General features: G+C 42.8%; 1 protein-coding gene and 1 non-coding gene across 6 annotated transcripts; one reads left to right on the top strand and one right to left on the bottom strand.

Annotated features, from left to right (window-relative positions):
• Window positions 1-63,104: 63,104 nt before the first annotated feature.
• On the bottom strand, window positions 63,105-123,897 carry GPATCH2L (G-patch domain containing 2 like). Of its 5 annotated transcripts, none has more exons than XM_023628148.2 (10): window positions 123,741-123,897; window positions 120,823-121,494; window positions 106,773-106,837; window positions 101,722-101,898; window positions 100,223-100,302; window positions 97,128-97,195; window positions 96,196-96,235; window positions 94,098-94,183; window positions 74,142-74,236; window positions 63,105-68,155 (listed from the first exon to the last, which is right to left on the bottom strand). In XM_023628148.2, exons 2-10 carry the CDS (start codon window positions 121,482-121,484, stop codon window positions 67,995-67,997), a joined length of 1,434 nt encoding a protein of 477 aa, XP_023483916.1. In that variant the 5' UTR covers window positions 121,485-121,494; window positions 123,741-123,897; the 3' UTR covers window positions 63,105-67,994. The 5 variants fall into 5 exon arrangements, 4 of the variants coding, with proteins under 4 accessions (XP_023483916.1, XP_023483915.1, XP_070106324.1 ...); XM_023628147.2 differs by lacking the exon at window positions 96,196-96,235 and adding an exon at window positions 96,085-96,139; XM_070250223.1 differs by lacking the exon at window positions 63,105-68,155 and adding an exon at window positions 72,046-72,969.
• Window positions 86,503-86,609, top strand: LOC111770518 (U6 spliceosomal RNA). Its single transcript, XR_002803789.1, has one exon. It is a non-coding gene; the product is annotated as a U6 spliceosomal RNA (small nuclear RNA).
• Window positions 123,898-144,179: the final 20,282 nt, after the last annotated feature.

Below are 144,179 nucleotides of genomic sequence, written 5' to 3'. Positions count from 1 at the left end.
TTCATCCCCCGGCCCATTAAAGTAGCCACACACATAGCTCCCCAGAAGATACTCATTTCGGGGGACACCACCATCTAAACCCAACTTGAAAATGGCAATGTTTTCTCAATTCTCAAGGCATCTTTCCCTTCCCCTAGATGGTGCTTTCATTTATTTGTATGTAGCATTTGCTTCTTTCTTGCTCCATCTGGGTCCCACCTATCAAATAAATGCACTATACTGGCCTGAACAATGGTTTTCTTTATCACTCAAGGGAGAGCTCTGGACTGTCCTAAATTCTAAAGTCCCCACAATCTCCCTCTGAGAGACTTTGCCAATTCTTCCAGAGCTGAAGGAAGTATTCATCAAAAAGGAGGAATACGGTCCTAATGACAAATTTATGTCGTCCCTCCTTCCAGGAGAGAAGTAGCAGAATTTCACTATTTAAAGAGCACACTAATAAATCCAGATGGTTTCCAGTCATTTCCAATGCTAGCGAGGTAAAACCCGGATCATTTTCCTGTTGTAGACACGGTGCTCCCAGCCCTTGAGGCAGGGCCTTATTCCACACCACACGAGGCTGCCTTGACTTGGAAGCGATTCTTGAGGACACTGTAAGAGATTATTCTCACCTGTTCGGAGACTCCGCTGATGACACCACCTTTCTCACACGGGGAGAGCTCTTTCCTCACCTAGCAGCCACCTAAAGCTCCTCCAGACCTAGAGGATACATCTTCGTCCCGTTTCTCTTGGACAGGACTACACTCACCCGAAGGGAGAAGAGACACTTTCCAGGTGGTAATTTCAATTCTCTTTTCCCCAGGACATCACTTTACTCTCAGTCTACACCTATTTCTTTTTTTTTTTGGCACCTGAGCTAACAACTGTTGCCAATCTTTTTTTTTTCTGCTTTATCTTCCCAAACCCCCCGTACATGGTTGTATATCTTAGTTGCACGTCATTCTAGTTGTGGGATGTGGGACGCCACCTCAACGTGGCCTGACGAGTGGTGCCATGTCCGCGCGCAGGATCCGAACCCTGGGCCGCCGCAGCGGAGCACGTGAATTTAACCACTCGGCCACGGAGCCAGCCCCTGCACCTATTTCTAAGGTGACAACGTGAGAAAGCCACCTAAGCTCACTTGCCCATCTCAGATAGGACCTAAGAACCGAGTAGTTCAGTCCGAAGGGCTCCTCAGGGGCCGTGTAGCAGAGTGGTCAAGGGCACAGGCTCTAGAGTCCAACTGTGTAGGTTCAATCCTGGCTCAGCTATTCTCTGTATGGGTTAGCTACCGCTGCATGACAAGTTGCCCCCAACTCAGCAGCTTCAAACAACACTTCTTACTTCATAGTTTTGTGGGTGGGACCTGCCTAGCTGGGTCCCGTGGCTCAGCATCTCTCCCAAGGCTGCCATCAAGGCGTCCAGCAGATGCTGCAATCAGCTCAAGGCTCCACTGGAGAATGATATGCCTCCAAACTCACTTGCATGGTTGTTGGCAGGTTCCAGTTCCTCTCGGGCTGTTGACCAGAGGTCAGCCTCAGCTCCCCAAGGCTTCTCCATAGGGCAGCTCACAACATGGCAGCGTGCCTCATCAGAGCCAGGGACCTGAGGAGAGCCGGGAAGAGGGAGCATGAGCATGGCTAACGTCACAGTCTCCTGTAACCTAATCTCTTAAGTGGCCTCCCATCACTTTTGTCACATTCTGTTCAATAGAAGCAAGTCACTAGATCCAGCCCACAGCCATGGGTGCACGTGGGTGTGAATATCAGAGGTTGCGACGAGGGAGGGCATCTTAGAGGCTGCCCACCAAGCTAGTCATTTGACTTTGGCAAGTTACCCAGCCTCTCTGTGACTCAGTTTCCCCATCTGTGAAATGGGGATGTTAGTAATTAACAGCACCTAGCCTCTGGGGACATTGTGTGGATTGAATATATGAATGCAGGTAAAGAGCTTAGAGCAGTGCCTGGGGAGAGTGTATGTCCACCACATGTTAGCAGTTACAAGTATCAGAGGACAGGAGAAACAACGGCGACTGGCTCCGAGATCCTAGTACGCACCCATCAAACTAGGTACCTGCCTGCCCTGCTGCTGCTGCAGACGACATTCTGGTACCACAGAGTGGGGGAGGGTGGGGCAGAGGAGGCCACAGGTGGACAGGTCATCGTCATCAGGATGAGGATGCCAAGGTGGGGAAAAGGAACCTGGCAAACCGGGCTGTTCCTGGAGCCAGGTCTTAGCGTCCTGAACGGGCCCAGGGTTCAGGTTTACCTTAGCTGTGGCAGCTACAAAAACCGAGCCTTTTCCACGTACTGGGAACTGTGCAAAGTGCCCCGCATGTATTAACTCAGTTAATCTTCACGTCATCCTGTATTATTATTACCCTCAATTTACATACTCCTGCGGGGAGGACTGTAAACTGGGGATTTAGAGATTGAAAACTGAAACTCACAGAGGTTAAGAAACTTGCCTGGGGTCACACTCTGAAGTGGCAGAGTGAGGTGTCAACTCGAGGTGTGTCTCACTCAGAGCCCAACTTTGTATCCGCTGGGCTAACAGGCAGGGGCTATAGGGCAGAGAACACCCTCACAGGGTCTCCAGCCTCCCACACTTTGAATCCCCCGTCCTGGCCTCCCCGGTGTGACAAGCAGGTTCTCTGGCCTCTCCAGATCTGCTCCTGCCGTCATCCAGCCATCCCCTCTCCCACCCCCGCAACCCAAATATGGCCCTTACAGGGTCCAGGTCCAAGACAACGCGTCTCAGCCTCCCGGGGCCCTCACACTACCCTGTCTGAGCAGCAATCTCAACGTCCTTACTAGAAGCCTATTCTGCCCCTTTTGATCTCTCAGTTAGCACAATCTGACTCCACAGGCTTTCCAAAGCCGCCTTTCTTCTCTACCCTCCTATTAAACCTCTTCCTTCAGATTACATTCATCTATCTTGAGCTTAGGAGCTAGCCCGCTTGACCCCTAATTCTTCTAACATCACCGAGACTCTCCCTCCCACCAACCAGTAGGTCTAGAGCCCTACCATGCCCCCGCCCCCGCCACCTGCCCTGACAAGCGGCCCTCCTGCGGGAGAGCAGAATTTCTCTGCTCCACCACCAAGATGGGAGAGAAGGCCAAAGGCCCAGCGGAGGGACAAGAGAATGATGGAGACCGAGGTGGAGACACGAGGGGAGATGTGTGCTCCAGGGGGGCTATAAATTCCCTTCTAATTCCAAATAATTCCGATTACACGGATGAGTAGTTTTCAATCAGGAAGATAATCTCAGAGATAGATGGCAGGATAATTGTTCGTAGCGCCGACGTAAATATTGTGTCGTTTCTATTAATCTCCGCGAATCGGCTGTCAGAGGTGTCACTCATTCATCACGACAAATTAAAAATAAAATTTTAAGAGAGAAAGTCAGGCCTGGGGGTGGGGCAGCAGAGGCTGGAGTTGCTGCGGGAACTCTGAATAAGAGGGGGAGGTGCAGCCAGCAAGCTGTTGCCAGAAATAAATTTGGCTTACCTATTTAATATATTTATTTATGAAAGCAAACGGTAACAAGGGCTGTAGATCTCTATTATCCTCCCCGTGGGATGCACACACATGTGTGATGTGTGTGCACAGGCACTGGGGGCTGCCCTGCTAACAGTGCCCTCAGGTGAGACACACTTCAGACCACCCCCCCCCCCAAGACCAAAGCATGTGCAACCCAGAGGCAGGTCACCTGTGTTCTGCACACCCGGCCTCACCCAGCCAACAAGGGGTCGTGGGGCAGCAGAGAATCTGGCAGTGAGACCCCCATTTATAGCAAACATCAGGCATTGAGAGATGCAGTAACTGGCCACAAGTTGGTGTTCCTGAAACTGGCTGGCGACTTTCTGCAGCGCTGTGGTCTTCCAGGGTTACCCAGGTACCTGGGGGCATAAATTCAGACTAAAGGCTCCTTTGAGAGATACCTGAGAGGTAAGAATCAGAGCTCATTCCTTCATCTCTCTCTTATTCAGATTCCTCAAGGTATGAGGTCCCTCCAGGAGAAGGCCCACATTCCCCAGAACCTTCCCCTCTACAGCATGCCCCCTCCATGCCCAAGCACCCATGGCGGCAGGTATATTAAGACAGCGCTGGAATTTTGCCACTGCGATAAGCCATGTACTCCAGCACCACAGTGGAATGATCAGCTATCCTTTGTGATTGTATATCCGTACACACTTCCAAAATGGATCTGAGAATACTTACCAAAATGCATACAATGCCAGTGTTTAAGATCCACGAGAGCAAGTCCACGGCCCCTACACTGAGCCTATTGTCAGGCACACAAAATACATTCAGTCCACCTATGTTTGTTGAATGAATGAGTGAGTGGATGAATAGATGGAAATTAGGGTGAAACTAAAATAAGGTGGCATAGTAAAGTCAGGAGTAAATTTAGCACCCATGCAACTGCTGGAGCTGGCCAGGAAATTTGGAGTTAATTTTCCTGGAGACAAAGCAAAGAAGAAAAGTCCCTTTGTTACAAGATTCACAAAGTCCCCAAGATGGTGTTCCTTAGCTGTTCAACAGAAGCACAACGAAGGTCTGAGAGAAATTTCTCCAGGGGACTCACCAAGAGGGCACCATGCGAGAAAGGAAATAGTAAGGCTCCTGTTGTCCACATGGGATCCCCGCGCTCAGGGGTGTCCAGAGCCTTTCTAGCTCAGTTTCTCTAGAAAATAAACTTCTCCTTCTTTGCTGGAGTGGGGTGGACGAACTGGTTGTCCTTGTGCCTGGGGAAGGGGGGTGGGGGGATGAGGGGAGGTGGGAGAGGATGGCGTTGCCTAAAGGCTGCTTTTCCAAACTGAAACCAGTCCTTCTGTTTTTAGTGCCATCTATCTCCTCATTTTCAAAATACTTGGTGCCTCTAATACCTACACAAGTGGGACATTCTGGGGTTCTGCTTAACTTGCTTGGGGCCTCCTCTCGCCCCCCTACCTGCACCCCCACCCTTGACTCAGGCTTCAGCTTGCCTTCCTAAAGTGCTCAGTAAGCACTTGTTGATTTGTTTTCCAACTTCCCCCATTTAATTGCTAACATCTCTTTCTCATTCCCTTTATCCTTATGGGTCCACGGCTTTTGAAAATCCACTCACCATACTTTCAGCTGGGTTTGGGGAGCGACTGGTAATAAATGCACGTGTTTTGGTTTGCAATCCTTAATCCTGTGTCTCAACAGCCTTCTTAGAATAAACACGCTCGTGTGTTTCCTACAACCAGTGCTGCGGGTTCTCCAGCCTGTATTCTCTCCGTGGCCACTCAGCGAGACTACATTTCCCAGAGCCCCTTCTAGGCTGGGTCCTGTAGCCGAATTCTCAGGAATGGGAAAGTACATGTCAACAAATTCTGCTCCCTTGTTCTCTTCACCCCAACCCCTTCATCCTCATGAACGAAAGAAGAGAAGTCAGAGGGAGCTGAGGAGCCAGGTGGAAGCATCTGGATCCCTGAGTCTCTTTTGGAGCAGCCGCCTGACTCACATCAGACTCTGAAGTGAACACAAAGGTAACTGTTATTGTGTTAACCCCTGAGAATTCAGGGTTCATTTGTTGTTGCGTCATGGCCTGGAATATTCTGACAAACACTACTGCTGTTTATGGCACACTTCAGTAAAAGCCCAGGGCATATTCTCAAGAGATGGCTGTCCAGCGGGGCCAAAGCCATGCAGTCCAGGTACACAGCTCTCCGGTGGTCCTGGCTCCACCCGGGGGTGTGGTCTGGAATACATGAAGAACCTACCAGACTGTAAATGCTCCAGACAGTCCTCCACGAGGATTACATTTTGAAATCAAAATTTTTGTAAGAGTTGCCAGTTAAATCTTTAAAATTATATTCCTTATCAAGAATTTGTAATGCAGATATTGTGTTTCCACCCAAGTGTGGAAACATATGCTTTGAAAATGAGCCAGAAGGGAGGCGGATCAACATTCTCTTATGAAAATGAGGCTGCGAGCGTCTAATTGAATAGTGACTAGAAGGAGAGTTTGGGGCCCCCGGAAAACAGCAGATGAAGGGAAAACAAACAGAGCCCAGGTGTTCCTCAAACAATAGTTCTGGAATTCCTCCAAGACCTGCACAGGGAAGGGGGCCTTGGGTGGAGGCCGCAAGATGGATGGTCACAGTGGACGTCTGTGTTTTATCCGCCCATCCGGTATTCCCTCCTCCTCTGGTGAGAATCCCTCAATATTCCTTTGAGGGACCTCCCCTCCTTTTCTTTCTATCGACGCGGGTTAGGTAGGGCTGACCTCGCCCACCCACAGACATGTGACCTGGGTCTGGCCAATCAGCACGCTGCATTCTCTAGGCCACAGTGATTGGTTCAGGATGAGCTTGAGGTCTAGGGACATTTAACGAGAGTAAACCCTGGGGATTTTGCTGAAACTAGTAGGAAAGAGCTGTTGTTTCCCTGGGGTTGTTAAGCCGAGTAAACATGAACCTGGGGTTGCAGAAAAGACTGTTGTCACCACGAGGGGAGTAGTTTCCTGGGAATGGAACTAACTGAGAGGAAAGCAGAGCAAGAGATGGAGTGACCAGAATCAACCTTATTTGAGCCCCTAGATCCAGACAAACTTAAAGCCTATTGTGCCTCTAGATCTGGGGCTGTATTTCCTTTTTCTTTTTGCCTTGGCCAGTCTGGGTTGTGTTCCCGCACTTGCAATGAGAAGGGTCTTGACTCATAGAAAGATCTTTTAGCCCACCTGTGGCTCATAGTAAACTTCAAAGACATTCCTGGATTCATAAATAACAATGAAGAGCCAGAATAGGAAGGGGGTACTAGACACCACCTGGACCCCAAAGATTTCCCTTCAGCACGATTCACTCCCCTTGCTGTCAATATAAACAGAAGACCCGCATCTCCATTAAGCTTCTGGCTGGTGTGAGGTGTTTTCTTTTTAAATAAGACTCCTTGGCATTCAGAGGAACATTCAGGAATGTGCGTGGAGGCAGACCATTAAAGGAATCCACCTGCTACAGGGAGAGGAGGTAACATCTCAAAAGACCTCAAACCCTATAATTAATTTCACTGCCACCCATGATTCTTGGTATCTCTCTCTCTTTCTTTTTTTTTTTTAAATGAATCAAATCACTTCTTTAAAAAAATGAAAAACAGGAGTAGTAGCAATAGCTGCTGTCTTCTATTGAGTGTTCAATCTGATCAGGCCCCTTAACTTTCACAATGAATCTGTGAAGTAGGTATCATGCTCCCCATTTGACAGATGGGGACACTCAGTAGTTAAGTAACTTGCCCAAGGTCGGTCAGCTAGTGAGTAGCATAACTGGGGTTTTTTTTTTTGTTTTTTTTTTTGAGGAAGATTAGCCCTGAGCTAACTGCTGCCAATCTTCCTCTTTTTGCTGAGGAAGACCGGCCCTGAGCTAACAACCGTGCCCATCTTCCTCTATATGTGGGACGCCTACCACAGCATGGCGTGCCAAGTGGTGCCATGTCCTCACACGGGATCCGAACCTGAGAACCCCGGGCCGCTGAAGCAGAACATGCGCATTTAACCGCTGCGCCACTGGGCGGGCCCCATAATTAGGCTTTTTAAATGCACTTTACTGAGGTATAACTTACATACCATGAAATTTACCCATTTTAAGTGTGCAATCCAAGATTTCTAGTAAGTTTACAAAATTGTGCAACCCTCGTGACCTAGTTTTAGAACATTTTCACCCCTTAAAAAGATCACCTTTGTGCCCTTTTGCAGCCACTCCCGGCCCACCCCCCACCCCTGTCCCCAGCCCCAGGCACCCACTCATCTACTTTCCGTATCTAGAGATCTGCCTTTTCTGGACCTTTGATATAAATGCAGTCGTACAACATGGGGGCTTCCGCAGCTGGTTTCTTTCCCTTAGCACAACGGTTTCGAGGTTCACCCATGGGGTAGCATGTGTCAGCGCTTCATTTCTGCATATGGCTGAATCACAGTCCACTGTACAGATAGATCAGATTTGCTTCATCCATTCCTCAGTAGATGGACATTTGGAGTGTTTCTACTTTTTGGCATTATGAAGAACGCTGCTATGGACGTTTGCATGCACGTCTTTGTGCGGACAGATGTTTTCATTTCTCTTGGGTAGATACCTAGGAGTGGAATTGCTGGATCATATTTTGGATGTGAGTCCAGGTCTGTCTGACCCCAAAGCTTTAGCTCACTACCCTATGCTCACTCTCTGCCTCTTCCCTTGACATCAGCCTCCGGCAGCTCAAACCCTTAACCAAGACGTTCTCTTCCACTCATTGCCCTACCCCCAACTCGGGAAATACAGTTTCCACTGAGGGAGACACTGAGAAGGCAGACTCTGATGATGGGTCCATGGAAGAAAACTGCTCTCTTCAAAGGCACAGACAGAGGGAAGTGCTGCAACCGAGGGGCCTGTGTCCCAGCTCCCTTCATCCTCAAGGGCAGGAGGTGTATCACGCTCCTGGGATGTCTCAGCACAGCTGCATTTGTCCTCTGGCCACACCTGACCTCCATCCCCAGTACACGGGGAGAGTGATGACTGGTTCCTCTCTCTGCCTCGCTTCCTCCATGCTTTCCAAATGGAAGTGACACTTCGAGGCTGGGGGGAGGGTGGAGGAGTGGAGAGCTGAGCGATACCGGCTGTCAAAACAATACTGACAATAAGCTGTGCTCCCCCCAGGTCAGGTTCTGGACGAACACTGCTGCTTTCTGCATGCGGTGACCAGCTCTCAGTGGAGTCTCTGATGAGCAGGCCAGATTTGTCATCGTGGTGTCTGACGTGCAGGGAGGACGCAGGGGCTGTGAGCACTGAGGGTGTGGGAGAGAAAAGCATGAACGTTGTGCAGGGGGAGCTGTAGAAGAGGCTGGTTTATTTGCCCTACCAGACTGTAAGTTTCTTGAGGGCAAGGACTGCCTGCCACACCCACAGGGGCTGCACAGTACCTGGCACATAGCAGGTGCTTAGTAAATATCTGCGGGATGAAGGAATGAGGAGGGAATCGATGATTGGGATAGCTTCAGCAGAGGCAAGTTCCTTGGGGTTCAACAGAGGAGGTGGCTACTAACTTCATATCATGGCCATTCTCCAGTAAGTTGGGGATGGCCTAGCCTCGGGGAGTGGAGGGGGTTGGGGGGCGTGTCTCTTTAGAATATACAAGACATGGGAAGCCTGGCGTGGAGGGACCAGCAACGTCTGCTCACACTCCCTAAGGTGAAGACAGGAGTGCAGTCTGGGGCCTCACTGACATGCAGGCCTCTCTGTGGCTCTGTGGGGCTGTTTGCTTAGAGAGAGGGGCCTCGGTGGCTTGAGCGCCTGTCAGCTCTCACCTTTCCTCCGTCCCTCCTCTTCTGCCTCTCCTGGGCAGGCAGCAGCTGGAGCATCGTGTGGGAGCAGCCACCAGTGTGCTGGGGAAGATCTGCCTTGAGAACCTGCTCACTGAGGGCCATTAGGACACGTTAACAACCGTGAAGAGCCATCAAAACTCAGAGGTGATGAGGATGTGTCTCATCCCTTGTCCGATATGGCAGTTTAGAATACCCTTTCCTCTCACTGATTGCAGATCTAAAACGTGTGGCAGTGTTCTAAGACTTCCGTTAGAACTTCTAGCCCCACACCACCCCATCTGAATAAGACCATACTGCAATTTACCTGGCCTCTCTGAGCCTCAGTTTCTTCATATGATTAATGGGAATAATAATACCTATTAAACCCAGTTGCGAGGGTTAAATGAGTTGATGTGGGTGAGGTGCCAGGCACGATGCCTGACCAATAGTAGCACGTTCCCCTCCACTGCTCCACAAGGCTGGCCTTCCTTCTCTAGGAACGGAGGCCATGACGCTCACCCTACACTTACCGTCCTACCCCACCACAGCGTCACCCTGCTGTAGAATATGTAATGCATTCTCCTTGGCATCTGTACCCCTCCAAAAACTCAGTGGTCTTGTGTCCTTCTGAAACCACACCCTGCTCCCATGGATGGTGGCAGGTGCCAATGTGGCTTGCAGCAGTGACGCTTGCGACTCCCTGATGCTGAAGCTGTAAATCAAAATTTCAGCTCTCCCCGAGAGCATCCTCCAGTCAGCCTTGATCACCACCACGATCATTACTATTTTCACAGTTTCTCAGGCACATTTCACTCTGCTGTGCTCACAGTCACTAATGTGAGGAATAAATCTTCTAGAAGTCAGTAGGCAGCTCTCCCAGAACTCAAATGGTATCTCTTCAGGTGATGCTGCATTTCTTTATCACAATGAATGAGCATTTCTCCAAACATCACAGTGGAAAAGGCTGAGGCACTGTGTCAGGCTCTGTCTGAGGGTCTTTGTCCCTCCATCAGCTTAAGAGAAGACAGCTTGACAGGCTCTTGCATTTTTCAGGCTTGGTTTACCAAGTGATGAGGACCCCTGGCAATAAATTAGAACACCTTTCATTCCTCAAAACTGACCTAAGTAGTGGGTTCATCACTTTGTTGGCTGTCCAGCATATACTCCCCCTTCCTGTTACCATGCCAATCCAGGAAATCCCCACTGGGTGCCTTCTTGGGGGCCCCTGCCCATCATTTACAGGGAATCCCCCAGGGGGTGCCTTCTTAGGAGTGAGAGCACCTGCCCATCACCATGGGGAATCCCTCACAGAGTGGTATCTTGGGGATAGGGAGCACCTGCCTGCCAGCATGGGGACTACCATGGAGTGACATCTTGCGGGCACAGAGGGCCTGCCTATCATTAAGGAAGCTGGAGTTCAATCCTGACTCTCCTGGCCCATCCCCAACAGTGGGCAAAAATGGGAGTCCAAACTGGCCAGTCGGACTCTCTCCCTGGAGCAAGTGAGACAAGGATAAGGGAGAGTCGGAGGCCACTTTATCTCAGTAGTCACTGCAGAGCACAGACCAGCCAGTTCCTGCTCAGGGGGCTTTGGCTGAAATTCCTGCTGCTCAGTCCCCAAAACAGCCCCCTACCATCGGCTCCTGACATTTCCAAGCCTGGCTCTCCTGTCTCCTAACGAGTGTGTAATCCCTCGTCATCCCTTTAGACAATTTCCTTTTATCCATAAGAAAGCCAGAGCCAATTCCTGTTGCTTGCAACCAACAATCCTGCCTGATACAATTGGAATGATAATAGCTACCATTTTAGTACCTTCTGAATATGGAATATTGTACAGCTCGTGGTACGACAGCTGCCTTTGTATGAATTATAAGACACCCACTCTGGGTGGAAAAATTTGAAAAAGTTTCTTCCTCCGGCAAATTACAAAAGACGCCCTTCCTCCATGATGATACAGCCGCGCACGGAGACACGGGACACGGGGCTCAGCAGCAGAGCGCGCGCTGGGTCCCTTTGAGCAGGAGCCGTCTGCATGGTCATACCTGGCAGCCTTGATGTAATTCCCATAACCACTCTTCAGGATAGTTGTTTTTGACAGTTTGTAGGAAACCAAGGCCCAGAGAGGTTCAGTAACTTGTTAATTTCACTCAGCTAGTAAGTGACAACTGCTTTAGCCATCAAAGAATGCACTCTCTTAAGAATGCATATTTCCCCTCCTACACCCTATTGGTAACACCCTATTGATAACACCTGGATTAGTCCCTTTCCAGATATCAGTGTCATGTTGACCTGATAATTTGCAACTGAATACCTCTTTGAAACTTTGATGAAAATGTATCCTGGGTGTGTTTAAAGTATGTTCTTTGTTCTAAAAAGATATGACTCTACTGAAACCATGCTTCTCTGGAATTCTTTCTAAGGCCTTCCTGAGTTATAATTCTCACTCTGACTCAAGTAACTCACCTATTTCTCTTACCTATAGAATGGTTATTGGTTATTTTGCCGTGGACAAATGTCAGTTAAAAAGAAAAAAATATACAAAGGCCAGAAGCTCTTTTGGGCTTAGAATGCCACATATTTCCTCTCCCCTACAGGTGACACCTGGCACTCCCCAGACCTGCTCTCCACCCTCGCACAAGTCTAGTTATCCTCAGCTTCCAGCTTTATCACCTCTTCCCCCAGCTGGTGATGGAATTATCTCTGCAGGCTTCTTGCTGGGAAGAAAGACTAAAGAAACTTCTCAGCATCCAAAGGAACTCCTTGGCTTTGGTTAGAATTGTTCCGTTTAAGCCGCCCATCCATCAGGACCGTGCCCCGACAGACGCAGCCTCAGAGGGTGAAGCAACAGCTCGGGTCTTCTGGTCCAGGGCGTCCCTCTGGCAAAGAGAAAGCCCCATTTGTCTGCGCCTAAACTGAAGAAGGCAGCTGAAATTCCAGCCGCCTGTAGAGAAGCACTGGATGAAGTGTTTGGAATTGAAGGGGGGGGAGGCGGGGCGCAGGGAGAGCTCCTCTTCCCTGAGAGGCCTTGTACTGCAAGAAAGAACACGCACTTTGAGGCAGAGATGTGGCTTGAGGCAGAGACGCGGCTTCAGATCCCAGCTGTGCTACCTGCCAGGTGTGTGACTAGGAGCGTGTGACAGCCTCTCTGAGCTGAGAATGATGCATATTTAGAATCCTACCTGTAAAGTCCCCACCCACCCTCACCCTGAGCTAACCACAGGGTATGCTAAAGATCCTTGCCACCTTCCTCCAGTGTGTCCACAGATTACAGTAACACCCCTGTGCAGGGGTGACCTGAGTGTGCGTCAACAGGCAGAGTCCTCACCGTTCTTGGCATCTCGGGCTAAATGTCAGTTCCTTAGCGAGGCCGTTGCAGACCTCTCACAAACTAAATTAAATGCCCTCTCCCACATTCGCTCTCGGGTACACTTATCCCAAATTATTCGTATATAGTCATTTGGGCTCACTGATCTCGGCTCCCTTGCCTCTAGGCTATTCTTTCCACGAAGGCCGAGATCACTATTCAGTCCACACAGAACACGGCGCAGGGCACGTATTTGTGAATGGACCAATTCAGATCCAGAGTAAAGAGGGTTTGAAATTTCTTCTCCCCAGAATCTGGAATATGACCCAGTCTGGTATGTAACTATATATTGCTAAAGATATGAGATGTTTCTACGCAAAGACATGTGTTTATAGAGATTATCATTACAGCGAAACCCACAGAACTTTACTCCCAGTTGGGATCCAGCCATGAACTAGTATCTGGCAAAAGCATGATTTTTCATTCAAACGACCTGCATCTTTAAGTGGCATGTGCCCAGAACAGACATGTGCCTTTTTACTTTTAAAAGCTCAATAAATCATTTGTGATATCTTTAATGGAGATTAAATTAAATCAGTACTATCAGCTTTTATTTTTTATGCATTTCACATTTCCAACATTTATTTTAAAGTAGTTCAAGCTCTGTAAAATCCAGTGCTTTGAAATGGTCTGGGGTTTCAGGGTTAATTTCCATATTAATTTAAGCTAAACATGATTAGCAAGTAAACTTACTGCCAAAAATATATATAAATGTATTCTGAAATCAAAGGTGCATTTGGGATTATCCATGGACATAGATTTCCATGGCAAAGGAGCCCTCAATTAATATGGGGGGATGTAAAATTGCTCCGTTTTTACAAGTTAAATTTTTATGGAGGTTGGCTTTTGAAATTTCATGCCACCCTATTCATCAGCAACTTCCCTTTCTCGAAATCATTCCTATGACTCACTTCTTCTGAGAAGCCTATTCTAAGCCCTCTTCAAGGAATGCAAACTCAGATGTAACCCTGACTGCCTGCCCATGAGCCCTCCCCCAAAGGACACTGTAACTCTGAGTTGAGTTTGCGAGAAAGTTGTGAACAAGGAGCCAGCTCATCTCTGCTCACCAGGGTCTTTGCTCTGGGCTGGGCAGCCCCTGTCCAGCCAGGCTTCTCAGCCTTGAGTCAGTAACGCCTGACATTTTTATTTCTGGGCATATACGGTGAGTGGGACACTGTCCTGAGAAATTCTGGTAGATTATCTCAGTTCTGGAAGGTCAACCTCTTTCTATCCCCATCTTACACATAAAAAAACTAAGCCCAGAGCCAGCTCTGATGGTCTAGTGGTTAAGGTTTGGCGCTCTCACCACTTCGGCGGCCCGGGTTCACTTCCTGGTCATGGAACCACACCACCCATCTGTCACTTGCCATGCTGTGGTGGCAACTCACATAGAAGAACTAGAAGGACTCACAACTAGGATATACAACCATGCACTGGGGTGTTGGGGAGAAGAAAAAAAAAGGAGGAAGATTGGCAACAGATGTTAGCTCAGGGTGAATCCTTCCTTGCAAAAAAAAAAAAAAAAAGAAAGAAAGAAACTGAACCCAGAAAGGTTACTAACTCATCCAAGGTCACACAGCAACTAAGTGGCAGAGCCAGGTAACCTGCCTCCAGGCTGGTCTCTTAATCACTCCACTCTACTGCAATGAGTTGAGCAATCTCTGAATTTACTGTTCTAGTGTTTGGAAGTCTGGAAAGACGTCTACAAAGAAGAGGAACACAGGTAAAGAGCTGAAGGACCTAGGCAGACCTACCCCACCTTATACAGCCAAACTCAAGTCTTGGAGGAGAGAAATGGGAGATGGCAGGAGAATCTCCCAGGAGAGGCACATGTGCCCAGGCAAAACCCAGGGGAGGAAGCTGTGCCTGCTTCATCTACTGACCTGCCATCTGGACGTCCTTCCCAGCAGCCTCCTCCCCATTCCCCTCACTGTCTCATCCCAGAATGCCTTGTTGACACACCCTCTGTTCCCAGTCCTGATCCTCACCTGCCCTGAGCTCAGCCTCTAGGCTTATCGCACCGTGTGGCATGTCCAGCACGCAACCAACGAGGATCAACCTCTGCCTTCCAGCATCCATGGAGCGCCCATGATTTCTCACAGCTGGGCCGGTTGCTGAGTCAACTGGAAGCTAAAGCCCTACCCAGAAGAAGCTGAGGGAGACAGTACAGTGGAGGGAAGGGTGTGGCTTTTGGAGTCAGATAGACCAGTACTGAAATCTAGCTCTCGATTTACTAGCTACTTGACTTGACTTGACTTACCCTCCCTGGGCCTCCAGTTCTTTATTGTGAAAATGAGAATAACAAAACTTACTTCTTGGGGTTAATTTGTGACTCAAAATAAGATGACTAGGAAAGTAGCTGGAATAGATATTTCTTGTTTTCCTTGCTCTGCATCCTGTCCCCCTTCTTCCATAACAATGCCTTGCTTTTTCTACAGGGAACCACTGTCCCCACTCTCAGTCTATACTGTTTGCTTGGGTTGACTCTATCTTTTGTCTGGGGTGAAGGTGGGGTATAGGTCAAGGTCAGGCTAATTAGAATCTCAGTGATTGATTCAGTGATGGGCACGTGACTGAGTCTGGGCCAGTGAGAATTGGCCCCAGGTCTTTTCCTGGTACCATCGGGATAGAAACTTTCTTTTTTCTAGAGTCGCCAAGTCAGCAGAACACAAGCTGATGTTGTGTTGGAAGAGACGCCTGCTTGAGAATGATTTCAACACAGGAAAAACAGAGATGAGAGAGGGAGAGCACAAGGCTCTAGACAACGTGGGGTGCCTGGATCCAGCTGTCACAATTCCATCACCCTCAACTTTTCAGACACTGGAGGTGACAAATTCTCTCTTTGGCTTTATCCACTGCAAGTTGGCTACTATTATGGGCTGAAATGTGCCCTGACCAAATCCAGATGTCGAAGGCCTAACTCCCAGTACTCAGAATGTGATGAGATTGGAGATAAGGACTTTGAAGAGGTTGTAAAATTGAAATGCAGCTGCTAGGGTGGAGCCTCATCCAATCTGACCTGTGTCATTGTAAGAAGAGGAAACTGGACACACGGAGAGACACCAGGGTCGCGCGCAAGCCCAGGAGAGAGGCCTCAGAAGAACCAAACCTGCTGATAGCCTCATCTTAGGCTTCTGGCCTCCAGAACTGTAAGAAAATAAAGGTCTGTTGTTTAGGTCACCAATTTGTGCTATTTTGTTATGGCAGCTGTGATGGTTAATTTCGTGTCAACTTGACTGGCCTAACAGATGCCCAGAGAGCTGGTAGGACATGATGTCTGGGTGTGTCTGGGAGGGTGTTTCTGGCAGAGATGAGTATCTGATTCAGTAGACAGAGTAAAGAGATTCGGCCTCACCAATGTGGGCAGCATCGTCCAATCCTCTGGGAGCCTGAACCAAATAAAAAGTCAAAGGAAGGAGAATTCTCTTTCTTCTTGAGCTAAGATGTCCATCATTTCCTGCCATCAGACATCAGAGCTCCCGGTTCTCGGGCCTTCAGAGGACTTTGACGTAGACCTGGGAGTTACCCTCTCAGCTCCCCTGGTTCTCAGGCCTCTGGACTTGGACTGAGTTACACCACTGGCTTTCCTGGGGCTCCAGCTTGCAGATGGCAGATTGTGGGGCTTCTCAGTCTCCATGACAGCGTGAGCCAATTTCTATAACAAACCTCCTCTCATCCATCTATCTATCCATCTACCTATCTATCTATCTATCTATCTATCCATCCATCTATCTATCCTATTGGTTCTGATTCTCTGGAGAACCCTGATTAATACAGTAGCCCTAGCAAACTAATAGAGTCCAAAAGAATCTTGACTAGTACAGCTTTCCTTTTTTGCAATTTATGGGGAGAACCATAAATAGCAGCTTTTCAATACTGGATATGAACACATCAAGAGTTTCAGAGATGGGAGAAAATAGAACTACTTGCTAAAGTAGTCAGAAAGGGCTCGAGGGAAAAAAAGATGAAACCTGGCTTGGGCTTTGAAGAATAGGGTAGAGGAGAAGATAAAGGCATTTAAGTGGAAGGAACAATTCAGCCAAGAATAAGCATTTTATATATGGGAGATAAGATTATTAACCATACTAACCAGAGAGTAGTTGGGAGAGAAAAGGAAGACTGGGTATTTAGGGGTTAGATTATGAGGAGTCTTAAAGTCCAAACTGAGGAATTTGAATGTACATTGTAAATGACAAGAGTCTGTTGTTGGTCTTGTGGTAGAGGGGTGACAGCTTGAAGGTGGTATTTGAGGAAGCTCAGCTGCCTACAGGGAAAAGGAGAGACCAGAGTCAGGCAAGCCATCTCTGAAATCTGGATCCCTGCTGGAATCCCACTGGGAGATGGAGAGAGAGGGGAGTAACCCACCAGTTTGCTTGAGACAAGATCCAGTTCCAGGCAAAGGAGCAGCCTCCATGGTGGGTAGGGAGGCTGATGGATGCCTTTGCGGTTAGATTTGGTGAAAGCTTCAGTTTGCTAATGCTCCCTGCACTTGACATAGGTCTCTGCCTCCCCCCAAGGGCACAGCGGGACGCCACTGTCACTGCCAACCGCAGTCAGCTAACCCACTCCACCATTTCTGCCACACCCCCTAATGCCAACCTCTGTCAGAGCTTCCCAGCTCCAATAACCCCCATGGCCTTTGTGAATATGCTTCAAGTAGACACTGAGGTCTTGCTACCCCAACAAAACATCCATCAGTCCAGAGCACCCTCCAAATCCAGCCCCATCCTGGGAGAAGAGTGAAGCCATCCTCCTCCCACAGCTTCCACAATGGCAACTCCACAGACACCAGCATCAGAGGCCCCTTCATCCAACAAATATTTACTGAGCATCTATTATGTGCCAAGCACTGGATAGGCACTGGGAGACAAAGATAGCATTCAGGTGAGATCTAGGTGGGAGCCCCTCTTATAATATAAGGCTTATTATAAAGCTATAGTAAGGTAGTATGGTACTGACACAAGGATAGACAAATGGACCAACGGAACAAAACAGAGTCCAAAAACACACCCACACATATAGGGTCACTTGATTTACAATAAAAGTGACGCTGCAGAGAGGTGGGGAAAGGATGGTCTCTTGAACAAATGGTGCTGGGTCAATTAAATATCAACAAGGAAAATAAAAAGAAAGAAAGATGACCCCTACTTCACACCATATACAAAAATCAATTCCAAGTGGACTATAGATCTGTAAAGAAAATAGAATAATAAAGCTTCTGGAGGATAATAAATAAGAGAAAAAGCACTACCCATAAAGAAAGAGACCGATACATTTAACTTCATTAAAATTAAGAACTTCAGTCCATCAAAAGACACCATCAAGAGAGTGAAAAGCAAGCAACAGAGTAAGAGAAGATTATTTGCCAAATATGTAAGTAGCACAGGACTTGTATTCAGAATACAGAACTCCCACAAATCAGTTGTTTTTTTTAAACCAAACAGGACAAAGAAAAAATGGGCAAGAGACTTGAATAGGCAATTCAAAAAGAGGATTCCAAAGAACCAATAAACATAGGGAAATGTCACCCTCATGACAAATCAGGGAGATGCAAATGAAAGTCAGAATGAGTTATCACTATCTGCCTAAAAACCTGCCATCCCTAGTGTTAGTGACACTGAAGCAACGGGGACCCTCCTACGCTGCTGGGGGAGGGAAATTCGTAAAACCAAAGTGAACACAAGGATACATAGCGATGTAGAAAGTCCGCTCTCAGATCTACATCCAAGAGAAATATGTGCACAGGAACTCCAGGGGACACGGGCAAAAATGTTTACAGTAAGACTTTTCATAACATCCAAAAGCTAGAAACTACCCAAATGCCTATCACCAATAGACTAGATAAATAAACTGTGGTGTGATCCTACAATGGAGTACTATGCCAAAATGGAAACAAATGAACTACAGCTCATGTAACAGCATCAAGTTGAGCAACAGAGGCCAGACACAAAAGAAAACTTACATTATGATCCCATGTAGGTCTAGTTCAGAAATAGACAAAATAACTGTAGTGCTCAATGTCTGGGGAATTGCTGCTTGGGGGGAAGAGGTGGGGTTAGGTTGACAGGGGGACTGGGGGAATTTTCTGGCATATTGGCAATGTTTGGAGAGTGAATACACAGGTGTTTGCTTGACAATAATTTATTGCACTTTACACTTTATGTTTTGTGCACTTTTCTGTATACGTGCTATATTTTACAATATAAAATATATAGATTTTTAAAAGTTAACGTTCATAACACCAACAAACACAGTCAAGTTGGGGAAGCAGAAATGTAAACGGGGGCTTCTGACACAGTGATATAAATGCCGTGACGTGCCAGACAGCCTGGCTTCCCCTCCCAACTCTGCCATAGCCTCGTCACATGATGACTAGTGACTTAAACTCTCTCGGCCTTTTCCTCTTGTATAAAGTGAGAATGATAACCATACCTGCCTCATGGAGTTGTTGTGAGGATTCATTGAGTAAATAGAGACAATACCTCTAGGATATACCTTGAGGACAGTAATTGAACAATATTTTTGTTAGCTATTATTCTCATCACTATGAGTACCACCTCCACTGGTTCCACCACTACCAGTACCACAGAGCTCAGGGAGGGACACATAACCCACATAAGAGGCAGGAGGGTTTCCTGCATCTATCCTGTCTGCTCTTGACCACATCCCAGCCAGCTAGTGTAGCCAGGAAGGTGGAAGATGGAGGCATCGGGTTACTTTCCCCTCACCTCCCTGCCAGGGTCCTGGAATCAGCCATAGCAATCAATTCTCAACCTTGCTTTGCTCAGAATCAGGCAAAGGAACCCAGAGATACTACTAACACCTGAGTTATCATGTCAGTGCCCTGTACACAGTAGGTGCTCAATAAATGTTTATTGAATGACTGTAGAATAAGCGGATGAGAACACATGAGAAAGTGTGTGAGTGAGTGAGCAAACAGGAAACCCATGTGCACCAACAACTGTGACTAGAAACTGAGGTCCCCGTTGTCCTTTAGCTGTCTCCTTTTCTCTCCTGTGGCCGGAATCTTTGTTCCTCCCTGTTCCTCATCCTGCTCAAACCTGCTGCTCACCCAGGCTAGAGGTCACATCGTGATCCGCTGAGCCACCTACTGCTCAGATGGCAATGGGAGGGAGTCGCTATTTATCTTTGTTACTGCTGCAAGTGTCCGAGAAAAAACAGCTTCAAAGATCACGTCTGTTGGGATAACCTATTGATTTGTGTCACGTTTCTCCCAATCCCCATTTTATTGTTGTTCAAGACGGGGTCAGAGTAGGTCAAAAATAACTCTTTCCAATGGAGGCAACAGACTGAGGAATTCTAACAGGAATTCTGAATTCTCTAAAAGGTGTGGGCGGGAAAGCAATGGAAGACTGAGGTAGCCCAATGCCAAACTGGAGACTGTGGGGATGGAGTGTCAGAATGAGGTTGGTGACAGACAAGTTTAGGGAGAAAAGAAACAATTAACTAGGAAGATAGAATGGATTACAACTTAGGATCAACACTAAGTACAAGCTTTTAGAAGATTTTTAAAAGTTAGTTTTTCATACTAGCCAAACCAGTTTGCTGAATATAGTCTAAGTGTTAGCCACCTATTCTATGATCAATGAAGAGGAAGGCATTTCATATTTATGAATACCAGAGCATCTGTCAAACACTTTGTCTACAGCAGGCGTCAGCAAACTATGACCAAATTCAACCTCTGGCTGTGTTTGTAAATAAAGTTTTATTGGAACACAGTCACGCCCATTCATTTACGTATTGCCTACGGCTGCTTTGTGACAATGGCAGAGTTGAGTAGTGGCCTCAGAGACAGGATGGCCTGCAAAGCCTTCAATATTTACTAACTGGCCTATTGCAGAAAAAGCCTATAAGATGTCAGTTAATTGTCATATCTCCATTTTACATAAGGAAACTTTAACTCCTAAGGGATAAATAACCTGCTCAGGATCAGATTTAAGGACGGTGCTGCGATCTGAATGTGAGTCTGCTTGATGCAAAAAATTTTTCCCTAGACATGTGCTACTCTCCTTCCAAAGGAGAAGATAGTATGTTCACTCTTATCTATATAAGTCAAATATCTATACAAATCACATCTACATTTGACAAGTCAAATTTGGCCCAGGGACTGTTCAAACTCCACTGTTTCACCAGAATGTCATGCAGTTGAGTAGCTTTTGAGGTTAAGGAGGATATCATCTTAGGTTTAGAAATCTTCTGATTATACTGAATTTCAGGGTAATGGCATTTGTCATTGAGTTAACTTATGGTCCATTTCATCTTGATAGCCCCAAATTCCTCCTTAGTCTTGACCAACACTGCCCAGTTGGATGGGGGACAAATATGAATCCTCTCTTCCAGGAGGCTAAGTAGAGTCATGAAATAGCAGTGACAAGGCATCATCAATAGAGATTTAGGGATGGAAGCCAAGTCTTCTATGTGTTTATCTTTCATCTTCACTCCTTCCCTGGTAGTAGAGTCATTCCCTCAGACACTGGGCACTGGGCACAGCTGACACAATATTCAGGATGAGGGAAGTGGGAAATTGTAGAAATATTCAGAATGCAAAGCTTTCCAAAGAATCTTTGATTCTCTCAAATAACCGATAGGAACAGATAACTGATAATCCAGAGGAAAAAACACCCATTGTGGTCAGAATGGAATGAGAAAATATGCTACTACATGATTTCAGGAAAAAATAATTACTAAGTGGGGGAAAAAGGCAAATACAGGATTCACAAAGGACACGACATTCTATCAGCATCTTGAGCGAGATTGTATAGGGATAACTAGAGAAGGAACAAGTCACAGAATGTGATGTTTGAATAGCCACTAGTTCCAAAGGACTCCAGTGGAAGCCCCTGGTCCCAGGTGCTCTGCGGCCCTCTTATTTTGGAGCCATCTGTACAATGCTGCGAGTAGCATGGTCATGAACCTTGCAAAAAAATAGTGCCTGGGAATTGCAGAAGGATCTTAAAGGCAAGGAAAGAACAACCATGGGGGTATTTCATTGGATAATGTGGAATAAAATCTATCAATGCAAATGATGGCAACTCCTCATGGCCGCCAATCCGAATTCTGAAGCAAACTACCTTCAGGAGTGTGACTCTATTCAGAGTTAACCCGGGGATCCCAAGAGACACTAACCTTATCTATCTTTGGAGTAGGGATGCCCCCAGGTTAAGCCAGCCCTCTTTCAGCTGTCCCAGACATCCTGGTTCTCTTCCCACAATTTGATCCCTCTCAGGTGATCCTGGAACCAGGCTTCTCTTCCCATCTCCTCACTAGCTTGAGGGCATGGACCACACGACCTTGTGTACATCCTGTTCTTGCCATACAGCTGCCCTACACAGGATTGCTTGCCAGAGAGCAGCCCCGGCACCCCTGCCCTAGTGAGACCCCGGAGAAAGTTTAGTTATAGCGATGGGAAAACCAGGAAGGCCCAGGCATGGGCAAAGTCCATGAAACTGATCAACACACAAGGGAAGACATAAGGATGGGACAATGAAACTACCCCTGAATAGTAAAAGGGAAACGAGAAAAAACAAACCAAATACACACTAAAGGTGGAAAATGATATGCATCTTTAATATCCAAACCTAACCCTGTTGTCTCTCCCCTTTGAGACAACATTTCCAAAGGAAGGAATGAACCGCCAGTAGACTCTCAATGCTGCTGGGGTGTGCACACCCAGGTCGGAGCAGCTCTGGTCGCAGGCAGAGGCACCGCAGGAGTTAACCGGGGGTATTTATTTACAGGTTAAAGAGGCGAGCTCCAGAGTGAGCGCTGTGCTGAGGAGATGCTGAGCGCGAGCTAACAAGCCGCTCTCTCTAGCGGCATTCTGGGCGATTACTCCCGAGCACCCAGCCATACCAAAATCAATAAACAATTTCAGCGCAGCCCAGGGAACTTTGCCACACTTAATAAAAGTCTCCAGCTGCAGTTATGGCTTCATTTCACCTTAACGTCTTCTTTAACTGTCCCTTCTTTTCAAGATCAATTAGAGGTACATGCAAAGAGAATAAAGAAATAATGCACGTGCGGGCGCACACACGCTGATACGTACACCATAAGCAAACAAGGTCAAAACTAGTTATGGGTTGCAGGTGGGCTCTCTCCTCCCCATGAATAATTTCCACTTTAAGATGACCAACAGTGAATAAGTCTAGGGATGGGGTTGGGTTAGGGAGAGGAATTGGGCTGGGGTGGGGGGTGAGGGGAGGTGGAGAGGAGAGGCAGAGAGGTAAGGGGTTAGCCCCATATTTCCTAAGTACATATAACTAATCCCAACATGAAAGACACTCTTACTCTGTTTCTAGATTTCAAAGGATCTCATCCTCTCTGAAAATCACCCACAATATTTTGCTTTTGACTGTTTCCTTACTCCCCAGAACATCCATTTAAGAATGGATAGAAAAAGAGAGAGGAAATAAGGCCCAAATGTGTTAATGTTATTGTTAGTGCCTTGAATTAAAGAGCAGGGAGACATTGCCTGGGGAGGGAGGTTGGAGGGAGAAGAAGAGAAAGAGTTCAATCTCTTAGGTAAAATGGTGTGTGGCATTGGATTTTGAGTGTGTTTGTCTCATATATGTTAGAAACCTACCGTAACACTGCCTCTGGAACTGGCACTAGTCCTTGCCTAACTGACCAGTCTCATCGGCCATTTTCCAGGCTTGATTGACAAAACTAAATAAGAATCTATTTAATCTTTTAAGAATGGTCCCAGTGTGTGTTACATTCTATACGTTTGAAAGTTCATTATATATGACAAACCCTTTCCTCTCACTGTAGAAACTTACTGGATTCTCTGAGATGAACTACTCACCCTTTCAGGAAGTCAATAACACTCATTAATTCATCATCTTTCTTGGAGTCTTTGCCACTAAAGTGTGGTTGGGAACAAGCAGAAAGCTCTATCTGAAAGAAGCACACAGATAAAGACCTTCCATGAAAGATCTACACTTTACAAAGAAAGGAGTCACTCGGATGACAGGAATAGAGATGGTATTAGGGCATTTGGAGTGAATATAGAAATGGTGATGCTCCCTCTGCTTCTTTCCCTTCCTCCAACTGCAACCAACACTGAGCAGTGAGCTCCAAGAGCACATCAAGTGGGCCATCTTCCTTCACAGCAAAGTCCTTTGGGAGGAGGAGACAGCAGCTCCGACTGCTTGATCAACGATCTCTCCTTCCCCTCGACTGCAGAGGCACCCTTGCCATTGGGTATGTGAACCGAGCACAGGCTCAGCAAGGGGAAGTCTTTCACCACGGGCTCTCAGTTCCAGAATCCTCTCTGCCTCAAGGTGTGTCAGTACATCAGTGCTGGTTCTCTGAGCTACAGTCTTTCTCCAGTTTTCCAACGACTTGACTCCATCATTAAGACAGCTGCATCCTCCACTCAATTCTCTGCCTTCTTTCTCCAACTCCAAACATTCTCATTCCCACCTGTCATTCCCAATAGACTCTCACACCTCGCCAAGTGTATCTGTGTGTCTTCCAATCAAGATTTGGGTGACCCCAAACACTTGGGAGGGTAGAAGACATTAGAGTAGTAATTACAGCAAAGTTCATATTTCCCCTGCCAGTATAGAAAGTGGCTCTGTTTAAAAGTTCCATTCATAGAGGTAGAAAGAATAATTGTGAGAAAGTTGGCAATTTCTAATGCTGTTACAACAGGTTGAAATGCTAAAAACTGGAGTTTAGTAGAATATTCTTTAGTAGTTTAGAGTAAAGAATAAAGATATATAAACCATAGAAATAAAGCAGACTTTCTAAATTTGTCTATTTTTGTTCCAAGACCAAACTAGATATGTCAACAAGTCAATCACAGAGCTGTCCATGCACTAGGCATTTCCTCAGGTTCCGGTGGCCTGCTATTGCTTACTAGGTGTCACAAGTTCATGACACTTAGTTAACACATTAGGCAGGAAATCCTACACCTACTGGTAGCTAACATAGGATAAACCACAGGTACAGCTGCCTTTCTAAAGCTCAGTCAATAAACACATTTGTAAAAATATTCCACAAAATGAAGACTAATCTGCAGGTTCCGGTGGAAAAACCCAACTACAAAAGTGTGTGTTCTTGTGCCTTCCTCCTGCCTCTATCCTATTTAATATTTTCATGGCGAGCACAGAGGGGAAGGCTTGTGTCTAATTCTGTCTATTGATGTCCTGCAGGAGCTCAGGATGTGCAACCATCTTTATAAGCAACCTTCACAAGCACGCTTGTTTAAAAAATAATCAACTGGGAATCTGTTGAGAGTAATGCATAGCTATTGAGGACTAAGAAAGGCAAAGTGGAGATTAATACAAAGTAAATTAGATAGCTAAAATGGAGAGCAACTGGACACCTGGGTATCTGGACATCTTTATTTCGAGAAATACATAAGACTTGGAGGACAAAAACCTTCAAGTGGTGATCCAAAGGGTATAATTCACCAAATTCACAAATGACAAGATCTGATCTTGTGTGTTTTCTGATCTCTGTACGGTTCTGTATAGCATGTGGAGCTTTGAAATATGTATTTGGAACCAAGCACCATACACAGAAACTTACTTTAGCTATAAATAAATTCCTGGCTTACTGATTACTTTCTAAAGAAATTATCTGACAACTAAGTGCATATATAAGTCATAAGAGACAATAGAAAAATCTTTCTGTAGTAAAAGAGAAGACTAGAAATAATCAGACAATGTGCTGACCTGGCCTCTCCCAACTGAGGCCACCTCCAACATCCACACTCACCCCTCACCATAACATACATGGTAACTGCTAGTCTTACAACCAGGTCTCAACCAAACTCACTTGACTGCTAATCCTCCAGGTTCTGCCCAGCCATGGCCGGTGCTGCACAGGGCTGCTCCTTGAGGGTGTGCCTTTTAACGCATGCCATATCACCCAAGTCCCGCAGGGAGATTGCAACATCTACACAAAAAGGGTTAGGACCTTCATTCCTATTCACTCTAGCAGTGGAGGATTCTGATTCTCAGCAGGTCTAAGACCCACTGTTGGGCTGTGCGGGGTCCCCTGTTGGGCCAAGAACTAGCATGAGTCCTTTCTTGGTTCTTCAGGGCAAATGATGAGCAAGTGCAAAAAGGTTTTTACCCCATATGACTGAGGAGTTCTTACTAGTAACCTCCTAAGAAGGTTATTAAAGATGACTGAAATTTCATATCCATTGGCTTACACTAGCATATTCCCAAGGTTCGCAGGGGACTTCTAGTCCTGGGCCTGCTAAGCCATTTGTGCAGTCCTTGGCCACACTGCAGAGCAACTCCTGAAGGTGCTTGCACAGAGTCAGGATTCCCACAGCTTTTGAAAAGGATGATTTATTATCCGTGTGCTATTAGTCATCAATGTTGGCTTGAGTCAGTCCGGGTTTTCAATACTCCTCATTCTTTCCTTTAAATTATTAACTACTGTTGGCTTGACTTCAAAAATATTAACTTAGTATGCTATGAATCCTGTAGCATTTTCTGACACATTTGTGTGAATCTACTCGGAGTCTGTAGTCTTTCCAATTACTTGATTAAAGACGTGTATTTTTGCCATTTAAACGTGAATCACCCATCACCTTATGACGAAAGATACATTGAGGAACATCCTCTCCCTTCCACATACACAATTTTGTTGTACAGAGACCCTGCATTGCAGTCACTGAGTTCTTTTTTCCATTAAAAACTGGGAACAGGTAGGTATTTAGCCAAAATCATAGATTCTGGCTCTTTCCATGAGCACACAGTGTTCCTGGATATTAACAATTTAATACGAAGATTTAACCTCTGTGGGAAATTACATATTTCTTAGTGACATTAAATTTTCTCATGAGACCAAGATTGAAGCAAATTTTAGTACATATTTTAGAGTCCTGTGCTAAAAAAAATAAAATCCCCCAATATTGTAATATTTCCATTTATAGAAATTCCAAAAGTTGTTCCTAGTTTTAGGAGACGGTTCACAGAAGAGTTGTGTTAATATCACTTTGCAAATCAAATCCTTTCCAAAGGTTGAAAGAGAAAAAGCATTTAGAAAAAGGTAGTTTGTTGAAAAGTAAAATGATTCTAAGAAAATCAATACCGCATCTAAGGGCCTTGGCCTGGCAGCATTTTACTAGACTGTTCTCACACCAAAAATCTTGCTCTTTTTCAAGCATCCTAACATGGCTCATTCATCTCCCATTCCAGCAGCACGGAAAAAAGATAACCCCTTTCTTCATCAGTATCCCTTAATTACACAGGCTTGCTTCCATTCGTCAACTACCATGAGAAAGAAGTAAGTTGCAGCAGCTTCCAGAATTCAGTCCAAGGACAACTGAAATATACCTATGCATGAATCCACTGCTGACCCAAATTTCAGATGAGAATGGGGCTCCCAGCTACCCCCCACTGACCTCACACCCTTTGTGATCCATGCATAGCATGTTTACTGTTGACTTGCTAGGGTTGTTTTATATTTAATTCTATTATATACAACTTGGAGATACATATGTACACACATGCATATGTGTATACGCGTATGTATATATACATATAATTATACACTGATTATTTATTAAGTACCCATTATGTGCAAAGCAGGTTCTTTGAAGGGAGAGAGACAGGAGGGTGAGGAATGTGAGCATGTGAGTGGGGATACGAAGATGAAAAAAAGACAACACCTGAAAAACCATTTGGCAATATATATATATATACACACATATATCAAACTGAACACACACCTGCTCTCTGACCCATCAATCCAGCCCTGGGTATGTGTACATAGATTAACCAAAGGAATGTTACAAGAATGTTCATAGCAACACTCTTCGTCATAGCCACAACCTGGAAACAACCCAGATGTCCAGCAACAGTAGAATGAATACATAATATGGTATTTTACACAATGGGATATATTATGTCACAAGGAACATGAACAAACTACTGATACATATAACAAATTGGATGAATCTCACAGACGTAATAATAAGCAAAAAAAGCCAGACCAAAAGAGTAGTGCTGTATACTTCCATTTGTGTGAAAAGAGGAGAACTGATCCATATTATTAGAAGTAAGGCTGGCGGCTACCCTTGGGAGGGGCTAATGATTGAATGGCTTCTGGGGTGCTTGCTAACGCACTGTTTATTAGCCTGAGTGCTGGTTATACAGATGTGTTACTTTGTGAACATGCATCAAGCTAAAACTTGGACTTTCTATATTTTTATTTTTTAACTTTATTTTTTAAAAATAAAAATTGTATATATTTGAGATGTACAACATGGTGATTTGATATACACATACATAGTGAAATGATTACTACAGTCAAGCTAATATCATCTCCTCACATAGTTACCATTTTTTTGTGTATGGTGAAAACACCTGAGATCTACTTTTTTAGCAAATTTCCAGTATACGATACAGTATTATTAACTACAAACACCATGCTGTACATTAGATCTCTACACTTACTCATAACTGCAATTGTGTACCCTTTGACCAACATCTTCCCATTTCCTCCACCTCCCCATCCCTGGTAACCATGGTTCTACTCTCTGCTTCTATGTATTTGACTTTTTTAGATTCCACATATAAGTGAGATCATGCAGTACTTTTTTTTTTTTTACAATTGATTTTTTTTTTTTTTTGAGGAAGATTAGCCCTGAGCTAACTACTGCCAATCCTCTTCCCTTTGCTGAGGAAGACTGGCCCTGAGCTAACATCCATGCCCATCTTCCTCTACTGTTACACGTGGGACACCTACCACAACATGGCCTTTGCCAAGTGGTGCCATGTCCGCACCCGGGACCTGAACCAGCGAACCCTGGACCGCTGAAAAGCGGAACGTGTGAACTTCACCACTGCGCCACCAGGCCGGCCCCTGATCATGCAGTATCTTTCTGTGTCTGGCTTATTTCACTTAGCACAATGTCCTCCAGGTTCATCCATGCTGTCACAAATAACAAAATCTCCATATTTTTTTAAGGCTGAATAATATTCCATTGTGTGTGTGTGTATACATACATATATATATATATACACACACACACATATATATGTATCTCACAATTTCTTTATCCACTCATCTGTTGGACATGTGTGTGTATGTGTGTATATATATATATATATGTATATATATCTATCTCACAATTTCTTTATCCACTCATCTGTTGGACACTTAGGTGGTTTCCATCTCTTGGCTACTGTGAATAATACTGCAATGAACATAGGAACGTAGATTTCTCTCCAAGGTACTGATTTCATTTCCTTTCAGTATATATCCAGAGAAGAGATTGCTAGATTATATGATAGTTCTACTTTTAACTTTCTGAGGAACCTCGATAATGTTTTCCATAATGGCTGTACCAATTTATATACCCACCAACAATGTACAAGGATTCCTTTTTCTCTACATCCTCACCAAGACTTATCTTTTATCTTTTTGATGGTAGCCATCCTAACAAGTGTGAGGTGATACCTTGTTGTAGTTTTGATTTGCATTTCCCTAATGATTAGTGATGCTGAGCTCCTTTTCATATACCTGTTGGCCCTTTGTATGTCTTCTTTGGAAAAATGAAGTTCCTACGCCCGTTTTTTTTTGAGGAAGATTAGCCCTGAGCTAACTGCTGCCAATCCTCCTCTTTTTGCTGAGGAAGACTGGCCCTGAGCTAACATCCGTGCCCATCTTCCTCTACTTTATATCTGGGACGCCTACCACAGCATGGCTTGCCAAGTGGTGCCATGTCCGCACCCGGGATCCAAACCGGTGAACCCCTGGCTGCCAAAGTAGAACCTGTGAACTTAACTGCTGCGTCACCAGGCCGACGCCTATGCCCATTTTTTAATCAGGTTGTTTGTATGTTTGCTACTGAGTTGTATGAGTTTCTTACATATTTTGGATATTAACCTCTTATTAGGTATATGGTTTGCAAATAGTTTCTTTTAATCTATAGGTTGGCTTTTCATTTGTTAATTGTTTCCTTTGCTGTGCAGACACTTTTTAGTTTGATATAGTCCCATTTGTTTACTTTTGCTTTTGTTGCCCAAGATTTTGGTGTCATATCCAAAAAGATCATCACCAAGGCCAACATCAAGGGGCTTTTTCCTGTTTTCTTCTACGAGTTTTACAGTTTCAGGTCTTATGTTTAAGTCTTTAATCCATTTTGAGTTGATTTTTGTGTATGGTGTAAGATAAGCATCCGATTTCATTCTTTTGCATGTGAATATCCAGTTTTTCCAGCAACATTTATTGAAGAGACTATCCTTCCCCCATTGTGTATTTTTGGTGCCCTTGTCAAAAACGAGTTGACTGTACATGCTTGGGTTTATTTATGGGATTTCTAGTCTGTTCCATTGGTCTCTGTGTCTGATTTTATGCCAGTACTATACTGTTTTGATTACTATAGCTTTGTAACATAATTTGAAATCAGGAAGTGTGATGCCTCCAACTTAGTTCTTCTCAAGATTGCTTTGGCTATTCGGGTTCTCCTGAGGTTCCATAAGAGGATTAGAATTGTTTTTTCTGTTTCTTTGAAAAATGCCGTTGGAATTTTGATAGGGATTGCACTGAATCTGCATATCACTTTGGGTGGTACGGACATTTTAACATCATTAATTCTTCCAGTTCATGACCCAGGATATTTTTCCATTTATTTGTGTCTTCAATTTCTTTCATCAATGGTTTTATAGTTTTCAATGTACAGATCTTTCACCTCCTTGGTTAGATTTATTTCTAAGTATTTTATTCTTTTTGATGCTGTCATAAATAGGATTGTTTTCTTGATTTCCTTTGGGGACAGATCGTTGTTAGTGTAAAGAAAAGCAACAGATTTTTTGTATGTTGATTTTATATCCTGCAATTTTACTGAATTTGTTTATTATTTTTAACCTTTTTAATGGGGGATATATATATATATACAGGATCATGTCATCTGCAAATGGAGATGATTTCACTTCTTTTTTTCCAATTTAGATGCCTTTTATTTCTTTTACTTGTCATTGCTCTTGCTATTACCTCTAGTATTATGTTGAATATAAGTGGCAAGAGTGGGCATTCTTGCCTTATAATGGATCTTAGAGGAAAAGCTTTCCGTTTTTCCCCATTGATTATGATGCTAGCTGTGGGCTTCTCATAAATGGCCTTTATTATGTTGATGAAATTTCCTTCTATATCTATTTTGTTGGGATTTTTAATCATGAATGGATGCTGAACTTTGTCACATGCTTTTTCTGTACCTATTGAGATGACCATGTGTTTTTTCTCTCATTCTGTTAATGTGGTATGTCGTATTGTTTGATTTGCATATGTTAAACCAAGCTTGCATCCCAGGGATAAATCCCACTTGGTCATAGTGTATAATCTTTTTGATGTATTGTTGAATTTGGTTTGCTAATATTTTATTGAGGATTTTTGCATCTATGTTCATCAGAGATATTGGTCTGTAGTTTTCTTTTCTTGTGGTGTTTTTGTCTGGCTTTGATAGCAATGTAATGCTGGCCTCATAAAATGAGTTTGGAAGTATTCCCTCTACTTCTATTTCTGGAAGAGTTTAAGAAAGATTGGTACTAATTCTTCTTTGCCTATTTGGTAGAATTCAGCCATGAAGCCATCTGGTCCTGGGCTTTTCTTTGTTGGAAGGTTTTTGATTACTACTTCAATCTTCTTACTCGTTATTGGTCTGTTTAGGCTTTCTATTTCCTCTTCATTCAATCTTGGTAGGTTGCTTTTTCTAGGAATTTATCCATTTCTTCTAGGTTAACCAATTTGTTGGCATATAATTGTTCATAGTAGTCCGTTATGATGCTTTTTATTTCTGAGGCATCTATTGTACTTCTCCTCTTTCATTTTTAACTTTATTTTACTTGAGTCTTCTCTCTTTTTTCTTAGTCTAGCTAAGGGTTTGCCAATTTTGTTTATTTTTTTCAAAAAACCTATTCTTTTGTTGACTTTTTAAAATTGTTTCTCTATGCTCTATTTGATTTATTTCTGCTCTGATCTTTATTATTTCCTTTCTTCTGCTTACTTCAGGTTTAGTTTGTTCTTTTTTTCCTAGTTCCTGGAGGCGTAAAGTTTGGTTGTTTGTTTGTTTGTTTGAAATCTTTCTTCTTTTTTAATGTAGGTGTTTATCACCATAAGCTTCCCTTTTAATACTGCTTTTGTTGCATCCCATAAGTTTTGGTAAGTTGTGCTTTTGTTTTTATTTGTCTCAAGATATTTTTAAAATTCTCTTTGATTTCTTCTTTGACCCAGTGGTTGGTCAAGAGTGTATGAATTAGTTTCCATGCATTTGTGCGTTTCCCCGTTTTCTAGCTGTTACTGATTTCTAGTTTCATTCTGTTGTGGTCAGAAAAGATACTTGGTATGATTTCAGTCTTCTTAAGTTTGTTTAAACTTGTTTTATGACATAACATGTAGTCCCTCCTGGAGAATGTTTCATCTGCGCTTGAGAAGAATGTGTATTTTTCTGGTGTCGGGTGAAAAGTTCTGTATATGTCTGTTGGGTCCCTTTGCTCCACAGTGTTGTTCAAGGCTATTGTTTCTTTCTTTCTCTTCCTTTCTTCCTTTCTCTCTCTCTCTCTCTTTGATTCTTTCTTTCTTTCTTTCTCTCTCTCTCCCTCTCTCTCTCTCTCTTTCTTTCTGGATATTCTATCCATTATTGAAAGTGGGGTCTTGAAGCCTCCTACTATAATTGTACTGCTGTCAATTTCTCCACTCAGATCTGCCAATATTTTTTGTATACACTTAGGTGCTCTGATGTTGGTGAATATATAATTGTTCTATCTTCCTGTTGAATTGATCCTTTTATCATGGTATAATGACCTTCTTTGTCTCTAGAGACAGTTCTTGACTTAAAGTCTACTTTGTCTGATATAAGTATAGCCACTTCTGCTTTCTCTGGGTTACCATTTGCATGCAATATCTTTTTCTATCCCTTCACTTTCAGCCTATGTGTGTCTTTGAATCTGAAATGTGCTTTTTGTAGAAAGTATACAGTTAGATCTTGGTTTTTTATCCATTCAGCCACTCTGTATTTTTTTTATTGGGGAGTTTAGTCTATTTACATTTAAAGTAATTATTGGTAAGGAAGGATTTACGATCATCATTTTAAAAACAATTTTCTGTTTGTCTTACAGTCCTTTTGTCCCTCTTTTTCTCTCTTGCTGTCTTCCTTTTAAAATAAGAACATTGTTTTTTATTAATAGGCTTTGATTCCTTTCTCTTTTTCTTTTATATAACTTCTATAGGTATTTTCTTTATGGTTACCAAGGGGCTTTTTATGTATTTTTTCGTATGTATGTCTTACTTTGATAAAAATATAATCCCTGCCCTCCAGATTATAACAGGATACAAGAAAAAAATGAGAACAGGGATAATTTTAATATAAGCCTTAAAAGCTGTCACCAGGTTTTTGTGCTAATTAGGACATTTTCGGCTGCAAGTAACAACAAAACCAACTTAACTGACTTAATCTAGAATATCTAAAAAAGACTTTCACATACTATGAAGATGTACGGGCAATAACAAGACTGGCTAATTCATGGTCTGACAAAATCATATAAAGGACGCTGGTTCTTCCCATATTCTGCTCATCCATCCTTGGGCTAGCTCCCTTTGCATTTATAAGAAGGCTGCCATAATTCCAGAAATCATACGCAAACAGACAATGCTCAGCAGAACTGTTCCTTCCATCATATCTTTCTAAAAGTTTACAAAAGCCTTTCCCAGAAGGCAGATATTTCCTCATAATTCATTGGCCAAAACGATATCACTTAACCACTCCTACACCAATCACTGCCTAGGGAATTGGAACACTATAGATGGCTTCAACTAATCAGGATTTGCCCCTGAGTCAAAATGAGGAACGACCACCCAAACTAAACTACAGGAGCACACAGCACAGGTGGTTCAGATGAAGAGGGGAACATCCGGTGGCGAGATTAAAAACTAGTTCCACGAAGAAGGTGACTTTGGGGATAGGACCTGGAGGATGCAGGGATTTTTACAGGTGGAGATAAGAGCTGGGGACTAATTTTAGGCTAGTGGTAAAGGCTGTGAAAGCCTGAGGGGTGTTTGGGGCCCAGAAAATAGTTCAATAGAGTCTGTTTAGGGAAAGTATGGGAGAAGATGTAGGAGGGTCTTGTCACCTAACTGAGCAGTGAGCACCAAATATGAGATAATGAAGAGTCACTGAAAATTTCTTAGAAGGAATGTGACAGAATCAGAGTCTTAGCAGTGCTGGTATAAAGGTTTGTCTTATTGTAACGTATTAGTTTTCTATTACTGTGTAACAAATTATCCCAAGACTTAGTGTCTTAAAACAATAAACTTTTATTATCTCACAGTTTCTGTGAGTCAAGAATTTGGGAGCAGCTTACCCGGGTGGCTGGGTCTCATGGTCTCTTACGAGCTTGCAGCCCAAGTGTTTTCCAGGGTTGCAGTCATTTGAAGGTTTGACTGGGGCTGGAGGGCCACTTCCGAGGTGGCCCACTCACAGGCAGTTGGCTGGAGGCTTCAGTTGCTTGTCACACGGGCCTCCCCACGGGGCTGCTTGAGAGTCCTCACCACATGGCAGCTGGCTTCTCCCAGACTGAGAGATCCCAGGAAGTCGGGAAGGCGGCAGGAAGCTGCGATGTCTTTTATGACCTACCTTCAGAAGTTATCAAGTTTCAGGTAAAATATGTCTCCTACCGTATCCTACTCATTATAATAGAGTCACTAACTAGAGTACACTCAAGGGATGGAAATTAAGCTCCACCCCCTAAAGGGAGGAGTATCAAAGAATTTGTGGACATATTTTAAAACCACCACACCTGGGTCCTGATTTCCTGCTCTTGACTTAACGGGCACCAGTAGCGGAACCACAGAAGATACACCCACAAAGGTGGCCAACCAGTCCTAGGAATGGGAGGTGTCATGCAGCTAAGAAATCTTTTCCCTACTTTCTCCGTGTCCTTCCTAAACCCTCTTTGGTTGGCGACAGTGGCCAGACTCTGGCCAAAATGGACGCTGCCTCACAAGTGCTTTTAGTTTCAGATGACAATGTTGGGAAAGGAGCCTGAATCTTTACCCAGAAAACTAGATCTTTTAGCCTGCCACCTGTATTGACACACTTATATTTGCCACATACAACGATAATGTTTATATCTCTAATTTTCAGAACGTTCTCAAGCATCTGAGCAGCACCACATGGTGTTTTGCCCAAATGAGAACTGTGGAAAAACGCAAAGGTACAGTGTAGTGTGGTACAGAGTGTGCGCCCTCACAAAGTCTAAATTTTTGCTTCCTTGTGACTCCAGTGTGAGCTGTTCTAAACCATACCTGGCCAGATCTCTAGTTTGGGTTCAGAAGAAAGCCAAAAGACAAAGGTTATCTTTGGCTGGCCCAGGATGAGAAACTGAGATGGGAACTCTCAGACGGACCACAACTGGTTACTCTACCTAGGGTGGTTTAGGGGAAAGGAAAGGAAAAGAAGTTTCTTTAGAATGGTGGTTCTCAAAGTGTGATCCCTAGACAAATGGCAATGGCACCACTTGTTAGAAACGCAGATTCTCAGACCCTCCCCGAACCTACTGAGTCAGAGGCTCTGGAGGTGGGGCCAGTCATCTGTGCTCTAACAAGCCTTTAGGAGATTCCGATATACGCTCAAGTTTGAGAATCACTGCTTTAGAAAAATCCTAACCGCAACTCAGTGCATTTGATTTAATAAGTGGTAACGTAGCTGGGCTGGATATTTTCATCTACTCTTGTATGTGCACAAACACACAATTGCAGAAACACGCACAGAGAGATCAGGACACACGCAGCGCAGTGATACAGATAACTGCTTATAGAGTCAGCGTCAGAGCCCAGGTTCCCTGATTCCAGAAAGTGGAAAATGTCTAGTGTTCTTTCAAGAAGAATAAGGAGAAGAAGAGGAGGAGGAAGAAGAGGAGGAGGAAAGAAAAAAAAAAAAGCATGAATTTTCAAACTTGATTCCACAAGACATCAATTCTTTCTTAAGACAATCACAGAATTCCAACCCCATTGATCTTCACGGCAGCCTTAAGAAAGTTAAGCGTAATTTCATGCCCCGTGTAAACTCAGCATTATTGAGGGCATTGTTGACATCTTTAAAAGAACAAACATGCCACTAGAGATGCGTCTGGTACTTCAGAACTTTCTGCCAAAACAACTAGTTTGCTTTTATCTCACAGACACTGTGAAGGGAATCGTTGATTGTGCTTCCTTCTTCCAGGAGACTCAGAACCAAATTAGCAAGTGAACATGGCTCAGCCTTCGCTATGAGAGCCTCACACGGCTCTTCTTTTCCTGCCTTTATTGCAGCTGCCCCATGCTCCTCCCTTACTGTCTACCTTGCCACACCATTCACATTTGTCAGATATTTCCAATCCTTTTAGGAACGAGGCTGGCAATAAGAAAATATGTTTAAAGTGTGTTGGGGGGATTCCTGCCCCGATCAAACTGAACACCTGGGGGAGAGGCAGGGTGACGCCCTCAGTCCCGCGGGGCCTTCCCCAACCCTCTCCAGCAGCGGTGGGGTGGGCACTGCGGTCAGGGCCAGCTTTGGAAGAAGCAAGAGTGAAGAGAGGGGAAGCCCAGCTCGTGGCAGAAAAGCTCTTTGTGCGAGTTGTTTCCTGGGCTTAGGAAAAGGCAGTGAGGGGAGGAAGTTGAGGTCCTGCCTCTCCGTTTTATGAGATGGCCTATTTCTGTCTTCTTTGGTCTCCTCATTTTAAGGCTAAATCAGCATCACACAGGACTGGCCCTGGCAAACCTGATCAGCACCCCCAGACCCCAAGCATCTCCCACTTCGGGCAGAACGCATGAGCTACAGCTACAGGCCCCCCTGATTCCCGTCTGCCTGGAGTTCCCGGGGAGCCGGGCTCCCAGGCGGGGAAGTACAGATGCATGGGGCCATCTGGTTCAGGCTTATTGCCAAAGCCAGAGAATACTCATTGTTTTTATTTCCTACCTGTCTCATCTGGAACAAGTAAAGGGTCTTTTCCCTAGTAGCTACCTTGGAGGAACTTATTCCAGGTTCAGGCAGGCTGATGGGAAAGGAATCGGCCATTGGCCACAGAGCAGGAGTTGTTTGGAGCTGCCCACCCCACCAGCCACAGTGCCACTCAGGAACACTTCCATAGACAGCTGGTCAGGACTGCAGCGTCAACCTTGACCAGTCACTGCTGAGCCCAGTGACATCCATAATGACACTTCTCCACCTCCCCTTCCCCCCGGAGCATGACAGAGGAGGGGCTCCGTGGAACAAGGCCCTGAGCTGTGATGGGAATCCGTCTCGCTCCACTGCAGGAAAAATATAGATCCCTGAACAGCTGTGAGGAATTCTTTCACTATTCATCTGCGATCTTACTCCTAGTCTTCGCTTCCTCTTTTTACAATAAAAGATGAAAACAAGTTAAGTGGCATATTCTAACCATGTTTGTTTTTAAACACCCGGGCTGGACTATGAGAGATGGTAGAACACTAAGAGGAACAGGGGGGATTGTGAAGCCCTAGGACATGGAGAGAAAGGGGAGGAAGTAAGACCCACAGAGTGGATGCTAGCAAGACAGAGTCTTACCTAACATAGTCACGGCGTGACATCACATGGCCTCTGCCATATTCTATTGGTTAGAAGGAAGTCACAGTCAAGAGGAAGAAATTACACAAAGATGTAGACACCAGGAGGCAGAGGTCATGGGGCCATCTTAGAACCTGTCCACCACACCTACTATGAGCCACACTCTGCTTTAGGTATCAGCAGTGAACAGCAAGTCATGTCTTAGAGGAAGGCAGTGAGACTGGGGGGAGGGGGAGGGGGTGGGATGTGTAAATTAAAGGACATATGTTAGATTAAAAGATATATCTTCAAATCTCAATATCTGGACTTCATTTGGATCCTGATTTTTTTTAATGTAAAAAAACCTCTAATAATTATGAAACAATTGGAAATTTGAATGTCAACTGGATATTTGATGACATTAAGAAATTATCGTTAACTTTTAAAGTACGATCATTGTATTTGCGGACTTTTAATGAAGAGTCAGCTTTTAGAATTTCATACTAAAATATTAAAGATAAACTGATATGTCTAGGAAATTTTCTTCAAAAAACTATGGGCATGAGAGAAGAAGGTGGAGCCACAGATGAGGTAAAATTCTCAGGGGTTGTTAGTTGTGGGGCTGGGATGATGGGCAAATGGGAATTCATTAAGCTACTCTGTCAAATTTTGTGGGTGCTCAAAATCCTGTGCAATAAAAGCTTTAAAAATAAACATATGGGTATATATCCTTATTAGTAATCATAGAAATGCAAGTGAAAACCATCTGATACCAGTTTGTGTCTATTAAATTGCCAGAAATTTTTTTAAATGACAATACTTATTGCAAGTCAGGGTGTGATAAAACAGATAGTCTGATGCATTGTCGGGGAGATGGGGAGGGGAGGAGTATAAGTTGCTATACTCTTTAGAAGCCTTTTGATAATATGTATCAAGAGTCTTGAAAATGTTCATATCCTTTGATCCAATAATTCTACTTCTGGGAATTTACCCTAAAGAAACAGCCCTCAAAATGGACAAAGTTTACACACAAAGATATTCAAGACAAGATGTGTACTAGAGAATTCACCTTACCCAAGAGTAGTCTAGCCTTTGCCCTCAGCTACTGGCAGGTGATCCCCAGGCCCTTGAAATGTCCCACCTGATAAGAGTGTCTTTGTTTATTTGGGGGCTTTGGCCACTGGACAGTCTAACACTGTGATTTATGATGGGGGCTTTGGGCCATGTGGTATCCACTCTCTGTCTGGAGGGGCTGGAGACTAAAGATCAGCTGCAAGGGCAGTCAACTACGGAGCCCAAGTAAAAACTCTGGACACCAAGGCTAAGGTGAGCTCCCCTGGTTGGCAATACTCTGTGCATGCTGTCCCACATGGTTGCTGGGAAAGAAACACTGTCCACGACTCCATGGGAAGTGGACAACTGGAAGCTCCATGTCTGGAACTTTGCTGAACTCTATCCCATGTGTCTCTTCCCTTGGCTGATTTTCATCAGTATCCTTTAGCTGTAATAAACCATAACCATGAGCATAATAGCTACCAGTAAGTTCTGTGAGTCTCTAGTGAATTAGTGAAACTCAAAGTGGTCTTGGGAATCCCCAAACTTACAATTGGTGTCACAAATGAGGGTGGGTCTTGTGACTTTGCAGTTGGTGTCAGAAATGAGGGCAGTCATGGGGATTGTGCCCCCTCTAATCCCACATGCAGCTATTTATAGAAGAAAATAATTCCTAGGAACAACTTCAGGATTTAATAATAGAAGCATTATGTGCCTCATTTAGGAAATATTACACAGGCATTAAATATAGCACTTATAAAGAATTTTTATTAATGGGGGAGGTTATGTAATATGTTGAACACAAAAGGTTTGATATGTAGGATTATTACTATAGGCATGTAGATTTCAAACCACACGCAGAATATCATCTAGATAAACTATACCAAAATGCCAATGAGTAGCTGTTTTGGGGTAGGAAGATTACGTGAATTTTTTTTTTTAATTTTCTACTTCTCTAAACTTTTCAAATGGCCTACAGTATCCCAATATGTATAACTTACTTTGATAATCAGAAATGTGTATGTATTACTTTCTAAATTTTATCCATATTAACAATGATTCCATAGCATAAGGAAGGGAGTTTATGACTGAGAAACTCTCAAAATCTCAAACGTGACTATATAACTAAAAATGTCACAAAAAGAAAGAAAGAGAGATGGAATGTAAGGAACTCTAAGTAGCTGCAGGAGGAGCCCTGATTAGCACAAATACAAAAGGTGGAAAACAGAAACACAAAACCAGGGACCCACACAGCAAGTAGCGTGAAGCTCTGAGAACAGTGACAGGAGGTGCTACGGAAGTTCGTGCCAACAGGGTGGCATAAGTCTGTAAGAGGGGCTGTGGCCTGGTAAACCCTTGGGATCACTTCCAGCCTAATACCTACCTCAGGGGCTTTGGTTCTTGAGTGAGGCAAAGGGGTCTTGAATTGATACAGTGCTCAAAACATTTTTCCCAATGATGCCTCTATTCTCATCGACTTCTGTTCTTCAAAATCTCAGCAGGGTAGAATGTGAATAAAAACCCTAATAAACACGATGGGTTTTGGTTAAAGAGTGTCAGAAGGTTGAAGCCAGCCATGAGTTGAGATTTGCAAAAAAAAGCCTAGGGCATCAAAAATGGCTTCTGCTTTTTAAAGTTAAGTTGAGGGCAAGTAGAAAAAAAAGATGACATGGGCTACTTTTAGGAACAGCAGAGATTTTTATCAGAAAGAAGGCGGAACTTCTACACCCCTAATTTGCTTCAATCTTTCCTGTCACATGAAATCTTTTACCACAAAATGGGTAACACAAATGTTGATAAGAGGGAATTAAAGCCCTGAGTGAAGAGATTATAAAAAGTGCACCTGTTTGCTAGCAACTCTAATGAATTAAAGTCGCTTACCTCGATGAATTACTTTCTGGGATGCTGATAACCCTTGCAAATAGGATTGCTAAATTATTGTCAGGGATCTCGGAGGCAACCAGGAGAACAGAAGATTCTAGAAGTTGAAGGTTGGAGCTTTTATAACAAACTGCAGCCTAGATATAATGCATTACCTTTCACGAAGTGTTTTCACAAAAATTCTTGTTCTTTGTGACAAACAAATATGATTAGACCAAGTGAGAGAATAAATGCTAAACGGTAAAGCCCCAGACAGAGGCTAGGAAGTATGATCAGTGGGACGGAGACAATTATTCCATCCATCTTACAGATGAGGATGCTGAGGTTCAAATAGACCTGTGCAAGGTCCCACTGCTGGTTCATTCTGCAAATACAGGGGCTTGTTACTGACCCCCAAGCAAGAGTCTCTGATTCTAAATAACCTCTGAGCACTTAGAAAAGAAAATGGTGAACACTGGGATGCTGTACAGATTCATTTACAAAACACACACACACGTAATATCAGATTGACATCATCTCTATCTTTGCCATGGCTATTAGACTCTTGGATATGGTCTGTATTTCAACAAAGGATTTCCTAATCCCCTCCCATCAGGCACAGGCTGGGCTGTCCCTTAATGGATGGTCGAAGCATACCACCAACCAGGAAATCTAGAAAGCTGTGTTAATGGGGCTATAAACTGAGTCAGGGTAGGCTGGGCTCAAAGCCCGGTAACGATCAAAATCTGCATTTTATTTTCCTTATAGTTATATTTGCTATAAGCAATAGACTCTCCCATGCATGTAAGGGAAACAGTGGGCTTTCCTGAGAAAGTACTGGAGAATCACAGGACTGATAGAAAGGTGGAAGGCAGGACGAGGATGGGCAGGACTCAGGCAGCTAGAACTGTGTTGTCAGGGCACTCCGCTGGAATGCATGGGTTTGGTGTTGTCTCTGGGGACGGGGGGCTGTCCTTATACCACTCTACTCAAGATTGGGAGCTTGGCACAGTGAGTCCCGCTGCCTAGCTCTAGAAGTATGCCCACCCATTGAGCTTGGAGAAGGGGAGGAGAGATTTCATCTAACCTCATGAAGTGAGAGTAGAGGAGAACAGATCCCCAAAAGGAAATCAGAGCTGTTGCTGGAAATAAGGTGAATGAATCATGTTTGGGCCCCGGGGTAACTGTTTCCAGGGCTATGTCAAGACGTGCAGGAGCGTCAGCAAGAAAACACTCCTCGTCCCACAAAACAGTGGAGGTAGGATTGAATGAGAGAATGAGTGGGAAAGTGCCCCATAAATGGTAAGGCACCATAAGATGATTACTATTAGTATGAGTAGGATGGGAGAAGGAAAACTTCGCTGGTGCATTTCGAGAAGGAACAGAGCGTGTCCGCCAGTGCCTTCTGGGCTCCCTTTTGAAGCTGCCTGCCTACAGAGTCACTGCTCTCTGCACTGGAGTAACTTAGTGGGGTGGGCTCTGTCCCTGTAACAAGGAGCCTGTCTTCCAGAAGGGGAGTGAAGTCTGCTTGACAAGTCTAAAGCCCTGCCCTCCACTCAGTTATAAAGCCAATATCTGGGTCTCCATCTTTCTGATGACTGGGTCTATCTCTCATTTCGTTCCCAACTTAGGAAGGACAAAGGATCTTATCAATCCACTCCTCCTCAACCCACAGAGGAGCCACCAAGCCAGCAACAGCAAATGAGGCCAGTGGAGAGCAAGCTGGTAGCCGTCCCCATGGTGGGACACCCATGCTCATGGTAGCTTTATCCAGTTCTCACATTGGCTTGCATTAAGCATGCAGCTGCTGAAGGATCCAGAATGCATGGGCACATGACAAGGAATTTCACACTGTGGTGGATGAGATATAAATATAACAGAGTGGTTAACAGTATGGATCCTGAGTCAGAATACTTGGATTCAAATCTTGGCTCTGCCACTTAACAGCTCTGTGGTCTCAGGCCAGTTAATTAACCTCTTTGTGCCTCATCTGTTAAATGGGAATAATGATAGTACCAATCCCACTGGGTTATTATGCAGATTAAATGAGACAATATACACAAAGCATGTAGAACACTGTCCGGCACATAGTAAGCTCAATAAATAATCATCATTAAGAATACAGCAGATACTAGTTTAATTAGGGGGATCAGTGACTACCATACCCAGTGAGACTGCCTTATAAATATTATCTAAAGAGAGACTTCTAAAGGTTATTCAAAGGCTTTGTACTGGATCCCATCCTCTCATTTTTGCCAGAGGTCGAGATCGTGGTAGAAAAGGAATGTTTATCAAATTTGCAGATTAACCAAAGGGGCGAGTGAAAGTGCATGCTCGCAATGGCAGAATCTGATTTAAAAAGATGCAGCAACAAACCACGCTAACAAGATAAAACGCAACAGCGATAGTTGTACTGTTCTCCATGCAGGTCCAAACAAAACCAAATCATACATGTAGAGGATGGAAAAATACGGCTTTAACTGGAGCATACAGCAAAAATGCAAGGAGATTTTAGATTAGAGCTATTTGAAAACAAATCCAAAGGATGTCTTCCAGAGCCAGCTAAGAGTCTTCAGCCGAGTGGACACAAGCACAGAAAATGGAAGGAGATGCCTCCTGCTCACCTCTGGGGTGAAGGGTGGGGGTGAGGCAGGGGCAGGGAAAGCATCCAAGGAGTCGGAGAGGGAGGGCCACGGGCATGCTTCCAAGCCAGAGCCTCGGATGAAGAACCAAATACCAGGGTTGCATCTAAAGGGACTCAGGAGTGTGAATGGGAAAGAATCAGGAGTTGGGAACCAAGTGGGCACAGGATCTAAGTGAAAGAGGTGGGAGCATATGGAGAGGATACTACGAGAGATGGCCACAAGCACCAGAAAACAGATTCTGATCAATGTAAGAAAATACTTTCTAAGAGTTGAGCTTTCTCACAGTGAATGAGCAACATTAGGAGGCAGCGTGTTTAGGCAACCATTGGGTTTACCAGGAAAATCGCAGCAAATTCACACATCAGATGGGGAATAGGCCTGGACCACAGATTTAAGACTGCCAATCCTGCCTTTCTGTGATTCTATCACAAAACAGTGAATACATAGGTAGCCTTGTCTTGTCTGCAAGCACAGCATCCATCATATTAGGGAACATCAATCCATTACGTAACCCAGAAATTAAAGTTCAATAAAGCCACTCCTAAGCTGCCATGTTTGATAGTTATCCAGGCTCCTGACATAAGAGTTCAAAGAAATTGAAGTCCTGTTTTTCTTGATGCCCATGGAGAGTTTGCAACCACCTGGCTGCAGCCTGCACCCCTCTAGATGGAAAGCCTGTCTGAGTCAGTGCCTGTGTCAGGAGACAGATGGAAGCTGGCCACATGACCCCTGGTCCCACATCCATTCCACCAAATGGAGAGACATGACAAGCCTTTTATTTTCAGGACAGAGCGCCATTGATTATTCCCTGTTAATGCTTCCCTGTCGATGACGGGCAGGGCCGAGAGGGAAATGGAAGGAGGTGATATCCGGGCCCCCCAAAGGGAAAATCAATGTGATATGGTTTGTATTTCATCCTAGGATAACCTCTTTCTCCGAGCCCCAACCCACAGGCCACAGTTTCTCTCTCCACCAACTCCTCCAGACAGTCATGTCCTTTCACATTCACCAAAGGACAGCGAGGGGTGGGGGAGGAGACAAGGAACAGGCACCAGGAATTATTAAACCCTGCTTTCATTTTCTGTTAGGAATTTACAGTCACTAACAGGCTACAGGATACACGGGGACTTCCTCCGCAGGTTCAGATCAGAGGGGAAGAGCCTACTAAGGCAGCTGAAGAAACCCTTGTCCGACTTATTACAGATGCATCCAGCAGTCAGCTAATCTCAAAGGATGACCTTGGAAAACCGACAGCCTAGAAACTGCATGCCCCCGGCACAATGCAGAAAGTTACAAGTTCAGAGGAAGAGGCAAAGACTTGTAACGCCGGGAGGTGAGAGGGAAGAAGCAACCTTTCTTTGTGTACACACACACACACACACACACACAAATCAAACACCAAAAGTGTTTATGTTCCTCCCTTCCCAAAAGGAACCCAACGTTTGAAACAAAATGCTTGAGAATCTTGGATCTAACAGAAAGGGGAATTTTTGTTCCCTCTGGGGTTTCAGGTGAAGAGGAAACAATACTACTTTATTGGCTTTTAAGTGGGGATGCAAACCAGTAATATCCTGATACTCAGAGCTATACTAATCTTTTGGTGCCAGACAAGGCTTTTGATTCGCATGTAACCACCTCAGTATTATAGCCACAGAGACCCATAAAGCAGTGCTGCTTCTGGAAAGTTCCAAGATTGTCTGCTGCCATTTTTCCCCTTCACGTAGGAGTTGCTCCAGGAGATGTGAATAGACGTTTTTTTCTCCACTTACCTGACTCCCCGGGCTGGGAACCGTGGACTGAGCCCTCTGCCTGGGAGAGGCGGGACCAGGGGACCTCCAATGGGTGTTCCCACTGTCAGGCTCTGTGTAGGGTCCTGAGGTGCAGACTGGAGTGGCCAGGCCTAGGGGTCTGTTGTCTACTTGTAGGTAGAATTGAGTAACTTATGTTTTACCTGCCTACACAATATGGGTGCCAACTCCACTAGAGTTACAGCAGGACTATTTCCAGTACATTTCTAGATGTATAGGATTGTGTCCGTGTTACAAACATGGGCTACTTTTTAATATCTTGGAATAAAAGCATGTGTCCTAGCAGAAACATGATTCATTTTATGTTCCTCAGTTCACAAACGACCTGCCAGCGATGCTATCGTGAGGCTGTGGAACATGAACATGATGGAACAGCCTTGAGGCAGTCTCCACACGTCCCTGGATTCACCTCCCCACAAGGGATCAACTTCATGCCTTGGGCTCCACTCCCACCAGCTGGTCACAGCCACTTCTGGGCTCTGGGCTCCACTGGCCTCACTTCCCTGCTGCCTGGGCTCTTTCCTCTACTCCACACTGACCAGGTGCTCAGGCCCTTTGAGGTTGCAAGGAGGGGTGCTAAAGACATGGGTGGGCAGCCACATAGTCCCATACCAGGGATATCCTGCAGGGAGAGCGATTATCCCAATCAGAACAGATGTTGGCCAGAAGACAGGAGCAGAGGCCCAGCACGGCCTTTGCTGCAGAATTTCCTCCAAACAACATGGAGAATTCTACATGGCCCCACAGCCTATTCTTAAAGGAAATGCAGGGGTCCTCAAGGATCTCCCTGCCACAGGCTGGGAGGAGCCCTCGACAGTCCAGGAGGGAGGGCCTCTGTGCAGTACTTCCTGCCCAGGTCCTGAGCTTGAAGGGGAGGTGGAGCCCATATGCCCTGCCCGGGATCTCAGACATCCCTCCACACTCAAACACACTTGCCCACGCTCACACACATTTTTTGTTTTGTTTTGCGTTGTGTTGTTTTTATTGAATACAACATAATTCCAGAAAAATACACAATAGAAAGGTAGAGCTCAGTGAATCTTCACAAAGAGAACACACTTCTAAACAAAGACGAGAATATTATCAAAACTTCCAGAGGCCCTTGGTCGACACTTACTGCTCACATCTCCACGCAGGCGTGCTGCTGAGTGCTTTTCTGAACAGCAGATTTCAGTTTTGCTTATTCTTAACCTTATATAAGTGGCATCTTACAATACATTCTCACATATCTGGCTGCTTTGCCCAACATTATCCACGTTGCTGCAGGTAGTTTGTAAATCCTCGTTTCTACATAATATTCCATTGTTTGAATCCATCATAATTGGTGAATTCCTTCTGTTGATGGACACTTGTGCTATTTCCAGTTTTGGTTGCTACGTATGGAGCTGCCGTGTGCATGTGTTTTGGAGCATGTGTGTCCATCTTTCTATTGCGTATATACCTAAGGGTGGAATTGCTGGGTGGCTTTTGCAGATGGTCCGTTTAAAGGATACTGTGAAATAACCTTCCAAGGTGGCTGTGCCAGTGTACAATTAGCTGCAGCCCAGGGTCGTGTCTGTTACCACACATCCTCACCAGTACTCAGCATGGTCAGTCTTCTTAAATCCAGCCATTTGTTGAGTGTGTAGCATTGTGGTTTGAATTTGCATTTCATGAATGACTACTGATGTTTAGCACTTTTTGATCCATTTATTGGACATTTGGATATCCTCTTTTGTGATGTTTTGTACGAGTCATTTGCCCATTATTCTGTTGGATTATTTGTTTGAATTGATTTGTAGCAGTTTTTAAAATAGATTCTGGATGCAAGTCTGTTGTCAGATACTTACATTGCAGGTCTAACCTCCTACCCTGTGGCTGGCCTTTCTTTTTACTCTTCATGGGATCTTTTGCTGAAGAGAAAATTTTGAGTTTAATATTATCCAACGCATCTGTCTTTATCTTTCTGGGTAGTACTTTTTGTATTTTGTTTAAGAAATCTTTACCTACTTCCAGGTAACAAAGATAGCTTCCTGTTTCTTTTCTGGAAGGTTTATTGTTTTACCCTTCCATCTTTATGATGCAATTTTTACGGAATTGGTTTTGTTTAAAGTAGTGAAAATAGGAGTCAAGATTTATATTGCAAATGAATATCCAGCTTTATTGAAAAGGTCACCCATTCCTTACTGCACCACAGGGTCGCCTTTGTCCTGAGCCAAGTGACTATATGTGTGTGAGTCGCTTCTGGTGTCTCTGTTCTGTGCCACTGGCCTCCTTGTCTACACCAATACCGCACAGGACAACAGCTTTATAAGAAGCCTTGATACCTGGCAGTGTAAGTCTTCCAGCTTCGTTCCTTCAAGACTATCTTCTCTTTTCTTGGTCTTTGACATTTTCATACAAATTTTAGAATTAGCTCATTAATTTCACACACACACACAAAAATTCGGCTGTTTATTTTGACTGGGATTGTATTCTCTCTATAGACTAATTTGGAAAGAATTAACATTTGAGTCTTTCAATTCATGAACAGAGCAAATCTCTCCATTTATTTAGGTTTTCTTTATTTTCTCTCCATGTTTTCTCTGTAAAGTTCTTGCACATCTTTCATTAGATATATTCCCAGGTATTTTACGTCTTTGATGCTATTGTAAACGGTATTTTAAATTTTTGTTTTGTTTATCGCAGATATATAGAAATACTATACATATACATATACCTTGAATCCAGTGACCTTGCTATATTTATTTATTTCTAATAATTCTAATAAACTATAGATTCTTTAGGATTTTCTACATAAACAATCACATCATCTGTGAATAAGGACAGTTTTATTTCTTTCCTTACAGTCTTTCTAACTTTTTTTTCTTACCTTATTGCAATGGTTAGGATCTGCAGTACAATACTAAATAGAAGTAGTATTAGGAGGTAGGTATTCCTAATCGCCGGGGGAAAGCTTTCAATGTTTCACTTAACAACGAAGTTTTCTGTAAGATTTTTGCAGATGATCTTTACCAGTTTAAGGAAGTTTCCTTCTATTTTTAGTCTATTAAGAGTATTTATCAAGAATAAGTATTTGATTTTATTAAATGCTTTTTCTACATCAATCTATTGAGATGATCTTATTCTTTTTTCCCTTGATTATGCTGATTTGGTTAAATACACTAATTTTTTTTTTTTAAAGATTTTATTTTTTCCTTTTTCTCCCCAAAGCCCCCCCAGTACATAGTTGTATATTCTTCGTTGTGGGTCCTTCTAGTTGTGGTATGTGGGACGCCGCCTCAGCGTGGTTTGATAAGCAGTGTCATGTCCGCGCCCAGGATTCGAACCAACGAAACACTGGGCCGCCTGCAGCGGAGCGCGCGAACTTAACCACTCGGCCACGGGGCCAGCCCCTAAATACACTAATTTTTAAATTGAGATATAATTCATATATTATAACTTCATCCTTTTAAAGTACACAGGTCAGTGGTTTTCAGTATATTCATAAAGCTCTGCAACCATCACCAGTATCTAATTCCAGAACATTTTAATTACCCCCAGAGAGAAACTCCTTACCCATTAGCAGTCACTCCCCATTACCTTCTCCCCTGAGCCTCTGGCAGTCACTAATCTACCTTCTGTCTCTATAGACTTGCCTGTTCTGGACATTTCATATAAGTGGAATCGTAAAATATGTGATCTTCTGTGTCTGACTTCTTTCACTTAGCATAATGTTCTCAAGGTTCATCCATGTTGTACCATGAATCAGTACTTCATTCCTTTTCATGACTGAATAATATTCCATCATATGGATAGACAACATTTTCTTTGTCCATTCATTGGTTGATGGACATTTGAGTTGTTTCTGCTTTTTGGCAATTATGAATAATGATGCTATGAAGCTAAGGACGTAGGTTTTCAATTCTTGGGTATTCATCTAGGAGTAAAATTGCTAGGTCATAGTAAAATTGCTGTGTTTAACCTTTTTATTATTCATTTTAAAATTTTTATTTATGTAAATTTTTTTTTTTTTTGAGGAAGATTAGCCCTGAGCTAACATCTGCTGCCAATCCTCCTCTTTTTACTGAGGAAAACTGGCCCTGAGCTAACATCCATGCCCATCTTCCTCTATTTTATGTGGGACACCTGCCACAGAATGGCTTGACAAGTGGTACATAGGTCCGCACCTGGGATCTGAACTGGAGAACCCCAGCCTGCTGAAGTGGAACGTGCAAACTCACCCACTGCACTACCAGGCTGGCCCCCTCTGTTTATTCTTTTTGAGGAACTGTAAAACTATTTCCCAAAACAGCTACACCATTTTACATTCCAACCAGCAATTTATGAGAGCTCTAATTTCTCCACATCCTTGCTAACACTTGTGATTGTCTGTATTTTTTTAATTTTTGTCTTCCTCAGAGGTGTGAAATAGTACATCACTGTGGTTTTGATTTGCATTTCCCTAATGACTAATGGTGGTGAGCATCTTTTCATATGCTTATTGGTCATCTGTATATCTTTTTTTGAGAAATGTTTATTCAATCCTTTGCTGATTTTTTAGTTGAGTTGTCTTTTTATTGTTTAGTTGTAAGAATTATTTATATATTCTGGATACTAGGCCCTTATAAGATACATGAGTTGTAAATATTTTCTCCTGTTCTGTGGGTTGTCTTTTTTTTTTTTTTTTGAGGAAGATTAGCCCGAAGCTAACTGCTGCCAATCCTCCTCTTTTTCCTGAGGAAGACTGGCCCTGAGCTAACATCCATGCCCATCTTCCTCTAGCTTACATGTGGGACGCCTACCACAGCATGGCTTTTGCCAAGCGGTGCCATGTCCACATCCGGGATCCGAACTGGCGAACCCTGGGCCGCCGAGGCAGAACGTGCGAACTTACCTGCTGCACCACCAGGCCGGCCCCTCATTTTCTTGATAGTGTCTTCTGTTGTGCAAAAGTTTAAACTTTTGATGAAGTCCAGTTTATCTATTTTTTTCTTTGGTTGCTTAAGTTTTTGGTGTCATATCTAAGAAACCATTGCTTAATCAAAGGTTGTGAAGATTTACACATGTATTTTCTTCTATGAGTTTTATATTTTAGCTCTTACATCTAGGTTTTTGACACATTTTGAGTTAATTTTTGCATACGGTGCATGAAGAGATCCAACTTTATTTTTTTTGCATGTGGATATCCAGTTGTTCCAGCACCACCTGTTGAAAACACTGCCTGATTTTTAAATGTTAAGCCAATCTCACGTTCCTAAGATAAATCATGTCATCAGACTCCACTTGCTAACATTTTGTTTAGGATATTTATGAGTACGTTCACGAGAGATGTTGGTCTATAATATTTCTTTCTTGTAATGTACTTGTCACCCTCTGGTATTAAAATTATGGTGTCCTCAAAATTAGTTGGAAATTGTTTGTTCTTTTTCTGTTATTTGAAAGAGTTTGTGTAATATTAGTGTCATTTCTTTACATGTTCAGAAGAATGTGCTAGTGAAGAAATCTGGAGATTTCTTTGTGGGAAAGTTTCAGTTACAGATTCAACTTCTTAAACAGATAAAATATTTAGATTTTTTATTTCCTCTTCAGTTGGTGAATTACGTTTTCCTAGAAATTCTATTTCATGTGGATTTTCAGATTAATTGGCATAAAGTCCTTTGTAGTATCTACTTACAACATTGGTAATTTGTACCTTCTTTTTCCTTGATCTAGCAGGATTTTTCTCGCTAGTAATCTATTAATTTTATTAGTCTTTTCAAAGAACTGACCTCTAAGTTTGTTGATTTTCTTTTATACTTTTTCTTATTTCATTAATTTCTGCTATTACCTTCAATATTTTCTTGACTCTTCTATCTTTGGATTTAATTTACTATTCTTTTTCTACTTTTTGAGATGGAAACTTAGATGGTTTTTTTCAGCCTTTCTTATCTTTTATTATATGCAGATTTAAAGGAACAAATTTCTCTTTAAGTACAGCTTTAGCTTGTTCTTCGAGTTTTCTACATCATATTTTTATTGTCATTAAGTTCAAAATATTGTCTAATGTCCATTGTAATTTATTTTTGAATTATTGGTTATTTAGAAGTATATTGCTTAATTTCCAAATATTTGAGGGTTTTCTAGTTATCTTTTTCTTATTTATACCTAAACCCCACTTTGGTCAGAGAACATATTTTGGATGATTTCACCCTTTGGAATTTGTTGAGCCTTGTTTTAAGGACCAGCATATGGCACATTTTGGTAAATGTTTCATGGGTACTTGGAAAGAATACACACTCTGATAATGTTGGTTGTAGTCTGGTATGTACATCAATTAGATTAAATTTATTATTTGTTGACATCTTCCATATCTTAATGACTTCTTTACTTTGTACTATGAGTTACTTACAGTTCTATAATTTTGCTTTCTATATTTTGAAACTATATTATTAGGTGCATCAAAATACAAAGTTGTTCTTTCTTCCTGGTAGATTTATCCACTTATTTTTAGGAACTGTCCCTCTGTATCTCTAGTAATGCTTCTTGACTTACATTTACCTTGACTGATATTTGTACAGCTACATCACTATCCTTTTGGTTGGTCTTTGCTCGGTGTATCTTTTTCCATTCTTTTACTTTTAATCTTTCTGTGTCTTCACACTTAAAAAATGTGCCTCTTGAAAGCAATATATAGTTAGGTTTCTAAAATATTTTTCCATGTAGTAAGCAGCTTCTATAAGATGATCCCAAACAATCCCCACCTCCTGGTATTCAAGCCCTGGCACAATCTCCTCCTCTTGAGTGTGCACTGAACCTGACTCATCTCCAGTAAACTCTCATCATCAGCCATACTCATAAGTCATTTCACACACAAACAAGTGTATCTGTAGGGAAAATTCCTTGGATTGCTCGGTTAAGAGATGTAACGTATCTTTGTAACTTTGATAGATGTTGCCAGCCTTCACAGTATGTAATAATTTACACAACGTGTGAAAGTGCCTATTTAACCATATGCTTGCCATCATAATGTGTCACCAAACTTTATTATTTTTGACAGGTGAAAATTTTATCTTATTACAAGTGAGGTTTAGTATATTTTCATATGCTTAAGAGTCATTTGTATTGTCTCTTCTGTGTAATGTCTGTTCATTTCCTTTGCCCACTTTTGCATTAAATTGCTGATCTATTTCTTTTTGATTTGAGGGGCTCTTTTTAGATTAGATAAATTAACCTCATCTTGGTGAATTTACAAATATCTTACCCAGGTTCTCACGTGCATTTGCTTATGGTGCTATTGTCATGAAGAAATTTTTTATCTCTACAAAGTCTAATCCAGCAATCTTTTATTTTATGGCTTCTGAGTTTTGTGACATACTTAGAAAGGTCTTCTCCACTCAAGTTATAAAAACTTTTCCTTTTTTTCCTAGCACATTTAGAGTTTCATTTTTTATATTTAAATCTTTGAATGTCTGCAATTTGTCCTGATGTAAGGAGTGTATGGCTCCAACTTAATTTTTTTCCAGAACACTACCCAGTGGTCCCCATTTCCTGAATAATCTTTTTCCCATTGATCCAAAAATCACCTTTCTCATATACTCAATTCTCATATGTATTTAGATCTATTTCCGAAGTGTTCTGTTATACCAATCTGACTATTCAAAATTTATTATCACACTGGTTTTTGTCTGTTTTTTGTGAGGAAGACTGGCCGTGAGCCAACATCTGTTGCTGATCCTCCTCTTTTTGTTTGAGGAAGACTGTTGCTGAGCTAACATCTGTGCCAATTTTCCTCTATTTTGCATGTGGGATGCCACCACAGCATAGCTTGATGAGCAGTGTTTAGGTCCGTGCCCGGGATCCAAACCCCAGGCCGCCGAAGTGGAGCACACAAACTTAACCACTACACCAGTCCGGCCCCTTATCACACTGTTTTAATTGCTAGAGATTAATAAATGTTTAAATATCTATAGAGTTAATCTCCTTCTATCAACATCTCTTCCCTCCCTGAATAGTCTTGCTTACTTATTTGTTCATATGAACTTCAGAATCAGCTTGTGTAAATCTTTTTAAAAAATCCTATTGGAAATTTTATTGGATATCACATTAAATTTATAGATTAACTAAGGAGAGGTGACATCTTTATGATGCTAATTGTTCCTACACAAGAACATGGTATGCCTTTCCATTTGTTCAGGTCTTATTTTGTGTCACCATTAGCATTTTGAAGTTTTCCACAAATAATATTTCTTAACTTCATTCCTAAGTATTTTCTATCTTAGGTTTTCTGCTGCTGTTATAAGATGGGTCTCTTCTTTCCTTATAGCATATAATTGGACACTGTGTATACAAAGGCTATTGTTTTCTGAAAATTAATTTTGGACCTGTCTAATTTATTAAATTCTTGTTTTGTTTGTAAGTTTTTGGTTAGTCCTCTTTAGTTTCTATGTAAACAATCCAATCATATCATCTGCAAACTATAATTTTATCCTCTCTTCCTTTCTAATTTCTATACCTTTAATTTCTTTCTTTTGTCTAATGGTTTTATCTAAGTCCTGCAGAATAATTTAAAATAATGGTGATGACTAGTGGACATCTTTGTCTTGTTGCTGACTTTAATGAAATTGCTTCTCTAATTCTCAATTAAGCATGATGCTGGCTTTAGATCGAGATAAATATATTTTATCATATTAAGGTAACACCCAGCTAGTCTTAATATTAAATGATCCTTGTGTTGCTGAAATAAGCCTCACTTAGTCATGGTGAATTAATCTCTCATCTGGAGCCAGCCTGGCTGGGTTCGAATCTTGCACCAATACTTATTAGCAGAGTTCAGGCAGAGCACTTTACCTCTGTTCGATTTAGTTGCCTTGTCTAGATAATATGGGTAAGAATATCTACCTTATTAGTTGTTGTGAAAATCAAGTAACTCCAGAAAGTTGAGCGTGTTTTCATACGACTAAGAGGTACTTGTCTTTTTTTCTTTGAACTATCTGTTCATCTCTCTTCCCTGTTTTTGTATAGGATCTTCTCTATTTTTAGAAGCTCTTTATAAATTAGGGATTTTGCCTTTAATCTGTGAAATAAATTGCAAATATGTTTTTCCAGTTATCACTTGTATTTTACTTTGCTTAGGGTATATTTCGCATGCAAAAGTTTTTTTTAGCATCGTCAAATATATCCAGTACCTGGATTTTTAAGTCAAATTTAGTCTAGAGGATTACATTATTGGCCCCAATTTTTCACCGTTTGCCATGTGGATTGACAACCCCTTCCACCAAATGGGTGGAGAATATTTTCCTACTGGTCCAAGGAGACTGAAGACACGTGGGGCAGAGCAGTGGCAGCTGAGCTCAGTGGCATCGTCATGCAGTAACTAAGCAACACCATAGGAAAGTTTCTCACTCCCAGGTTACAGAGCAACCAGACAAGTTCGTGTCCTTTTCCTCATCCTTCTTCTTCATTAAATCCTTTAAAAGTGAAAATACATTCATACTGAGTTCCCAGCAGCCCAAACATAGGCCTCAGGCCAGATGTGGCCCACAGGCCAGTCTGCTACAATTAAATCTCTGGTCAATTTGAAAACTATCCCGGATATAGAGTGAGGAACAGATCCAACTTTCTTTTTCCATATGGCTATCCAGTTATCCCAATGCCACTGATTTTTATAGTTCATCTTTTCCCTCATTGACTTAACACACCACCTTTGTTGTATTTTCATGTGCAATTGGGTCTACATCTGGATTTCCTCCGGCATCCTGCTGGCCTGTCTGTCTATTTACGGGCCTGGACTGCACCTTCAGTTTTAGAGGCTTTATGTTGTAATGCCCTCCCCATTCCAAGTGCTCTTTTTCAGCCTTGCTCATTTGTTCTTCCAAACGAACTTTACAATCAACAAATCTAGCTCCAGAAAGAACTAGACATTACCAGCATTTTGGGTGGATCACACAAAATCTTGCTACAAAGAATACACTGTCCAGATTTTCAACTACTGCCTAGATTTGTTTATGTTTATTTGCCAAGACTTCTATTTCTCCTGATTGAGTTTTAGTAAATTATATCATTCTAGAAATGTTTCCATTTTGTCTAAGCTTTCAAATTTATTGGCTAAAGTTCTACAGAGTGTTCAACGTATTCACAGTATCTTCAAAGTATTACCTTATTAACTTTTAAATCTCTGCTGTATCTATAACTATATACACTTTTTTATCCTACTGTTTTCGGCCTTCTCTGTTTTCTCTTAAATAATGATGTTAGAGATGTGTCTATTCTGGTTGTCTTAATTTTGGGCTTTGCTGACTTCTCAATTATATGTTTACTTTCCATTTCAGATCTAATTCTGATCTCACCACCATTATTTTATCACTTTTGCCTTCTCTGGGTTATTCTTCTCTGGAAGAATAATCCTCTTCTTTTACTATGTGTGTATGTAGAATGCTTAGCTCATAAATTATCAGTCCTCTCTTCTTCTGTAATGCAAACATTTCAGACCATAAATTTTCTTCTAACTATCCCTTTAGCTGCATCTAAAGAGTGTTAATGCATAGGATTTTGATATAATTCAGTTATAAGTCTTTTCTAATATCCATTAGGATATTTTCACTGATTCATTGGTTTAGATGTTATTAAATCCACAGGCATTAGATTTCCACATGCATTAGAAAATTCATTTTTTTGTTACTGACTTCTTTAATTTCACTGTGATTAGGAAGTGTGATCTGTGTAACTCTAATCTTTGGGATTTACTGAGGTTTGCTTTACGGCCTAAGAGTCAATGTTTGTAAATGTTCACTCTGTGATTGAAAATAATGTGTAATTCTTCAAATTGTTGGGTGTGATGTTCTATTCATGTCCACTATGCCAAGCTTATTTATTGTGCTGTTTAAATATTCTATATTCATAATAATTTCTGTCCACTTGTCACATCAATTACCAAAGGAGGCTATTTTAAACTTAGTTCTGTCAATTTTTGCTTAGGTATATTGAGGCTATATTATCAAGCTTAGCTGAGCATTAGTATCTCTCCCTGGCAAACTGAACCATTTATCATATCATATATTGAACCAATAATTACTATTTCATAGACATTATCTTTATTTCCTCTGATATCTGCCTCTTACATTTTTTCCATCCTTTTACTTTCAATCTTCCTGTAACTTTAAGATGTATCTCTTATAAATAGCATATAGCAGGATTTTAAAAATCCAGTATTACACACTTCGTCTTTCAACTGGAGAGTTCAGTTCATTTACACTTTTTGGATGTATTTACTGTTATATTTGAATTCTTTTACCATGTTATTATGCTTTTTATTTTTCTCACTTTCCAGTTGGTTTTCTTTTTATCATTCATTTTCCCCCATATTAGTTTAAATGCTATATTCTCTATATTTATTCTTTTAGCAGTTACTCCAAATATTTTAACATGTCTACTTACCTGAAGTTCCAAGTTAACAAGACCCTCTACCCTCCTCTTGAACATCAAAAGGAAGTAGGACACTTTAACTCTTATCAGCCCCTTTCAAAATCATATGCTTTTGTTGCCTGGTGTTTTGAAGCCTCTCTTTTATTTCTTGAAATACATTTAAAACATTTAGTGTCTATTCTGTGCTAATAGGTACAGTATCTAAAGTGTTTGTGAGTCTGATTTTCCTGTATGTTGCTTCTGAAGACTCTCACTCATGGTTTCTTATTTCCTTCTTTGATTTGTGGGTTGAACTGGGAGCTGCCCATACTCCGACTCATCTGTGGGAGCTCTCTAACACCTACACTGAAGATCATTCCTCCAGAGAGAACCTGTGTTTGCTTCTGCTAGTCACTGGGGTTGCCACTGACCTGGTCCACTGTAAATTAAATTCCTACTTGCAGTACATTTGACCACACAAGTAGTATAAATTTGGGCCCTAAACCTCTATAAGGCACAACTTATCAAACACTTTTAGGTTAAAAAAAAATCTTCCCCACCCAGGCAGGGCCAAGGTCAAGAAAGGCACATCTTCTCGCTGTCCTTTCTGCTCAGCAGGTTTCTCAGTCTTTGCCCTTACACTGTAAGCATGGCACTGGTGGTCCTTGCTTGCGGGAGATCTCAGATTAAACTCCCTGCCTTGCGCAGCCCCTGGTTCACCTCCTGTTCCCATCCCAGGCTCACGACAGAGGCGCGAGGGCACCAGGTCTCAGCAGATCCCTTCAGGGTAAAAGGCAGCTTTTGTCTTACGTGCCTCCTAAGGGTTGAGCTTTCATGTCACTTCTGACCTCTATCGATTCTTCCATTTCTTGCCACTGCTCTGTGCATTTAGAAAGATATTTTTTGACCCTCCAGGATCCACGATAAAACTAACCCAAAAAGTAAGAGAATTCGGTAAGGAAGCCAGATATAAAATTAGCATACAAACATCCATAGCCTCCATTTGTAAGACCAATAGCCAAGTAGAAGACATAATGGCAGAGAAAACCCCATTTACTAGCAACAAAGACTAAACATTTAGGGATGAACTTAAGAAATACATAAAACTTATACAAGGACAATTTTTAAGCAGTCCTCAAAAGGCACAAAAACAGACATGAACAAGTGGAATACATCCTTGTTCTTGGATATGACGCCTCAACATGGTAAAGAAGTCAGGTCTCCTTCAGATAGTTAAATGCAATACGATCTCAATAGAAATATCAACACACTTTTTTACGGAGTTAGACGAGTTGAGACTAAAGTTTATATGGAAAAACAAACATGTAAGAATAGCCAGGAAAAAAGTAAAAAAGAAAAATAAGAGAGGTGACCAGCTCTACCAGACATTAACACATACTCTAAAGTTTCTATAAGTAAAACTGTGCGCAAGTCGACAGAAGAGTGAATAGAATAGAGAGCCCAGAAACAGACCCAAGTACACAGGGATCCTTGATTGAATCCTTAATCAGAAAAAAGACATTTCAGGAAAACTGGCGAAATTCAAATAAAGTATATAGTTTAGTTAATAAGACTGTATCAATGTTAATTTCCAGGTTTTGATAATTATACAATGGCTATGTAAGCTGTTAACATCAGAAGCTGAGAAAACGGCATATGGCAACTCTCTGTACTATTTTTGCAACTTTCCTATAAGTCTAAAATTATTTCAAAATAAAATATTTTTCAAAAAATGCTTTTGACTCAAGAGCCCTAGAGAATGTGAAGAGGGAGTCACACTAATGTGAGACACTAGAAAAAAAGGCCGTAAGTCACCACTGTTGGCCAAGAACACTGAATGGGTTTTGTTTTACAGTTTCAAAGGGTTTAGCTAACTTTATTTACTTACAGCATGGTATTAATGAGACCAAGATCATGGGATCGGAGCTTGGTGCAGGCCAGCTGCACTGGTTTTATCCTATGGACACTTTCTGCAGCCTAGAAATCGCAAAGGTCCCCGATCTAAAAGATGTGAATGGATCAACATAAATTTGCGGTTGCTACTGAGAAACAAAGCCCAAAATGCCTAACTGGTTGTTGACGGTAACTTTATTACTGAAGAACACTCCTAGGCATTAGGACTACCACATTGTGCATTAAATTCTATCAAGAGAAGATGGTTCAAGGGGAATAACTTCAGACTGGCATCACGATAGAACACGTAAGGGCATCAGTCAGCCATGGTATAAACTGATCTTTCCAATTCAGTTTAACCTACTTCCAACCAAGGCAGTAGCTCCTACAAGTCAGTGGACCTGGTTATATTTCCCAGGAAGGGGATCAAGTAGATGCAAACCTGTTCACATCTTGGTTCCAGCTTTGTTTGCACAATGGACCAACTGCAATAGGGCTTCCATGACTGCACAGCAGAGGAACCCTGTGACAGCTCTCCAAATCAACAAGCAAGCCAGTGTACACAGGGCCCTTCCCTTTCCATCTCCCGCTTACCTGTGCCTGCTCTTCTATATGCTTTAGACGTCAGCCCTACCAAAATACTCAGGGTGCCCTCAACAGACCACACTCGTTAGCCTTGCGTGGCTGCATCCTCTCGTCTTTACTTCACTCCTGTTCATCCTTCAGGACTTGGCTCGGTATTTATTGAATCCTCCCTCCGCCCAGTTTGAACGAGAGAGCCCTCCTCCTTGCTGTCAAAAGACCCTGATATCCTTATTGCAAAATTTATCACTCTACATGTAATATTCGCTTTTCTTGCCTCTTTCTCATAAGACCAAGAACCTCATGACAGCAAGAACACCTTTCCTCTTTGTATAGTCAGCTCCCAGCACAGCTCTTGGCATAAAATGTGTTCTATACAAAGCTCCTGAAGGAAGGGACATTTATAAAGGCCAAGACTGTTAAGACAGCTATTTTGCTAGTTCTATGAGATGCTTCGCAAGATGTTCAGCATAGTCCATCACTACCATTAACAACTCAAAGCCATGTCCTCCTGGCTTAGACATCAGTTTTACTTTGGCACACAAAGAACAGTACGTTTTTATTCCCACAGGTTTGGAAGCTTTTATTGACTTTTGCTCTAGTCACTTCCAAAAACAAGAAGAGGTCATTATAAGAGGATGCCACAGAAATTGCCTATCTCCATTCAATGATGTAGGCACAGAGTAGAGGTGAACCCAATCACCGCTGCTTTGATAGAGAAACAGCCCACCAGGAGCAACAGTTAAATGGGGTAAGAGGGTGTCGGTAGACACCTAGCCCTGGGCCCAGTGGCACGTAGTTTATTTCAGATATACATGCTCACCAATAGTTCACTTATATTCTGAAAAGAGGCAGCATAGGGTATTGGCTGAGAAAGGAAACTCCAGCGTCAAACAGACTTGGAGCTTGAATCCTGGCTTGGAGTTTGAATCCACTAATGAGCTCTGTGACTTTGAGCAAGTTAATCTATAACTGTACGCATATTTCATTGCTTTAAAACAGAGAGAAAAGTACCTACCTTAGAGCTGTTGAGGGCTAAGTGAGATGCTGTTGACAAATGCCATATAATAATCACTCCATAAAGAGTCACTATTATTACTAGCTCTAGAAAGGGTTCTACTGGTTTCAAGCAGAGGACACCCAACTAACCTAGGAACACCCTGCTTTGGGGCAGCCACCCTCTTCCCTAAGGGGTCTCCGAGGAAGACGGGCTTGGTGAGCACTGGAGAACTGTCTGCTGGAACAGTGACCAGGGCAATGACTCTAGCGGACCTTTGTTATTGCAGCCGGCTGTGCAGCCTCTGAACTGTCGCCCTCTATTTGCGGAATTCATCCATCCCCAACAGAAGCTAAACATTCCAGATGACCTCACTCTCGCTTCCCGCAGCTGGTGTTCCAGCTGCACGTCATTACTAATCAGATCCACCCACTCCAGATTTTGAATCAGAAACTAGGATGCAAAGCAGCCATGAACACACAGGGTCCCTTCTGGCGAGGGTGGAACCCCTACATCCAGTTCCAGAGGCAGCATGCAGCGATGGTGGCGAAGCGGGAAAGCAAGTTTCGCTTAATGACTAGTAGGGCTGGTGCCTAAAACCCCAATAAACAGCTCTCTGATAAAGTAAGATCTAACACAGTACCAAGGTCAAAAAGTGCTGAGGAAATGGGTCTGTCTCACCTCCTAAACCCAAACTAAAATCTTACCAGCAGCAGCAAGTAAAAACCGGAAGAGAACACTAGATGGGGGTAGCCTCCTCGGACGTAGCAGGGCCCAGGCCTCCTTGCCAGTGAAGACCCTGGAAGGGAGGAAGGGACGGTGGACCACAGCTCAAGCCTGACTTCCCATGAACAGCTACTCCACCCACTAGGAAACAGGGGGACCCATCTCAGAATCTGACGAGCCTGATTAGCAATCCTTCCTACCTCAAAGAGAAGCGAGGGAAGGAGAGAGACCTTCAGTATGCTTTCCTGGAAGTTTACCACGATTATTAATGAATGTAAATGCTTCACTCTAAGTCTGTGCTTCGAGTCAGTGCACTAAGGCAGATGGCAAAGGAACTCGTTAGCACACAGGTGTTAAGTGAAGTAACAGAGGGAAGGGCAGAGACAGACATTGAGTCTGTGTTAGACTGACCTACCAACCAATCTGCCCACCCAGCTGTGGAGACTGAGAAAGAGCAAAGAAGTAGGAGAAAGGGGCTGGAGAAAGGGTAGTGTGGTAGTTAATTTGCATGCTCCACTTTGGTGGCCTAGGGTTTGCAGGTTCGGATCCCAGGCACAGACCTACACATCACTCATCAAGCCAGACTGTGGCGGTGTCCCACAGACAAAATAGAGGAAGACTGGCACAGATGTTAACTCAGCAACAATCTTCCTCAAGTGAAAAGAGGAAAACTGGCAACAGATGTTAGCGCAGAGCCAATCTTCCTCATCGGGGGACAAAAAAACAGTAGGAGAAAAACCAGGGAACAGCAGGGTCAGAAAAGGCAGAATTCCAAAAAGGAAGTAGTTATACAGTATCAAGTCATAAAGATCAACCTAAGGAGTAAATTTTGGCAACTAGAAGTCTCTGGTGAACCCAGCAAGAACAATTTTACCGGTGGCAAGGGGCCAGGTTTTCATGTGGTGGTTCTCAGCCCTGGCTGCCTGTTGCTTTAAAAAGACAAAAGCTGTCCCACCATCCCAAGCTGATGTAATTAGTCTGTGGTTGGGAGTTTTTGAAACCTCCCCAGGCGATCCCAGTGCACGGCCAGGGTGAGAAGCCACTGCTCCGTGTACTGAAGATTTCCGGGCAGGAAGCGCGGGAGAGGAAGTGCACTTAGTGGTAGTGATGGGGCTCAAAGAATTGAGGAAGGGTGTTGTTCTTTGAAGAGGGAGTCTTTGAATGTGTTTAAATGCAAAGTTGTTCACGCCAGGAGTGAGAAGCAGCAGCTAGATTCAGTGTCTGGTCAGGGGAGAGGACCCAGAGCAGAGGAGAAGGGATCCCTGCTGGCCAGGACAGACACTTTCAGGAAGAGGCGAGGAAGGGTGTGTGTGAAGGTGTCTAAATGCAGGCTCCCCACCAAGGCTCTGTAATCTGCTGGGGGAGGGGTGTGGCAGGCTGCTGAGGTTGAGAGAAGGCGGGGCAGAGGGTTGAAAACGGCCAGTTTGCAGTAGCTGCTGACCACAGGTGGGAGGATGAGTGAGATAAATATTTAGAGCAATTCAAACTGTTGCCACGATTTTGGGGTGGCAGAAGTTGGCACGGTGACGACAGCTCTTCATGAAGAAATCCACGGCCCACGGGGAGGAGCGAGATGCAGAATCTACATAAGGTGAAACGGGTTTATTTAAGTCAAAGCTACCAAGGCTGTTCGTCAGTTCTCTATTTTCTTTCCTTTTTCAATTAAAAACATTTGAATGAGCGATCTGCAAGGGTCAGAACTCACTTCTAGAGAAAGAGAACATTAATTTTCATAATTCACATCTTAAAAATCTTTTTATATTCTCACACCTTGCTAATATCTAGTAACGCTAACATTTTTGGCCAGAGGTAATTTTAACTGGTTTTCAAGATGGAAAAGAAAAAGTATATGTTTTAAAATACTGCAAAAATTGAAATGAGAGCTAAACAGCCTACACGTGTGTTAACCACGTTTTTTATTTCCTATTACGATGTTTTGACATCTTCAAAAACCTTTCTGGCTGCGGAGAGACTGCCTCTCCTAGGCTAGCCAATTCTCAGCAATAGCAAAGAACTCAGGCAAGCAGCACGCTTGTGACGTGCGCGCTCACGAGGTATGATGGAGCCACACCTCCTCCATCTGGCCGCTACGCCCAGAAAGCGATCATCCCAGGGCCAGGGACCAGGCAACCTGAGACCACGGTGCAGCCCAAAGGCCCTGGAATTATTCACACCAGCCAGTCCTAAAATGTTTACCCTGCCCTGCCTTGCCTTTCCAGAGGAAACCTCAATAAAGGCTCTGGCCTAACCTATTGCTTGCTCCTGTCTGCTGCCTCCTGACCCAAATCTGGTGTTCGTCCTGTGGCCCTGCATGGCAAGCTGTGCCTCTTGTTTGTAGGGGAACTGTGAATAACATGAAACTTTTCCTGTTTAACGTCGTGGGTCACATTTATAAATTAAGACCTGGGCACAAAACAACAGGAGCATCTGAGGAATGGTATTAGAGAACTCCTCCTTAGCCACACATATTCCCAGAGAGAACCTGGGTTCGCAGGCTTTAGCAAAAAGTTAGGGCCCAGCCCAACTCATAGAAATAAAATCTAAAGAAAAAATGGTCATGATTTCATTTCAAAGTTTATGATTAGAGTGCCATATTCTGAAATGCTGAATCTATGAGTCAGACAACAAAAAAATGTAACATGCTGTTGCTACTGGTCCCCAACCCTGCAGAATTACTAGCTGAAATGTAAAACAAAGACAACAGGGTGTCATTAAGTGCGATCAGTGAAAATTGATTTTTACAGGTTCTGAAGTACTGAGATTAAGTCCTGGCAAAAGATTAGCAATGACTCAACAGGTATTTATTACATAATAGCTATGTACTCAGGGTGGTTTTTTCTTCCAATTATCTTTTTCATTTTTGTGAGCCATACTATAAAGGCTTCATCATTATGATGCTGGAAGATACATGACATTTTCCCATGAAAAGAGGATGCAATGAACAAATACCATAAAAGCACGGATGGCAGTATCTCACACAAATGTTTTACTGCCAATTGTGAAAAATGACTATCACTCACAGACTAAAAATTCATTGTTATATTTTAATCCACTTTTAAAAGGTTGTTTCCATCTAAATATGGCCGCAATGACATTTTTCTCCACATCATTCTTCCTCAATATTTCCAGGGTATCTTTCAAGAGCTTGAGGGAAAAAGTATGGGAGATAAAGACATTAACAGTTTCTGCAAAGAATCATATACGAAATATCTGTACACTTACGGAGGGAAATATAAGAGCACCTCAGAGCACAGGGGGATAACAGTACATTAAAACACTTCTTTTTAACAGTGGCAAAGCCTGCAGTTCTCAAACGTCAGCATGCACCAGAGTCCCCTGGAGGGCTTGTAAGAGGCGACCAGGCCCCACCCTCAGAGCTGCTGGCGGGACAAGAGCGTACTGATGCTGTTGGTGGGGACCCTAGCACCCCCGCTCTAAGCATCTCCCCTTCTCTTCCCACTTGTCGACCTTGCCAAGACTGCTTTCCGTGGAGAACATCTTCAGGATCTGCCCCATTCTTCAATACTGGGTGGGAAGGTTTTTTATTCCCCAAATTTGGCAGTTTTACCAAGTGCTGATTATGTCTATTTGCCGTGGCAGGAAAATTTCTCCTTTTGGCCATAAGTTTGTTTTGCTGGGCTTGTTAAAAACCTTATAATGTGTACTCCTCAGTAACATTATTCACTTGCCTTGTTTCTTTTTCATGTTGCTGTTTCCAGGCACTTGATGTTCATCAGTTTTGTGGTCTTATTGTGGGTGAAAGCATCTTTGGGCCACTCGTGTTTACTAGTAGCTAACAGCAGAACCCACGGATTTCCTCACCTTTTCCCTCTGTACCCATGTGTAGGAACCCATCCTGACTGCTGTCATCATCAATGACTCCACTGACTGTCACGACAGGAGTGGGAAATAAGGCAGTACTGACAGGTAAAATGGGCAGATCAAGCATTAACAAAGGAAGCAGCTGATGGCAGGAGCAGACTGTTTCTACCAGGGCCAGCCCGGTGGCCTAGTGGTTAAGTTTTCATGCTCCACTTCGGCAGCCTGGGGTTTGCCAGTTTGGATCCTGGGTGCAGAGCTGCACACCACTCATCAAGCCATGCTGTGCTGGCATCCCACATACGAAACAGAGGAAGACTGGCACAGATGTTAGCTCAGCGACAATCTTCCTCAAGCAAAAACAGGGAGATTGACAACAAATGTTAGCTCAGGGCCAATCTTCCTCACCAAAAAAACCCAAAAAACAAAAAGGAGCAGATTGTTTCCACCATCCTTCCCACCAACCCACAAACCATGACACATCGTGTAAGCCATGCCCCAAACTAGACTGCACCCACAGCTGCTAGAAAAAGCCACTCTGTTCTCATCTCAACTCAGATAAAGTTCGCCAGACATACAGAACACTGAATACGGCATCTAATGCTGAGACTCTTTTACATAGCCTTCTCCCCAGGAAACAAAAAGTGCATGGCTCTGAACCATGGCAATGAACCCAAAATAAAGCGAAGACTTGAAATGAATCACGCATCACCAGAGCCTTCGCCTGGAGCCAAAGCAGAGAAGCCATCACATCAGCAATGACGGTGGCCTCCCTCCTTCCTCACGACACTCTAGAATTTGATCAACTCTAAAGTGACTTCTGGGAGAACTCTGCTCCTTTACTTTGCAGCTTCAGCATTTGCCATGCTGTGGTCTAGATTGTGTTTCTGATTCCAAAATGCAAAGACAGATCAAATTCATCTATTTGGGATTCATAAATAGTTTAAGTACCTGGCCTAGGCGCTGAGCTCGACTTAGCAAAGGATACCATAAACATCAGAGATTAAGAAACTAATTCAGCTTCTGGTCACTTTGTTGCCCAAATGGCCTTGTTTGCAGCCTGTTTCAAAGCCCAGAGAAACAATGTTTTACGAAATTTTCAATTACATTTGATTTCTAAAGAATTCAAGACTAAATGTGTCCTATTTATCAAGCACATATCACTCAGTAAAGATCATACTCTCCGTCTCCCAAACTTGGCACTATGGAAAGAGCTACTGACTTCCCATGCTGAACAGTTCTTAACAAGAAGCAACACAAGAGTTTTGATGCAAATGAAGTGTTCCCTTTAAAATACTGCATCTGAAAAATAATCTCAAATTCCCTTAAGCTTGTAAGCAAAACTAACTTTCATGAATGATCCGTATGCAAGTAGATAATGTCTTGACTTCTGTACACGGTGGAAAATACACAAGATTAGGATTCAGCCAGGAAGACTGTGCAGCCAGCTGGGAAAAATCAGAACCCTGAAATAAGTGAGAACTGTGGAACTCAGCTTCAGTTATTATTTTTGCAGAGATCAAACAGTGAGCTCAATGATTATCCTCAAAGGAAGTCTTACTATTAGAGTTTTCTCAACAGACTATAGAACCTGATTTTGAAATTATGTGTTCTGTTGAAAGGCAACAGATTTTTAATTTATGACATTATATACTTTGCCATATAAAAAGGAAATTTAAAATTTAGGATTCAAAATACACTCAATTCTAAGGTTATTCCTCCAGCAGAGTAAGTTGGTTAATAATTCTGTACACAAGCTCATGCAGCAGTTTAAAACAAGACGCACCACTTACAACCCGGCGTGGAAAGTAACTGTGTGCTTAACAGCTATTCTCTTAGGTACTTAATTTTCTTCCCCACTTATTACAGGAAGATAGGGCGTTTTGGGATGATCCCTGTTGAAAGTATTCAAAATATGTAGAAAAGCATGCCCAAGAAAGATGATAAATATTCATGGCATACCGTTTCAAAAATATGGGTCTGAGTGACTCGGGTCTCTCAAAGAAAAACAAGATTATAACCCAGGGCAGAGAAAGTGGAAGGCTGGGATTTTAGTCTGGGCTTGATTATGTGATTCTGGGCAAGTCACTAAACTCTGTGACTGTTCTTGTCTCTGTAAAATGGCAGCAGTCACCTACCTTTACATCACAGAGATGTTTAAAACATAAGCAAAGTTGAATACATAAACTATTTTTCATCACAGGTAGAAAGGAGAATTATTAGGCAACATGTCTTGAAGATAAGATGCTACCTGAACTGCAGAGGTCTTAAGAAGCCACGAACACAGGACCAATCTCTGCATGAGCCACGGAGCTTTATGCAAAAAAATTATGTCCATGGGTTTCTCTCTTAAATCCAACAAATTATGTTAGAAACGTGTACCTCAGGACACCATGGGGACTAGGTAAGAACGCACACAGGACAACAAAACCTGCCTTCATCACTAAAACAACTCAGTAGTGCCATTCTATATTCAACAGACATCCTATCCTCTATACGCTGGGTGCAGCCCACAGGGAAGGGAAGTGCGCTCACTGCGACATGAGATCAGGGTGGCTCCCACGGATGCAGGCTGGCTTCAGCACCACTCCTCACCCCGTAACCCCCATCTGGTCCTCCCTCCACCATATTCCTTGTTCAGGACAACTGACATGTTCTCAGTCCTGTACAAAGAGCTCTGTAAACTTGGTGGCAAGTCCCCCTTCCCAACTAGATTCACACCCACCCCACTGACCAGGAAATTCTGCAGCTCACTGAGGAGGATGGTAACTTTTAAAGGGAACACAACAGAGCAGCCCACCACGACATTCTGTGCGAGAAAAAGGGATAACCAGGCTTTGGGCAAAGCCAGCTCTGTCCTACACGGCACCTACTTACACACGGAAGATAAGCAGACGCAGGAGTGGGAGTTCCTCTAGAACACCAACCGAGCAGTGGGCACTCAGAGAACAGCTTCTGTGTACTTCAGAGCAAAAGCGCTCAATACATACCAAAAAAAGCCCTCTGTCCACCAGGCCCCTGAATGGCGGACACTCTTGATGATTTTTAGAAAGCGTGGCTTTCCTCCAGCAGCTCTAGGCAGTCACTTATTCCCCATTTTGACAAAGTAGCATCCAACTTCAGGCTTGGCTGTATCTATAACTCTACAGGCAGCTGAGCCGTCACAGACATGCCAAGTATAAAGGCATGTCAAAAAGACATTTTCCCTCCCCAAAGTATGGCCCCAAGAAGCTATTATTCTAATAGAGTATGAATTTCTGGTGTAGGTACTGACCTATAATATGAACAATAAAAGTCCCAGTGAGTACCTAAAGGCTCACACCGCGACAGGAAGTATGCAGACACAGTCCACTATGTTAAGTTTGCTGTGCGCCTACACCGTCTTCTCCATTACGCCCATCTACCCAGATGTAGATGTCCTCTTTTGGTAGAATACGAACTTTGGAGATGACGCAAAGTACAGTGCAGCTGCTGGCGATCCCATGAGGCCATCTAGAAAAATGGAAGAAGTTCCCAAGGCCGGTGCTGCTGGTGTCTCTTCCGAGGCTCCAAATTGAGAACGTGGCAGATTTATCTTATTGGCACTCTGAGTGAATCAAGACCAGGCTCAAAGGCAGGCCCCACTTCCTGCAAACAATTCCACACACAGGTCTTAACTCAGTGTTTAAATCTGTCTGGAACTGGCTACAAATTTGGGATTTCCTCAAATGATATTAAAAGCTCTACAAAAAATAGGCAAAAGCAGTTACTAGTTTTTCAAGGAAAAAGAGATACCTGCAAAAAAGCAACAGCTCTGTTAAACGGAGCTGTGGGTAGCTGTTGGGACAGCAATAGCAATGTAACAAATAGAACACAGGATGATGTTTTTTTAAAAAAATTGCTGCCCCAATACTTTACGATTTAAAAAAAAAAAAAACAAACAGATTTCCAGAACATGATTTTCTAAGAGAAAGTCCACAGCTTTGTCTGAGGAGGAGTCGGTCCTGGTGCTGAAAGGACTGAGAACGTCAATTAAGATACGCGAGACCATAGAATATGAAGTCTAACATTGGTTTCAACACACCCAGTCGGCTCCTGGGGGGGAAATGCTGCTCTCTAGCTGTATCCAGGGCTCTTTTCTTGTGGCATTTTAAAAAACGTAGCTGCAGCTGAGTCGGTGGCTTTCTCTGCAGCAGAGGTCCTGACCAGCCACTCAGAGTTTGGAGATTTCTGGGCCTGCGATGCTGGGGTGGCTGGCTCCACTGCATCCATATGAACTGGTAAGGGTGTTACAATAAAAGTAAGGAGGAAAAAATCAGGAGGAGACAAATTAGAATGAGAGACTCATCAGCGCAAAATTTTCTTAATCCTTTTATTTTATGTCCTATTAACCGAAGTGGTCACATAAGGTTTCTCTTTTTTCTTTACAAAAAAATAAAGGCAAGATTTAAGTAAGATAAGTATTTCTCCACTTGAGAAAATGGGTTTAACTGAACAAATAAATAAATTCAGTAGAACAAATTAACAAGGTAGTAATAATCACTTAGTAAGCAGTTATGTGCCAGGCACTGTACTGGGTAAACACTGCACACTCATGGCAATCTTATTTCTTAATGTAGGTATGGTCATCTCCATTTTCTGGATCAGAAAACTGAGGCAGAGAGAGAGCAGATAAATTGTTCAGGGACACAACAGAGCTGGTTAAGTAGCAGGAGAGTCAAACTCAGATACTGGACTGCAAGCCCTGTGCTCTGTCACACCCCATGCCTCCAATACGACAGCCCAGTAAGGAAAACGGCAGCACAATCACAGATTGCTTCTCAATAGGGACACTAGAGACGTTCTGGACATGGAAACACTGCTTGGGGAGGGCTGTCCCATGTATCTGAGGACACTTACCATTCTGGACCCTATTCACTGGAGGCCAAACGCACTCCCCAGTCACTGCGACAAACACTGTCCTCACTTTTCCAAATGCCCCCTCAGCAGAGCAGTACAAATCACCATCCCACCCAGCTGAAAAGGGACATGGACTAAAATAGAGCAAAACATACAAAAGTTTCGTTTTTACCCTGTCATTCAATAATTCTACTCCCAGGAATGTGACCTAGAATAGCAATTTTCAAATTGTGGGTCACAAAATCAATTTAGTGGGTCATGACCAGTACATTTTTTTCTTAATGAAAAAGAACAGAAAATATCAGAGAGCACCCAAGGGTTTACGTCAAATTTACATGTACACCTAATACATATTCAAACAAATTTCTTACTGTGAATTATCGTAAAAAACATCTTGAAAACTATTACTCTATGGCACATTTACAAGAGTTTCTTGAGGGCAGTGGCTGTCATATGTTTTAGAACCTCAATCACAGCAGCAAAAAATACATTTGACGTCACAATCCAAATCTCTCTCTCTCACACACATGCTTGTTCACTCATATCTGACTGAAAAGAAATTTCATAAAACTATACCTACCATTACTACATGATCATCCACCACAGTGAAAAATCCCTACCCTAGAAACACTTTTTTTGCTATGTATGTTTTATAATGATAAAATATACGTAACAAAATTTCTCCTTTTAATAATTTTTAAGTGTACAGTTCAGTGGCATTAAGCATACTCACATTGTGGCACAACCATCACTACCATCCACCTCCAGAACCTCTTCAGCTTCACAAATGGAAATTCTGTCCCATTAAACAACAACTCCCCATTCCCTTCCTCCTCCAGCCCTTGGCCACCACCCTTGCACATTCAGTCTCTATGACTCTGACTGCTCCAGGTACCTCATATGAGCGGAACCATAGTATTTGTCCTTTCGTGTCTGGCTAATTTCACTTAGTATACTGCCTTCATCCATGTTGTAACACGGCAGAATTTTATTCTGAATAATGAAGGCTTTCAGGCTGAATAATATTCTATTGTAGGTTATACCACATTTCATTTATCCATTCATCCAGTGATGGACATTTGAGTCGTTTCCACTTTTTGGTTATTGTGAATTTGCTGCTAAGAACATTGGTGTACAAATATCTGTCTGAATCCCCTCTTTCAGTTCTTCTGGATATACACCCAGAAGCAGAACTGCTGGATCAGACAGTAGTTTTATGTTTAAACTTTTGAGGAACCGTCATACTTTTTTCCATAGCGGCTACACTATTTTACATTCCTACCGGCAATGCACAAGAGTTCCAATTTCCCCCACATCCTTCTCAACACTTGTTTCCTGTTTTGGTTTTTTTTTTTTTTGCTAGGAAAGATGCATTCTAACCCAACATCTGTTGCCAATCTTCCTCTCTCTCTCTTTTTTTAGTCCCCAAGGCCCTACTACATGGTTGTGTATCCTAGTTGTAAATTCTTCTAGTTTGTCTACGGGAGCCCCTGCCATAGCAAGGCTACTGACAGACAAGTGGTGTGGTTCCATGCCCAGGAACCAAACCTGGGTCGCCAAAGCGGACTCACACTTAGCTTGAGCCACTTGGCCATCAGGGCTGGGCCTGTTTCCTGTGTTTTTGAAGTAGCCATCCTAAGAGTGTGAAGTTGCCCAGATAAACTTTAGCTCTTGTTCTCCCAGAGAACAATGCAGTATTTCCACAATAGCATAAAACGGGATACAATCCAAATGTCCATCAAGAATGCTTAATTGTAGTATATTCATCATATTCATACAATGGAATACCATATTTATGGCTGTAAAAAATGAATGGATTTTGGCAGGACAAAACATGAATGAATCTCAAGAACATAACTGGGTGAAATTTGTAACATAAAATATGATGTTCCATTTACACAAGGTTCAAAAACATGCAAAACTAGACAACATATTGCTTAGAGATATATATGTCTGTTAAAACTATTTGAAAAAAAACAAAGAATGATAAATGATTAACAAAAAAACTATACCCAAAGAATGGGAAGAGGATTGTAAAGGTGACACTCTTCTTCTTAAAGTGGATGTGGGTACATGGTTATTTGTTGTATTGTTTTTCTTTACATCTTACCTGTCTTCTACAAAGATTCTTTTATAGCCATTCAATGTTTACTTAAAAAAAATTTTCAACTTTAAAAAATAATTTAAACTTTAAAAAGGTATAGCAGGCAATAAGAATCTGCCCTATGACTCCTGAGACAAGGGCCATGCTAAAATGGAACTCCTGAATCCAATCACAGGGTTAAAATAACACTGTTTCTATCTTAAGATTCCATTCACTTATCCATACAACAAATACCTAATAAGATCATTCTACGTGTTGAGCATTATTCTAGATGCTAGGAGTACAGCAGTGAGCAAAACAGATACAAATTCCTGCCCTTGAGAATGCATCACGAGCATCACTGGCCTGGTGTTTGGAATCTGATGGAACTAATTAACAGGTTAACTGGTGGCTACCCTTTTGACTGACACTCTAAGGACTCATACGCTATCCCAGGGAGAAAAAGGTCAGAAAAGGCTTTTGGAGTGGCCAAAATAGTCAGGGCTCTGAGTAGAACATCTTATCATCCCTATGCTCCTTGACTGAAAGCCATGTGTTTATTTTTTGAAGGAATGGGATTTGCACACCAAAAGTTCTGATCTGCTATTCTAATGAAGAAAATCATCTCAAGGAAACCAAGTCTGGTCTTCATCTGAGTTCCTCATGTTTCTTATAGCTACTTAGCCTCAAATTTTGAAGAAAACGATTCATTTTTTATTTTCCAGTTACATTCTTCAGGAACATACACAGCTAGTTCCCTTCAGCATGAGGCAGAGACTTGCTGGGCATTCCCTATTCTGGTGTTTTGGACTTAGAAGCAGGTTACATGGTTACTCACTATAAGATCCAGGGATGGCTCTGTGCACCAGACACCTGCATGTTATAAAGCCATAAAGGGAAAGGGAGTGGAGATAAAAAGAGGAAAAGAAAGGTGCTACGCTTTCAAGAAGGATCTACTTAACTCTATGAAAAGCTCCTTCTCCCTGGCCTTTGTTAATATTAGTACAAAAAGACAGGAAGGCATGCTATTCCTTTCTGCTCTTCACCTTTCTAGCCTTATTAATATCTTTAAATTCAGTCAATTTCAACACAAAACTTTCCACCACTGGGGGAGGGAAAAAGGGAAAAGATTTGTGGCTGCATGTTTAAGAAAGAAGCTGAATTCATCACAGTGACAGGGGAGAGTGTTGGCAGAGATCTGAGCTATTTATTCTTTTAGGAAAATCCTATAAAGAATGACACAAGGAAGCCTCTATCTGCAGTCTTGTTCATCACACTGGTGAAGAGTCCGATAACAGATGTATGCAGCAGCGTGATTTAGTGCCAGGAGCTGGCCCCTGATGTGTATTAATACAGCGGCAAAGCGGAACGCACCTCTCTTCATCACTCATTTCTATAAAAGAGGTGGAATCCGAGATGGCCCGATGTTAGTCAGAGCAAGCCCATTTGTTCTACTGACTGATGGCGCGGGCTCGGGCTATGTCCTTCACCTCCATGGGGCACTCAGGTTGTGGATAGAAAAAAAAGAGAATGTTCAGTGAAGCAGGCCTTAGTCAACAAGTGAGAGGAGGAGTTTGGGCTCAGTAGGGGAACATTTAATGTGCAAGTCTTGTTTAAGACTTCCCAGTACATTTCACGACTGGAATATGGAAAAGGATTTTAAATTCTTCTCAACATTTCTTCTCTTATAAACAATTAAAAGCTAAAAGTAGAAGCTAGATATTAAAGAGAAAAAAAGAACAAAAAGATACAAGAGGGGAGAACGTGTTTTAAGGTTTCCAATCCTATAGACTGCATGAGGATCTGGGTTTTGATCTAGAGTGATAGTTTGGAACCATTCCTATTGTACGAACCCTTCTGTTCGTATAAAAGAGAACGCCTGCAGTGTTTAAGAGGGCAGTTCCAGAGGAACAGGGAACCAGTCTGATCTCGGCTCTGCAATTTAACAACCACGTAACCTCGGGGAAGTGACTTAACCTCGCTAAGCCTCAATTTTCTCATGTGCAAATTGGGAATAAAAACAGCATCTACCTTATAAAGTTGTTGCGAAGATTAAGAGAAATAATGCATGCAAACTGTTCATCTCAGCGCACAGCCATGTGGAAATACCTAAAAAAATTTACTATAATCATCATACCTGTGATTGTCCAGCATGAACCATCATCAAGCAGTCATTCCAAACAGAAGCTCAAAGGGGTCAATTTCAGAGTACGCTGAAACTAAGTAAGGGCAGGGAGGATAGCGTTCCCCACCTGTCTCAAGTCTACTCTTTACTCAGCTATCAACTGCTCTGATCTATATAATGTATAGTATTTTTTGAAGAAAATAAAATAATCTGTGATATACTCAATTCCCTCAGAGTGAATTTACCATCATACCAAGAAAATAACTGTACTTCAGATAGGTCCTATAAACAGATATGATCTTTTTATCCAGAGCAATTCACCCTAAATTGTATTGAAATAACACAAGGGATTTCCTATGTCTACTAATTATATTTAACTATCTTCTCTTAACTTCAAAGAAAAATATCTATAGACATCTAATATTTTTCCTGACATAAATACATAACTACACTCTTTCTTTTCATTTAAGGATAACATACATTTGGAAAAGTACATAACTCATAAACGTGTAGCTCAACGAATCTTTACATGTGCATATACTCATGTAATCCCCACATAGTTCATGCTATAGAGCATATCCAGCATCCAAGAAGATTTCTTTATGTTCTCTGCTGGTCACTATGCCCAACCAAAGATAACCACTATTCTGGTTTCTAGCAACTAGTTTTGCCTAGAAAACTAAAGGTTTTAACTTGAAAAATTGTTTTTAATTAGAAATTTCACAACCGGTAAAATATTAGCACTTTACTGTACTGTAAACCAAATAAGAAAGTAAATAAACCCATGTATCTCTTTGGCTACTGACTAAACTGTTACCCTGATGCGATACTCCTGAGCATGGACTTAATTTCCTGTCTGTGTCAGAACAAAACACAGATGACTCAAGATCGTCGACGGTGGAACATAGGGATTCTAACTCAAGAAAGTCGTGTCACGCAGTGACAAGGAAAGACTTCAGGGTCAGAGAGAACTAGGTTTGAATTCTTAAAATGTGTGACCTTGGACAAATTATTTCTCATATTCTCAGTTTTCCCACATAAAATGGGAATAACGACCTATCTTACCACAAAGGTTAGACGACAAGGTATACAAAACACGTAATGTAGTGCCTGGCACACAGGAGGTGCTCAGTAGATGATAACCACATCTAATTACCTGCGTTTGCGCTAGACAGAGATGCTGCGGCCACAGGTTTCCGTTTCCTCTTGATGTCACGTGAACATGGGGGTCCCAAGTGTATGCTTGCCTGTCTGCAGATATGAGAAAGAAAAAATATTGTTTGAACTTTGTAATTCTTATTGTAAGATATTATGTTCAGTCCAGACGAAATCCTTGACCCATCACAGACATACACTAACAAAATGGGCACCGTCCTTTGCCATCAAGTGCCAATACAAGATTATTCAAAATTAATCATAACTTACTCATTATAAACAATACATACCCATTCTAAACTTTTTACCTAAATTCAGAATAGCAGGGATTCAAGATTAATTTTAATAAATATGTGTTTCATCACATGCTGATTTTTATACAATTATTTTTCATAAAAACTATAACCACAATTGTTCTAAACTCTCTAATTAAATACCTACTCCCAAGTGGTAATATATTGAAAAGTTTAATGCTACATGAACACAGATATTTACATAGAATTTTAATAGAAAGTTTAACCCTTCTATCACTATAAATCTGGATTTTTAATAGTGTCTGTAACACCAAGTTAAATAAGTTTAGTTTCTGTGATTTTTAAAAAATATTAATTATGTGCTAGAAATACATTCCCTCATCTGACTATTCAGCTTATTTAAAAAAACTCTTATTTAAAAAAACTCTTGCAAACAGGCAACAACAGTAAAAAAGAGAAAAAGAAAAACACAAAAAACAAACAGTGAGAGCTTCAAAGCTAGAAAAGCAAAAGATTCTCTGAAAGACAATGGACTTAACACTGAAATGGCTGGTATGCTACTTTCCTTCCACACTTCCTCCCTCCTCTCACACCAGACAGATCCTACCCGATTCAGGACCAAGCTGAGTCTCACCTTTACACAAAGCTTTCCTTGAACATTCAAGGCCTTATCTACATGAATCATTATTTGACTGGTGTGTATATATCTTGCTTCCCTAATGAGGTTTAATCTTGAGAATAGGGACCATATTTATATTTCTTTCTTAATTTTCCAATGATTTACCAACCTCAGCACAAGGCATATAGCTGATCCCCACTACATATCTGTTAACTAGAACTGACAAAAAGGAATAAAAGTTCTAAAAACCAAATAGCCAACTGTACACTTAAAAGTGGTTAAAGTGGTAAATTTTGTTATGTATATTTTACCATAATTTTTAAAAATAGCCAGGACACAACATATAAAAAGGAATATAGTAAAATCATACCAGATGAACTCTTAATTGGTAGCCCTAGGTGGGGATGGAGTCTCATGGCTTAATAGTCTTACAAGAATCTCAGTCAAATCTAAGAGAACCTAGTGAGCAAAGCAACAAGACAACTGTTGAATGGGAAAATTCTCCTATTCAGAGGGCCCCAATCTGGCAACTTCCATAGTTTAAAAGCATATACATAGGCTTGCTATCTCTCTCTCTCTCTTTCTGTCTCTCTCTCTCTCTCTCTCTCACACACACACACACACACACACACTCTTTTCTCCAAAGAGCAAAAGCTTAAGAGTCAATTCAATTGATAAACAAGAAAAGATAGGAATTTGACTGAAACGTAAGACATTTTTTAGAATGCAAGAACACTGCAATAGGCAGACATTTACAATATAAACCCTATGGTTTAGAAAATTCCATCCAAGTCACTTTTTATTGATCACTCTCTTCTCTATGTGAAAAGAGTTAACTTTAGTTATGTACCCCATGAATAGTTAATTCTGAAACCCCAAAGTGAAATGTAAGTAGAAATGTGTAAAGCAGGGAAAACAATGCATTGTTCAAACCTTAAAGAAGTCCTGGGAATAGTCTAAAGCAGCATGCTGATTTAATAAGAAGAAACCTGGATGACAGAATGCCAAAGACAGACAGGCCTTCAGTGTAAATGCAGACGTGACAATTCCCTTTGAAGCCAAAGACACAGGCAGAAAAGACAGTGACACTACAAAATTTTCTTTCTCGTCAAAACAGAGAAATGTAGAGTTCTCGTCAAGATGGCGCTGTGAGCAGACGTTGAACTCGCCTCCTCCCACAAACACAACCAGGTTACAACAAATTTAGGAAGAATCCCCCTGGATTGAAAACTGAAAACCGGATAAAAAGAACCCCCACAACAAGGGACAGTCCTGACAAAAGCAGAAGAGGCAGTAACTCCGGCCAGAGAGGAAAAAAGCCACCTTTGGGAGCAGTGGAGCTTCTCAGCTGGCCAGGCGGGAGCCAACCTAAGGTACGCAGCCCTCCCTGGAGGAGTGAGGTCCGGAGCGGGGTCAATACTGCTATAAGCATCCTTTGGACTCAGCCCAACTGAGAGTGGGGGTCTTACTATCTGGCTTTGCTGGCTATTAACTGCAGTGAGGACACCCCAGAAAAGCTATCGGCCGAAAGGCGAAAAGATCCGGGTCTTAAAGGGCCCACGCACAAACTCACTCATTGCAGAAACCTAAAATCACAGAGAGAAGGCAGACTGTCCTTTGGTGAAACGAGACTCACCTGGTGGGCTCTGGGGGCATCTTGGTGAGAGGAGGATCCTCTCCTGAGACTGAGACATTGGTGGGGGCCGTTGTTCTGAGCTGGTCCAGGCGTGCTGATACTGACACAGGTGGGGGCCACTGAGGTGCGTCCCTTGGGCTGTTAGCCCAGGGGTCTGCCACACCCACTAAAGCACAGATTTAATCCAGTTCAGCCAGGGCAGGCAACCCACCCTAGGGACTGGCCCCACCTAACAGCAAGCCCTCAGGCTACTTTTCAGCCTGCATTGACTGAATGCCTTGATCCTCTACAGGCAGGCAAAGGTGTCTGCCTCTGTGGGGCAGGGCTTGTGTGAGGACCTGGTGAACTGTGGGGGGCACTGGGGCAGCGGGGGGGGGGGGGGGGGGGGGCCTCTGCAGTGTGGCAGTGGGGTATGCTCCAGGGGGTTGAGAAGTGTGCATGGACCAGGACTGTGCTGACAGTGTATGTGGTCCAGAGAGGGGTGAGGCTTATCAGCGGCAGAAGACTTGTGTTTCACAAATAGCCATAAAAAGGATCAGCCCCACCTTCCAAAGCCTGAAACAACTGAGTGCCTCCACGCCAAGGGCTAGCCCTACTCAGCTGCACTCCTAAGAGAACTGACATCAGCCTTGTTGGCCTCAGGCCTATCACAACTGTACGCCCCTGAGCCTAGCAACCAGCTACACTGGGTGCCAACCCAATTAAGAGGACAATTGCAATAAGAGTGTGCTAATAGGCGGGACCAAGATGGCAGAGTGAGTGGTCTTCTTTGTCTCTCCCCCGTGGAATCTACAACTAATTGGACATTCAGCGATTAACAAAGGATACCCAGATAGCATCTCAAGATGCCTAAGAGTCTCATACTACTATACATAGGAAGGTGAACAGACTTCCCCCCGGGAGGAGGTGGAAATAGGTGAAAACTCTCTGACCCTCGACCCCTGACCCCCAGACAGCCTAGTTCCTGCAGGAAGCTCTCTTCCAGCGGACTCCCCCATAGCATCGCCACACACCAAGGGCGGGAGTGTGCACTCACCAGCGGAGCAACGGTGGAAACAGGTGACAACAGCCCTACTCAAGCCCCCCGTGATTACACCTAAGCCCAGGGGGAATCCCCAGGGTCCTGCACCCCCCGGCAGAGAAGGCCTCCGCGCGCCATTAGCAGGGAGGCCCCTCCCAGAATCCAGAACAAAGGGGAGCTCCTGGTGGGCGGATTCCCCGGCCCGGCACCAGACCGCAAGCTGCTGCTGGGCCCACGGTCTCCAGCGCACAGGTCGGTGCAGGGGGCGCCCTGACTTACCGTGGACGTGCTTGGGGACACAGTTGGAGCTCCAGCACCCGGCTCTGCGGCCCGGGGGGAGGCTCCGGGGCCCCGCACCTCCCCGGCAGGGAAAGCCTCTGCTTGCCATTAGCAGGGAGGCTACGCCCAGAATCCAGGACAAAGGGAAGCTCCCGGCAGGCAGATTCCCCAGCACTGTACCAGACCGCAAGCTGCTGCTGGGTGCATGGTCTCCAGCACACGGGTCGGTGCAGGGAGCGCCCAGACTTCCCGTGGACGTGCTTGGGGACAAGGTTGGAGCTCCAGCGCCCGGCTCTGCGGCTCAGGGAGAGGCTCGGGGGTCCTGCACCCCCCTGGCAGGGAAAGCCTCTGCTCACCATTAGCTGGGAGGCCCTTCCCAGAATCCAGAACAAAGGGAAGCTCCTGGCGGGCAGATTCCCTGGCACTTCACCAGACTGCCAGCTGCTGCTGGGCTCACAGTCTCCGGTGCACGGATCGGTGCAGGGGGTGCCCAGACTTCCCGTGGATGTGCTTGGGGACTGGGTGGAGCTCCAACACCCAGCTCTGCGGCCCGGGGGGACACTCCACGGTCGTGCACCCCCCCAGCAGGGAGGGCCTCTGCTCGCCATTGGCAGAGAGCCCCCGCCCAGCATTCGGAACACCAGGAAGCTCCCTAAAGCAGAATTCCCCACAAGGCAGCAGCTTACAAGCCACCGCCAGGCCCACGGACTCTAGCTGTGTCCCAGACGAGGCAAGGGGCTCCCAGAGATCCTGCAGGAGTGGAGTGGGGCAGAGTGGAGCTCCAGTGAAATGGCTACATAGCCCAGGGGGGAACTCCAGGTTCCTACAGCAGCCTCAGTAAAAGCCTCTGCACAGCACTAGTGGAGAGGTCCCAACTGGCAATCACAAGGCAGGAAGGCCCTGGGGCAAAAGTAGCACAGCTAGGTGAGCTAACAACAGACTGCAGAAGATACCCATAGCTCTGCTGGGACCTATAGTGGACAAGTGTGATCTTGTGTGCTCTGTTAGGGACAAAGTGGCAATTATAGGTGATCCTGCTCCTGGCTGCTGGGAAAGCCCACAATACCACTACAGACCACAAGGAGGGAGCGCGTCTAAGTGGGCTGCAACAGTAGGCATCAGCAGCCTGAGGCCCCTTTGCAATTGCCCCCACAACCGACGAGGGACCCCACAGGACCACTGTGACTACGAGGAGGGGTCCAGGTCCAGTCAGTAACAGCTGACAGGGTTCCTGGTTAGTGCAGTCTAAACAGCTGCCCCGCCCCCCACACACACACCAGTCGCAACAAGTGGAAGCAGCGACTAAACTCTATCTCTATTCGGAGGCACAAATCCACACCATCAAGCAGTATGAAAAAATACATTAAATCTCCAGAACAGAAGGAAAATGATAAGCACCCAGAAAACAATCCCAAAGACAATGAAATCTATAGCCTAAATGACAATGATTTGAAAACTGCCATTATTAAAAAACTCAACGAGTTAAAAGAGAATTCAGATAGACAACTCAATGAGTTCAGGAGCTATGTCACAAAAGAGCTTGACACTATAACGAAGAACCAATTAGAAATACTGGAGATGAAGAACACAGTGGAGGAGAGTAAGAAAAATCTGGACTCTCTGAACAGTAGGGTCGATAATACGGAGGACAGAATTAGCAATTTGGAGGATAGGAATATAGAAATGCTGCAGACAGAGGAGGAGAGAGAACTAAGACTAAAAAGAAATGAAGAAACTCTCCAAGAATTATCTGACTCAATTAGGAGACGCAACATAAGGATTATAGGTATACCAGAGGGAGAAGAGAAGGAGAAGGGGGCAGAAGGCCTGTTCAAAGAAATAATAGCTGAGAACTTTCCAAACTTGGGAAGAGAGATGGAACTTCATGTGACAGAAGCCAATAGATCTCCAAACTTTATTAACACAAGAAGACCAACCCCAAGGCATACAGTAGTGAAACTAGCAAAAGTCAACAACAAAGAGAAAATACTAAGGGCAGCCAGGCAGAAGAAAATAACTTACAAAGGAAACCCCATAAGGCTATCAGCAGATTTCTCAGGAGAGACCTTACAGGCTAGAAGAGATTGGAATGAAATATTCAAAACGCTAAAGGACAAAAACCTGCAGCCAAGAATACTCTACCCAGTGAAAATATCCTTCAAATACGATGGAGAAATAAAAACTTTCCTAGATAAACATAAGTTAAGGGAATTCATCGCCACAAAACCTCCTCTTCAAGAAATGCTCAGGAAGAACCTCATTCCTGAAAAATCAAAAAAAGGAAAGGGGTTACAAAATCCAGAACAAAGGAGATAAGCAGAAGGACAATAACACAAAGTAACAGCTCTCCATCAGGACAAAATGCAAAAGAACCGGAAAACAAGTGATAAAATGGCAACGGTAGGCCCCCACGTTTCAATAATCACTCTAAACGTAAATGGACTGAACTCTCCAATCAAAAGGCACAGAGTGGCAGGATGGATCAAAGAACAAGATCCAACAATATGCTGCCTCCAGGAAACACACCTCAGCCCCAAAGACAAACACAGACTCAAAGTGAAGGGATGGAAGACAATACTCCAAGCTAATAATGAACAAAAGAAAGCAGGTGTTGCCATACTTATATCAGACAAAGTAGACTTCAAAGCCAAAGAGATAAAGAAAGACAAAGAGGGGCAGTATATAATGATAGAAGGGACGCTCCACCAAGATGACATAACACTTATAAATATATACGCACCTAACACAGGAGCACCAAAATTCGTAAAGAAACTATTAACAAAACTAAAAGGAGACATCAACAGCAATACAATAATAGTAGGGGACCTCAACACCCCATTAACACCAATGGACAGATCATTCAGACAGAAAATCAACAAGGAAATTATAGAATTAAATGAAAAATTAGATCAGATGGACCTAATAGATATATATAGGACACTTCATCCAAAAATAGCAGGGTACACATTCTTCTCAAGCACGCATGGAACATTCTGAAGGATAGACCATATCTTGGGAAACAAAGCAAGCATCAATAAGTTCAAGATGGTTGAAACAATATCAAGCATCTTTTCTGATCATAATGCTATGAAACTGGAAATCAACTACAAGAATAAAGCTGGGAAAGGGCCAAAAATGTGGAGACTAAACAACATGCTACTGAACAAACAATGGATTATTCAAGAAATTAAAGAAGAAATCAAACATTATCTGGAGACAAATGAAAATGAAAACACACTGTACCAAATGATTTGGGACGCAGCAAAGGCAGTCCTATGAGGGAAATTCATTGCAATACAGGCTCACCTCAATAAGCAAGAAAAATGTTACATAAACAACCTCAAACAACACCTAACGGAATTAGAAAAAGAAGAACAAACAAAGCCCAAAGTCAGTAGAAGAGGGAAATAATAAAAATTAGAGCAGAAATAAATGATATTGAATCTAAAAAGACAGTAGAAAGGATCAATGAAACAAAGAGTTGGTTCTTCGACAAAATTAACAAAATCGACAAACCCTTAGCCAGACTCACTAAGAAAAAAAGAGGAAAGTCTCAAATAAGTAAAATTAGAAACGAGAGAGGAGAAATCACAACAGATACCAAAGAAATACAAAGAATCATAAGAGAATACTATGAAAAACTATATGCCAACAAATTGAACAACCTAGAAGAAATGGATAAATTCCTAGACTCATACAACCTGCCCAAACTGAATCAGGAAGAAATAGAGAATCTGAATGGACCAATCACAAGTAAAGAAATAGAAACAGTAATCAAAAACTTCCCCAAAAATAAGAGTCCAGGACCAGACGGCTTCTCTGGAGAATTCTACCAAACATTCAAAGAAGATTTAATACCTATCCTTCTCAAACTATTCCAGAAAATAGAGGAAGATGGAGCACTCCCTAATACATTCTATGAAGCCAACATCACCCTGATCCCCAAACCTGACAAGGACAACACAAAGAAGGAAAACTACAGGCCAATATCACTGATGAACATAGATGCAAAAATCCTCAACAAAATTTTGGCAAACCGAATACAGCAATATATCAAAAAGATTATACAATGATCAAGTGGGATTTATACCAGGGACACAGGGATGGTTCAACATCCGCAAGTCAATCAACGTGATTCACTACATTAACAAAATGAGAAACAAAAACCACATGATCATCTCAACAGATGCAGAGAAAGCATTCAACAAAAATCCAACATCCATTTATGATAAAAACCCTCAATAAAATAGGTATAGAAGGAAAGTACCTCAACATAATAAAGGCCATATATGACAAACCCACAGCCAACATCATACTCAATGGACAAAAACTGAAACCCAGCCCTCTCAGAACAGGCACAAGACAAGGGTGCCCACTTTCACCACTCTTATTCAACATAGTACTGGAGGTTTTGGCCAGAGCAATTCGGCAGGAAAATGAAATAAAATGAATCCAAATAGGCAACGAAGAAGTAAAACTCTCGCTGTTTGCAGATGACATGATCTTATATATAGAAAACCCCAAAGAATCCATAGAAAAACTATTAGAAACAATCAACAGCTACAGCAAAGTTGCAGGGTATAAAATCAACATACATAAATCACTAGCATTTCTATATGCTAACAATGAACTAACAGAAAAAGATCTCAAGAACTCAATCCCATTCACAATCGCAACAAAAAGAATAAAATACCTTGGGATAAATTTAACCAAGGAAGTGAAAGATCTATATAACGAAAACTACAAGACCTTCTTGAAAGAAATTGACGACGACATAAAGAGATGGAAAGACATTCCATGCACATGGATTGGAAGAATAAACATAGTTAAAATGTCCATACTACCTAAAGAAATCTACAGATTCAACGCTATCCCAATCAGAATTCCAATGTCATTCTTTACAGAAATTGAACAAAGAATCCTAAAATTCATATGGGGCAAGAAAAGACCCTGAATTGCTAAAGCAATCCTGAGAAAGAAGAACAAAGCTGGAGGCATCACAATCCCTGACTTCAAAACATACTACAAAGCTACAGTAATCAATACAGCATGGTACTGGTACAAAAACAGATGCACAGATCAATGGAACAGAATTGAAAGCCCAGAAAAGAAACCACACACCTATGGACAGCTAATCTTTGACAAAGGAGCTGAGGGCCTACAATGGAGGAAAGAAAGTCTCTTCAACAAATGGTGCTGGGAAAACTGGACAGCCACATGTAAAAGAATGAAAATCGACCATTCTTTTTCACCATTTACTAAAATAAACTCAAAATGGATCAAAGACCTAAAGATTAGGCCTGAAACAGTAAGTCTTCTAGAAGAGAATATCGGCAGTACACTCTTTGACATCAGCTTCAAAAGAATCTTTTCGGACACCATAACCCCTCACACGAGGGAAACAATAGAAAGAATAAACAAATGGGACTTCATCAGACTAAAGAGCTTCTTCAAGGCAAGGGAAAACAGGATTGAAACAAAAAAACAGCCCACTAATTGGGAAAAAATATTCACAATTATTTATCCGACAAAGGGTTAATCTCCATAATATACAAAGAATTCACACAACTCAACAATAAAAAATCAAACAACCCAATTACAAAATGGGCAGGGGACATGAACAGACATTTCTCCAAAGAAGATATATGGATGGCCAATAGACACATGAAAAGATGCTCATCATCACTAATCATCAGGGAAATGCAAATCAAAACTACACTAAGATATCACCTTACACCTGTTAGAATGGCAAAAATATCCAAAACCAAGAGTGACAAATGGTAGAGAGGTTGTGGAGAAAAGGGAACCCTCATACACTGTTGGTGGGAATGCAAACTGGTGCAGCCACTATGGAAAACAGTATGGAGATTCCTCAAAAAGTTAAGAATAGAAATACCTTATGACCCAGCCATCCCACTACTGGGTATCTATCCTAAGAACCTGAAATCAGCAATTCCAAAAGTTCCATGCACCCCTATGTTCATCACAGCATTATTCACAATAGCCAAGTCATGGAACCAACCTAAGTGCCCAGCAACTGATGAATGGATAAAGAAGATGTAGTATATATATATACAATGGAATACTACTCAGCCATAAAAAAGGACAAAATCGTCCCATTCACAACAACATGGATAGACCTTGACGGTATTATGTTGAGTGAAATAAGCCAGACAGAGAAAGACGAACTCTGTATGACTCCACTCTTAGGTGGTAGTTAACATATGGACAAAGAGAACTGATCAGTGGTTGCCAGGGGAAAGGGGGGTGGGGGGAGGGCACTAGGGGTGAAGTGGTGTACCTACAACATGACTAACAATGATGTACAACTCTAATTTCACAAGGATGTTAACTTTCATAACCTTAATAAAAAAAAAAAAACAGAGAAATGTATAGAATAGAGCTTCAATCTTTTCCACAAACAAGGTACTCGAGTACTTACAGACCCAAACTCCCACTGTCTGAGCACTCTGCTCGAATTCAGCCATGCTTCTGCTAAAGCGCTTCAGAAAGAGAAACAAGTCGAATGAAGGCAGCAGTTCACGCTCAGGCTTGCTCTTCTTCATGTTAAGCTCATTAAAGGACTCTCCCAAACGTTTTAGACTAAATGTTAACACCATTTCTTCAAACTAAACTATGTGATTAGACGTCAAGAGAGTGGTTACCCAGGAGCTGGGGGGAGTGGGAGGAGGGATAATGACTAGAAAAGGCACAGGGAGCTTTTGGGATTCTTTCTGGTAATGTCCTGCTCTGGATCTCGAGGCTGGGTACTCGGACGCGACTTCAGGAAAATTCAAGTGTATATTGCTTTGTACACTTCTCTGTATGTATATTACCCTTCAATAAGAAGTTTAATTAAAAAACATTGCTTCTTCAAGATCAATGTTTACAAAATGCTGAGTTTTACAAGACAGATGAAAAGCATAAGAAAAGTACTCGAAAGGGTTTTACGGTATTAATTCTCAGAGTTTCAACTTGGGCCAAATTAAATAAATACTGCCTTTCATTTACACAGCATCCATCAATTTCGCAGCTTCGTATGTTTGATATATGTCAGTAAGACGGTTAAGGGCACATACTGTCACTCCTTTGTGGACCTAGTCAATAACATCTATCTCACATTTTGAAGGAATGACACATTTTAGAGTAAAAAGAAACCATTTATGCACCAAAATGTTTAAATTTTTAACCATTTTGAATGGAAATATGGTGGTTTGTAAAATGCTTATTTATTTTAGTAACATGAAAATAAATATTACTCACCTACTATTACACACACAGGCTATTACACGGCACTGTAATCTGCAGCGTCGTCAGGGAGCTGCTGTGGACTCAAAGGCTCAGGCGGTCCTTAGGCCGCCCTGCCCTCTGGGCCACGGTTCCTGGATCCCCACTCTGCCCCGCTCAGGGCTAAGGGCTTCAGGGTTAATTGTCCCTACTTTAAATGTCCCCCGACTGCTAAGCCTCCAGCCTGTTACTTCCCTCCGCAGTAAATGATCCACTTCTACCACCCCATTCCCACTCCTAATTGTTACCTTGAGCACTAAATCCTTCAAATTTTATAAATTCCTCTGGTTGTAACTTAAGAAAGAACTGACGGCTTTCCAAGGAAACCACAGAATGCAGCTTAATAACCTGATCACCTTATTTTGTTGTAAACGTATGTATTTGGGGGTGGGTTATTTCCCTTCTTCTCAGCAATCCTTTTGCTTCTTTCATTGTTCACCAAGGTTTCACTGAGTTCTGGGAGTATGGTGGTGAACAAAACAGACGGTCTCTTCCCTAACGGGCCTCGTAGCCTCATCTTATTTCCAGCTGCACAGCTTTTCTGGCTCCAGAATGTGGATAACAAAGAAACTGAGGCATGGATAAAGAGAAGTCATACTCATTCCTAAAGCTCAGTTTAATGCTCCTTCCCTCTTAAAACATTCCTCTTCAGACCATTTCCAGGTCGAAGAGCTATGTCATAAGAGGCAGAATAACATCACACCCCAGGGCTGAGTACAGAAAGGATATTTTTCTCTCCCTGTGTCCCTTCCTAGTACAGATTTGGGGAGGGAGGAAGAGAAACAGTCCAATTGTTAGTGAAGGAGAGTAAGACATTTTCCTTCCCTTTGGTTTGAAATGAACCCTAGTAATGGTAGCGTTGACAGCTTGGGAAAATCTGTTTTCCCCTGTGAGGGCTCCGTCTGCCCTCTAAGAGAAGAACATTAGAGGATAAAAAAGGGAGAGGACCCAGAAGGAACCGGGGAAAGGAAAAGGGAAGCAGGGGGCTTGGAGCAAGAGGATCTAAGGAGCAAGAGGATCTGAAGGAGACAGGCAATGGAGCCTGCCACGCTGTACAGTGCACTCAGAACACCAGGACAGGCCTGTTCAGGAGCCAAGAATCATCTGCGTGGGGCTGGAAGGGCCCCTTGTGTTATGTTGGGGAAACTGAGCAGGGAGGCAGGCAACTGCCGCAGCCTCAGCTTCCTATTCAAGAGGCAGCTGCAGTTTCTTATCTGTCCCAAAATAATTCCCTATCAATGAACTGTAGACATAAAGAATTAAAGAGTGCTCGCTTCGGCAGCACATATACTAAAATTGGAATGATACAGAGAAGATTAGCATGGCCCCTGCGCAAGGATGACACGCAAATTCGTGAAGCGTTCCATATTTTTGGTGAACATGATGTAATGTATACAGAATTCGAAATATGATGTACATCCAAAAAAAATAAAAATTAAAAAAAAAATTTAAAAAAATAATTAAAGAAGGGAAGGAAAAATAAAGAGACAGAAATCCTCCCACCCCCCTTTTCATTTAGCAGTATTTACCCACCTTGGCCCCCTTTCTTTTTAATGTGTTATTTCTTTAGTTTGTGTTATTTTACTCTGACAGTGTCCCTATCTACTCTCACAAGATAGAAAGTGAAAGGACAACACACAGGGGAGGTGTCACAAAGGACAGGGAAAGAGTGAGCTTCCCTTCTCATCCACACACAGACCTGCCCTGGAGGCAGAAAAGGGTGAGGCTCTAACTAGACTGTCAAACTTTTACGATCAGCACACAGTTGTTCTTGTGTTGTAAACCACATACTCTACGAGGGGAGAGGGGACCTTCCATTTACGCAGGGGGCAAAAAAGGCTAAGTTAAGCTAAAATCTCTACCAAGTAAAACTTCCTTCTCAACTGGAGCGGCAAAGGGCCATGAGAATCACGTAAGGAGGTTTTACAAAATACACAGGCCCCACCATGCTGGGATGGAAGGAGGATCAGTAATATGTTTATTTTGATATTTCTCCTCAGGTAATTCTGATAAGCTTCTACCTATGGTGAAAATTACTGAGTTAAAAAAATATACCAAATTCTCAAAGCCAAGCTAGTCAATAAAAGAGATCTAAATATTTAACTTAAAGAATAACAGGATGATTAAATGAATATAACTTTAGATAGAAATATTACTCTGCAGTATAGAAGCAATTAACGTAGAGAAAAGCCAGGCCACACTTCATCTGTTTCATCTGAGGGTGCTCAGGATTCTTTGGGCACGACTTCTTTCACAGCATGAGTGCTGACTTGGGACTTCCCATGAAAGCATCACATTCAGTGGCATTTGCCAGAAAGAATTTACAGGGGTGGAAATGAGCATTCAAAGCAATAAACACCCTCTTCAAAAATTCTTACTTCAAGAAAAGTCACTAAATTCATATCATAAATGTGAAGGTGAATGCTGAAGATTAACAATTAATTGAAAGAGTATTCTGTATAGTCACACAGAAACACAACATTTCTATTTTTTTTTTTTTTACTGCAGGTAATTGAAAGATCAGGTGAGTTGTTAAAACCGCAGTGTTACTTAGGAAACTGGGCAGATCACTATGTCCCTGGGGCAGGAATGTACTTTAAGAGAAAATAAAAAATTACTTTGAGAAATACATGCATGTTTAATAGAACCAATGATGGCAAAAAATGACTGAAGTGACTGCTTTAGATTTAGAACAAAGATGTCTAGAGTCACTCCTAAGGAGAGAAAACAGTCTTTATCTGCCAAAGGCAAGCTAAATTTAAGGAATAGTTCACCTTCAAAAATCACTCTTTTTAAAAATCTATTGAAAAGTTCATTTTTTTGTATGAAACAAAAATAAAATTTATTATGAAAAGGTATTTATTTGCTGTACTTTTTCTTTTTTTCATGAATTTATTTGTTTATTTATTATTTTTTGGGGGGGGGGGAGTTATCCCTGAGCTAACATCTGTGCCAATCTTCCTCCATTTGTATGTGGGATGCCACCACAGCATGGCTTGATGAGCGGTGTGTAGGTCAGTGCCCGAGATCCAAACCTGCAAACCCCAGGATGCTGAAGTGGAGCGTTTGAACTTAACCACTATGCCACTGGGCCAGCCCCACTGTGCTTTTTATTAAACACATACAAATAAGTAATATCAGGAAAAAAATTATTGATATTTCTAAGGACCAAAGGTCATATATATCATATATTCCAATTTTTGTCCTTAATTACTAATCCATTCACCTCAATTATTTTTAACAAAAATTTATGGAGGCCTACCCCCATGAATGTGCAGAGGGTACACACAAGATGACTGAGGCAAGGGCCCATCCACCGGGAGCTCACGACATGGTGAGGAAGGCTGCCGCATAAAGAATAGATGCAGACACTGAGCTGCAACCAGGGAACAAGCAAAGGGCTAGGGTAAAATGAGGGAGGAGAAGATTCAATCTAGGCAAGTAAAGAGACCCCTTCCTCACATGTGCTTTTATCTGGAGGATTAACTGACATTTATTAAACACCCAGCAGGGGAAACAGTCTCACAGACACGCACATAGGCAAGGATCTGGGTGGGCCTATGACACTAGAAGCAGCTAGGGAGAGAAAATCACTTCACAATTATAGGACACAGAGGAGGTTTCTAATAGGAAGAGATCCTGGCAATTTCCACCAGTGTTTGCACTCAAACCTTATCTTCAGCAGCCTGTGACAAACTGCTCACCAATGCCTGAAAATTCTCCAGAATCTACCTTCCTTGGCTGGGCCAAGGTTGGCATATCATGAAACTGTTTCATGCCACCCACAGGAGCAGAAAAATTTCGCATGAGTTGGAAAGAGGGATATACTACGTTGGCAAAACAGAGAAAATGCTTTCATCACTCCCCTTAAGCAGTAAGACACCAACCGGCTGAGAGCTGCTGTAAACAAGACCGTCCAACAGAGGACAAAAGATTCAAGAACCGTGTGCTATATAATGGGAAGTTCCAGGAGAATTAGGCAGCCTTACGGACAATATTGTAGCAGAAACGTGTTCTCACACATGGCCGAAACTAAGGCACTCAAGAGATGAGTCAGAGCTGCTGTGCTCACAGCATGCCCAGCAGATACAGGGCTAATACGAGGTTCTGTCCCCCAAGCCCTGAGGTAAAACCTGAGGCTGTTTACTATGGCTCCAAAGGTCAAAATTAATAGCATGAATTGAGTCTTCTTCTTGCTCTTTGAAAGTCCTTGTCAAATGGCACAGCCAGCTGGGCACACAACTCTGATATGCAGATCATAACGTTTGTGAACAGATAAAATGAATTACAATGAGCACCGCCTATCGTATTGCCACTCTAATGGGCAGGAAGGTTTCTCTCTTTTTTACCCAAACACTGTCCAAATGCCTCCTCTTAGAGTCCATTTGAGGCCATTTAAGCACCTCAAGAATCCGTGCTACATCTCATTAGCAAACGACTCGAAGCCAACTCAAGTTTGCAAGACTGCAATTATCCTAAGAACAGGGGAGGGTAGTCACTGCCTAACAAAATAACAAGAGCAGCTACCAGTATGCTAAATTTTCAAACGTGTTATTTCATTTTAGTCCCCACTAGCCCAATAAATATTGATATTTCCCTTTCAAAGATGAGGAAATTGAGGCATGGGAGGCTAAGTCATTTGCCCAGGTGAAGCTAAGACTCTTACCTGGGTCCACCTCACACTAATAACCACTAATACAAGATTAAGAACTTAGAGAAAGAATAAATGGAAAATGGTGATATATTGCCAAATCACCACCCAAAACAGAGGAAAGGCCAGGAAAGCTGGAGAAAACTGACAACTGCCATTAAACACTCAAAAACTACAACTGGTGGCCTGTGCATCATACAGAGAGATGTAGCAATTGATAAGTTCTAGTTATGGTTTTCTAAAGCAATAACGGTTAGAAAAGCTATCCTTCACAATCAATAAATCTCTCCTTTTGGGAAAAGCTGCCTACAGCACTAGCTCCTTATTACCATTCTATGACTGTGCCCTTGACAGCAGCACCATCGCCTCTACCAGAACACCAATCACACCATCTGCTGTTGGAACAGCAGCAATTCTTAACACCGATACCAAAGAGTACTACTTTAATAGCAACATCCCAACAGCAGCAACCAAAACAGCTGGTTTAGGAATTGTATCCATGCTCCCTGGCGACTATCCAACCATCCATACGCCCACTCAACACTTGTCCCACTTGTTAATCACTAAACGCTGGGCACTATGCTAGACCCTAACAATCTCTTCCTCACCTGCAGCAGTTCTCCAATTCGAAGAAGTCCAGTTTCTACCTCCCCTAAGGAATCGTGCTCACAATATCAAAGCACAGAGCTTGTGCCAATTACGAAATGGGATTTCCTGTTAAGCAAATTACAAAGCACCAGTCATAAAACCATATGCATTTAGGACAATAGTTCTTAACCCTGGCTGCATATTAGAGTCACCCGGGAACTTTAAAACAATGCCAATGCCTGGGCCTCATCCCAGACCAATTAAATCAGAATCTTGGGAAGTGGGGCCAAGCATGGATATATTTTTTAAAGCTTCTCAGGTGATTCAAAAGTGCAGCCAGGGTTGAAAACCACCACGCTTAAGTTATTTCTAGAGTGGAATTTCTGAAAACCTCTTAACCCATTCATCTATTAGGTGGTACAAAGACCACAAAGACACCCTCTCCCATCCGTTGTGCCTGCCATCTGGGCTGTATTAAAATAATACATCAATAAAATGTTCTTTTAAAATCACGGTTCCATTATTTCTTCGTTTATAGCAATGAAATACTAAACAAGAGAGTACCCTGAGGTCACTCACTGACCCCCAGGGGCCCCCAGGCCTCACTCTGAGAACCAGAGCTGTAGAATGCTCTAGCAAATGAGGAGGTGGTTGAGGGGTCCTCACTCTCACGCAGTTGAGTATTTGAGAGAGTGGAACTGGCAACGTCCAGGCAGGAAGCAGCCTCAGCTCAGTAACCTGACAGGAGGAAACCTTCACAGTTCAGGCATGATTATCAAACTCTTTGTGCTCTTAAAGGAGAGTAATTATAGGCATGTGAAAAAAGGGAAGCACTCCCAGAGGAACTCTTCCTCACATGCTTCCCAAGAGGCACTAGGGCCATTAAAAATTCCATGATGAAGAGGAAAAACAGCCTGGGAAGAGCCAGGAGGCAATGCAGCAAATTAATACACCAGCCCTCCTCGGGGAAAGCTGTGATAAAACAGGAAACACTTCTCTCTTCGCAAAATAAAATTATACCATTAATGATAACAGTCACCACACACACACACACACAGATCGTTCTAATGATGGGTGTGAAATTCCCAATGCTGCCCAGATGCTTTGAAAGAAATCTTTCCCTACTACAAATAAAATGGAACAAGAAAAAGGTAAAATTTCCATTCAAAACAGTTTTTAATACAGTCATTCACCTGCCCCTTCCCCCCCACCACTCTTTAACATTCTTTCCTAGGTGCCAGGCTTTGTTAAACGGCCCACCCTTCGTAAAGCCTGCCACCCAGTTCGGAATCTGCTCTCATCAGTTGGCCACACGGGAGCTAGACTGCTCCTTCTCTACTGACCCCATGCAGGGCAGGGACCCCACTACTTCAAAGGAATGAGAGGGAGCCCTGAGAGCTCAGTGTTTCATCATCCACATTTTCTAAAATCTGCATAGAGGTCACTTGCGCTGACCATTTCCCATAGATTAGTGGTCCCCAACTTCATTGATTGTATGCTCTCATGAGTAAAAAATTTCAGCAAACACTCCTTCTATATGTAATACATAGCTATAAAACAAAAATAAGTGCTGCTAGACCTAATATATGTAGAAATTTTTAAGAACAAGATTATAAATAAATGTAAGTTTAAAAATTTTCTTCCCCCATCCCAAAGAACCTTGATGCATGCAATCCACTTTGTATCCACTGCCCTGGGAGTGATGTCCGCAAGGACAAGGATGAGGTATAACTGTCCATATTCTCTCGCCTTGCTTTTAGCAATGGTCAAAAGCAATAAGCAATATTTCCCTAGAGCTGAGGGCACCAGAAGCACAGCCTAGACTTCCTTATGTTTCCAAGTCCAGGCACAGGCCGTGCCAACGAAAGAATGAAGATAATGACGTGGATAATGAGATACACAAAGAAACAAGAAGCTGACACCCACTCCAGCCAGGATGAGGATTTAAAGGCAACAGGAAACTGGATTAAAGCAGGGATACCCATCTCAGCACAGTACAGCTCTAGGTAGCAGAGGTAAAGGGAGGAGGGCAAAGAGTCCACTCTTAACATCTGATATGATATGGCACTCCTCATACAGTCTTCCCAAAGAGTATACACAGCCATTGTTTTATTCGGTATTAAGACAAAAAGCCGGAGAACTATTTGCTTACGGAGTGAAACCTTGTGTCTTCCAAGATAGCTTGAGTCACCATCTCTAAGAAAACCTCGCTGAGCCTCAGACTTAGGAGCCCCTCCTCTGTGCTCCCTATCATTCTGGTGCACACCTGTATGCACTTGTCAATCCATACTGTAACTGTCCATTTCCACACCTGACTTCCCCAAGAGAATGTAAGCTCCTTGAGGGCAGTACCTAAACAAAGAGCCCAGCACATAGTAGGGAGTCAGCAAATACTGAATAAATAAACAGCATACTACTGAAGAAAAGGCCTTTCAGGGGTAGTTTATCATCATCCCACAATTTTCTGCAGTCTCAGTAACACCATTTGTGATGGTCTTTCTCTTCAAAAGACTTTCCTCATTGAAATACCACTTCTCCAGTAGAAGGTTTGGCAGTAGGTATGGTGCAGAGTTTATTATTACAGGCCACGCTCTAATTGTACCCATGAAAGAACAACTTCTCTGTGCAGCCTACATCCCAAATCTATGAACATATCCATTTAAGAACTTATTAGGGCAAAACAAGAAGGAAAAAATCATCAGAACCGTGGAAAGAATTCTTTGTGCCACTAGAAATCATACAAGTATTATGCTTCAGACTATTAGCGGCTCTTTCGTGCACAATAACCCTGCTCGGGGATGCTACCATTAACACCATATTTACTACGCATGTCAGCTAACTTTGCCTAGCAAGTGGCAGACACTGTGTTAGGAGCTGGGGATATATCAGGGAACAAGGCAAGATCCCGGCCCTTTCAAGCTTATACTTTAGTGAGAGAGATGCGGGTGAAAACCAGGGGGAAAAACTTACAAGCAAATTCATTACAGACTGTGATAAAAGCTCTAAAGGAAAGAAACAGATAACAAGCAGAGAGAGCTGGAGGCAGCCCCTTTAGATAGGATGGTCCAAGAGGTCCTCCCTGAGGAGGTGGCATGAGTTGAGCTGAAAGGGAGCTCATCATGGGCAGAGCTCTGAGACGGCAGTCCAGGCACAGGGAACACATACTCAGAGGCAGGAACGGGCTGCTGTTTCTGAAGAACGCAGTGGGACTCCCTGCGCAGCTGGGTCTCTCCCACGGTGAAGGGGAAGAAGCGTATGGAAGGAGTTTGGACATGCAGGCAGAAGTCAAATTATGCAGGGTTTTGCAGATCATGCAAGAACCATTAATAATAATAATGTTCTTTGAAGATGGGGCTTTTAGCAAAAGAAATACAAAATATGAGCCAGAAGACTTAGGTCAAAATTGAGACTTAAATCACATATTAGTCATGTGACCACAGCAAAGATACTTCACCACTCTGCCTCACTTTCTGCATCTGTAAAACATCTACTGACCTCAAAAGGTTGTTGTACAGATCAAATTGGATACTATACACAGACATACTTTAAGATTTGAAAAGTGTTATAAAAAGGAAAATGGTATTGCCTGGAGGAAAATCACAGGCACTAAGGAGACCATTACCTGGCAGAGCAGTGTGCTGGTGAACATCTTCGGTGAGAAGCATCAGCGAGAACATCCAGGGAGTAAAGGGGAGAGAGCGGATTAAACTGCAGGAATAAAGCAGAGCATTTCAGGAAGGCTTACACAAACAGACCTGGTCCTAAAGGGTAACCTGCTGTTTGATTGCTTTTCCCCTTTGACTGTTAGTCTTTTGCCACACCACAGACACCATTTAATAAAGCTGCACGTATTCAACGGAATACCCATGAATGGAGCACACGTGATCCAGTACGCCTCAAAGGAAGACTATTCCTTGGCAAACAACAATTTTTCAAAAACTCCCGATACACAATAATTACTTAATTGGCAAAAGATAGCACTTTCTGACATTAACGGGAACTTATGCCTATTGATTATCAGCCCTTGTTTCCAAGAAAACTAGCATGAAATTACCTTATTCCTTATCCTGGCAATGTTCCCAGTGAATAACTGGTTAGCACATACCAGCAGCACAGTGTAGTGGAACCAGAACTACATTAAAGAATGAGAATACCCAGCGTTTAGCTCCAGTCTACCACTGAGTTGCCATGTCTTAAAAATTACATCACTGCTTGGAGCTTTACCATACTCACCTGTAAAATGGATGTATCATTATCTGTCTTATCTATTTTATAGGATTATTGTGAGGGCTAAGTGAAATATTGCTTTCAGTTTATAAAGCAATTTTAGTTTCTCATCTGTAAAACATCAATTGACCTCAAAGGCAGGTGTGAGGATCAAATGGGATACCATATATAAAAGTGCCTCACTTTATGTTGGCTAGCCTTCTTTGGACTTTTTCCACAATAAATAATCCTCCCCAAAAAGGTCAGATCTAAATACATCTGAAGACTGGAAGAATTCTGAATGGTAATTTCAAAAGAACTTTAAAAGAAGACAAACTAAGCAACTGTTCTCTCTGTCACAGAGGTTCCAGTCCCAGTTCAACCAGCTGTGTGACTTTGGGCAGTTTAAATCTTAGGGTCCTCCAGCTCCTCATCTGTAAATAACAGGCCTGGATTAGGGGATCAGCACAGGTCCCTCCACCTTTAGAGCCTCTGCTGCAAACATGATTAGGACTCTAGCTCTGAGCTCCCCAAACTACAGACTCTCATATACCACCTTAATGACTTTCTCTTCATCTGCCCACTACCTGCACTACTATTTTCTGAGTAATTTTCTTTATATCAATTATTTTTACCCAGCTTTGTCCTTACTATATTCCTACAAAATAACAAGTTTGATAAAATGATTACATTTTTCTAATGTAAATTATTATAATTTAAAAATTGTGTGTCCATTTCCCATCTAAAATCATCTCATAAACATGGAGCAGTTAGGCCTACCACTGCTCTAGTTCATTTTCAAACAGTGACTTCAGGATGAAGCTTCCAAGTCTAAAACATAGATCAACTTAATGAGCTACTAAGTAGCCAAAAAAAAATCATGGAGCAGTAGGAAGCCTGAGAATATTTCCCTATCAGTTGTCATCCATTTTACAACCAATCACCAAGATAAAGCAACCCCTCGCCCCAAGAAATCAAAAAGCTTCAAACGTAGGGCTATATCGATAGCCACTGTCAAGAATCTTAACACTGTGACCCCCTACAAAGGCTCAGCCCAGAGAAAAGACGAAGAGGGTAAGGCTCTAAGGCCTCAACCCGACTCTACCCAGAGCAGCTCTTCTTCTGTTTCATCTGTTTCAGCTGCAACATTGTACTCCTCAGCACAGGATTCCAATGTTGAACTAAACCATGAGGAGAGCAGTTTAATTCTGATTTCTTACTGCAAAATTCAAAACTAAAATGAAAACTGGATTCCTATGAAATAAGTGTTACAAGTAATAAACTGAAGATAACAGCTGAATCTAAAAGGGGAATGAGATACAGTTCTTATCAGTGAATACTGGATATTCTTGGAAAACAGCTCTCCAAGAAAATCAGAATAACACAGGGAATGGGAACCTTACCTCATGTGCACAAGCAGAAATGTGAGGAAAATCAGAAGCCAACGCTTTATTCTTTCTAAAGAAAAGGAAACCAAATGATAAAATAAAGATGATAAAGAAAAGCGATCTTACCTGATTTCGTTCTCTTTTCCCAGCTGACGGTAACCAGAAACTAAAGAGAAGGAGAGAATAACAGGAAAGAAAACAATAAAAGAAGTGGTAGAAACATTACAGAGAGGAGAAGATTAAAAGGCGTTGGGATCACAAAGTGAAGACACAGAAAGAAATAGGAAAAAAGATGGAATTGGAGGAGAAAAGGAGAGACATGTTAAATGTGAATGAACTTTTTTGTGGAAAATAACTCTTTGAAAGAAAAAGCCTTGTAATGGAATGTAAAATAAACCCAAGATTATGGTGTGACACCAACACATTCTCAGCTGTGCAATGACAACACGATCCTCCATTCAACAAGGGCATAAACCACACACAGATCTTGCCTATTTTGTAAATTATAAATTTGACCAGGCTGGATGCATACAGAGTCATAACATTATACTGACCATGATGTGTACAAGAGACATTAAAGAGCCAATCATGTCAGGGGACGAAGTTGTCACTAGAAAAGGTGGAATGATTGTCCTACAGCTACACACAGGCTTCCCAATTGCTCTTATCACAGCAGTTAGGACAAAAAGGATATTTCTCTATCTAGAGGTCTAAAAATGGGATGAGCTTAAAGGGGAATATAGAAGCAATCACCCACTTTGAACAAAAAAAATTTTTAAGAGACAGAACAACAAGTTTAAAATATACCATCTTTATTGGAGGCTACTTTTATAATGCAGCACCTATAGAAATAAAAAGAACATAAACTAGTCTAGAAAGGAAAAAACATCACTCTCATGGGCTTAGGGTGTTAGCCATGTTAACTGTTATAAAGTGCAAGTCTTTAAGATCTCCTCTTTCAGCTCCAAAGTCGAATTTCTAGGTTCCTTCATAAAACTTCCCTCTGCCTCCTGCTCCAAGAACAGGCTAGGAGAGTCCACAAATATACAAGCACTTACTCTTTCTGCCGAGGGTCACTGATGATGTGGCCTATCCTCTCAGTACTCAGAGCACTTATGCTGGTCTCCTGAAAAGACAAGGAAGACAAGAGTATCATCTGACCACAGAAACAAATACACAAAGCACACCTGTCATCAAGCCCACAGCTTTCCCACAACTGTATCAGCAACCTCAAAGGCACAGGACAAATGTCAACCTTAAATCCAACAGCAACTACATTTCTTTTTATGGGAATCGATCTTAAAAGCATTACATGTTATTCTAGACTTAGTTTTCTCTAGTGCTCAAAAAGTCATAACATTGCTTACTATATATGGTATTTCAATACAGTGAGTAATACTTCCCACAGTTATTAAAGTATATGGAAACAGAAACACTTTTTTAAAAATCCAACAGCAGAAGCTAGCCCCATGGCCGACTGGTTAAAATTCCACACACTGTGCTTCAGCAGCCCAGGTTCATAGGTTCGGATCCCAGACACAGACCTACTCCACTCATCAGCAATGCTGTGGTGCCAACCCTCACACAAAATAGAGGAAGACTGGCATAGACGTTAGCTCAGGGCTAGTCTTCCTCAAGAAAAAGAAAAAAAAAAAAGAGGAAAATTGGCAACAGGTGTTAGCTCAGGGCACATCTTCCTTACAAAAAAAAAAAAAAAATCCAACAGCAGCCAATTTTTAACAGTCCAACACACCAAGCTCCCTTTATCATATGATAAAAACCCCAACAGCTTTCATAATGGGACATGTACTGAGTCCTCACTGGTAACAACTAAATATCTGCTGACTAAATGTATACACATCAAACAACTTTTCTAACTTACGAAATTGTCACCCTGTATTTTGTCTTTTGAAGGTCATCTCTCAAAGTAAAAATAAAAGTTTGTATAAATTGGTTCTTAAATTTGGGGTTCTCAAGAGTGTAATATGAAATCTTACCCGAAACACCACAAGCAATTCAGAAACTAATATCTCCAAAAACTGGAAAATGGCAGAAGGCACCCACCCTTCATTTAACTTGCGTACATTTACAATGAATATCGATCACGGTAGCGGGCATACCAGTGTGTACACGAGTAAGAGTTACACACATAAGAATAAGTGTTAAGATGAGACAGCATGTCACAGGCATGAATGTCAAGGATGTCAAGGCTGTTACTCAAACACATTTGTTTCTGGGAAAATATTATTATCTGTATTCATCTATGTGTGTGGATTAGTCTAAACATTAGGATACACATTTTAGCAGAACAATTGGCTATAGAAAAACTAATTTGAAGTCAGTTTCTGGGCAGGAGTGGCGCTAAATGAAAAGGTTTCACATACTGTAGTCTTCATATTCTTCATCCCTCATGCTATGCCTCCTGGTCACAGACACAACCAGGGTAGTGGGGACAAGGGAAAAGATGGGTGAAAAATGAGCTATTTGTTACAGCAGAAAAATTATTAACTTAAAGTGCCATAATGTTTAAATTTACAGTTTATTACTGTGTAAATTACAAGCAGTACTTTGCGTAATTAGCAACTTGCTGGCAGGGAGCTGTGAATGAAACTCATTATTTATGATTACAATTTAGAAAAAGAGAGGGGAGATGGGGGAGGGGAAGAAGGGGAGTAGAGCAGTGACCTCTGCTAGAAATGACAAATATCCCTTTAAGGTGATGAAGATGAATTAAACAAGTAAATATTATCCTACTCATTTGAAATCATTAGAGGCATGTTGCATCAGCCCTGGTTTTCCTTCCAGGCGAGCTAAAGGGGGCCTTCAAGACGAACCATGTACTTCCATGCAAGTGGAAGGCTCTTATTTTATAGGAGCTGAAACAAAGTAAGGCAGGTGACAGGGAGAACATTATCTGTCAAGCCTAACCAATAGAGAAAAGGTCCCCACTCCCAACCTCCTGCCTGCCTCCCCGCCATGTACTCCTACCCTGCTAGCTGTCCTCTTAAGCAGCAGCTCCCAGAATAGCAAAAGCAGCATTTCATTGTTTGCAAAATGAGTGATCCAAAAGAAGGTGTCATTCTTCCAATAATCAAATGTCTTTCTAATTAGAGATTTGAAACTGAATTTAAAGATAAAAGCAGTAAGAATCTGGGTTCATCTGGAAATAAACAGCCTCAATTCTTTTGCATGCCTAAAACTTTAGAAAGCAGTTCCCTGATTAAACTGTAAAACAGCAGCTCCCTGACGGCGGCCAGACTGCAGCTCTGACTACAACATACCCGAGCTGCCACACAGTAGGCGTTCTAACGGCTTACTGACTGAACAAACAAACTAATGCTCTAAAATGCTCTCCCTTCCTTCCTCTTTGCCCACCACCATCTTCTCTGACTGGTTATGAGCCTCAGTCTTAACCTATTTTCAATCTCAAAGCTAGAATAAAAATAAAACAATTTTTAAAATTTAAATTAAAAAAGATAAAAGAGAAGTAGACCTGGGGTCAATTCTCTATTCGGCCATTTCCATACAGGTAATATCACATATTTCCTAGCTTCTTTGAACTCAAGTTGTCCTCATCTGCTAAAGGGGAATATCACCTTTTTTACAAGGTTGTTGGGAGAAGTGCATGAACTGAGTGCCTCGCACAGACCGTGGCAAAGGCAGAACTGAGTCAATGGCACATCTTCCTCCCTAATGGCCAAGGAGTGGCTTCCGAAATTTGATAAAAAGAAAAAACTGGAAAGAAAACCTCTGTTAACAATTTCTAGAATGAAAGAACAAAATTAGGATAGAAGACGCATTCATGAATTTAGGAGGAGTCATAAAGAAGCCAAGGGTATTTTAACTCGTATATTAATAATATAAGATAAATCAAAAGAATAGAAGACAGAGCTCAGGCCTATGGATACAGAGACACAGACAATGTCAGGACAACGTGTGCTTTGTCAGAACCTCTGTGTGAACTATGCTTCATCTTTTAGGTGTGTATCCATTCATATTCTACATAACATTCACTCTCGTGAACTCACACAATACTCAGTTGGCTTAATTAACACCAGCGAGTTCAACAGCACCTTTGATTGTGAACAGGTACACAAATCCCACAGGGAATATTATCTTCCCACTAAGCCTAATAAAGGGTGAGAGCTACCACCTTCCCAACAAGCCTTCTTCGCCCCTTTCTGAGGCATCGAGCTGCAGCTCCAGGCAGACGATTCAAGCGAGCATGGTACCCTAAAAAAAAAAGCAGAAAGTCCTGAGTAAGTCAATGCAGAAGATTCATGAGCAATGATATACTTCCGGTACCCCAAAGGCCTTAACCCCCAGGATCTTACTAGATTGACCCTGAAACTAGTATCACTAGAATATCTGCCAAGGATTTATTATTCCCATGTCTCAGTCACCAGCAGTATGATCTTAGACACGTCATTTACCTCTGACCTAGGCACCCTCGTCTATAAAAGAGGAACAATCACTTGCTCAGTCCTATCTTACAAGGCTACTTTGAAGGGCCAATGAAAGAACATATGGAAGATACTACACAAAGATAAGATAGTATCAACAATTTCTAAATTAAGTTAAATGCTAGTTATTATCTCAAAAAACATTCTAATTCATAAAATAATGATAAAAATAGCATGCATAATATAATCCCATTTTTCTAACCCCGGTATGTGTTCTATATACAGAAAAGACAACTGGAAACAATGTGCCTCAGCCAGGGAGTAGTCCTTAGCAAGAACCAACTGCTTTCAGAGGCTTTCCATCACTCAAATCCATCACAACAAAATGTTATGATATTAGGAGCTTACAGCTCTTGGTGTAATTCTGGTCACCAAAATATGCTCAACAAAAACTTGATAAATGACTAACTGGTTGATTACTGATTACTGGGAATCCTAGAATCATAAATTTATAGAGCTAAAAGAAACCTCTGAAACAGTTTTGTTCAATGTTACCATATCTTAAGTGATGACCCTGAGGTCCCAAAGAAATGAAGTGACTGTCACAGTCACAGAGCTAGGTAGACAGTACCAAAGAGTATTACCACGTTTCCTTCTCCCTGTCCTAGCCTCTTTCCATCCCATCTTGCTACATCATAATCAAAGGGGAAAAGCAAAGGGAAGGGATATGTATTATATTAAAATCTATGTATTGTGTTGTATTAAAGTCTACAATAATAGAACTATCAAAGTAAAATTATTTAAGGAAATATTTTTAAATCATCCATTTAAAAAATGCCATTATACCTTGTATGCGAAAGTTGTTACTGAAATCTGTTCTCTTCCACGATCCAATACCTCAGGCTCCCATTGAGCACTCAAGAGTCCATCAGTTTCCCAGCAGGATAAGCACCCTCCCACGCTGCCAGGCTTGCACAGTGGCAATGGCGAGCTGAAGGAACGCCCTGCTATATTTATCCCAAGGGCCTCCACAGATTGATTTAGATAAGAATCTAAAGATTCCTATCTTTAGAAGAGAACATCAAGCTTTGAGACTCACCCTTGAGTCCTCCAGAAAAATCCCTAGACTAGCTCCAAAATCCAGACAGTGAATGTGGGCTTAGCAACATAAGTACACTTGCCAGGGGATGATTCTCCCCAAAGAGAACCATATAAGTGTCAAGTACATTTTGGTCTCCTCAAAACTTACCTCTTTGAGCTGGCCGAGAAGGTAAAAGGAACGTGGGATCTGAAAGTTTATCCAGTCCGGAATCCATTCTTTCTACTTCAGAGCAATGATCAGGAGCCCACTTGGGCAGAAGATTAGGGACAGTGAACCCTGGGACACACTCTCCTTCATAGAACCAATCACTCTGTTCATCATCGCCTAAAGTCAAGAGATCACATCATAAGCCGGAATTTTAACATGCTCTATGAAAAAGCAAATGGGAGAATAACTTCTCAGTCATATAGGTTTGATGATACTTTTTAAATAAATAAAGTCAAAGTACAAAAAAAATTGTTTTGATTCTTCTTCTTGATCCATATTATGATAAAAATTGGAACATCAAACTAGTTTCACATATATGTCATACTGTGTTATGCTGGACTGCTTTTAATAGTGAAAACTAATAAAGCTACCATTTACTAAGCCCTTACCACCTACCAGGATCCATACTAAAAATCTGTAAATATGTTCTCTCTCCCAAACCTTATACTAGCTCCAACTTACAAATGAGGCAACTAAAGCCCACAGAATTCAAGGTCAAGTCAGTAAATGATGAAGCCAGGATTTGAAGCCAAAGCCTAACTTCAAAGCCTTTATCACAAAAATAAACTGCCTCCCATGTACCATTCTCAGTGGTACAAATGAACGTGGGGGTTCAAAGCCCACAAATGCATCTCAACTCAAAACTAGCTGTTCCTGAGGGACTTCCTGCTATATTCACATTTCTCATAATAGGTGAATAAAAAATGTACACCCATACCTCATTTTTTCCTTTGTACCTCATTAATGGGACAGAAAAACCATCTTGACACTAGTAATCCAAGCTCCTAAGAAAAAACTAACCACAGAGACAAACAATATAATCCCCTAAAGCTTGTCAAGAAATTATACCATTTGCTCAAGGCCATAATCTTCATTAACAACAAAGTCAAGACTAGACTTATATTTTCAGAATCTTGGTTCAAATTTCTTTCTATTGGCTAAAATGATAGCATCTCAATTTCCAACAGAGTTTATTCCTGCCAACAAAGAGTAAGATACATAACTTTATGTCTGCCATCCCACCCCTCTTTCAAAATAGCAAGGATGAAGGAAATTATTACAAGAATATCTAAAGAGTTCATAACGCATTCAATCTCTAATGTATACTGTCATCCCTCGGTATCCGCAGGGGATTGGTTCCCGGACTCCTGTGGATATCAAAATCCATGGATGCTCAAGTTCTGTATATAAATGGTGTAGTATTTGCAATAACCTACGCATATCCTCCCATATACTTGCAATCATCTCTAGATTACTTATAATACCTAATACAATGTAAATGCTATGTAAATAGTTGTTATACTGCATTATTTAGGAAATAATGACAAAAAAAAAGTCTGTACATGTTCAGTACGGACACAACCATCGTAGGCCTTTCAAACCGCAGTTGTTAGAAATCTGCGGCTGTTGAACCCCCAATATGGATAGCTGACTCTACCAGATCCCAGGGAAGCTGCTCAGGGCATGAAGTATCAGATTCATGGACCACTAACACCTAGGATAGTGATAACTCTTAAATCACTGTGGATATTGCTAAAAGAAGAAATGAAAGCTGCATACTGGTAAACAGCAACAGATACTGCCATGAAAGAAGCTACTCAAAGCGTTCCCTTATAAAAACCCACCACCAACAGCTATTTCTCTAAAACAGTGGCTCTCAACTTTTAGTGTGCATCAGAAGGACAAGGAAGGGTTGTTAAAACACAAACTGCTGGGCCCTACCTGCAAAGTTTCCGACTCTGGTCTGGGCAGGACACAAAATTTGCATTTCTAACAAGTTCCCTAGTGATGCTAAGCTGGTCTGGGGACCATAATTTGAGAGCCACTAGTCTAAAAGCATCTCATCAAACCAGATACATAGGTGAATTAAAGATAGGCATTGGAATTCACAATGTTTCTCTGCACTTCAATATATTAATTCCTTTCTTATTCATAAGCATTCTTTAGGCCATTTATTAAAACTATATTTAGCTAGATCATGTTTTCTGATGACAAATGGCAAACTATAATGGAATTTTTTTGGTTCTCAAGCACTCACTCAAGATTTTTGATAACATGAAAAGGGACTCACTGAATTGAAGGGACCTTGTGAGATCATCGAGACCAGAAGTCTTCAGCCTGGGTTCACTAGGCTGCGTGACTCAGGAGCTCCTCCCAAGACTGCTGCCAGGGCATGAGCAACAGGCTGAGCGCATCAGGCTCCTGACCTCCCGCTCCTTTAGGAACTTGCTTTAGCCAAAATAGGTTTAGCTGTTTTACAATTTGAGGCTCTATGTACAATTCTGTTGGGGGAGGGGGGAGGAGAATTTTTCCTTTAACTGGGTTTCTCAATAAGTATTTATTAAGAGTTCACTATATACTAAGCAATGTGTAACCTATTTTGGTTTCAAATAATATAAAAACTTCTGCCTTTGAAAAGCTTCAATGGAAAAGATACACCTCTATAAATAATAATGTAATATGGTAAGTGATAAGAAAGCAGTAAGTACAGGAAAAAAAAAAGAATAAGGATTCTAGGAGATGCTGCCTACACTGAGCGTATCAGTCAGAATCCCTTTAGGAAACAAACACACATTTATAAGGAATAATTAAGACTTTAACGAAGTGACTATTTACAAAGATGTAGACAGTATTACGAGAAACTAGTAAAGGGATGGTGAAGCACCCTGGAGCCAGCACAGTCAGGAGTCTTTACCATTCCTAGACCTGAGGTGACAAGGGGAAAGAATGGTTATCAGAGCCCAGAGAGAGAACAGTGGTTACAGGAGAAAGGTGCCCAACAGAACTGGTGGCCTTCAGCAGAGGAACACAGCCATTGCCAACCAGCAGCCCAACAGAAAGGGAGTCAGGGAAAGCTCTAATCCAACGGGGTAGACTGCATTATTGTTTCCACCTCTTCACCACTTCCCTGTAACAAAATGACACATCCATACGTCCACGCACTTGGCCCTCTGCCCCTTGCCATGGGAATCCACAGGGCCTTCCCCTTGAGGCAGAGCACACTTCCTCACCCCACGGACATTGGGCTTGGTCCTATGACTTGCTGTAGGTAGTAACAATTAGCAGATGTGATTCAAGCAAAAGCTTTAAATATCCAGGCATGATCTGGCTTGGTCACTTGTCATTCCTGTCCTCCACCATGAGAAGTCCATGCCACATACAGCCATTGCTCCTTTAGCCTAGGTCTCAGGATAAGATACACTGAGTACATACAAACCTAAGTTGAAGCTGAAAGATCAGCTGAACCTGGGTAAGATCAACTGAACCACAGCTAACCTCCAGTCCCATAAGCAAGAAATAAATGTAAACCACTGAAATTTGAGGGCTGTTAAACAGTATCACCATAATAAAAACTTAACTAATGCATCCAATCTTATTCACCTCCCTCCCTCCATTCTTCTGCTGATGCCTCCTTCTGGCCAAACCCAACAAGAAATTGAGGGCAAGAAAGCCCACTGACGTAGTCCATAAATATGCCCTGGAGGGTAAAAAGGAGAACTGTGTCTCGGTGGATGATCAGCCATTCAAGGAAGGGTGAGGATGAGATTTCAGGCAGAGAGACCAGCATAAACAAAAACACAAAAGCAGGAAATAACACAGCTTTGTGCTGAGAACTCTAAGCATCTAAATATCAGCAGAATGTTTGAAGTTGAGGCGGAGACGGAGAGAAAAGCTGGGGCTACAGAATACTCTACAATCCTCCATGATGAACCAAAGATTCCTTATCAGTAGAAAGGCTTTCCAAAGGCCCAAAACTTAATCTGTTGTAATAGGACCACTGTTAAAGACCTCTGTTTAATTATGCATCATAACCCTTAAGAGGCGCATTATGATACTTCATAGGACTGTAGTAAAAGCAAAGAAAAAGAACAAATATTAGTAATTCTGAGCAGTATGCACCAACTCATTCATGCAAAGATAACCAGATCTTTCCAGGAAAGATTTCCTGGTATGAGATAAGAGAACCAAGACTCTAGCAGGAGCCCACCTAGCAGCACACACAGCTTTGAAAGCACAGGTAACTAATGACACCTAGCTCCCTCAGAGGGAGAAAGGGCTAGAACTGTACTCATAACAACCTCCCATATGGTAGGAGGCTCGACACCTCCATCCACGTCCACAACTCGGAGGCATGGGGGAGAGACCCTCCCCACAGTCTCTCTCAACATCAGGACTTGGATGCTGAGTCTCACAGGCCCAGGATCCCTGGGGGGCCTTTGTGGATCAACCCAGACAGGCAGCCACCATGCCTGTCCCTCAATCACTTAACCCTCAGAGAAAAATCACTGGGTTTCCGAGCTAGAAGGGTCTTTAGAGATCTGCAAATCCCTTACTTAGATTAAGAAAACTACATTCCCAAGGAACTTTATGAAATTCTTATTGGTACACAATTAGTGTGGCCCTAAGCAAGTGTACAGGGCAAGAACAAAGTTTCAAATGACTGTTTAGGTAGTAAAAATAAAGAACTGATCATTAACATACACCAGCCTTATTCACAGTGCTCTGTACTAAACTTTAGGAGTTTTAACTCTAGAAAGAAGATGTTTTCTATAATATATTCACCCAGAACACTATGACCATTTATAAATAAGGTTATAAAAATAAATTCTCCCTATGTGAAAATACAAATGTCTTAACACCCAAAGAAAGAGTGTATTAGGATATTTTTTGGTTCTAATAAAAAGCGACTTCCCAAAGTCCCATCCTTGACACTCTAACCCCCTAGATCAATGATTCTCAAAGGCTGAACGACCTGCATAAAAGTCACCACAGGTGCTTGTGGGAAATGCAGATTCCAGGGGCCAACTCTAGACCTATTTGACTTCTAGGAGCTCAGGAATTTACAGTTTTAACAGTTGCCCAGGTGGCTCTTATGTGCCCTAAGATTTGAGAACCACTGCCACAGACAACCATCATATTCTCAGGGCGTCACTCCTATAATCATTAGGATCTTCCCAGAACCAATGCCCCAAAGCTGGGATCAAGATTACCTTGCCGTCCTTCATCGTTGGTAAAGAGCCCTGTGTCACTGCTGCTACAGACACTGCTGGTTTCACTGAAAACAGAGTAAAACACAAGAGAACACGTCAGCCTCAGTCAAAAACAAAGCACTGTCCACTCTTCTGGTTTTCAAATGGAAAGATCACAAGTTTCCCTAATTTCACTCCAGCTCATTAGCCAATCAGAAACATAAATTTCATAGTTAAGTCACAGGGGAAAGTTTATTTTCCCCCAAACAAAAGGAATATAAGAAGAGGAGAATTCTAAAACTTTTACTTACATGTCAAAGTACTTTTAAAATATCTAAAGTCACTTAGGTTAGCATAAGAAAGTTATTTATTAAAGCTCACAGAGGTAATTTCAACCTGGTTTGGTATATTAAACACCACAAATTTACAAATTTACCATCTTATTTTTAAATGTCAACTTTGAGTTTCAAATGAAGCTATCCAACTTTAAGACATCTAGCACTTCTCAAGTTTTCCCATTTACAAAGCAGCAAACAAAAATCCATGAACAGGAAAAAAAATCAGTATGACAAAAGTTCTATTTTCTAAATGTAACGTTTTCCTTGATATCAAGTGGATACAACAAAACTCATTTTCGAAAAAGATATTAAGGTTAAAAATCAAAATATAAAAACAAATTCCACTGGAACTCTTTGAAATAAAACTTTTGTCTCCTAGCTTCATTTTCCAAGCCATTGCTAACAACTGATTCTGCCTCTTCTGATACTGCATTTCCTTCACCAAATCTTCATCAAATTTTCCTTATCTGGTTCAAGAAAAATTTCTCTGTTTTTTACAATATTAGCTATACCTTTGATTGGGAGCGTTTCCATCCAAGCCAGTCAATCTTTGTCACCTGCTCTAGAAGATGGACGAAACTAAAGCAAGGAAGAAACATTCTCACGTTGCTGCATAAAAAGCAGGCTTGGCAAAATCCCCGTCTACATTTCTGGGTCAAAACTCTGAAATATTTTGTATTTTGCAACATTTCCAAATATTTTGCCAACACTAAATCCTAAAAATGCTGGTTAAATTAAGTAGCAGTCCTGTCCTCACTTAAGCCTGTCTCTGAATAACAGGTCCAAGAGATCTGTTGCAGCAAGAGCCAATAAAACATGCTCGATTCTTTAAAGGTTCTTTCATTTTACTGTCTCCTGTACTTATAGCGTGAACATTCTCAGGTGTCACTGTAAGAAATGTCTCACAAAACTACACTGCTGGATTCTGATAGATTTAGACTCTTCGAAGAGCTCTGCGGTTAAAATCCAGAAGACATCCTCACCGAGGATGCATTCCTCCTTCTTCTGTGTTCCAGGAACTGCGCCTGCTGAACTTAGTCGTGGCGGTGGACGTTTAGCAAATTCCTAAGAATACCAGTGTTCTGACTCCACTGAGAATTGCTACACATTCTCTCATCTTCCTAGTTTATTTTTCTCATCTCTCCTCAAAGATAAGGCAAATTTTATATTTTTTAACTCCTCTTGATATTAAGGAGGGATATTTAAGTCCTGCTTGATATTAAAAAAGCACGGCAGACCGTGGGACAGATGTCCTACTCCACCCCCATGTCACATGTTTTATTGGTTAGCAGTATCACGGACTAAGATTTAGGGGTCAGCAAACAACAGCCTGTCACCTCTTTTTGTACGGCCTATGAGCTAAGAATGTATTTTACAGTTTTAAATCACTGGGGGGAAAAAAATCAAAAGATGAATATTTTGTGACACAGAAACAGCGTGAAGTTCAAATTTCAGTGTTCATAAATAAAGTTTTATTGGAATACAGCCACACTCGTTCATTTAGACATTGACTATGGCTTCTTTCACACTACAACTGCAAAGCTGAGTAGCTGCAACAGACAATATAGCACCCACAAAGCCCTAAAATATTTACTATCTGGCTCTTTACAGAGGAAGTTTGCTGATCCCTGCTCTCCACGTATTATTACAAGTTCCACTCTGCAATGCCTACGGTGCCCTCTGTTTGAATATTTTCAATTAAAAACTTAAAACTCTTGCTTTGTTGCAAAGTCTGTCAAGTCTTTTCCCCTCTCATGCCCTGTAAGCACTACAAGATACAGTGCTTCCTGGATCCCCTTTACAAGGATTCCACTCCCTCCTCATATTCTAAATAAAGGGGGCAAGCTCAAAGAAATCTGCTGGATCAAGCAAGGTGTTGGTAACCTAAAACCTTCCTGTCACTGTACATTTTCTATTTTTGTCAACAGCATTTAAGGAGACTCACTGTTCTTGAAAGAGCTTGGACTAAATGTGCCTCTAAGTTTTCTATATATAGTTAATTAGAGTAATGGCAAAGACGTCAAAAATATCACCAGGATTTTAAGGCTGTGATCAAGGGAGATATGTTTTTTCTTCATCAAGAAAATAATTTATGTCGTACAGAACACTTATTACATAAAAGTATCATCATTTTACCAGCATATGGAAATGACTATTTCATCTGATGGCATCTGCTAATTTTATTTATTCCCCCAGAAGAATTTGCATTGTAGAAATCAAATCATATGTAAGAAACTGTTCGCCTAATTAGCTGAGGAGGAAGAAAATGGGGACTTCACAGCATGTTTGCACATAAACACTACAATACAGACGCCAAAACGTAGCACTAGCTGTTAGGTAGAAGCAAATATTCCCCTTTCCAACTTACAGGCCAAAGTGGGCCAGTCCTGCTGCCTTCATTCACTTCTGGCTCAGAGATTATGATTTTTTTTTACATATCTAATCAATAGGATTCAATAATGATTTAGTCAGCTATAAAATGTTAATTTAGCCAATTAACAGAATGTTTCATACTCTGTTAAAAATAAGCTCCTATCTTTCACTAAAGACAATTTTCTTTAGCACCTTTGTAGACCACAAAGTCAAAAAGTTAAAAGATGTCAGGCTCCTATGTATTTTTCCTATTCCAAAACCTTCAAATTTGTTTATAACTTTTTGGCTATGAGCCTTTTTACTAGGCAAGGAAAAAAAGCTGTGTTCCTCATTTTTATGAGAAAAAAATGTGATCCTACCTCTAGTGTCCACTCCACTTGTGGTCCTCTGAAGCTTAGTCAGGAAGACAGAAACTCAGCCTCTATTCGTCTCCAGAAAAAGTAACAAGACAAAGCCCACAAGGACGGCAGGTGATGAAATCTTGTCTTTTCCCAAAATGGCAGCAACTCCTGGAGGCATCAATGCCTCCTGCCTGCCTCGGGAGCCTGTCCTCACGTGATTCTAATCTATAAATAGTTTGCATACCACAATCTTCCTAGAATATTTCTAAAATATTTTGGAGCAGAAATGTATTAACTCTACAAATAATCTGTACATCATTCAAAAAATTCAATCCCAAATTGGGGCAATAAAAAGTCTCTAACAGGAAAAAGAGAAGGAAGGATTCCCCGCCCCCATTTCTCTTTAAATCTTCACTCACTGACTTAGTAAACATTTATTAAGTATTTACCATATACAAGACACTGCTATAACCAGCACTAAAACTAACAAAGAAACACGTCAATTAAATGCATGCAATTTATATAAAACTTAGTCTAAACTATGAGAGAGGGTGTGAAAAGGTAGAGAGAAGAATGATTTCCAACGAAGAATATTCTGCAAATACGGGATGGTGCAAGCCTAGAATTTATCTTGGTAATACTGAGGAAATCATCCCCTTTTAGAAGTTAGAAAATGTCTCAAAAATATTCAGATGTGAGTAAAAACAGTAATAATACATCACACTTCTCTATAATGGTTTGCAATAATAAACATTCTCACACTTAATTCAGCAGCATAGCCATCATTTTAAATAAGACAAAATGATATTAAAGCCTGGATTTTGGACCACCAATTGTATTACCTAATTATTACAATATTGATAGTACAGCAACTGAACTACATCCAACCGAAATAACAGGAGAGTAAAGAAAGTCAACCAAACCAGCAGTTCCAGAGGCTTTCCTCCTCAACATTTTATGAAAACTTTCAAACATACAAAAAAGTTGAAAGAAGTTAGTTATCACTCACACTCCATCACCTAGATACTGCAATTAACATTTTGCTTTGTTTTGTTTTATCACACATCTATCCATCTAACCTTCCCTTCTGAATGTCTTTGTAATTCAAGGCGCTCTGGGTAGAGCAGATGATTGAGCATGCATCCACTTTCAGAGAAGCTGATGATCATAGGAACGAGCCTAATTAAACACTATTGATACCTCTTGTCCATTTAAATAACTCCAGGGCAAACACTGTTAACTAAACATTGTAAACTTTGGTACTAACTTTAAAATGCTTTCATCTGAACTACTCTTCTTTCCAAGTTCTGAAAATGAACTGTTTGCCCTTTTGAGGAGCAATTAAAGGGTAGTATCATCAATTAGCAAAAACCTCAGTTTTAAACTACAGTATTTTTATTCTATAGAAGAAATCAGTGTTTTGGTCTTACTAAGTTTTCTAAGTTTGAAACTCACGCATGTTGGTAAAAGCAGAGTCAATTAAGTAAAAATCCAATCTCAGTACCAGAAACATCTAGAGCAGTGATTCTCAACCGGAAGAAATTTTGCACCCCCTTCTTCTCCACCCCCACCAAGGTCATTTGGAAACATTTTTGTCAGAATTTGGAGGCAGGTGGGGGAGTTGGTGTCCTATGGCATCTAGCGGGTGGAGGCCTGGGATGCTGCTAAACACCCTACAATCACAGACAGCCCTCACAATAGAGAATCATCTGGCCCGAAAACGTCAGTGGTGCCCAAGTTGAGAACCCGTATCTAGAGTGATGAACAAAGCAGAGGGATGGAGGAGGCAAGGCGTCATGTTAAAGGAAACCACTTCAGAGGAGAGGAGCCTGTGCACCTCTGCCGGATAGAGCCAGCTTCCAAGGGCAGAGGTCAACATTCCACAGAAGCAACAATGTCACTCCCTTGCCAGGGCTGGGCCAGGGCCTCAAACAGTCTGAGGCCTCCAGATCCTAGGAACCTTGAGAAGGCAGCTGGACCTTCAGGCAAAGTGGTAGAAATGAAACTACTCGAGAGTTGTACACCCTTCCCTGCCTAGCCCAGGCAGAAAGAAGATCCTATAACCATGGAAGAGAGAGCTCCAGACTGGGCAAGAAGGAAGTATCTTGCTCATTTCAATGTTCCCAATGCCCATGATAGCACCTGGTACACAACAGGCATTGGGTAATTGTTAAATGGCACGAACTTGTGCACATCAGCGCTATTCCTCCCCTTGTACAGCCTGTGTGGCATGTCACTTCACTCTCTAATCCTATTTTCCTGCACGTAAAGGTGGATGGATTGTTCTCAGGATGTGCTGACACGAGGCACGTGAACCCACTTTGTGAATTCTAGAGCATTATACAAAAAAGCAAAGAACAAGAGTCCAAAGCTACTTCTAGAATGCTAATTCTTGTATACGCCCAAATATTATTACTTTAGAGGTTAACAGTAGTAATTTCCTCACTGACACTCTTATTAAAATAATAATCTAAATTCTATGGAATTCTCAATTATACCTCAATAAAAAAAAATTCTATGGGCCTCAAATCTATTTTCACTTTAAATGGAAAAAATGTGGCCTACAAAATCTGGTATTCTTCCTGCACTGGGTTTCATCCAAGAGAGGGAGACATTGCGTTCAGCAGATACCTAAACTACAAGTATCTCAAGAAGGGGTTTGGTACTTGAATGAGATTATTAGTAAAACCATTAATATAGAAGGTTATTATTAATTACTGATACCAATAATATCATTTATTGAAGTCTACTATAGGCCAGGCAAAGCACTAAGTGCTTTATATTCATTATTTCATTTCTCCTACCCCAAAACTCTGTGAGGGAACAATGTCAACCTCCTATTACAGATGAAGGGATGAGGCTTAGAGAGGTTAAGCAACTTGCCCAACAATACACAGCGAACAATCACCGGAGCCAGAGCGGTGCACCTCTCCAAGGCCCATTGCTCGCTGAATGGCCACTAAAATACAGATGGGGCAGACAGATTTGCCTCATTTACTCAGTCAATCCCATGTTTCTCCACTCCTATGACAGTGAATTTCAGCACTTCTCATTTTCATTCCTCTGAAATGCAAACAGATTAATGGAACCAGGGAAAGAGTGTTCCTTTGCTTTTTGCTACTTAAAACATTCAGACAGCTGAAACTCCAGCTGTGCTGGCTACTACTGCTTATCAGCTAAAAACATATCATATACACTGAACACCAAGAAAACTAATGACGAACACACTTCAGAAAGAAGCTCTCCCCCTTAATGCCAGATCTTGAATTTAAAAAATAAATACTCATCTTCAGTATACTTACTTATAATACAACAAAACAGACTCTCACGGATCTACACCCTGCTTACCCTTACAGTTCCCAAATGCCTTTGAAATCAAAATAAAAACATTCTTCTAATAAGTTCTGGGGAAGTATTAGTCTGAGAACACTATTCCTGAATTTAGCTTCACACTAAGTTAGGAAAAAATTTCAGAATACAGTAGCCATTTGTCGTAACCAGACTCCCAGATGACCCCCAACGGTCCCAGGCGCCTGGGATTTCACACCCTGGTTGGTCTGTGTAACCAACAGCACAGGCAGAAGTAATGGTATGTCACTTCCAAGATTACTTTATAAAAGACTGTGGCTTCCACGTTGGGCACTCGAAAGAGAGCACCTAGGCTAGCTGGCGTGCTCGTGCGGGCGCGCTCTCTGTCCTCGCTCAGACCATTTGCTCTAGGGGAAGGCAACTACCGTGTCTGGAGGATGCTAACAGCCCTGTGGAGGGGCCCACGTGGAGAGGAACTGAGACTCAGTCCAACAGCCTGTAATGAAATGAGATCTGCCTACAGCCTTGTGAGTGAGCTTGGAAATGGATCCTTCAACCCCAGTGGAGCCTTTAGACGACTGCAGCCCCAGCCAACGATGTGACTGTATCAGTATGAGAGATGCTGAACCAGAACCACCCAGCTAAGCTGCTCCCGGATTCCTGACTCCAGGAACTGCAAGACTATAAACATCTGTTATTTAAAGCTACTAAGTTTTAGGGCAATTTTTTCTGCAGCAATGGATAATACAGCATCTTTATGAATTTTTTTTCCTTCTTCTTCTCCCCAAAGCCCCCCAGTACGTAGTTGTGTATTCTAGTTCTGAGCGCCTCTGGTTGTGGCATGTGGGACGCTGCCTCAGCATGGCCTGACAAGTGGTGCCATGTCCGCGCCCAGGATCTGAACCAGCAAAACCTTGGACCGCCTAAGCGGAGGGCGCAAAGTTAACCACTCAGGCACGGGGCTGGCTCCCTGTGAATTCTTTTTTGAAAATAATTCCCTGATTGCTAGCCCTAAGGAGAAGCTTCAAGTTTCAGTAAGACAAATCTTGCTGAATTCCCACAATTAGGAGAAGAAAACAAGGCCTGTCCTCTGACCTGAGAGCTTACTAGTTCTCTCATATTCCTAATCACAGAAGACTGTAAATTTAGAACTGAATGAGAGTCATTTATTCCTGTCTCAATCACAATAAGGAGGTAAAGAATTAGTTTATCATCTATAATCAAGTTGGTATCAATAAGTTATCACCTGGGTTTCTCACCCATTTAAGATTATTAACCAAGTAGCTTGAATAAGAGGTGTCTTTTACACCTAATTTTAAAAGAAACAAGCAAGATAGAGTTTATGGCTTACATCATCATGCTAAAAAATCAGGGGTTTTCACTTTAATTTTTTTATTAAATAATAATGCATTTAACAAAAATTAAAAACTGTCTTAGAATTCAGAAAAACAGAAAGGAAAAAATGTCACTTTTAGATGCATCACCCAAAGACATCTTTGCTCAATTTTTTCCCTACTTTTTCCAAGGTCGAGGTGGTACATTTGTAACCTTATGTAATCAGACTTCCGAGTCCGAAAGGAAACGTGACTGAGGGAGAGGTTTTTCAGAGAAACACCTCACACTCATTGCAAAATTATTCCCGTAAGTTATGAGAATGTAAAAGGAAGGAGTGTGTTTTCCAGTTTCATTCAGATGGTCCCATGAAAGGTGGCAACACCCCTCCAGGGTCAGGGTCGTTAGCATGGCCGCTGCAATCAGGTGTACTTTACAGGGGTAATGATTTTCCTCAGGGCTCTGCCACTGAGCGGGCAGCTGTGGCTTAAAGAGTCTACCCATCCTTTTAAGACTTACCTTTTCTTAGAGCTAACGGTGCGTCATCTCTGGTTAGACAAAATGTCTTTTCAGAGTAAACTTTTAAAGAGCATATATTCCGAGTCCTGAATATCTGAGAACGTCTTTCTGCTGACTTTCCATATGGAATCTGTCTTGGCTATAAACAAAATCCCGGGGGCCGCGGGGGCGGGGGGGTGGGGAAGGTGGGAGGACAACTTTTCCCCCTCAAAACTCTTTCGGCAAATGTAGCCCCGCACATTTTGTACTGTGGTGGTGAATGCCAGCCTTATTTTCACCCCTTTCAAGACTTTGCTTTATACCTGCTCCACCCCCACCACCAATGCAGAATGCAAATATTGCCAGGATACATCTGGGCAGATGTTTCTCTTCATTGGTTTCCCCTTTTAATCTTTATACTTAATTTTTTCAACCCAGGAACACTTTTTCTCTTCAGTTATATTTTTTAAATCGCTCTTCCCATGCTTTGGTTTTTCCCTTGGGAATATTTACACACTTGCAGACTGGGCCTCTATCCTCTGTCCTCCAGATCTATCACTTTCTCTCTCATTTTTACCTCCTCTCTCTCCATTTTGGGAGGGTTTCTGAAGTTTCCCACATCATCAACTTGCTGCAGGATGAACTGTCCTTCATTTTACATTGTAATTGCATTTCAAATTTCCCTATAATTTTTCCTTCCATACTACTGGGTTTTCAAATAGCCATCTTTTTGTCTTTATGATTTGCTCTCCCTGTTTTGAAGTGTTTAGATCTTCCTGCATCCTAATGAAGATTTTCTAAAATGTTCTTCTGGTTTCCACTGGCAATCATTTTCAAAGATGTGTTCTTCCTCCAAACTTTCCAGATGATGTCCCCTTTCCCTTATTTTGCAGAACTTGTTCAAAGGTCTCTTCTTGAGGACTGGTTTACCTAGAACCCGGTATTTGCCAGCAGAAAAGGTGTGTAAATTACCCTTGCTCCCATTCTCTCCCCCTTGGATAAGGCAGCACGCTCTTCTCACATCTACAATTGGCCAAGAGGACATGCAGAGCCCCTAGCCTAAATCCCAGTGTCACTGGTAGGCTTTTATCTCATATAGCTATGCTGGACTGAGAGAGCATCTTCTTCTAACCCTCACTGCCTGATTCTCACCCCATTCCAGCAGTCTGCAACAAATGAAGGTATATAAAACACTAGGATTTCCAGAACGCACTAGTAAGAATGCTTTTTCCTTCTCTACCCACGCCAACAGTAAACTTTCTTCTTGGAGACTATATTTCTCAGGACTCAAGACACTGTGGCTGCCTCCTCCCCCAAAATACAAATACACACACAGAAAACACTAAGATTCCCTATCTGGGTGTATTCTGGGAGTCATAGCCTCCAAACAGAAACTGAGAGATACTGATTGGCAAGTAAAGCATGGAAGAACACTCAGTTCAAACCACAGCTGCCCAATTTTCTGACTGAAAAGGACCTTGCGTTTCTGAACCAAGGGCTGACCACAGAGAAAGCTTTAAGCAGGGTCTCACTATCTACCCTCAGGGCAGGCTCAGCATTGCTGATGTGGGCTTTCAATCCCACTCGCCAGGGCAGTTCTATCAGCCTTGCAGTTACAGGAAATCTCGGCCATAGGCCAACTATGAGTCCTAGCTCCTGGCGATGTGAGTTTGCAATGTTTTACGTCTGCATAAGTATTTGAGTGGGCAGTTGAGGCCACTTATCAGATACTTTTTAAAATATGAAGTTACAATGATGGGAAAGAGATACAATGAAAAGAGTTACAGAATCTCAGTGTTGCAAGGAACCTTAGAGCTCATTCAGTTCAATCCCTACAGTAACTCAGTAAGGGGTCACCAAGCCTAGGCTTGAATCCCTCCAGTGATCTAGAACTCATTACCTGATAAACAATTCACTTCACTTTCACAGAGTTCTAATTTTTAGAATGTTATATTTCATACTGAGGCATTAGTTAACTCTCTGTACTTTCTATGAGTCCTAGTTCCTTCCTCTGGAGTCACACAGAATAACCCTAACTTTTCTTTCAAGAGGTAGACATTTCTTTCAAGAGACAGATCTTCAAATACAACAGTATTAAATCCACCTCTCAGGTTGTCTTTTTCCATTGTTCCATAGGCTATACCAGCAGAACTTTGAATGAGTCTATATAAACACGTTATGCTAGCCATTCAAAAACTCAAATGCAATAGTACCATTTGCAATGACGGTAAATAGACTCTTGATCAGCATCCCTATTTACAAAATAGAACACAGAGCATCCTCGACCTACCACATATATTATTTTGCACAGCTCCAGTAACCCCTGATTAATGACCTCCACTTGCAAAGGAGGCTACTTACCTTAACCATGAAATAATGAATGCTATTGATCCAACAAGCTACTGCTACAGAGTGTTATTGATCACCCAATCTTTGGTTAAAATGGTCCTCATTTAGCAATTTCACTGTCGCAAACACCTGGAGCAAAGCACGCTCATAATTAAAGAGTTTGGGGGAGTTCAAGTGAGAGGTGATGGACAGAGATCTCAGCTCTCTCCCATTTATTCTTGCTTCTGAGCTATTGTTTGTGTCAGAAGGGATATTGATTTTCTATAAAAATAAGAAAACAAGAGGCACCAAGGGGCCGCAGAAGGTCAGCATGGGCTGGAGAAGGAGGGGGAGGGTTAGCACTCTATCTCTGTCACTTGCCTTCCAAGAGAAAGGGAAATTTTCTTTCCGGGGAGATCAGCTTCTAATACATCACCTTAGGAAAGCTCCTGACTGTGACTTCAGGCCATCACCAAACCGACTCACTTACGAAAGAAAAGCAGCTGGACTATATATTCGAGAGAACGAACGAACGATGTGTTAGTGAGGAAGAGAACAAAGCGAAGCTATGAATCACCTAATTAATATCTGCTATTTAGATCATCTGAATAAAGATCAGTAGAAAGGAATTTTACAAAAGAGTTGTTCCATTTTAGAATGGAACACACATGCACAGAAAAATATTAAAATAATAATTCATCTTTTTGCAGACAAAAAACTATTACATCATAACCATTTCAGTTCCTCAGAACTCTTGAGGGATTGGTTGATATAGAACTGAAAGAACAGAGAGAGAAAAGCAAAAAGAATTATTGGTTAAGCTTAAAAGTACTCCATGTTTAGTCAGCAGAGCAAATTTAAGGAAATTAGAAATAAAGCTCTCTGATTGAGACATACATTTTTGAACCTAAAACACCTAATACATGCTTTTGAAAAGAATTCTATCTAAGCTAGGCTTAATGATCAACTTCATCCTAATAATTTTACAAGTTGGATCACGTACTCTGACAGCCCTCAATGTCACTGACAAAAAGTAAAGCTCTACACCTTGATCTGTATGTGAACAAACTGGCACATCCAAGCAGATTTATGAAAGAGTAGCCAAGAGGATTTTTCAAAGCATTTTTTTAATGCAGAAAAAAGTAGGAAAATTTTGACAAGAATCAACTCAGCAAGACAATATATCCAAATCATAAACTATTATCTACTTAAACACACTCTAATGCTAGTCCTACTTATAAGGTGTGCTTAATAATTGAGGTCAGATTTTAGTTCCACTCTACTGTTCAGATGCTGAACATAATATGCAGTCAAAGACTAACAAGCAGATATATAGGAGGAAAAAAATACAAAGTACTTCTGTTTGTAACTACAGATGAATCAGTAAGTCAAGATGAATTCTCAACTCCTAAATAATTAGACCTAAAGAATTTTTCTCATATTCCATGCCTGCTGTCACTCCATCCATTATTCCCTCATAACTACCAGCACTTTGGCATCTACATTCCTGAAAGAACTCTGAAGTCATGGACCAGGGAGACAGCCCAAATTGGGGAAGCAGTTCTCCCCAACTTGAAAAGGGTAATTCATAAGAACTGCAGCCTACCTGAATGTGTCCAGGCTCTCAGATAACTAGAATGTGTTTTATCACCACCTGCCTGTAATGTGCAATAGATGTCCAGAATAAAGAGCAACCAGAAAGACTGAAGGGCCTCACTGCTAGATGACAGGCTCTGCTTTTGGAACCACACTCAGGCTGTTACCTTAGAGTAGACAGAGTTAACAGTCTTTCACATACACAATTATGTCATAGTTTAACAAGAAATTCTGGGGAAGAAACAGACACAAGCTATCATCTCAAAAAGCTATGATTAAAACCGCCATTCTCAACAGTAAGCTTACTGTCTGGTATGTATGCTCGATACTGAAACAAACTTGAACACCTCCACTGAGGGTTTCGGTATCGTGAAAGGCTACCAACTGACTAAGCATTTCTTGTTTGATGAAAAAGAGCATGATGAGGAAAAAAATCTCTATAATCCAAAATTACACATATAAATTGGGTAAATAGGCCTTAGAACATACATTAGAGAAAAATTAGGAAAGTGAAATTATAAGCCTACCTAGTTGTGCAGACTGACAAATATAAGGATGGTAAGAAAAATTTTAAAAGCTGGATTAAAAACTGCCCATGAAAGGTACAGGCATACAGACCTAAACAGCTTTTCCTGTTACTGACACAGCCTCAGCTCAGAGTTCTTAAAATTTATGTCTTTGTTTTTCAGACAAACTTCAGTAGAAGCAAAGTCCTTAGGAAGGTCATACATCCTACAGCTGTAAAAGTTAAGATGAGACAGAAAAGAGCCAGGGAAAAGGCAAACTCAAAGGGCAGCAAAACACGGTGGATAAGTCTGAGCTTTGGAATCGGGTTTGATTCCTAGTTTTGCCACTGGGTGACCGTGGGCAAAATATTTAAATGCTCTTGACCTCCATTTCCTCTTCTATAAAATACAAATAGTCATACCTACTATACAGTGGAGCTGCAAAAATTAAGTAAGAATATATGTTATGCACAATAGTATAGTGCCTGGCATACAGTTAGTGCTTAATAAATGCTAGCTAATATGAACAATAACAGAATACAATGGCTCTCAATCAGGAGTGCTCAATCCACTTGGCTTGCTATTATGAAGAGGGGTGGGAACAACGCAGAGATGCCAAATATCCTGCAAGGCATGGGACAGCCCCTCACCACAAAGAACCACCCCGTCTGAAACACCAACAGCATCTTCACTGACAGAAACAGACATCACACATCAATATTAATACTAATATTAAAGTATCAAGCTGCAGAGTACCAATGTTCCTAGGACTCTCTATCTGAGACATAAAAAATAGAGTCAACAAAAACTGCACTGACATTTTAAACACCACTCACTACAGACAAACTTCCCTGGCTCAGTGGCATCTGGTGTAAGACCAATGGGACTCAGTACCGTTACTTTCAAAGCCTACCGTGGATGTAGAAAACTTGAAGGTCAGCCATAAGCAATAAATCCAATACAGTCAAACTGCAAATAGCAGAGAACAAAACTATAGCCCACAAGTATCTAAAGCCACGATTCTTAACGGGTAAAGGGAGCTTACCAGGAACACTGACAAACTCCACATGCCTGGCACCAGCATCTCACACTCACACACACACACACACACACACAAGCCTCTGCTGAGACCCTGGTTCTAACAATATCCACATAGGGGCTACATGGCATAAACAGCAGTAAATTGTTTTTTAAATTATGCATTTGAGGTACACTTTTTAAATAACTTTTAGAAACAAATGTGTTTCTATTACATACGGCCTTCTTGACATAGGGAAACAGAAGCATGAATGTACTTTAAAAAGCTAGAAACACTAGCTGCTTGGTTAGAGGGCTACCAAGTCAGTATTACACAGGCTGGTTTCAAAGAAAGTTGAACTCATCAAGACTGTGGATGTACTTTGGATAAAATTAGCCAGGAAAATCTCTGACTTAGTAAGGGAGATCTCACCATTCGGACATGTTCTCATCAGAGCCCTGTTTTTGTTCATCTGCTTCACACTCCATCCTTTCTTTCCTTCCCGTTTTGCTTAGGAAAGTCCTATTTTCTGCTGATTCACACAACCCGTGACCTGATGAGGTCCAGGGAGTATTCTCCTTCCAGCGGGACAGACGCTGCTTCTTAGCAGACTTGAACCTGCAGCCTCTCTCATAGCTCCAATCTGACACCTTGAGCTTCTGCTGAAGGCTGGCAGCCACTTCTGCCGTCACTCGCTTCACCTTCCGCCGGCGCCTGAGTGGTCGACAAGGTGCATTTTCAGTAAAGGAGTCAGATTCATGCCAAGAATGTTGCTTACTCTTAACAATGGCGTTGAGAGCTGGGTGCCGTTTGGCCACTGCTGTGTCATCAGAGTCACTAAAATTGGTGACCGGCGCCATTTCTCGACAGTCCTTAATGGCCTCATCCAGACTTGACTCGGAGGCCTCACTGTAGCAGCAGGCATGCTCTGCCAGGTGAGTGAAGTCCGAGCGGCGCTTCCGGCCCCTCCGCTTGCGGAGCTGCCGCCTCTGCTGCCGGGGGCTCAGTGCCATCTCCTCCCACAGCTCACCAAGCTTATTCTGCTCAGATGTCTGCTCCAAGGCTGAGGCTAAGTCATGTACCAGCTCATCCATGGGGCCACATCTGCCAAAAGGAAGTTCAAACAAAGAAAAAGAAAGCCTGAATAGGATCTGTTTAGAATAATTTTATAAAATAGATCATGGCACCGCAGAGGCCACCCTATCTATAGAAAATAAAGTCACCTTTCATCTGGCTACACTTAGACTCTGCTCCTACCAGCCATGCTCCCTTAAGCCACTAAAAATAGGTGTTTGGCCCTTGTTAAACGCCTGAAGTCAGTATGTTCTTAAGCGCAAAAACTCGAATGCTCACCAGATGACAAGTGGGATATCAGGAAAAACAAGCAAACTGAGGGGAATAAATCTTTCCCTTTTTCCCCAATTAAACTTGTCACTAAATTACCTGATGATGAGATAAACAAAAAAAAGAAAATGTTTCATCAGAGAGGAACAGAAAAACACACAACTTCAGAACCATGGATGAAGGACTATTCTATGGTCTGGGGTCACTCACAGGAATGCTTATGGCAGGGAACAGAAAGGCAACGTAATGACACACTTTAAGGGAGAATGCTTGCAGTTTTAGTGATCCAAGAATTTGCAGCGTCCCAGCTTTGTACTCTGAATGGAAAAAAGAGACTAAGTTTGCACTCATTCTGGTCTCACCTATCACCTAGAAGCCACCAGGTAAAGAACCTTATAGAGTATGTCATATACTTTTGAATAATTAGCAACTTCTATGCTCTTCTCGCCATCCTTCAGAAAATTAAGTGATCATTCTAATTATGTGCTTCAGTGCCAGACAATCACAGAAAAATGTGATATAAAGACTAAAATGACAGGGATGGGCTGGGCGGAGTCTTTAAGATTTCTAGCTAACTGTTTTCCAAAATCTCCTATTTTTCTATTCATTCTTGTCTAACCATCATTCTTCAGGGGTCACTTCAGAGGCAAACCTTCTAAGGGATGAAAGCAGTAGGAGCAATTTTCAAAATGCCCCTTTAAAGGGAAAGATCTAATATAATTTGCACAACATCTAATTACATACATATTAAATTAGCACTTTTTCCTCAGCCCTTGTTAAGCCCAAAGTATTTCAAGACCATAATTAGAGCTTAAAACTGCGTGTGGCGCCACTCTCAGACCGTATTTCCGTCCATGCAGTTTACATTTTGCAAAAGACTTTCTAAAACCTATTTTCATGCTGTCCCCATGCCAACGAACTCAAAGGCAGGAAAACATCCGTCTAGCTTATCTGCCACATCGGTGGCAGCTATGGGGACACCTAGTTCGAAAGCCACCACCCAAACAAAACTTCTCAAAGTGTCAAAAGCCACACACATAAAATGACCACATCCCTTTAAGCAATAAAACGTAGTTTAAAACTCCATGGCGGGGGTTTAGGAGACAACTGTCCCTAAGACCAAAATAGATAAGTGGGAGCAGCATGGCTCTCTCTCTTTCCCTACTAAAGAACTACTGCTTTAAAAACTCAAGTGGACCTGTACAAACTTTAACCTGGAACCAAGTTACCAAACAACCCGTAGTTGAATGCTTGTGCAGAATCCGTTCCTGCCTAAAAGGCTGCAATTCGAACAGGAGGTGACAGAAGAACCCCGGGACTTCCACACCTCTAGTTTCGGTGCACAGTCCGAGAGGACCCCGGGTCCAGGCAAGCACTCGGGGAGAAGAAAGGGTGGCTGAGTCACGCAAGGGGAGGAACGGAAACTAGCAGAAGTAAAAAGAGAGGCAGGCGCAGGGTCAGAGGGGAAGACAGGCTTGGGGTGGGAGTGGGGGTGGGGGTGGGGGTGGGGGTTGGGGTTGGGGTGGGGGTAGAAGGCAGGAGGCAACTTCTCCCTAGGGCTCACCAGGGGCAGGGTGTCAGCCCTTCCAGGGCGGAAACTGCCAAAATACCAGTCCTGGCCACCAAGCTCCCTCCGATCGGGGGTCGCAGCAAGGCCACAGACTGAGAAAAAGCGTATTTCGAAGGACTCTTCCCCCACGCCCCGGCCCGCCCCCGAGGACCAGGGCGACCACGGCTCGGGACACCAAGCCCTCACGCTGTCGCGCCCTCACGCTGTCGCCAGACAGAAGAAAGGAGAGGAGGCGACTGTCGCCCGGAGACGGCCCGACCCTCATTCCCCGAGATGGGGGCGATGGGCCCTGAAAAGCAAGGCCCTGCCACCTTCGCCCCTCCCGCCGGCCTCCGCGCCCCCACGGCACCCCTGCTGCCCGCCGCAGCCGGGAGCCCCGATCCCCGCTAACGCCGAGCCCCTGCACCCTAACCCTCCGCCCCCTCCGCCCTCTCACCGGCTGCCGCGGCCACCTCCAACGGCCTCCGCTTTCGGGGCCGAGTCTCCCCGCCGGGGTTTCCCTCTCTGACCTCATTTCCGGTCTGGGCCGGAGGGGTGGGGTGGTGGCGGAGTGGGAGGGGCTGGCTGCGCGAGAGGGCCCGCCCCGGCACGGCGCTTCCTGTCCTAGGCCACGCCCACTTCCGCCCCAGGGAGGGCGGGGCCGTGGAGAAGCCGCGAGGAGGGGCTGGGGGCGAGGAGGGGCTGGGGGGCGAGGAGGGGCGGCGGGTAGAAGCAGAACGGGCGCGGTTGGAGGTGCTCACGTAGGAAAGGACGTTCATCCCGCCTAGATGTGCTCATGTTCTTCGGGGATGTCAGGAAGCTGGGCCCTAGAGAGGGACATCGGCCTCGCCCTTGCTTGCTGACCTACTTTTACAAGGAGTGTGTGAAATTGGGGGGAAATAGATCCCTCCTCATCCTTAAGCGTGAGAGTTGGTACAACCTTTCGTGGGATAGCTTTGTAGTGAGTTACTCAGTTTTAAAAATACATATGCCTTGAGCAACAAAGCAAGTAAAGTACTATTGGATTATAACTCGAAGTATGAAAGTAATATCTGTTAGTCCATACTGCTATAAAGTAATGATATGAATATGATATAAATAAGTTAAATGGGGAAGAAGAGGTAAATCTCTGGTGCAGAATTCCAAATAATTTATGTAGATACTGCACCCTGAAGCATAACTCCTAGCTTTTTAAATGTGGGCTGTGCATAGTGACTTCCTTCCAAAGTACAGTATGGAAAGGGGAAAAAATAAGTAACTTTTTGGTGGAGAAACTAGACAAGCACTACCTCAGCCAGGTGATCAAGGTTAACATGAACAGTAATATATCATGTTGATACTATGTGGGCTAGATATGCTATGCTGAGAATGGCATTTTATCTTAATGGTACTTTCCTTCCAAAACCTGTAACTGCAGTTTAAATAGAAGAAAAAAAATCAGACAAACCCCAGTGAGGGACATTCTACAGAATGCAAGGAAAGTCTGAGAAACTGTCACAGCCAAGGGGAACCTAAGGAGACATGACAATTTAATGTAACATGATATCCTGGATGGGATACTGAAACAGAAAAAGGACATCAGTTAAAAACTAAAGAAATCTAGATAAAGTAAGGGCTTTCGTTAATAATAATGTCTCGGTACTGGTTCATTAATTGTGACAAATGTGCTATATTAATATAAGATGTTAATATGGAAAACTGGGTGTGATGTATATAGGAACTGTCGATAGACATTTCATAATTTTTCTGTAAACCTAAAACTATTGTAAAATAAAAAGTTTATTTTTAAACAGGCACATGCCTTATGACCCAGAAATTCTGACTCTAGGAATTTTATTCTAAGGAAAAATTGGAAATCGGCACAAAAATGTTAAATACAGATTAATTCATCTTTGCAGGATTGGGGGGGAGGGGGAGTGAGGAGACTAGAAAAGAGCCTGAAATCCTCCAACAGGAGTTAGTTATCCAAATTATGGTACATCTATGGATGGAATACCTAGCAGCCTTTTTAAATTGATGTGGAAGAATATTTAATGACATGAAAAGTCATCGATTTCTGATTGTGTACTTTTCTGAATGACTATCATACTCCAATAAAAATGGTGTATACTCTAAAAATGTAGAGTGTGGCTCTATTCATGTAAATAGGAAATTAAATCTATACTTGCTTAGGAATATAACCAGAATGATGTACTACACATCATCCAAAATAGTTCCATTATAAATGACTATATCTCTTATCCACTATTTTCATGGATTTTCATAATTTTCTACAGGTGAAACTTATTGTGCAAAGAATTAAGAGAGGAGACTGACGTTTTGAGCCAGCGTGACTAAGGGAGTGATCAATGCCATTGCACAGCTAGAAAAGCAAAGAAGAGAAACAGATTTGGTGGGAAATGATTAATTCCATTTTGGACACACTGAATTTGTGATTTCCACAGGACAGAAAGATAAAAATGTTCAAAAGGTGCCCACAGCCATCAGTCCTCTTTTCTGCTTAAGTGAAGATGTCTCCCAGAAATCATAGGATCTCCCATGGTGTCGAGTTGCCTCCGTCATCACCTAAAGCTCCAAAATTTCTAGCTTTTATTTTCAGCTTTCTGCTATCTCCACCTGTTTGCTCCACCAGCATCTCCAGTTTAAGTTGTCAAAGCAAAGCTTGGTTTCTTCCATAGTCCCTGTCAAATCTGCCGCTTTTCCACTGTTCCCTGTTTGGGAAATGTTTACCATGATCATGTAGTCACTCTGGTGAGAAACTTCAAAGTTATTTTTAGGTCCTGCTTTTTTCTTATATCCCTTCATCTAGTTAAATGCCAAGCTTCATGGATTCTACTTTTACAGTATTCTTGCACTCACCCTCCCTCTTGCTTTCTCTCTGCCGTTCGCCTGGGTAGGCAACCACTCTTCTGGATGGTGCAGCAGCCTCTTTACTGGTCTTCCCACTTCTAATCTCTCCCCAAACAAGTCATTCTCTACACTGGCGCCACGGTGAGAGTCCTGAAACAAAGTTTCAGTTCACCCATCTTTCACTACCTTCCGCATCGTGCTGGAGCACCCCAGACCACTTGTTATTTCTTGAACCACCCCCTGGGATTTAGGATGATTTAAAGGCTCAATGCCAATGTCTTCTCCATGAAGCCTTCACCTTGCTCACCTACTCTCCTGGGCTCTCAGCACTTGACAGTATCTTTATTACAACATTTTCTTCATTCAACCTTGAATTAGAGCCAATTATGTGCAAGTTTGCCTCCCCAACTAAGTTTGTCATTCAACAAATATTTACTGAGCGCCGAGACGTGCCTGGCCCTATGCTAAGCTCTGGAGATGCAGCTGTGTGACCAATGAAGCCTACTCCACTGCCCCACAGCTCCCGTCCAGCCATTGTGTTCCCACCAGTACCTAGCACAGTGCTTTGCACATGGTAGGTGCTGAGTAACTACTGTCAATTGAAAAAACAGACACTTGTTTACAAAATGCTAGGACAGGAAATTAGAAGTGATTGTCTCAATCTTAGCAGAAAAGTTAAATGAAAGCTCCACCTTCAGGTGATGGTGTTAATCAGGGGCATGACCACCCAAAGAAAGAAGGTAGAAGGAGAAGCCAGTGGGGGATGAAGAGGACAGCTCAAAAGGAACAGAGAGCATTTGAAGGGAACCCAATGTATAGAAGCCAGAAAAGGGAGAAATTTAAGAAAAAGAGGATCAAAAGGGAAATTGGGGAGGAACAGTTCTAAGGAAATGCCATCACACTTGGTGAGTGAAGAAGTCACTGATGATAGGGAGTTTTGCACAGACTGCGAGCAGTTAACAGTGGAGGTGGAAGGGAAGCCAAGGGTGAAGCTCCATAACTGACTGGCTGTGTCTAGAGCTACCTGCTGAACTTTGAGCCCTTGCTTTCTCATCAATGAAATGGAGAAAATAATAGAATGTACCATATCCTGGCTGGTGATTAAATGAAGTGATGAATGCAAAGCATTTAGCATAGAGCCCAATACAAATTAAGTGCTCCAAAAACTTAGTAGTTACTGAGAAGAGGATGAGCATCTAGTCAACAAGTTTCCCTCGATTGACCATTATTAGCATGAAACTGTTAGTTGAATAAGGAAATCACTAGCTGAAAAGATCCACACATAGGAAGAAATAGTAGGTTTCTCTATCCTTTGTCCTCCCACAAAAACAAAACAAAACACACACACACAAAGCACCTCTGCTGTTGATTCATTAGATTCCCTGCAGTTATAGTAAACCGAGAGTCCTCACCATGGCTGGCACAGCCTGAGATCTGACCCCTGCTCCCTCTCGGCTTCATCCTGACCCTCTTGTCCATGCTTATAGTATCAGCCCACCAAGCTCTCTCTCCTTGCATCCCTCAGGGCCTTGGCATATGCACTCCTGCAACCAAGAATACCTATCTACAGGGCTTTGCAGGCAGAGGTGGGGGGATCGCCTCATCTTTGAAGTCTTAGCTACAATGTCACCTTCACAGAGAGGTCTTTCCTAACAAAATCTGAAGGAATCCTCCTCCTCTTGCCGTTTTCTATATTGTCATCTTCTTTTTTTTCCTTATGGCCTGTATCATAATCCAATGTAAACTTGTTTACTTGATGTATACTTGTTTACATTCTGTCACCTCCCAATAGAATGTAAATATCATAAGAACAGGGACATTGTCTTTCTTTTTGCCTTTGTGTCCCCCTCGCACCTAGAACAGTCTGAAGAAGGCATCTAAACCTTTGATGTAGGGGTGAATTCCTCATCCTCTCATCCCCACAATTCTTTTCCATTTCCCCTTTTCCTTGCTGAGATCTTCTGTAAACAGATCCAAGACATTCTGGAATCTTTCCAGAAGTTTTTTCCAACAGCCACTTCAGAGATGTTACTAATAGAAGCAATGTCCACCAAGGAGGGCAGGAAGTGTCAGCATTTACTTGAAAAATGAGTGACTGAATGACTTGCCCTCCTGCCTGGCCCCAGCACTCCTGGTGCCTTCTCCTTGGAAATTATAGGAAACCTTCAAGGAGGCTGGGGTTGGGGTGGGGAGTAGATGGCAACCACTCCTTGGCAGCAGTGGTAACAAACAGAACTGCTATGGAGCATACCAGGTGAGGGGACAGTGAGAGAGGCTGTGCTGTGTCCAGAGCAGGCAGCCACAGGGCAGCAGATGGCAGCTGGCAGAGGTTTGCCAAATTCCTCCTATGCCACGCCTCTCAGACTCTCTCATGTACCCTCCTCAACTATAGAATTTTGGGGGTTTGTTGAGGCAATACTTATTGAAGGCTAAATATGGGCCAGGCGCCGTGCCAAAGACTTTAAATTGACTGTTTCATTGAATCCTCTCAATAACCATTTTGACACAGGTGTTTGTATTAGTTTCCTATGGCTGCTATAACAAATTGTTGCAAACTTAGTGGCTTAAAACAGCACACCCACATAGATAATCCAGGACAATCATCCTATCTCAAGGTTCTTAACTTTAATCACATCTGCAAAGTCCCTTTTGCCATGTGAGGTAATATATTCACAGATTCCAGAGGGCCATTATTCTGTCAACCACAGTGTCATATTATCCCCATTTTATAGTTGAGGAAACTGAAACTTTGAGAGGGTAATAAGCTTGCCTAAATCCACACGGCTAGAAAATGAGAGAGCCAGGACCAAAATCCAGCTCTATCTGACTCCAAAGCTCGGGCCATTTATCTCTAAGCTGTATTCATCTATTCCTAGCCCCTTCCTTTCTCGCTGTCTACTACTGTAGAGGATGCCATTGGCTGACCTACCAGACAGCTCTTTTCCTTCTTTCTAACAGAGCCTTCCCCTGCATACTAGTCTGCTTGGGCTGCCACAACAGAATCCCATAGACTGGGGGGCTTAAACAACGGAAATTTATTTTCTCATAGTTCTGGAGGCTGGAAGTCCAAGATCAAGGGGCCATCAGGGTTGGTCTCCTTGGAGGCCTCTCTCCTTGGCTTTTGGATGGCTACCCTCTTGCTGCCTCTTCATACGGTCTTTCCTCTCTGTGTACCCCTGGTGTCTCTCTGAGTCCAAATGTCCTTTTCTTATAAGGGCACTGGCCACATTGGATTACAGCCCACCCTAACAGCCTCATTTTAACTTATTCACCTCTAAAGTCCCTATCTCCAAATACAGTCACATTTGGAGGTACTGGGGTTAGGGCTTCTACTTATGAATTTGGAGGGAGGCACAATTCAGCCCACAGCACCCCACTAATCATGTGCTCAGAGAATGCTGACCCCACTCCTGTCTCAAGGAGTGCCCAATCCCATTCCCCATGAGGATTGTTTCAGGAGCGGGCACATGACCCAATATTGAGCAATGAGACATGTTGGGGACACCTTCTGAGACAATTTTCTACTCTTACAGAGAATCATAGGAAGAGATCGTGTCTCTTCTTTTTCTGGAAATTGTTATGTCTGGATGTGACATCTAGAATTGTCACGATTTTCTTGTTAACATCCTAAAGATGAAGCCAATGCTGAGGACAGCAAAACGGAGAGATGAGAAGAATCTGGATCTCAGATGACTCTGTTGAGCCCTGCATCAACCGACCCTGAAAGATCTATTCCAGAACCTATGTGTTCTGGTATGTGATACACCAAATGTCCTTATTGTCTAAGCAACTTTGAGTTGTGGTTTTCTGTTATTTGCAGCAAGAGCATCCTAGCTTTTATACCTGCCCATCATTCAGGCCACCCTCCCGTATCTACCACCATCTTCTTGCCCACTATCAGGACCAAAAGGTGCTCTGCCACTTAACGCTGGTAAAACCTGCAGCTCTTCTACTCACGTCGTCCCTCTTGCCATCCCTTTACAGATATGGCAGTGAAACGTGTACCCAACCTTCTACCCTTATGTGTGTTAAAATTGTTTGGCACAATTGTGTTTGAAAGGCTCACACAAGATGCAGGACCATCTGGGCAGGTAATGAGGAGCTGAAGTACCCAGGCACAGATTACTCACCCTCTATGCTTGGCTGAGTTTGTTCTTACAGGAAGGCATTGCAAGTAGAGAAAAACAAGAAACTGGAGTGCTCAGAAAGCTGGGCCAAGACTGTTTAAGCTGCATCTCGTTGGGCAGCATGGAGAAATGTGATACAAGGGCAGCTCAAACTGACTTTGTGGAGGAGCCAGAAAGGGAAATTAGAATTTATGGAGCGCAATGTGCCAAGAAATGTGTAGAAGATTGAGTTAGATGATAAAATAATAGTGGTTACATCCACTGAGCACTCAGTAGGTGCGAGACACTGTTCTAAATATTAACATGGACTAACTCAAGAATCCTCACAGAAACCCTGTGAAGTGAGTACCATTATTATCTCCATTTTACAGATGAGAAAACTAAGGCACAGAGAGATTAAGTAGCTTGCCCAAGGCTACACAACTGGTAAGTGTATAAGCAGGCAGAGTGACTCTAGAAGCTATGCACTTAACTACTAAATTACAATGCCTCTAAAATGAATGCGCATTACATGGCACATAGCAACACATACACATATATATGATATATATTAATTGTTAGGCATATGTTGATTATACAAAGAGATTTGTACCTCCATTATTTATTGATGAAATCATTCAATTAATCCTCAAAATAACTCTTTAATGTAAGTGCTATTGTCCTGACTTATACAGATGAGGAAACTGAAGCTCAGAGAGGTTGAACAGGGTCACACATTGTGTGTGTGAAGCAACTGTGATTGGAACTAGGTGTCTGACTCCAAAGGGTGCTCTTTTTATTATACTCGTCCCCCTTTGGGAAATATTTGGCAGGTGTTGCCCGCACTGACATTCATCCATTGGATCAGGATATATTTAGTGAGTGCCTACCATGTCCTAGATACTCAAGATGCACCAGGAACAAAAGAGACAAGAGTCCCTGCCTTCAGGATTCTTCCCTTTCAGGGGAGGAACACAAACAATAGATGAACTGCCAGGTGCTGGAAATGCTATGAAGAATAACAAAGCAGGACATGGGGAAGGGAAATGCTGGACGTGGGGGCTTGCTGCTGTTTTGATAGGTCTCTCTGATAAGGGTCCATCCGAACACATACCTCAAAGAAAGGAGGGAGTGTGCCATTCAGCCCTCTAGGGGACGAACATTCCAGGCAGCGGGAACAGTCAGGGCAAGGGCCAGGAAGTGTTGTGTTAGCTTCCTAGGGCTACTGTAACAAAGAACCAAAAACTAGGTGGCTTTAAGCAGCAGAAATTTATTGTCTCACAGTTCTGGAAGCTAGAGGTCCAAAATCAAAGTGTCAGCAGGGTCATGCTCCCTCCAAAGGCTCTAGGGAAGGACCCTTCCTTGTCTCCTCCTAGATTCTTGGGCGTCTTGGCGTTCCGCGGCTTGTAGATCCATCACTCCCATGTCTGCCTCCATCTTCCTGTGGTGGTCTTCCCTCTGTGTGTGGCTGTCTCTGTGTCTCTTCTCCTCTTCTTGTAAGGATGCTAGCCATTGGATTAGGGGCCTCCCTCATCCAGTGTGACCTCATCTTAACTTGATTACATCTGCAAAGACTCTCTTTCCAAACAAGTTTACAATCACAAGTCCTGGGGGTTAGGACTTGAACATATCATTTTGGAGGACACATGAAAGATTGGGGTCATTAATATCATCACCTTACCATAGTCCTCCCTCTAGGCACAATTATTCATGTGCCTCCCACATGCAAAATAATTCCACTCCATCCCAGGATATCCAAAAGTCTTATCCAACCACAGCATCAGACTGAGAGTCTAGGATGTTCTGATCCACATCAGGACCAAATGCACCTCCCTAAATGCAGCTCCTCTTGATCCAGAGATTTATTAATTAAAAGGATTGGCTCTGGTCTGGCTGGTCTGGTGTGGTGGTAGGAACCAGAGTTGTTTAGAATATTTACATTTAATATGATTATTGATATGGTTAGTTTATTAGCTTAGGCTGTCATAACAAAGTGTCACAAATTGGGTGGCTTAAATAACAGAAATTTATTTTCTCACAAGTCTGGAGACTTGAAGTCCAAGATCAACGTGTCAGCAGGTTTCGTTTCTTCTGAGCCCTCTCACCTTGGCTTGTAGATGGCTCTCTTGTCTCTCTGTCTTCACATTGTCTTCCCTCTCATGTGTGACTGTGTCCCAAATTCCTCTTCTTATAGGACATCTGTCATATTGGATTAGAGGCCACACTAGCAATCTCATTTTAACTTAATTATCTCTTTAAAGAGCCTATCACCAAATAGTCACATCCTAAAGTACTGGGAGTAGGGAAATCAACATATGAATTCAGAGGGGATACAATGCAGCCCCTAACAGTTAGGTTTGACTCTATCCTCACGCTATTTATTTTCTATTTATCCCATCTGTCCTTTGTTACTTTTTCTCTCTTTTTCTTCCTTCTTTTGGATTGAGTGTTTTTCATTATTTCATTTTATCGCCTTTGTTAGCTTATTAGCTATCTTCCTGTTTTATATTTTCAGTGGTTGCTTTAGGGTTTATTATATACATCTTTAACTTATCTGAATCTGCCTTCAAGTAACATCATAACACTTTATGCCTAGTGTAAAAAGATACAACAGTATCCTTCCATTTCCTCTCTCCCAGCCTTTGTGTTGTTGTTGTCATACATTTTACTTCTACATATGGCAGAAATCTCACGATACCATGTTATTTGTTTGCCTTAAACAGTCATCATTTGAAGAGATTTTTAAAATAAGAAAAAAGTTATAGTTTCATAAATAACATTTTTGGTGCTTTTCATCCTTTTGTGTAGATCCAGATTGCTTCATGGTATAATTTTCCTTCTCCCTAAAGTATTTTATTTAACATTTCTTGTAGTTCTGATATGTTGGTGATGATTCCTTCAGGTTTGTTTGAAAAAACATATTGTCTTCATTTTTGAAAGATATTTTGCTGGGTACAGAATCCTAGGTTGATGGTGTATTTCTTTTAATACTTTAAAGATATTGCTCCACTGTCTTCTGCCTCACATTATTTCTGAGATAAAGTTGGCTGCCATTCTTATGTTTTTTCCTCCATGCACGACACGTCTTTATACAGTTGCTGCTGTTAAGATTTTCTTTTTATCACTAGTTTTAAGCAATTTGATTATGATATGCCTTAATGTCATGATCATCATGTTTCTTGTCTTTGGGATTCATTGAGCTTCTTGAACCTGTGGGTTTATAATTTTCACTGAATTTGGAAATTTTTCAGCTATAATTTCTTCAAATATTTTCCTCATCTCTACTTCTGGGACTCTAATTACACATATTTTAGGTTGCTTTAAGTGGTTCTTTTGTTCTTTCTTTTTTTATTTTGTGTTTCTTCTTTTTATCCTTCTCCTCCTCCTCCTTCTGGTTTTCCTTTTCCTCTCTGTGTGTTTTATTTTGGATAGTTTATATTGCAATGTCTTCAAAGTCATAAGCTTTTCTTCTGCTGTATCTAATCTGCTGTTAATCTAACCCAAGTTTGTTTGTTTGTTTGTTTTTGAGGAAGATTAGCCCTGAGCTAACATCTGCCGTCAATCCTCCTCTTTTTGCTGAAGAAGATTGGCCCTGAGCTCACATTCGTGCCCATCTTCCTCTACTTTATATGTAGATGCCTGCCACAGCATGGCTTGACAAGTGGTGCATAGGTCCAAACCCCGGATCTGAACCAGCGAACCCTGGGCAGCCAAAGTGGAACCTGTGAACTTAACTGCTGCACCACCAGGCTGGCCCCTCACCCAAGACATTTTTTATCTCAGACATCGTATTTTTATAGAAGTTTGAATTAGGGCTTTATTAAAAAAAACTTCCATATCTCTCCTTGATATGCTTATGTTTTTCTCTACTTTGTTAAACACATGAAATATAGTTATAAAAGCTATAAATGTCCTTGTCTAACAGTTCTGTCATTATGCAGAATTACATCTTTGTAATTGTGGGTCTGTTTTCATTGACTGATTGGTTTTTCTTTACATTGTGTTTGGATTTTCCTGCTTCTTTATGTTTGGTAATTTTTATTATTTTCCAGACATTACTAATTTTACTTTATGAGGTATTGGAAATTTTTGTGTTCCTTTAATTATTTAAGGTGAGAGAGTAAATACAGTCCCTATTACTCCATTAATGCCAGAAGAAGCCCCAGGCCTTGTATTACATTGAGAATCTTTTACTGGCTAGGGAGACTGGAGATAAGGAACAGTCTTATTTTCCAATCCAGCAAGTTCTGTGCCCTTTATGTTCCCTCTAAATGCTCTTGACAAACTGTTTCCCTTATTTAGCTCATCTCCTTCTCGTAGTACCTTATCACATTCAGTTAGTAAGAGCCAACTGATTCTTTCAACATTCTACCTGGAAATATCATTACTCAAATCCATAAGTTCATTAAGTACTTTTTCTGCCTTCCAAATTATCTCAGACAACAGTTATACTGATTGTTTCACCATACAGGTCACCTTTTTTCCAATCTGCTGTGGCAGTTTCTTTATCATCTTTTCTGGCCTCCACTTGCTTTCCAATCCCAAAGCCATTGCTATGTATCTTAGGGTTGGGTTTTGTTTTGTTTTTGGCAGCATCAGACTTCTAGGCACCAATTTGTGTCTCGGTTATCTATTTCACAATAATGCTGCATAACAGGTCACTCCAACATTTAGTTGCTGAAAACAGCATCCATTTATTATTTCTCACAAGTCCGTTGGCTGGCTGGAAAGTTCGGCCCATCTGGGCTAGAAGTGGCACATCTTGGCTGGGCTTGCTCTTGTATCTGTAGTCAACTGGAAGCTGGCTATTCTAGTATATTCTTGTCTGGGACAAATTGGCTTTCCTCCACATGTCTGCCACATGCCTCCAGCAGGCTGGCAGTCATGTTCTCATGACCAGAGGCTGGATCTAGTATGTCCTCATAACTGTGGTAGTATTCTGAGAGATACATACAGAGGCACACATTCTAAGATAGAAACACACAGCATTCTTTCATGCCTTTGCTTGAATCAAGCTTATAACTGACCCACTGGTCAAAGCTAGTGATGTGCCAAGCCCAGATCAGTGTGGAGAGGCACTAACAAAGGGTATAGATACAGTGAGGCATGAAAAACCAGGGGCAGTAATACAATCAGTCTATCCTACCCTATAAAGTAGGTATTGGTATTATTATCATCGTCTCCATTTTACAGATAGGAAACTGAGGCACAGGGAGGTCTAGTAACTTCTCTGTTAAGTTCAGGTCTCAGCTAATGTGTGGTGGAATTTGGCTTTGAATCCAGGTGATTTGGCTGTGGAGTCCCTGTGCACAACGCTGTGCTGCCCTCTGGAATAGGCCCAGGGCATTCTGGGAGCCTATAACCCATCTGGATAATGGGTCATCCAGCCTTCTCCTGGGCCTTCCAAGGACAGCAGGCTCATCCCTCCCTGGCTCAGCCACTCCTCCAAATATCGGCCAGAAGCCACAGACCTCCACCATCCGGCTGCCAGCGGTCAGAGGGGCAGGCCCCTACCCGTCCCTATTTCCCAGCCTCCCATGCCTAGGGCCGCACCGTGAAGTCTTTCAGGGGTTAAAGGCAGGGAAGAGAGAAACAAAAGAAGGAATAAAGTCAAGAAATGTGCCATGAAGCTTCTTGCAGCGCAAAGCAGAGAAAGTCATTTCCAACTTCTTTCATCTCCTAGATGAAGCCACTAAATAAAGGGGCAAAGCGGCGAACACAAGGGCTTTTAATCTGTCTCATCTCCTTCATAATAACTGCAAATTTTCTCTGGGCCCCTGGGAGTGAGCCTCTTCCCTCCGCTCGGCCTTATCTCCCCCTCCACCTTTCGCGGGCGCCGCGCCGCCCCCCGCGCGCGCTGCCCGGGCCGTCCCGGCGAGGCCTGGGGGAGCCGGCGCCCCCCGCCGCATTGTTCCGGCCGGCCCGGGGCTGGGAGGAGGGAGGAAGGCCGGGCAAAGCCGAGCGGGCTCGCCGCGGCTTCATTAACAGCGGCCTTTGAGCGGCGCGCATATCAGAGCGAGGCCTTTTCAGAGGCGCTAATTAGCAATTTGGAGCCTTTCCCCCTCTGGAGAGGCGCCTTCAATCTAACAAGTGGGAACAGCGCTGCGCTCCCTTTTTTTCTTGCCCTTAATATTTATTGTTTTCCGTCTCTCCCTCTCCTTCTTTTCCCCCTCCCAACCGGCCGCATTGTCCAGCTCACCGCCACCAGATAAGGCCTGTGGGGGGTGGGGGGAGGGGCTGCATCGTTAATCACTCTTTTAATTCTCTGCTAATGATAACTTTCTCGCGCTGAGAGAAGTTCATCTTTCCTGGATGGGGAGAGAAAGGGGAGAATTGGGACTGAGTAGGGCTGGCGAGAACACGAAAGGGTGGAGATGACAGAAGGGGACTTCTCTAAGCCCTCCGCCGCTCCCCCCCACCCCCCCCCACCCCCGCCCCCAACTCCCCAACTTTCCCGCCTGACCTGCTGGCACTACCTCTAGATACTCTCATTCTTCTGGCGTCCTCTGCCCAGCAGCGACCTTTCCCAACCTCCAGAAATTCAACTTCCTCTTCAAACAAAATTCAGCTCAGATGCCACCTCCTCTGTGAAGCCAACCCTGATTGTCCCCTCCTGCCTAAATTTCTCTCCCTCCTCCTTCTGAAATTCCACAGCAGTGCACACACACTCTTGTGCTGAATTATGCCCACATTATGGTTGTTTTCAACTCAAGGGTAGAGACCACCAAGTCTTTAAAATGTCCATATTCTCCATAGGCCCAGTTTACAGTAAATGTTGTTGAATGAATGGGTCAACAATTTCCTGACTGCCACAGGAGTATAGGCTTTTTTTTTTTTTTACTTCTTTACCAACCATGTAAATAACACTTACTACCTACAGGTACTATTCTAAGTACTTATTAATATTCACTCATTTAATCCCTATAACAACCCTATAGGGTAGGTATGATCCCCATTTTACAGATGAGAAAACCAAGGCACAGAGAGGTTAAGTAACTTGCCTACTGTCACAGAGCTATTAAGCAGCAGGGCTGGGATTCAAACCCAGGACGGCTGGTTCCAGAGTCTGCGTTCATAAAACCATTTTGCTCAGATATAATTTTAGCTTCCACGAACGCCCCTGCCTCTCTACTCAGATGAAGGAACGGGCTGGGAGGAAGGCCCAAGCCAAAAGTCCAGGCAGGCACAGAAGGGATGTTAAAGGTGGCAGACAAGCCGGGCCCTCACCTGGAAAGCCCACACAACGGCCAGACCTGACTCCTGGTGTTTGGCGTTTGGCCACAAAGTCAGCGCTATCAGTAAGTAGTAGCCTAAGGCCTGGGCCCCTGGACCACAGCCGTGACCCTGTGGCTAGACCAGGTGAGCCACTCCACTCACTGAGGCGGCAAGAGCAAAATTCCCAAGAAACTCTGGATTCCACCGCACAGAAGTGAGTCAAGCGGAGTGCCCTGGAGAGGGAGGGAGGGCAAGAGAGCCCTGAAAATCCCCTCCGAATTATAAACATATCCTCTTTAAGTACATTTCTAAGGATAACATTTGTATTACTCTGTCCTGTGCCTGCAGATAGGGCCGTGCGTATCTCCTCCATCTCCCTCCTTTCTCTCTGCTCTGCTGGGAGCGGTCCCTATCTGAAGCAATGCTGGCAATCCGCTTCCCTGCGATTGTTTCGATCGAGGGGAAAAATTAATTTCTGCCTATCGTTAATTGAGAGAATTGTGTGGAGGGCGAGGGAAGGGGAGGGGGGAGGAGAGGATGGAAGAAGGCGGAGGGGAGCAATCGTGTTATTAACCGTGTCCCTTTCATAAGCAAATATTCTGATTGCCATCAGTGAGATGAGAGGCTCATTAATGCAGGAAGCAGAGAGGTGATTAGAGAACTTTCAAGAGCTATTGAGCTAAGAGGGAGCGAGGGTCAGAGGGATCTGGAGGCCGAGGGAATTTAGGGAGGACTGGGCTGGGGGGAATGCCGCTGGCCTCTTAGATGGGCTTTCCTGCTCTTCTGCCCCCTGGCCCCTCTCCCCAGTACCCGCTTCCAAATAGTCTCCAAGGCCATCAGCTAGAGTTGGGAACAATGCAAAAAAGTGAGTGAAAACTTCACAAAAGTCACATCTTCCCTGAAGACTGCATCCACCCTGATGCTAACCCGGTAGAGTGCAGGTCAAATTTTCTAGCCCCCAAACAAGATTTCTCTAATAGCACATGCTTTTAAAATTATGTCGTTGTCCTTACAAGATTGTCTCTACTCTCTGACTTGCCGGTCCCCACTAGTTCCTGTTTATCCCCTCCATCCTGCCTCACTTGTTTATGTCCCTGCCTGGTCTGTGACGTCGTCTGTGTATGCAGCCCCTGCTCAGGCTGGGGCTGCAGAGCTGAGAACTGCTGGAGGTTTAGGAGTTGGGGATTACAAATGAGGTGATGGTGGGAGGAGGTGAGCATGTGGGATGATGGCAGGAGTAGAGGCTATTGATGCCACCTCACATCCTCCCGGCCCACCTCTGATTTCAGCCATAGCTGTGCTGGTCAGGTCCATGTGAACCCGTCCCATCCAAACCATTCTGGAGCAGGAGCCTCACATTTCACTCCAGTTTTCTGCCCTAGGGACTTCTCTAAGAAGAAGTTGCTCAGCAGTACCACTCACCCATGCACAAGCATGGTGGAGAAGGATGGGAAGCTTTATACCCCCAGGAGCAATCCTTACCCAATGGAAGATAGGAACTGTGAATAAATACCTCAGGCTTCCCAGGAGGATAATTCTGGGAAGCATTCTGTCCCCAGCTCAGAGGGCCTGGCAGAGTTGGACCTCACTGCCTATAGCAGCTGTCTCCATAACACACTCTTTTGTTGGCTTTTCCTCCTTATGGCACTCACTTTCTCCACCCCTCACTGCTGCCTCCTGGCATCATCTCTCAAACTATCTGTACCCAAGTCTTCCCAAGCTCTGCTTTCAGGGGCACACAAACTAAGATAGTGGCCATATGTGTCCCCAACACAAAGGGCAGGAGACAGTCACCAGGGAGAACTGGCAAGTGCTGCATCAGAGAATGGGTCCATGTGGCTCTGGGCAGCAGTGGTGTTAGAGACAAGGGCAGGTGCAAGACCAGAGAGCTAAGACCAGTAGCCAGGGAGGACATGGAAGCTATGGTTTGAGGGCAGGTGCTGAGACAAAGCAACATGGGAGCCAGAGATGAGAACACCTAGGAACAGACACTTTGTCTGCCTTTGTCAGGGAGAGCCGTGTATGTGACCCTCTGACAGCACAGCCCAATGGCCCACTTCCCAGGCTGTGGCCAGCCACTGCACCAGGGCTCAGGGTGACTCAGACACTGCACAGCCATCTCTAACTTCAAACCCCTTCAACCTTCGGTCCCAAATGTGGACATGATAAAGTCCTCATGACAAATAGCAACCTGCCCAGTCCTTCCTACACCCAGCTCGTTTAGCTCCCAGAATCAATCCCAGTGTCTGCTTTCAAAGTAAGATCCTCCCAGCTGGAGGCAAAAGAGAGGCAGAGCTGCCTCTGGAAAAGGAATCTGAGGGAGAGACAACTGATGTAGGGCTCCAGGGACAGGGAGATATGGTTGTTCTGTCCCCGAAACCCCACGTCCAAAGGACAGCTGGATTCTCTTCCAGGAACCAAATACTCCTTCCCATCATATTCTGACTCTAAAAGCAGGAGAGCCACCAGCAAAGAGACTAAGATGAAAAAGAGGCCAAGGAAAGAATTGGAAAGAGGAAAAGAAGAAAAGGGAGAAAAGAGAGGGAGAGGCACTTGAAGATTTTCAGAACAATCTTCATTCTCTATGGTGCTTTCTGTTTAAAAAAATGAAAAAGGAATGATGGAGAAGGGGAGAGAGTCAGACAAGTTTAATGATGTGTGTTCAAAGCTCAGATTGGAAAAATGACAGAGAAAAGCAGCCTGTTTCGGCACTAATAAATTGTTCTCTGCTGTAAGAGGCGCCTGTCGCGGCATTAATACAGGCCCCTAATACACGGGTCAGGGTTAAGTAATTCTCTCCGGCAACTTAAGCGAATAATGAAGCTGGCAGCGGCTGGTGGTGCGGTGGGAGAGATGGTCTATGCCGCCGGCACTTTGTCTTCATTTATTATGCCAGCGGCGGCACGGACGGGAAGCCTCCGCCGAGGAGATATCGCTTCATTTCGGCAAGGTAATGAAAGCCGGGTTAGGGGGAGGATAAACCAATTTGCCGGCTGACACTGGAAGGAGTGATTTGCAGACTCAAGAAGGAGAGAGGAAGGCCCATGCACAAGGAGGCACAAGGCTAAGCCAAAGTGGGCCAAGGCCCTTCCACTGTGCAGAGACCAGGTAGGGACAGGGGCACTGAGTGGGGACAAGTGCGCCAAGTTGGGAGAAGAAGGAGGCACAGCTGAGGACCCAGGTGAGTGAGAAAGTAGGTGGGAGGATCCATTAGGAGTGAGGGGAAAGAATAGAGAACAGGCCAAGGGAAAGATAGGTCACCTGTAGAGGTTGGAAGTAACAGAGAGTGGGGGCCCAGGTATGAGACATTGTGGGGAAGAAGAGAAAATGGGGCAGAAGCTGGGCTACAAGTAAAGGTCGAGGCTAGTCTCACAGAGAAAGTTGGATGGGGAAGAGTGTATGTTGGCTGATAACAAATTTGAAATATCTGGAGCTAAACTGTCTTTGAAAGGAGGAGTCTGAAGTTCCCCCAGAACACCCTGATGGTCAAGTTGGTGACTACTTCCTCTATGGACAGCGTGGGCCAATTTGGCTGTCAGAATCACCTTTGGCAGCTTCTGTCCTCTGATGATATCCTCAGGCAGCAATCTGAATTTGGGGGTAGAGGGTCTGAGGTTGTTATTGGAGGAGTAAGTTGGAGGTGCTATTCAAAAGGAGCATCTCTTTCTTCTGGAAAGGTCCAAATCACAGCAGGAGCCCTCCCACCCCACCCAGTTCTGCCTTAAAAGAGGGGAGAAAGCCTCTCCTGGGTCAGGTGCTCAGGTAAGTCTCCCTTGCAGCTGAGTGGCCCAATCATAAGTTGCCATTCTTCTCTGCCACATGGGAGGTAGGCAAGAGAGGGCAGAACTGGTGAAGGGACCCACTTCTGCCAGTCCTCACAAAATGTTGGTAAACTGTGTCTTTATGCTTCCAGGTCACATCTGCACCAGGTGGAACGCCCATAGGAGCAGGCGTAAGCCCAGGGATCTAGACAGGGTTATATAACATTGCCCTGTTACTTTCCCGAACACTCACCCCTTTCTTCCTTTCAGCACCAAGACCTCTGGACAGCTCCAGCCAGAGCTCCAGCCACCTAAACAAGCTTTCTTCCCCTCTTACCACGTTTTCAAGTTTCCTAAGATCCATTCCTGCACTCTCCCCTCAAGATTAAGGTGAGCAGATCTTCAGCAGTCAATAAACGGAGAAGAGTCTCAACTTCCCATCCTTCTCTTGCCAACATACACTTCTTTCTAGCTTGCCCTACACCCAATCCTCCTGGTCCCATCCCCCTCCACCCCCTCAAACATACACACACACACTCCCAAGTAACACTGCCACTTTTCTCCCCTGATGTGGGTTAAGGATTTCCAATAAGGACCAAGTATTTGAAGCTTAACACTGCAGTCTCTGGAGGAGCCAGGCCAATTTCACACTAATCTAACCCATGAAGGGAGAGAGCATCGGAAGCAAAAATTACATCAAAGAGAAGTTAATGCCGAGAAGCAGGCGACATAAAAAGGAGCTGCTTTCAGTTTCAAATGACTACACCAATCTGGATTAAGAGATCAGCCTGCCGAATGCCTGGATCACCATTTCTGTACCCGGGCACCAGGCAGAATGAAGACTTGTCCTCAGGGGCCACTCTGAATGGAGGTCAGAGGAAAAAATGAAGCTTCTACCCTAACTCCACATTTGGTGACATAGGACATGCCCTGGGCTAAGCACTTTTGAGAAAAAAAGTTAAAGAGATATAAGAAAAAAGACTAGAAGGAAGCATATCAAAGTGCTAGCTTTGTCTGTAGGTGATTTTTTTCCCCTCTCTCGTGCTCCACATTTTCTGTAACGAAGTTATATTACTTTCACGGTGACAAAAATAAAATAGATGTTTAAAGAGCAATGGAAACTCAATGTTTTTCTCTCCATCTGGAATTTATATCTCCAGGCATTTTTCTTGGCACAGCACTTAGCACAGTTTTGTTTATGTGTGAAAAGGCACTTTATAAATGACTGCTGAGGATTATGATGGTATGGTCAGAGATGGAGAAGTGGGGCGCTATAGGTTCATACACTAATTCTTAGACGGAAATGGCAACCTGAGAACTTTTTAACACTTTAAATCTCCCCATTCTTGCAGGATATGGGGCTCTGCGTTGTTGAATTCTCAGCCCTTTGCAGAGAGCCTGACTGAATACCATTTATTGAATAAGTAAAGGAATGAATGAAAGGAAAAACAAAGATCTTTTCCATTTCGTTAGAACATAGAGAGAATTGCTCCAAAGGAGTCAGTTTAAATCTATTTCTCATTCCCCACAAGGCCTTACTGCTCCCTCCCAAACCCGTGACCAGTGCCGGGGACAGAATTCCTTTTGCCCTCCCATGCTGCCAGCATGACAAGGGTTGCTTGGGCAGCCATGGCCCTGAGACCACCCATCTGTCCCAGGCTGCCCTCTGCTGCGCTACTTTCTGCTCCTTGAGCCTGAAATCCACTGATCCTGGGGAATGACCCACAGGATAAAGAAGTCAAGGGGCAGCAGAAGCAAGTGGACCCAGCCTGCTGTGCCCCCGGGAGAAGCCGCCAGTCATCCCCGTTTTAAGTGGAGCTGAAGCGAGGCCAGCCTCCTGCCCACCCCTCCTCCTGCCCACCCCCAGGCGGCAGCCTGACAAGTGTAAATCCCGGAATGAATGAAGGCGCCCGGCCTCGTGGAGCCGGTGTCTCCGCGCGCATCTCCGCGCTGATTGACTTGTCGCCTCTGCGAGGCTGACTCTATCAGCTCCTCGGCGCCTCCAATTCCAGGTGTGATTTAGTTTGGAGATGAGAGGTGACAGTTAACATTGGTACTCGTCACTGTAGATCAGACGCAGTCACGCTGTCTTCCCCCTCCTCCCCTCCCCAGCCCGCTCCGGCCCTCCTCCGAGATGAGACGCCGCGGTCAGCGCGCTGGCTCCGGCCGCACCCACCCACCGCCAGCCGAGCTCCTTCCCGACTCCCTTCCGCCCGCCGCATTCCCGAGGGTTTCCTCCACGCCCAACGCCTTCCTTTGGCCTGACCCGCCCTGAACAGCCTAGTGCCCTTGTCTCCCCTGGGGAACCTGAGAGGCTTTTCCTTTCCCCACGTCCTCGTCTTCTCTCTCTCCTGGTTAGCCCAGCCTCGGGCGCCCTCGGGCCCTGCGCGCCCCTGGCTCAGGATCCTCTGCTGGAGTCGAAAGGACACTCACTGGGCCAGCGCCTTCCTCGACGCGGGGAGGATTTGCTTTTGTTTCCTTTACTTTTTCATGGAGGTATAACTCACACGAAATGCACAATTCTTAGGTTACTTTATTTGCATATATAACCAGCCCTGTGGCCATCACCCAGATCAAGCTATAGAACGTTTCTAGCACCCCCACTGCCTCCCTCCTATGTACCCCGCCCCAACCCCCGCGCCACCAGTCAAGGAGACGTTTTAGGATAACTCTTGTTGAAAGGAGACCTGGATTCGATGTGAGCAGAATCCCTCAGGCCTGGAGGACCCAGAACAGCCTCGAAGGTTGTGCATGGGCCAGAGGGTCTCTGTGCCAGACCCCAGGGAGCACACAGCCCAGGGCAGCCAGTGTGGCAGGGTGACTTCAGACCCTGTGCTCATATTCAGGGCCCTCTCCTCTGCTTTGAATAGTGGGACCCCAGGAATGGGGATGATCTCAAAAGCCTACTTGGTCAGACCACCCCAACCAAGCAGGGCCACATCCCAAGCCATGCTGGCCTTTCCA

The sequence above is a fragment of the Equus caballus genome, chromosome 24, assembly GCF_041296265.1.
Source record: "Equus caballus isolate H_3958 breed thoroughbred chromosome 24, TB-T2T, whole genome shotgun sequence".
In the NCBI taxonomy this organism is placed as follows: domain Eukaryota; kingdom Metazoa; phylum Chordata; class Mammalia; order Perissodactyla; family Equidae; genus Equus; species Equus caballus.
The sequence above is the reverse complement of the archived record's forward strand: the minus strand, read 5'-3'. Positions and strand labels throughout refer to the sequence as shown.

Bases quoted from the DNA above. Each gene is read 5' to 3' on its own strand.
- GPATCH2L (XM_023628147.2), bottom strand. From the start codon at position 121,484: ATGGATGAGCTGGTACATGACTTAGCCTCAGCCTTGGAGCAGACATCT. The intron at 100,303-101,721 runs GTAAGTTTTGAG...TTTTTTTTTTAG, and splicing joins TTCTCGGCCAGCTCAAAGAG to GGTACCATGCTCGCTTGAAT. The intron at 97,196-100,222 runs GTGGTAGCTCTC...TTGTCTTTTCAG, and splicing joins GAAGAAGGCTTGTTGGGAAG to GAGACCAGCATAAGTGCTCT.